The following is a 144,179-nucleotide window of genomic DNA, read 5'->3' on the forward strand; positions in this document are numbered from 1 at the left end:
GTGGATGAAGGATTAAGGAGGGCTAGGATGCACTCAAAGGAGAGCACATGGATTGTGCTTGTTTAGCACCAATGGGAAGGTGACACTTGTCACAAGGAGGATGAGTGTGAGAGGGTAGGGTTAAGGGTTGGTTAAGGGCATGATGAGTGGGGTTGAGTATGTAAGAGGGATGTAAGAGGAATGAGTGTGGAAGAGGGAAGAGTGTGGAAGATGGGTGTAAGATTCATTAGTGGGCTTGTAAGAGTCTTTATGTTTTGTAAGAGCACTCATGACTTAGTGGTTGGGTTATTTTGAGGGGAGACTTTGGTTTGGATTAGGAAAGTCTTAAACTTGTTTAAGGAATGTGACAACATTAGGGGGTGGATTAGGCTTGGGTTTAGGATTAGATTAGGGATGTTAGAGATGTGCAAGTGGATGGCATTAATGAGGGTGGGTGAGTTAGTGGCTAAGCTTGGTTAGTATGGGTGGATGGGGTGGATTAGGCTAAATGGAGGATTAGAGATAGGTTAGGGGTTTTTGAATTTGAGGATTTCATTTATCAAATAGATTTATTTAATAAATGGAGATTTTTGGAATTAGATAGAAGAATAGGATTTAATTGATAAATAATAGATTATTTGATTTATCAATTAGGACTATAGATGATTAATTAAATTAATCAACTAGGGGATGACAAAGGATTAATTAAATAGAAATTTAATTAATAATGCCTTTAGAGATGGCTAAATTAGATTACCAAAGCAGTGTAATCAAATTTAGGTGTCTACATTTTGCCCCTCTTTGACATAGTGTTGAAACAACACTATTTCAAAGAAGTTCGAATGAAGATGACACGAGGAAGATGTTTTAGCAACAAGGTTGCCCCAGTCTCGGATAAGAAGAGGAGAGACTAGACTTAGATGATGCCCCCTCAAGAAGGCGGCGAGGAGAGAAATGAGGCTCGACGACTTCTTGAAAAGTACAAGAAATTGAGATGAGCTAAGATGTAGGTTGGCGAAGAGAAGGGGCTGAATTAGCTCAAACTCTCACTGCGGGAGAATGATAAAGGGAAATCAGAGTCACAATAGTAAAACAAGCTTAAGACTTTCCAGGATTGGGGGGGGGGAGATGGAGGAGTGGAGCGCTATAAAAGGAATCCATGGTAGGGAGATGGATGATAGAATGATAAAGCTGATGCAACAAGATTTCAAAGAGTCAGATTGGTAGAAGGTGGGTTTCAGGGATCCCTAGGACTAGGATTGTGGATCTCGAAAGATGAGGCTTGGTGGATTGATTTGATTGGTGGATCCCTAAAGCTAAGCGTGAGGAGTGATTCAAAGAGATACTGATGCATAGGCTGGGGTAGGAGCGACAGATGTAGGATATGGATGGGGGGATAATGGAGATGAAGGGAATCCATTGAAGCTTTTTGAGCGGGGGGATACTTCAAAGAGAAGTACCACCATGTAGTTGAGCACTAGATTTTCTATAAGACTTTTGGTTAATTGCCAGGGTTACCAAGAACATCAAGGCCTTTTTACCAACCATCCAGAGGATTGACGAACTGACTCAAAACAAACACACAAGGATTGCCCCAGTATCACACATGAATCCCAGAGGAAGCAACGTGGAAATGACACTAGGTAAACCACAAGCAGAAAAAGAAAACAAGAAAAAGACCTGATCAAGACCTTACGCTCTAATTGCCCCATTCGCAACATACCATGATATGGAAGATCATGGCAACCTTGAGGAGGGAACAAGGAGATTGCTTGAAAAAGATATTTCAAGACCCAAAAGGGAAGATCCTAAATCAAAAGAAAGTGAAAATCCAAAAGAGAACTGTTTGCCAACGAGATGGGTAGGATGAGGTACTAACGGACCAAGATTAGACATGAGGAAAGCTATATCCTGCAAGGACCTTTCGGAGAGCACCTAAGCTGATGGATCAGGATGAGTGATGTGTCTGGCAAGCTGAACTAAGAAGGATAACACTTTGGTGATAGGAGATCTAGCTAAAGGATGCATTGGAATATCTAACCAAGGTGTGCGATGTGTACAAGATGTTGACCAAGGATGAACTAACACGAAAGCCGGATAGATACAATGATACTAAGCTAAAGAGGATGTACAAGCTGACAGACCAAGATATGTTACAAATGTACAAGTTTTTTCATGTTTTGGTTTTTTGTGAGATGGAAATGTTTGTGAAGGATGGGGTGTCTATAATAGTTGAAAGGTGGATAGGTAGATGGTTTGTGAAAAGCTTAAGGAAAATGGGATTCTGTGTGTGCATGTGATAGGATACAAGCTAGGATACAAGATCATTTACAAGATGGAATATGGTACAAGCTTTGGACAAGATTCAAATATATACAAGGTATGGTACAAGATTTACAAGGTATAATACAAGCTTTGGTACAAGATTTACAAGTTGTATAGGAGGTATTGACAAGCTCCATCAGATTTTGGATATTTGATTGGAACACCAAGGGAACAAGCAGGTGTTTTATGAGATGGTGGGTGGATGGATGAGGGATAGGATAGTGATAGATAATGGATTAGTCTTTAGCACACAAGGCGCTAGAATTACTAGGTTTTCACCAAGGTACCTATCCAAGGCGCTTGAATTGCCAATTTTTCACCATTGGACGCTTATTTCTCTTTACTATTTTTTTTTTTTGTATTTTTTTAAAAGCTGGGTATACCAAGGATCTTCAAGCATAGAACTTCTTGAGATGAATGATGTTAGTGGGATCATTCAAGAGTTCTCCTTCTGGTGTAGATAATTGATAGGCTCCGGAGCCAAAGGAGGCAGTAACCACATAGGGACCAAGCCATGTAGGTTCAAACTTGCCTTTCTTCTCTCGATCTGCTTGGACTTTCATATTTTCTTTGAGGACCATGTCACCTGGCTGAAAGTGTCGTGGGAGCACCTTCTTGTTGAAATTCCTTTTGAGACGAGTTTGATAGACTGTGAGATGGTCATAGGCTTGTTGTCTCTTCTCGTCTAAGAGATCTAGCTGGGTGAGTCGAGCTACTCTGTATTCTTCATCTGAGATTTTCCCTCACAAAGATATGCGTAGTGAGGGAAGTTCAACTTCTATAGGTAATATTTCTTTGGCACCATAGACTAGGGAGTATGGAGTTGTGCCTGTGGATGTATGGAAGGAAGTTCGATAGGCCCATAGAGCCAGATTTATTTGAAGGTGCCAATCATGGCCGAAATCATTGACAACTTTCTTTAGGATTTTGAGGAGGGTTTTATTAGTTGCCTTTGCCTGGCCGTTACCTTATGGGAAATATGGGCTAGAAAAGCGGTGATGGATGCGGAGGGAAGTGCATAATTCTTCCATGTTGAGATTTTCAAAGTTACCTCCATGGCCATTGAAGATGGTGGATGGGATGCCGAAGCGGCAAACAATGTGGTACAAGATGAACTTGGAGACTTGAACTCCTGTAGCTGAGACTAGGGGGACTGCTTCCACCCACTTAGTGAAATAGTCTGTAGCTGTTATTATCCATTTATGTCCATCAGATGAGAGAGGGGTGATAGTTCCAACTAGATCAAGGCCCCAACAAGCGAAAGGCCAAGGTGGTGCAATAGGCTGTAGATCCTGTGCTGGAGTGTGCACAAGTTTTGCATGCTGCTGACATGGGAGACACTTTCTGACAAAGTCACAAGAGTCTTCTTCAATGGTAGGCCAATAGTAGCCTGCTCTAAGGATTTGTTGTGCTAGGACAATACCACTCGTGTGGGCACCGCAAAGTCCGGAATGTACTTCTTTTAATGCCATCGCGGCCTCATTTTCATCTAAACATCAAGAGAGAGTATCGTGATAACCCCGACGATATAGGGTATTGGCTATGATAACATAACGGGATGATTTTCGGATGAGGTTCTGACATTGGGTACATGTGAGGTGAGGGGATATGATACCATCGTTAAGGTAAGCATGAATTTCATGGTACCAAGGGGATTGGGGACCAACCAAGATACAAACACGGTTTGAATCCTCATTCGCATAGGCAGGTGTGAGGAGCTTCTCAACTAAAAAATCATACTGCGTAGCTTCTTGGGGAATTTCCAAGAGCGAGCCGATAGTGGCCATGGCATCTGCTGCCTTGTTCTGCATTCGAGGTACTTGTGTAAATTGAAGCTTTGTAAAATGTTGGGTCAGTTGATCAACTAGCTCTTTTTAGGGTAATAGCTTTTCATCTTTGGTTTGATATTCATTTAAGACTTGTTTGATGATGAGTTGGGAATCACCAAAGACTTGTAACTCAGTGATATTCCATTCTGTAGCTATCTTTAATCCTGCTACAAGAGCTTCATATTCTGCTATATTGTTGGTGCTAGGGAATTGTAGCTTGAAGGCTTTTGGAATGTAATCTCCTTGAGGTGTAACTAATAATATTCCTACCCCTGATCCATGAGAGGTGTATGAGACATCAAAATAAAGCTTCCATGGGGGCTATTCTTCAATTAGGAAGATATGCTCATCTAGAAATTCTGTGAGCAAAGGATATGCATCTACTAGAGGTGCATCAACTAGGTGATCTGCTATAGCTTGCCCTTTGATTGCCTTTCTGTCCACATACTAGATGTCAAACTCACTTAGTAGCATAACCCATTTGGCCAAACGGCCTGTAAGTGCTGTTCTGGAGAGCATATACTTGAGAGGGTCAATCTTGGAGACTAGTTGGATGGTATGACTTAGCATGTAGTGGTGAAACTTTTGAGTTGAGAAAACAACTGCCAAACAAGCTTTTTCCATAGGAGTGTAATTGAGTTCATAACCAACTAGGGTTCTACTGATATAGTAGATGGCTCTCTCTCTTCTATAATCATCATGTTGTGCTAGAAGTGCCCCTAGAGCGGTAGGTGTTGCTGATATATACAAGATCAAGGGACGACCAGGAACTGGTGGAACCAAGATATGGGGATTGGTGAGATACTGCTTGAGCTGATCGAAGCTGCGCTGACATAAAAGATCCCACTTGAAGTTCTCATTCTTCTTTAGCAAGTGTGAAAATGGTGTACACTTATCTGCAAGTTGGGAGATGAAGCGCCGAACAAATTGAAGTTTTCCTTGAAGAGAGCGAAGCTATCACAGTGTCTGGGGAGGAGGCATGTCTAAGATAGCCTTGACCTTTTTAGGGTCGATCTCTATACCCCGTTTAGAAACAAGTCCTTTGTAGCTCAATCTTCTCTAGATGGCTTGGTCACAGTGATGAGAATCCAACATTGCCTTGGAAATAACTAAGTATTAGTTAATAATAGGAAACTTAGGCTTAGAGATCAAAATAAAAAAGCACCAAAAGCTTGGTATTAATGATTATCAAAGATATTATTTGGTCAAGGAAGAAAGGATTAATAGCCAAATATTTATACTATGAGACTTATTCAGATTAGGTTTTGATTATTTTGTTTATATTGATGAAATAATTTTTGGAGTTAAAGATAACTTGTGCAATAAAATTGCAAAATAAATTCAAAAGGAACTTGAGATTTTGATGATTCATGACTTGATTTTCTTTCTTGAACTGTAAGTGAGAGAGAGGACCCAATAGTTGAACACCCTAACTTCATGCTTATCAAAATCCTATGTGGAAATTTCAAATCAATCCCAATTTTTAACAATATCTTATTCGGTGACTTATCCACTTATAACTCAGGTTTCAAGTCCATATCACCAATTATAGTGACACATTAGCATGTTTTTTTCCAAGTTGTCTAAAATAACCCAAATAAAAAGTGAGATTGATGGATGTGCAAAAAGGGTACTCATACTTGCACATTTGATTTGGAATCACATCATTGGTTACTTTTTACAGCTAAGTGTACATTTCATTTAATTTTGAGTAATCATCATTATACTAAAAACGTTAAAGTCATAAGTATTGGTGTCATGTTTTTTTTTTAGAAAAATGGACATTACACGACTAAGTATAGGTATCAAGTCAACAACTCTTATTAAAACTATTGGAACCCATTTAAGTACCAGGTCCTCTCCCCTAAATGAAGATAGTAAATGAATTTTCATTTCTTAGTCCTTGAGTATGTGGAATAATTGTTCAAAACATTTGGCTAGGGAGAATCCTAAACAATTATGGAATCCTAAAATCTATAAAATTTGGACCATTTCCACCATATCCACCATTTCAACATAATTAGAAATCTTAGAGAACTTGTCATTTTGTGATCTTGAGTATTATAGATACCATTGTGAGAAATTTTGAGAATGTTTGGTGAGAATTATCATATTTTAACCATAATTATTATAATGTCATTATAGAATCTTAGGTTTACCATCCATCTTGTACCATCCATTCTAGGAATTTTTAATTATGGAGTTTACCTACTTTGGATAATAGAAACAAGTATCATCTAGACTTTGAAGACATCTACTTAAAGAAATATCTAAAATTCCAAGAGTTTATAATAAGTATTTCAAAGCTAGAAGAACAATGAAACTAAGCCACAAACAGAAAGTGAGGGTAGAAATTTAATTTTTCATTATTGTGTGAATATTGAATAGATTTTAAGCTAATTAATCTGTTATTATTTTAATTATATAGTTAGAAATATATTTTGTAGATATTTTTAATACCCACCATGGGGTTCTACCCCCAAATTTGGTAAGTTTTAAGTTTTAAATATACCTTGACATTAATGATTTTCACATCTTCACATGTATACTAAATTCCTATGCATATATAATTAAAATCTATAAATATATTTGAGCTTTAATTCTATATTATAATCATTCTAGCAATTATTTTAAGTTTTTATGTTTCAAATCATTTGTTGCATATACTTGCACATTCATATAGCCATCATGTGCATCCATTCTAGTTAATTTATCTATTAAATACTACATCTTTGTATATATAGAAAATACTTGCCCATTTAGTGAAACTGTCAGTGTATTCATTTATTTTTGTTATGCAATCATCAACATGTTTCTATGCTAGTACTCTACATACCTAAACTTTCACAATAGTTTCTCACTATCCATAATCTACTTTAGGACATACATTTGTTGATCTCGGATTGGTTTTAAGAAGTGAGTATCAACACACTTAAGAAATTTACTTAGTTCACACTGAACTAGTAATGCATGCCAAGTACATCATACGAATGTTAGACCATGCCAAGTCATAATTAGTGCTGAGTCATTCATGTGCCGAGTCACTCATGTGCTGAGTCAATAATGTGTTGAGTCGCTTAGGTGCCAAGTAGATAGACCATGCCAAGTGATTCAAGTGTCGAGTGACATAGTGGATGCCAAGCATTTCAAGTGTTGAGCCAAAAGAAGAATTATAGTATGTGTCAAGCATTAGTAACTTCAAGTGTCGAGTTACATAGAATTGACATATTTGTTTGTAATGACACAAACACATATGTAAACCATTTTTAGGCCAACCTAAGGATAGATTTTGATCCTTTGGAGATAAGGATGAATCTATATGAGGATTCCCTATGCAATTACATGTAACCTATTAGGAAAAGTGAAGTTTTAGAGAGGTGATATGAATGAATCTCAGCCATAGATTCATACCTAACCCTAAATCTTATAGTCTTCTTAAGAAGGACAAAACCCTAAACTTCTAATGAGCATGAAAGGGATTGAAGAAGAAGTTTGAATGCAAAAACTAAGAATTCATGGAGACTTAGAAGTTATTGAGAAGGAATGAATTGTAGAATCAATTAGAGAAGAATAGAGGATAGAGAGAAGGATACAACATTGAGACATCTGATCAAGAAGGATCAAAATATAAGTGTCTAGAGGTGATCTATTATCAAGCAAACAAGTGGCAACCATAGGATCTATGCTAAAACATTTTTGTAGTTGATTTCAGTCAAATCTCTTAACAGAGTAGTCCTAGAAAGCTATATGAAATTATTTAACAGGGTGCTTACTTAATTGTGAGTTGAAGTCATCTAACAAGGCACATTTCTAATAGGGTGTTGAAATCCTCTAACAAGGTGGGACTTAACAATCTTTGTAAGCCTTTAACATGGTAGGACTTTCATAGGGAAGATCATGATTCATGGTCAAACCATTGTAACCTTAATTGGATACACTTTGCAATTGTAGTAGTGAAGATTTGTGGGTGTCATCCCCACCCTACTTTTACCTTCTCACTCAGATGGTTTCTACATAATCATATCTAGTGTCAAATGTGTGATTGTTTATATGTTTACATGTTATTTCAGTTTCTCAATTGAATGCATGAGATGGATATGTGGTGAAAGTTTTATGGGTTCGTGTTTTAACTACTGATTCACCCCCCCAGAAGTTTACTCTTCCTACTTGTAATTCCAACAACATTAAGTCTACTATTATTTTCATTTTATGGTTTTAGCTAACATTATAATAACATTTTTTTATTTTATATCATTTAGATATAGGCTATTTTTTTGATTTGTTTGACAAAGGCCCCTTCAAATTACCTATAGTTTATTCACAGGTTTCTTGGAAGGAAAAAGCATTGTTTTTTAAACCATTACACCTCATTTGGGCTTAAAATGACATGCTTTTATGTATTTTCTTTAAATTTAGATCAATGTGTTTTATGCTTAGTACTCTTGTGTAATCCAAGATTAAAAAATATATCGTCTCCCCTCTCATTCACATATCTTGGATACATGAGAAAAAATAGTTATATCTTATAGAGAGTCCTTCCTTGGTGATAAAAGAGGTACTCACCCCATGGGAACAACCTCAAGAGGTTCTTTCTATTTGGTCCTCCATATAAATCAAGGATAATGCCAAATACAAGTGTAATCAATATTGGCACTTAATATATAGTGATAGTTTAAAAGTGGGTGTCCCTTTCATATATTAAACCCCTAGTTGGATTGGTTAGACTCTCATGCGGACTATTGGATTCTCATAATATATAGGTCCCTCAAATTTTAACCAAATAAGTTTACTTTAGGAACCAAAATCTTAGAATGTACTAGATCAAGGCGTCACCTAAGCCCATGAAGACACCTCACATATTTATGATTCTTACTAGAGATAATATTTCTTTGGAATGTGATGTATCTTATAATTAAATTCTCATGTGTCTAAGAAGTAACTATGGTTTAAGAGGGGGTCCATGAATCTAGATTTCTAGGTTATAGAAGAGAAATCCAAAAAATTACAAAATCATGAGAAAACATTGTTCTTATACATGTATTGTTATTACTATACTTTTTGAATAATTATTCTATGTGTTTATAGAACTATTTGCACATTGTTCCTATGCACACATGTTAAGTATATAGGGCACCAAGAAATATGGGGGTGAATTATGAGAAAACATTGTTCTTATACATGTATTGTTATTACTATACTTTTTGAATCATTATTCTATGTGTTTATAGAACTATTTGCACATTGTTCCTATGCACACATGTTAAGTATATAGGGCACCAAGCAATATGGGGGTGAATTGGTGCAACCATAGACCTATATATTTTTATAGTTAACTTCCACTATAACCAATGTGTAATGAAATCTAAAACATAGAAGTAAAGTAAATAAAGCATCTACACATGAGACTTAATAACACCAATAACTTTTACATGGAAACCTTGGTCAGAGAGAAAAACCATGGTGAGATTTAGCACCCAAAAATATCACTACTATAGTAATTAAGATCACACTATTAATAAAATTACATCACACTATTAGGGGTATATCTGATAGAGAGTATCTATAGCACAGTTCAAATCTATTATGAAAGAGTCATTAGTATCTACCTAGTTAAGGGTTTTGAAAAATCATTTTAAGAGTCACCTTGTTAGAGGATATAATCTATAGACCTAATAGAATCCTTCTCACCCTATTACAAGTGATATAGTTAAGGGATTTAGCTTTCTAACTTGTTAGGATTCAACAAGTAATTAAACTAATATTTGCACTTTTTTTTCATAGATTCAGTGTCCTTCTACTCAATTTCTCTTCTCTAAATTGCTTCCACATGACTTCAATACTTCTACGTTAATAACTTCGTGCATCAAAATTCACAACATCATACAATTTGATTTACAACTTCCACTTATATACATTTTTAAGTTAGTGGAAAAACCCTAAATATGTCATCTAATTCAACTCTATAAGAAATTTAATCTTGTGATCATGTACACCAAACCAAAATTCTTTTAGAAAGTAAATTCCACCAATACCATTAAGAGTGGGAGAGGTGGGGGGGTATTTAATTAGTTGTATCATCAATCAACTTATCAAATCCAATATCAAAAATCAATAAAGTATACAATGCCAAGATATATAACATACACAATGATAATAATTTGTGAACTAGGGAAAACTCCAATGGAGATACAATTCCTTGTAAGAGGATGTGACCCTTCAAGGAGTTAATTCAATACAATAAATACATATGAGTCCTTGTTAGGAGACTTTGAATCTGTGTCAGAAGATTATAGCCCTGTTAGGAGCAATACAAAAGTCAACTCAACCCACTGTCCAAATTGCCTCAATCACTATTTTAGAAATAAATATTTAGGATAACATATCCTAGTAATAAACTAACCAATACATTAACCTCTTTTCCAATAAATGTCCTTTGAATTTTTCAAATCAACATCAACATAATCCTCTTCTCCACTCTGATCAAATTTTCATACTTATCATCCTAACATCAATTACACAATCATAAAAAAACCACACTACAACTCAACAAAATAATTTTTTCTTTATACCTTATCCTAATAACTAAATTGAGTCAACCTTTTTAGCTTTGTCAATGCACAAATAATTACATAGGACCAAAATATGATATTACAATAAAGTTCCACATGCTACATTACACTTTGCAACTTCCAAAATAAATTCCAACTCGACTATTGGCTTTTAGGAAACATATCATACATTAAATTTCAATGACCTACCTTTAATAATCTTCAGAATCTTCTAACATGAAAATATCATCACAAATATGTCTTCAACCATGATTTAAAATATCTTACCTTTATAGATACAATTGAACTACCAATAGAGTATTTCCTACACACTATCATGTAACTAATCTTCACTAGAGCATCTATAACTCATTTGATTCTTCAAATAAAAATTTATAAACATAGATGTACTATCTGGAAACATACCTAAACATTTTTATATTCTCACATAACTTATCTTTCTAAAACTTGACCTCACTCATCAATCCAAGATTTGTGATGTACATAATCTCTATCTATCACATACCCAATCACATATATACTGGCATCAGTGATCAATATTTCATTAATAAAAAATTCAAAAAATATCAAAGTGATAAAAATATCCACTTTTTGATATATTCTTAACAATATCCCCCTTTGGCATTGATGGCAACATATGCTACAAAATCAACAACCCAAAAAATAATTGTTTTCTCTTAGAACAATTTCCCTAAAAAATCAACATCAAAATACTATTTTCTAAATATCCTTAACATATAAAGGAACATACATTCTCTCCCTCATGAATATTAATCTGCCCAATATATACATGTGATATTCTCTCATTCTTATATAAGTTTTTCTTGTGCTACTCTCCCCCATTGCCATTAATGAAAAAAGTGTCATTATGTCACTCTATGAATATGAAGTGCTCTCATTATTTACTTGTCAAACCAATCTGCGAATACCAAGTGCAAAAAAATATTCTTGTATGAAAAAAATTCATAAGAGTTTTTCATTAACTCTACCCAAAACAACTACTTTCCCATAGGAGAAGCATCAAGCATCTAGTCCAAAATGAATAAAGTTCTCATTGTATTGGACTGATGCAATCTCACATAAATTACTCTAAATAAGGTGGGGAAATTGCCCTAAGCATACCTCTAAAGTAATCAAAAGTATCCCTAGCAAAATTTCTACTAAAGATATCCGCTATTTGTTCCTTTGTAATCACATACTCCAATCTAATTTCTTTTTCTAAAACCTTCTCTCTGAGAAAATGATACTTAATAGCAACATGTTTTTCTTTGAATGTAAATATAAATTCTTTGACATGCTTACTATGCTTGTGTTATCATAATGAATATATCCTTGTGTTATGCTTAAAATGTTCTTCATCTAAATTATCTCATTACAATTATTTGCTTCTGCCACATACTCTAGTTCAGTTGTAGATTGTGAAATACAATCTTGTTTCTTTCTTAGCTAAGAAACCAATCTACCTCCCAAGAAGAATGAACCACTAGACTAGTTCTCTTCCTATCATCCATATTATTTACCCAAGTTGCATTAGTGTATGCACAAAGAGTGAAATAATTTGATCCATCATAGCATAACCCAAAATCTAATATTCCCTTTAAATATTTGAATATCCTTTTCACTTCTGCTAAAAGTGTCTCTTTAGGGTCTTCCTGAAATCTTACAACAATACCAATTGCATATTCTATGTCTAGCCTTATATGAGTTAAATATTGAAATCCTTCTATCATTGATATGTAGCTTATTTGTATTTCACTAGGAGACTCATCTTTAATTTACAATTTGTATCATGTAACCATGAGTGTACCAACTAGCTAACAAGTTTCTAATCCAAATTAAGAAATTGTTCTTTTAGATACTTGATCTATGGTCTGAATATTCCATCCTTACTCTAGTTTACTTGCAATCCTAAGAAACATTTTTTTAACCAATCATAGATATTTCAAATTCATCCTTCATTTTCTAAAAAAAATTCTCACTAGAATTATCATTTCCTCTATAGATAATATCATCAAAAAATAGTAATATGATGAGTAAACTATTAGAATTCTTTCTTAAGTATGTGTTAGTGTCTATATTATCTTTCTTAAATCTAAAGCTTACCATATTCTTGTCTAATCTAGCATACCATGCTCTAGGAGCCCATTTTAGTCCATATAATGCCTTCTTCAATATACAAACAACTTATTTTTCTTCACTGAGGCAAAAACCACTATGGTGTTTAATGTAGACTCCTTTCTCAGGTTCAACATTCAAAATAATTAACCTAACATCTATATAATATATAACTTGAAGTTTTAGTTAGATACATATGCTAATCAAATTCTTACTCCTTCCAAACTTACAACATGGGAAAAAGTTTCTTTAAAATAAAATCTTTATTCTTGTGAGTATCCTTCTCAAACCAATCTTGCTTTATTTCTTACTAATTCACCTTGTTCATTAATCTTTTTCCTTAATGCCCATTTAGTATTGTTAAGGAGGAAATGTTAAATAAGGAAAGTAAACCTAAGTTCATCACATATGCACACTTACACAACTCAAAGAGGGAGTCAAGTAAATTGATCCTTTCATTTCCAATTATAAAAAACTAGATCTAGAAATATTAGTGTTATCTAGGTGATAAACTAGCACTAATGCAAAGTTAGGATCTAGTGAGTAGAATTAGGGAACAGATTCAAAAGTCCTTGAAAACCCTAGTTTTAATGAGTTCTAGGATAGGATATGTAAATATAATGAGAGGATATTATTGAAATAATAAAGAAGATTAGAAGACCTATCTTTAGATCTATTTTTCTACTTGCTATGCTCCTCAAGGGGGAAAAACAATGCTAGATCCAAACAAAAAAACACTGAATGTACAAAACCCAAAAATCATATGAAAATCTAGCAAGGTCAACATTTACATGCAATGTCAAATTTCTCATAAAGAAAGGGAGCACTATAACCTTGATTATTTGTGTCCAATTTGAAATCTGATTTCCTAGTTTTAATAAATGATAAAAAGGATATTTGAATTTACAATTTGTTTCCCAATCCAAGATCTAAAACCTACAATAAAAGAGGTTTTTATTTTGGTTGATAGGAGGTTTTCTTTAGTAAAACTCCAATTTAGGAAAATTAACCTTGACTTGAAATAATTGAATTGCAAAAATGTAAAGTAAATGTACAAATTCACCTTACAATAGTAGGCTCTCTTGAATTAAATTTAATGAACTATCTTTACCAATTCAATTGGATCAAGAATGGAAATGAATGGATGTAGAAGATGCAAAAAAGGACCTTGAATGGATTGAGGGAGATCTTGACAAAAAATCCTTCAATTTCTTAAATGCTTGAATCCTTTATCTTCAATGGAGGAATTTTCCAAAAGAATACTCGAGAAGTTGAGTACTTGAGCACATGAGTTCTTGTGTGTGTAGTATGGACACATGATATAAAAATTGGAGGAAATGGATGGGTTTATAAAGGGGCCAAAATCAAATTTATCCTATAGGAAAACTTACCTCAAATTATACCCCATAGGTAAACCCAAACCTAGGATTTGAGAAGGGGACCAAAGGTAGGGTTTAGACAAGGATGTACTACATCTCTGATGGGCCTATCAAAGCTGAACTATATCCTTGATAGGAAGGGGACACACTACATCCAAACCAACTAGGGTTGAAAAACCTAGGGACTCCTTCGAGGTCCCAAAATAGATCCCATATCCTAGAAATTAGGTATAGTTTGTGAGATATTATGGTGGTAGTATGGAAAATAGAATCTAACTTATTAGACGAGGGAAATGGAGGACATAGGTGGTTCGATTTTTCTTTGAGCTTTACAACATAATAGTAGGAACCTTAAAGAGGATCAATTAGGTCTTATCCTAGTTCCACCTAGGAGAAATGAGAAGAAAGGAATGTCCAAGAAGATGTTAATCTAGAGAAAGAAAAAAAGTGAATCATATTAAAAAGATTAAAAATATACATGGTTCACTAGAGGAGCCAACCCTTTTCAAGAATGTAAATATACATACAAGGTTAATATCTTTGGACTATTATAAAAAAATACAGGTTAATATTCTTTTCTTCATGTAATAGGTACATATTCCATCTATAATATATTTTGAAATTTTGGGTAAAATTTTTATTTACATGCAATTTATTGGTAAGAACTAGACCCTTGATTTTCAAGATTTTTCAATAATTGAAAAATCATCTTTAAAATTTTAAAAAAAATCAATTATTGCTCATTTAAAAAAAAAAAATCATAAAATTCATATATTTTAACACATTTCAATAATTTCCTTTATTTTCAAAATTCAAATAAAAATGTCACCTTTTATGTTATTCCAATTGAATGGTTTTATTTGTGTTAGCCCTTTCCTTTATAAAAATGTGACAATTGATTGAGTTTATATCCATGAGAACAATTTTAATCCAACATCAATACCATCCATCTCCAACATAGGGTACATAACTCAAAAAGATAACCATCTAGATTATAGAATGAATGTACCAATTAAATTTTTCAACACTTCAAACAACTTAAATCTAATCATTAAGTAGCTTAGTCTCTATAACAACTTATCGGTAACATAAACTTGCAGTCCACTATCCCAATAATCAAAAACTTGGAGAATGTAAAAATTTAATAATAAAACATCTCATATAACATGCACACAAGCATGACAATTGGATTTAATGTGGACACCCAATTTGGGCAAAAAATACTAGTAGCATGTCACCAATTTTCACTCTTTTGAAGTGAGCTCTATTAGAAGCTAACCGTATTAAAGGTTACAATACATACTATTATGTGTGACCTTGTTAAAGGATTTAATCACCCAGTTAGGAGTGGCCTTACTAGAGGACTTAAGAATACTTTTTTGGAAATCTTAATGGGAAACAAGATATACGGAGGGAGGTAGGGGGTGAATCGGGATCTATAATACTTTTTACTAACAAAATAATTCATACCTAATCCATCTCATATAAACCTAAACATGTAATGTTGAAATGAAATCTATATAAGCATGACATCCATGGAAATCATCAACACATAACACAATGATTTTGGTTACCAAAAATCACTTCAATATGAAGGTAAAACTGGGGTGGGGATGAAACCCAATAATATTCACTTTTGAAATAACAAAGGAAACTTGTTAAGGTTAAAATTTTATCATATTAGATTATCTAACCTATGAGGGGTCTACTTTTTAAAAATATTTTAAAATTTTTACCCTATTAAAGGATTTTACACTTACATTAAAGTAAGGACTTTGTTAGGATATTTGAAATTGCTCTATTAGAACCACTCTGTTAAGTGATTTTCCATAACTCAACCTATTAAAATGGATTTGGTACCCAATCCTTTAGTTTTCTTTGAAATCTTATTATAGATCTTCTCCCTTCAAAATCTCAATCTAATCTCCTAATCTGATATATCTGTTCTATCCTTTACTACTTTGGTTGCAATGTTTGAACTCCTTTTAGAATTAGCCTTCCTTCACTCTATACTTTATCTTGTTTTTTCCTTCACTTTGCTTCCATTATCACATACACACTCATCATTATGATCCTAGGGTAGGAACCCTTCTTAAATAAAAAATCATAGAAAGTTCTAGATTAGGTTCAACGATCCATATTTCATCATTTTTTCATTTTCCCTTATGATATTCTGATTGGTTAATATGATTTTCTAGGGATTAATGCAATCTGAAAAACTATGTAATCTCCTCCTAAATTGTCTCTAAAATCTTTAAATGTCATGTAGAAGTCAACTAAAATGATTTACATAAGTATTTTTGCAATTAAAAACTCAGATGTTAATACTGGTTTACTTGACACTCAAATGTTCCAATCCTTGGTCATAACTAACATTCATTCTATCACTCACCTTCTACTCACTCAACATATTCTATTCACTCAGCAATAAATGAATTTTCACTTGCTCAATCTCCACTATGTTACTAGATTTATATGATTTCTCTATCTCAACTAGGGTGCTCGGCAACCTATGAATTTCCTAACATGTGTTGACAAATAAACTATTCCTTTATGTTAAAATATATAGTCCACCAATATAATTGAGAGGGGGGGTCGGGGTAAATCAATAATTCAACTAATATCATAATTATCAACCTTATTAAACTTTAACCATATGGACAATAGAATAAAAAACCATAACAAGATACTCATGTACAATTAACACCATATATGCTAACTAGGGAAACACTTGATCAGAGGGAAAACCCCAGTGGGGATGGTACCCATAAGATGATGTACTAATATAAATAATTCTTGTTAGACGAAAAATCTTGTTAAGAGTCTATAACAACTTTTAGTACATACCAGTCCTTGTTAGGAGACTTTGAATCCTTGTTAGGAGATTTGAACCCTATTAGGAGTTGTGCCAACATTGTTAGGAGTTGTGGAAGACAACTAGACTCACTACCCAAGAAACTTATAGGTTAAGATAAATGAACTCACTATCCAAATGATATTCATATTATTCCTTGCAAAATAATAGAGATGAATTGTCCTTCCTTCCTCTATCTTGATCCTATCAACTGGACTTCTGCTCCTTTAGATCTTTTAACTAGATCACACAATTCACATCTAATAATCCCTTGCATCTCTTATTCACATTCACCAAACACTCTTCTCCTTATTGAACTTGATTTGAATACAACTCATTTTAGAAACAAGGAAAACATCTTTCCTTTATACCACATCTTTAAAATAATTCCTTGAGTTGGCCTAGAGGCTTTCCCAATTAATTATAATAAGATAATTAATTAAATTATAGTTACAATAGCTATGTTAGCTCACAATCTATACAACTTCATATACATGATATATTAGGGCTTGCATACTTGCTAACATCACTATATGACTATCTTTTGTCACTGGTCGACTACACATCTTCTCATTACATCTCAGACAAAAGGTGCCAAACAAACAACATAACACTATTCTCAAGCACTTTGTTTCTATACTACTCTCAATAAATTAGCTAAAAATTTCATATGCCTTTGACTTAGGATCAATACAATTAATCATGTCATCTGGATAGAGTGTAGACCATATCCTTAGCCTCATATTACTAGACAATCAAACCAATTTTCATACCACTAAGATCTTTGTCTGCTACTCTGGCAATCTTCATAGAATTACTGCTATGTTGACATCAATGACAAATAGAATCATGAATGCAACATGAAAATTCTCTCCAATTCTTAGGATACTCCCTGAATGTAGTATCATCAACATTCATGCTAAGAACATCCACCTTTGGAATTTATTTAAACATATATTAAAAACACCAAAGTTCCAAGAATACCAAACTAGTACTTTGTTACTATTGTTGTCATCTTCTCAAATACTCTTCATTAATAAAATCTGAAATCCTCTAGAACACTACTCTATTCATTATCTTCTTAGGATGGGAAACAATTTTTCACAATAAACAACTATTCATACATATCTCCCTAATAGAGATATTCCTCCTTCTCACATGAATCTTTCTAAATCTTCCTAATAAACTCTTCAACTAGCTCAAGTACTGTCCAAAGACATTGCTCAATACCAAATATGAAATACCAAGAGTTCTCAATGATTTATCTCTCAATAAATACTTCCCCATAAATGAAGCATCAACATTCAGTCCAGTCTAATAATAGTGCTCTATACCACTAGATAGATGCACTTACTGCATCATCTACTCTAAATTAGGTAGGGGCATAAACGCAAGTATATCTCTCAAGTAATCAAATGTATCTTTAGGTAGGGGCTTTGTAAATATATCTACAATCCATTCTTTAGTTCTCACATACTCTAACCTAATCTTTTTTTCTACTACCTTCTCTCTCAAGACATGATACTTAATGTATATATGCTTAGTATTAGAATGCAATATAAGATTCTTAGATATACTACTTACTATACTTGTGTTATCACAATATATGATAACAAGTTCCATAAACTCAATCCCAATATCCTTCAGCATCTTCTTCATCCACATAACTTGATTATAGTTATTTGTTGTTGGTACATACTCTACCTCTACTATACTCTATGAAATGCAATCATGTTTCTTGCTTAGCCAAGAAACCAATCTTCCTCCAAGAAAGAATGCTCCACTGTTGGTGTTTTTTCTATCATCCATACTACCTAACCAATCCACATAGTAGTATGCACATAAAGTGAAATCACTTGATCTATCATATTGTATTCCACAATCAGATGTTCCCTTCAAACATATGAATATCCTCTTTACTGCTACATAATGATACTCTTTAGGATTAGCTTGAAATCTAGCTATAATCCCAACTATATTTGGTATATCTAGTTTGGTGTGAGTCAGATAGTGCAATCCTCCAATCATTGATCTATATTTTATCTTCTCAACTATAGTTGTCACATCCTTGCTAGATAACTTGTGACCAAGTATCATATAAGGTGTATGCAAAGGCTTTCAACTTTCTAATACAAATCTCTTCAACAAGTCTTTTAAATACTTATCTTGTGAAATGAAAATACCATCACTATTTTGCACAATCTGCAATCCTAGGGAAAACTTCATTTCTCCTAGCATACTCATTTTAAATTCATTATTCATTTCTTTAGAAAACTTATCACTTTCTTCATCATTACTCTTAACCAAAAATGCCTTCTTGCCAAAAAAATTGAATTTAAATGTCAAAACCCCACCCAACAGTCACTTTGACATTCGATTATTAAATGCCAATGGAAATACAATATAACAAAAAAAAAAAAAAAAAACTTATTGTATTTCCATATGAATCTAAGTTTATTTTTTTGGGGCTGCAACTTTCCCTAACTTTAGATCTTCATACATCTACAATCGGTTCTTTTTCATGTTAAGAAGTTATAGATGTTTTATGGAAGGTGATAAAGAGACATTGTGACACATGGACCTAGTGATGTCATCCCTTAGCAGGCTACAAAAGCAAAGACTTGTCAGACTAGGTGGATCCATGTTAGACAATTGACAAAAAGAAGCATTCTGATTGGTTAGGTTTTGACACGAATTAATGCATTTTTTGGGACCATTAGATGGATTATAATCATGTGGTTATCATTTTGTTGCTATTGGAAGTTGCTTGAAGTATATCCAAAGTGATATAGTGAGCACTTGCCACATGGATATATGGGGGGAAACATTAGATGGTGCGTCGCAATATGACAAAGGCGATGTCAATATAGGTTGGCATATAGATGCATTCCTGTTGGCTGGAGAATTCAAGGGGCATAGGGAAGATTCAATGATGTTGTCTTCTATAGATCTCTAGCAGATCTACAATTATCATTTTATCACCAACAAAAATTGAAAGGTCATTATCTATGGCAACAAAGCAAGGAGGTGATGAATGACCAAGTTTTGATGTTAGGATACATAGTTTTTCATAAAATCATAGGAAGGAAGGATTAAGTTGTTGATGTTATGATTATTGGCTATCATAACATCGTAAAGGAAAATTGATTGATCTATGACCTTATGCCATGGTTTTTTCACGAGGTCATGTAGTCAAAGAATCACAAAGCAGGGTAGATGCCTGATAATATGAAGTATGGTGTGTCAAAGGATTGTAAAGAATGTAAAAGGAGGGTTTGATGTTAAGATGAGTTGACAATTATAAGATCGTAGAGGTTAGCTTTTGGGCTAAAGATGATATGAGGGTTTTTTTAAACTTGTTTGACAACCTTAGGATTATAGGACTTTAAGTTTACCATAAGGATATTTTCACTTGTCTAGGCTAGAAAATGAAGGGTTTTTCAACTAATAAAATCACACAAAGGGTACAAAAGGAACATTGAATGACTGACCCATATTCTATCTGACTTGGCATGCTGATATAGAAAGATAATAGTGGTGTAGTAGAAAATTTGACTTGGTCAATTGATTAACTAATTATTTCAATTGTCCCCCATGCCTATTAAATGCAAAACTAGCACCTACTCATTTCTCAATTATTTATCTACCCTGTTGTGCATTAATGGACACCATTTCTATCCTCTCAAGGTTGTTCCTTTAGTAAAATAATGGATTTTCTTACATCTGGGTTTGTTCCAAAATCATATTTTCTCAATCTCATGATTATTCTCTATAATCTTAATGGTGGTAGTTGTGCTTTTCTTCCTAGTAGAAGTTTATCATTTATGCTTCAACTATAAAAGAAATTTTTGTACCCTTTCAAAGGGTTGATCTTTCTTTGATTATCTAGTATTTCTTTCCATACATACTATTATAATTTCTTGTGCCTTTGAGCCATTGTAATTCTCTACTATATCTATTTTAGCCATTAACACACCGTGCAAGAATTATTTTCCTCTAGTTAATGTTCTTTCCTATATTCTATAATTTGCATGATTGTATCTACTTTTGGCATTTAAATGATATTAAGTGAAGTTTATTCCTATAATATTCTTTTATTTTCTGATCTACATGTGGTTGTTAGATTAAGAAAAGTCCAAACCTATATTCTTTGAGGTTATAACTAGTTAACTACACATTTATGGGTAGAGATAAAATCAAACACTTTATTTTGGTGCATCACCTCCTTAGAATAGGTTAGGTACTTTGCTTCTATGCATTATTTCTCCCTTTTCCTCTCTAAGGGTAGTTAGGTGAATCCTACTAGTAAAGAAAGCCAAGCTTCTCTAGAGAATCAACCTTATAGTTGAATCTCGATAGCTTGGAGGTTGTTTCCATGTTTCACAAGGTTTTCCTTAGATAAAAACATTGGACAAGGGTGTAACATTTTTTGAAAAAAATGTTTGGTACACCTGTTGGGACTAATATTCAAAAGATTTCAAAGCCTACTGGATTTAAAAGAGAACTTCAAGATGATTCTAAGAAGATAGTGTGCTCTTAACATTCCATGCCTTCAAGAGGCTCATTTCCACAAAACACTTGGTGAATATACAACCTTTGTATCTAGTTTCAGACCATAGTTGCTATGATTCATGCACAAAGATGAAACAAGGGCATCTTCTAGTGGTAAATTTTAGTACCAAGGCCTTCATTTTCAAATCCTAGAAGAAGAAATACTAGAGTATCTTTATCACTAGTTAGTAGTACAAGGGAAATACATCCCCCTGCAAGATCTATTTCTACTCCTCCTATTATGAGATCTCAACCTAGAATATTGTCTACTCATGTCAATAGACCACATGCTTATATGGCTAGAACTCATGCTTTTGCCACCTTTAATGGTGTAAGTCCTCTTTTTTTATCCCAAAGACATGACATACCAATAGGTGCACTTAAAAGTATACCTGAATTCACTAGTGAAACTTCCATCTCCCCCTTAGAACACATCTAGGAGGTTGCAAATGTCTACAATATCCATGGTATTGTAGAAGATGATGTGACCATTAGACTCCTAGGTTCATCTTGAAAAAGGAAAGCCCTACAATGGTATAGGGGTCTGTCACATGGTTCTATAATGGAATGGGATGGATTAGGAGTAGGACTATGTAAACATTTTGAGGAAAAAAGTGACTATTTATCACTTTTAGAATAGCTAACTACTATAAAAAGAGCCTCCCATGAATGTATGACTGATTTCAACTATAGATTTTAGAAGACAGGATAGAATACCTAATTCAGTGAAGCCTACCCTTAGTAATGCCTTCTTACATTACCTTAGAGATTTTAATATTGATATTGCCACTACAATCCAAACCTTGGGAGGAGGTACCTTACGTGATGCTTATGAAATGGAAATAAGGGCAAAAAACATATTGATAATACAAGGAGGAAAGTTAGGTCCAAGGCCTCCTATGCCTTTCTTCTCTAATGCACTAAATCAACAACTAACAATGGCCCCTATTCTCACAATTTCTACATCACAAGCCCTTGCTCTAGCCCCTAAAGCTTCCATCCCTCCTTCTCTAGGTAGGAGGCCCCTACTATTTGGCAGGGCCTCACTAGCCCATCCTCCCTGCCATTGCTAAGATAGAGTGGGGCTATAGTTGATAGTAGGCAGAAACATATTCATTATGGTATCAAGTGATTCATCATTCCCATTCATACATAATCATGAGAGTGGACCCGATTTATGGACCATCAAATTCCCACAAATGGGATGAAAAGTAGGCCCATGTAGAGAATCAAGACCCTGTGTGCAACAACGCTCCTTCCCCATATGGTGTTTGGAACCCAAAGGCAATCATTAAGTAAACTATATCTTTCTCATGTTGGAGAAAATAACACCTATGATGAAAATGCAAACTTCTCCATGCAAAAGATTCATATCTATTGGAAATTTTTGGTAGTGATTGACAACCCCCTTTTTATAGTGGGGTGGTGGGGCCAGGTCAATAAATAACAACATTATCTACCCAACATTGACTAGTTCAAAGTGGATTCATGCTAGTGGAGTGCAAGTGATGAGCACAAAACTTGCTGATAAAATATTTCTAATTAGCATGAGCCAAAATACTTCAGCTATAAAAAATGATATAATTGACATCAGGTAGGGTGGGTTCTAGACACTTTTGAATGCTTTCCTTCTCTATTCATTGAAGGAGGGATATATTGGAATGTAAAGAGGAATTGAAGGGATGGGTTAGGGGTAGCTAATCGTTGGGTGGAGTTTTCCATTGTTCCCCTAAAAGTTGGGAGAGGTTGCTCATTTGTAGGTTGCCTTTTCCTACCCATAGCCCATAGGGGTTATGCAAGGGAATTGGCTAGTCGAGGGTGATGCTAGACTAGTATTAACAAGAAGCTAGGTTGAAATAAGGCCCCCTACATGCAAGATGGCCAGACGAGAGACAACTACAAGGTGTCACTCCTTACTTGAACAATTCTCTTAAATAAACAAAAACTCTTCTGATAGTAGCTACCGTAGTAGGGATTATCCAATAATATTTGAATAGGGCTCGATTCCCTATCTACACTTCCCACTAAATATAGGGTAGGGTAGGGGATCTCCCCCTTCATATTATTGTAGGTCCCATTCAACTATAATTTAGTTGAGATCCTAGGTTGGGTGGCCCCCACTATTCTAAGGTAGCTGAGATAGTTGGGTTGGGATTCCTTGTAGGTGGAATCTTAGTGCCTACTATTTCTAAGGAAACTATGATGGTGCAGGTAGCATAATGACCCCTAGGTAGCATAATGACCCCTCCTTCAAGTCTAGAGGTAGAATACTATTCTTTGGGGGGTGGGGGGGTGGGGGTGGTGGGTTAAGGGCCTCCCACCCACCTCGGGATAAAGAGTCTAGTATATTCACATCTTTTAATGGAATGGATGAAATCAAGGAGATGATGCATTCTATGATGTTGAATATAGATAAAAGATTGCAAGGTCAAGAGAAGAAGTTGGAAGATAGCTTCTCTATGATGCAGAAAAAGAGAAAAAAAGTGGTGACTTTGGAAACAAAACAAGCTTAGGGTAATAAGGCCCCTCAACTGCAATATCAAACTCCAAATAATGGTAGGCCTCCAAATCATAATCATGGGAATACTTGTTTTGATCAGAGTAGGTAGAACAATCATACCTATACTTCAAGTGAAAATCACAATGGGACCATAGTTCCTCAAACCAATATGGCTCAAGATCAAGATTTTTGCACTTCCCACAATTACTCGTATACCTATTGTATGTGTCAAAAGGCTGAATCTTATTTGGTTCTAACCACTCAAGATCCTCTAGCAAGACAATCATATAATGAGAACCAACACAAAGATGCCTCATATATGTAAATACTACTAGCATGTATGTTGATGCTATAGGTGAGTATTGCAGAACATTGTTATGATGTATTTATAATTGTTTTTTTCATTGATGACAACATAGTAATAAGTTTGTGAAAGACTAATAGAGCAATGGACTATGATTTTTGTATTGAGGACAATACATTGCGTATTTGCTCATGCACATTTACTAGCACATACTATAGCATGTATGTGGCATATGGACAAGTGAGCATAACTTGAATCAATAGCATAGGAAAGTTATTAATGATTTATAGGGAACCATAGGGAAATAGAGAATTGGGAAAATGGTTTCTATTATATGATCAATACAACACATTGTATTTGGAATTAAGGGTTGCACAGTTAATCAAAGGTAGTACATTGATCAATGATGATGTCAATGAGTGTACTGGTATAGAAGTCACACGTGTGAAATATTGTGTATAACCATGAGCTGATAGTATTAAGTAAAGATGTATTTGATTTAATTAACATACAATAAAGTATGGAGTTGACTCAAGGAATTAATATTGAGTATGGTATAAATGAAAGATGTTTTACAAGTTTTAGACATTATCATGGGAGATCAAGAAGTGGAGAAGACTTGAAAATTGGGAAGTAGAGGAGCAGAGTAAATTGCTAATGTGTTTAAGTGACCTTCAGGGTTACTATTGATGGACACAAAGTTCTAGATCTGATTGCATGATCTGAAGGTGAAGAAGTCCAACGTACTAGATAGAGGAACAAGCTAAAGATTATTTCACATCTATTGTTCTAAAAGGAATAGTACCAAGATCAATTGGACAGTGGGTTCATTGATCTAATCCTAAAGCTGCTTGGATAGTGAGTTCAACTGCCTTCCATAACTCCTACAAGTGTTGGAATCTCTAGCCTAGGATTCAAAGTCTCCTAATATGGACTCATTGTACTATGTATTGTAATAGACTCCTAACAAGGTCCATCCTCTAACCAAGAATATTCATATTAGTACATTATCTTGTGGGCATCATTCCCACCAGGGTTTTCCCTTTGATCAAGGGTCTCCCTAGTCAACATATCTAGTGTTATTATGTATGTGCATCCATTTATGATTGTTTTTTACTTGGTTGAATATTAAAGATTTTTTCAAGATTAATATATAACTGATTCACACCCCCTCTCAATTATATTGGTGATATATTATTTCTAACAATTGGTATTAGAGCTTCAAGTCCTTGAAGGGAAGTTTAACAACTTTGGGAGATCCATGGCCAATTTGTTTAGAATGGAAAGTCCTACATTCGATGGCACAAACTATGATAGTTGGAAGGATAAAATAAAGACTCATCTCTTGTGCAAGGGTCCAGGATATTGTCTTGTAACCAAGACATCAAAAAATATTATAGAAGAAGATAATCTTGAAACTTGTATCGAGGAACAAAGAGAAGTTTTTATGTGCAACATAAGGGCAAGAGAAGAAATACTGTTAGCATTACTTGAAAGTGAGTACAGTAAGGTAAAATTACTTAATACATCTCATGAAATTTGGAAAAATTTAGAGGTTAATTATGAGGGTGATACACATTCCAAAAGGGTTAGATTGCAAAATTTCTATTGCTCTTTCCAATATGCTAGAATGATGGAAGATGAATCTATAAGAAGCTATGTTAGGAGAATATCTAAGATTGTTGCAAGAATCACATCTCTTGATGGAAAGAAATTTCATCATGAAGTAATATAGAAGATTTTGAAAAATTTTATACCACCTTTCGAGATAGTAGCACAAATGATTCAGCTAATGATAACCTATACTACTAATTTCATGAAAGAGACATTGCTTGGTAGATTGAAAGTTATAGAGTTTGATCTAAAAATGTTTGGAGAATTGGTAAAAATTGGGACAACATTTAGTGCACTAAACATCAAATCTAGTCTAGCAAGGAGCACAAAAGTACAAGGAAACATTACTAGTAGCACCAAGATCATTGAAAAAAAGATCTAGGAGGGAGTAGCTCTTCTTGTGAAAAGAGACAAAGATGATAAGAATATCTTCAAATGTTGGACATGTAATGAATATGGTCATTATGCATCTAAGCGTCATAAAAGAGAAAGAAAGTATAAAGGAAGATTCAAGTCTAGAAGACCTATAAATTGTTTATATGTTAATGAAGAAGAAGAAGAATAGGAATCTGATCAAAACACAAGTGAAGATGAATTAGGATTTTTAGCTATAAAGGAGGATGGTCTTGATAGAGAAATCAAAGAAGAAGGTGTGCTGATCTCACACGTTCAAAAGAAAGATTGGATCACTAATAGTGGTTGTGCAAATCACATGACTAGTGACATGAACAAGTTTGTCAAATTTAGAAGCCATGATGGAGGAATTGTTAGAGTAGGGAACAATGTAGCCTATCATATTATAGGTATTGGATCTATCAAACTTGATGGAAAAACATACACTAATGATATTTACTTTGTTTATGGACTAAAGCATAACCTGTTGAATGTTGAACAACTTATGGATAAAGGTTACCAACTATAGTTTGGTAATAACACATGCATTATCAAAACAAGGAAGGAAAACTTCTTGGTACTAGCACAAGAACCAAAGTTAATGTATTTTAGTTAAAATCCACTATAATAACATGTTTGGTAGCTAAGATTGATAACAATTGTCTATGGCATATAATATTTTGTCACATTAACTTTGATAACATTGTGAAGGCTAGTATTTCACTTGTTGTAAGAGATTTACCTAAGATTACTAAGCCCACTAATACTATTTTTAAGGAATTTATTTTGGCTAAGTAGAAGAGAGTCTCATTTCCTAGCAAGTAGTTTTGTACTACACAAAAGATGGAATTGATTCACACAGATCTAGGTGGTCCTACTGTAGACACCTAAAATTGTCCAAGTCTGGTTTCCTAGCCAATTAAATAGATATTTATTATTTATTTAATTCCCATACCTTTAATTAAATAAATTTTACATTTATTTAATTATGTTCATCCTTTATTGATTTAAATAAACTAAGGTTTATTTAAATCCTAACCTATTCCCCTTGCATGCTAACCCATTCACTTTAATTAAGTACTTCATTTACTTAATTGATCCCTTTCCTAATCCCACTTGGAATTAAATATTAAATGTCATCCTATTTGAGCACATGGCTCCTAACTTTAACCCTCACCTAACCTCACTTTCCTAACCTAACCCACCGGGCGTGCCAAAACGTATTGCATAAAAATGCAATAAGAGGAATAAACATTAAGCAACTAACATCTATTCCTACATGATTATGCAAACCTCAAAATATGCAAGATAAACATGCAAAAAACATAACATGAAATCAAAAGAGTATAAACTATTCAAAATAGCAGATATGAAAACCTCATGAAATCATCAAGTGTAGATGATTTCATTGTTTTGGGATGTGGTTGCTCACAAATCCTACAGCATAACAATAGGCTAGATAGTGCTTGTTGAGAATGAGGAGAGAGATATCCTTTTATAGGAAAAGAGATGAAATGGATGGTTGAGATTGAATACAAGATGGAAGGCTAGGATCTCTCAAGATCAATGAGGTGTCCATGAGGCAGAGGCCAAGTAGACTCCAAGTGGATTAGGGTTTTGACCATTGAAAGGGGGCAATATGCTCACACATGTGTGGGAAACTTTTGATGTGACATGTCTATGATAGATGTAAGAAGGTTGGAGGCTCAAAGTTTCTCACACATGTGTGAGACACCTTTGAAAGTGATGGGTCAATGACATGTGTAAGAGGGTTGGAGGCTCAAGGTTTCTCACACATGTGTGAGACATCTTGGTTCACATGTGAAGGGGGACAAAGGTGTAAGTGTGTAAGAGTCACATGTCACATGTGACTAGGGTTTGATAATCCTTTGATTAGGATTGTGCAAATGATTAGTAATGTGATTAGATGGGAAACTAGGATTAATTAGTGGATAAGTGAATTGACCTAGGTTAGAAGGATGGGTTAGGTTAGGAAAGTGAGGTTAGGTGAGGGTTAAATTTAAGAGCCATGTGCTCAAATAGGATTAAATTTAATATTTAATTCCAAGTGGGATTAGGAAAGGGATTAATTAAGTAAACAAAGTACTTAATTAAAGTGAATGGGTTTAGCATGGAAGGGGAATAGGTTAGGATTTAAATAAACCTTAGTTTATTTAAATCAAGAAAGGATGAACATAATTAAATAAATGTAAAATTTATTTAATTAAAGATAGGGGAATTAAATAAATAATAAATATATCTATTTAATTGGCTAGGAAATAGGATTTGGACAATTTTAGGTGTCTACACCTACAAGAACAAGAGGATACTTAGGAGAAAGGTACTTTATGATTTTTGTTGATGATTTTGCTAGAATGATGTGGGTAGCTTTTCTTAAAGAAAAATCAGAAGGATTTGAGAAATTCATGATATTTAAGAACAAAGTTGAGAATGAATCTAGAGTCTGAATAAAGAGCTTAAGGTTCGATAGAGGACGAGAATTCACCTTTAAAGAATTCAATATTAATTATGAAGAGCATGGTATTAGGAGACAACTATCTTCACCCCATAAACTCAAGTAGAATGGGATTTTTGAAAGAAGAAAAAAATCATTTTCTAAAGCAGTAAGGGCTATGTTGTTTGAGAATGATGTACCAAAGACCTTCTGGAGAGAAGTAGTCAATATTGTAGTATATATACTGAATAGAGTATAGACTAGGAAAGGTATGGACAAAACACCTCATGAACTATGGTTTAGTCACTCACCATCAGTATAGTAATTTAAGATATTTGGACACAAATGTTACATCAAAAGAGATGATAATATCAATAAGTTTGATCTAAGGAGTGATGAAGGTATTTTTATTGGCTATTCATTAAAAAGTGAAGGTTACAAATGCTTCAACTATAGAACAAAAACTATAGTAGAAAGTGCAAATGTTAAAATTGATGAAAAATTTGGCACCAAGGAAAGGATAATGGATTATAAAACTAATGGAGATGATTATTTTGGAATGACTAACAAATTAATGAATTATTTCTCAAGACTAACAACAACTTGTAGAATAATGTGCAAATTCAAGATGTAAGAGAAGAATAGAGCACAGTTCCTAAAATAAGAATTGAAGCAGCAACTCCTACTCCAAATAAGAACATGATAAGACATCATCCTACTAACCAGATAATAGAAAGTAAGGAAAAGGGAGTAATGACTAGGAGCAAAATTAATGAAGAACTATGTCTAATATCTCAAGTAGAATCAAGAAACACAAATAAAGCAATCAAAGATGATCATTGGATAAGAGCAATGGAGGAAGAACTCTAGTAGATAATTGAAAATGACACATGGGAGTTAGTTCGTAGACCTAAGGAAAAAAATGTGATTGGCACAAAATGGGTATTCAAAAATAAAATGAATGAATAAGGATAAGTAATAAGGAATAAAGTGAGACTTGTATGCAAAGGCTATTCTCAAGAAGGAGGAATTGATTATGAGGAACCATATGCACCTGTAGCAAGGATGGAAGTAGTTAGAATGTTCTTGGCATATGCAACAAAATTTTTTTTTGAAGTATATCAAATGGATGTTAAATCAGTATTCTTGAATGGAGAACTTGAAGAAGAAGTTTACATTGAACAACTAAGGGTTTTCCTTAATATAAGAGAAGGATATGGTTTATAGACTAAAGAAAGCATTGTATGGATTAAAGCAAGCACCAAGAACTTGGTATGCAAAGTTGAAAAAATACTTAGCAAAGCTTGGATTTGATAAAGGAACAACATATAGTAACTTGTACTTGAAGAAAATAGGAGATGATTTGCCAATAATCATTATATTTGTTGATGACATCATTTTTAGTGGAAATGATGAAGCTAGTAAAAAATTAATAGAAGACATGAAGAATGAGCTTGAGATGAGCATGATAGGAAAAGTGAAATTATTCTTAGGATTGCATATTGTTTAGAACAAGGAAGGTATCTTTATCTCTTAGGCCAAGTACTTAAAAGATTTTCTAAAAAGATTTGGTCTAGAAAATTGCAAACCTATTGGAACTCCTATGGTAACTAGACACAAATTATCAAGCAAGGATGAGACACATACTATTGAACAAAATAAGTATAGATCTATGATTGGAGGATTGCAACATCTAACTTAGAGAAAACCAGATATAGCCAATGTAGTCAAAATTGTGGCCAGATTTCAAGCTGATCCCAAAGAATATCACAATGCAGCAATAAAAAGGATATTCAAATATCTAAAAGGAACATCAGATTATGTCATTTGGTATGATAGAAGCAATGAATTTACTCTTTTTACTTATAGAGATGTTGATTGGGCTGGAGATAGGGATGATAGAAAAAGCACTAGTGGAGGAGAAATTTTCCTGGGAGGAAGAATAGTTTCTTGGCTAAGTAAGAATCAAAATTGTACCTCACAAAGTACTACAGAGGTAGAATATGTTGCAGCAACAAACAATTGTAATCAAGTAATATGGATGAAGAAAATGATGAAGGACATTGGAATTACATTCATAGAACCTATTATCATTTATTGTGATAACACAAGTACTGCCAACATGTCTAAGAATCCTTTTTTGCATTCTAAGACTAAACACATTGCCATAAAATATCACGTGTTGAGAGAGAAAGTTGTTGAGAAAGAAATCAAACTAGAGTACATTAATACTAAGGAGAAAATTATAGACATTTTCACAAAGGCCTTGCCAAAAGATACATTTGAGTACCTGAGAGGTATGCTTGGTGTTATGCCCCTACCTAGCTCAGAATGGAAGATGCAAAAAGTGCATCAGTCTAAGGTATATAACACCATTGTTAGACTGGATTGTATGTTGATTCTTCCTCAATGGGGGAGTATCTGTGATGAAAAAAGTCAGTCAAGGAATCTTGGAAATAGATAATTAGTGTGCAACAATGTCTTTAGTCACTTGTGTTGTTTATAGAAATATATGCAAAAGTTGTAAAGCAACAGACTAGCATGTGGTCATGCTGATAAATTGTTGTATGTTCAATTTTTGTATAATATTTGACATTGATGTCAATGGGGAGAGAGTGACATGAAAAACATTAGAGAAAGTTTGTACTATCGGGGAGATGAAAGATTTGCATGAGGAAACTTGAGTGATGAAGAAACTTATTGGTATTCTTGGAACTAGATATTTTTCATCTATGTTGCCATCAATACCAAAGGGGGAGATTGTTTGCATGTATACTGATGCTATGGGGGAGTATTGCAAAACATTGTTATGATGTATTTATAACTGTATTTGTCATTGATGACAACATAGTAATAAGTTTATGAAAGACTAATAGAGCAATAGACTGTGATTTTTGTATTGAGGACAATACATTGCATATCTTTTAATGCATAGTTACCAACATATACTATAGCATGTATATGACATATGGATAACTGTACAAAACTTGAATCGATAATGTACGAAAGTCATAAATGATTTATAGAGAATTATAGGGAAACAAAGCACTGGGAAAATAGTTTCTATTGTATGGTTGATATAGAACATTGTATTTGGAATTAAGGGTTGCATAGTTAACCAAAGGTAGTACACTGACCACTGATGAAATCAGTGAGTGTGTAGGTACAAAATTTTCATGTGTGAAAGATTGTGTATAACTGTTAGCTAACAACATTAAGTAAATATGTATTTCATTGAATCAACTTATGATAAAGTATGGAGCTGACTCTAGGAATTAATATTGAGTATGGAATACAAGAAAGATGGTTTCTGAGTTTTAGAAATTATCATAGGAGATCATGAAGCAAAGAAGACTTGTGAATTGTGAAGTAGAGGAGAAAAGTAATTTGTTAATGTGTGTAAGTGACCTTAAGAGTTATTGGTTATGGATATAGAGTTCTAGATCTAATTGCATGATCTAAAGGTGAAGAAGTCCAACATATTGGACAAAGGAAGATGCTAAATATTATTTCACATGTATTATTCGAAAAGGAATAGTACAAAGATCAATTGGACAATGGGTTCATTGAATTGATCTTGAAGTTCTTTATATAGTGAGTTTAGCTACCTTCTATAACTCCTAATAGGGTTGGAATATCATAATAGGGTTTCAATGTCTCCTAATAGGGACTTATTGTAATAAATATTGTAACAAACTCTTAACAGGGTCCATTCTCTAACCAAGAATATTAAGATTAGTACATTATCTTGTGAGCATCATTCCCACCAGGGTTTTCTCTTTGATCAAGGGTTTCCCTAGTCAATATATTTGGTGTTATTGTGTATGTGCATACCTTTATGAGTGTTTCTTACTTGGTTGAATATTAAAAAATTGTTCAAGATTAATATATAAGTTATATTGGTGATATACTATTTCTAACAAAGATAGGGTGATTGCTCCTTCATGAATCATCAGGTGGAGGAACATTGTAAAGTAAACCAAGACTCCATTTCTCACAATACTAGGAGCAAAAGAAGAGCTTTTGAAGATGCTACCCCTCCTCCTCCTAATCAAGCTTCAACATCAAATTCAATACCTTATATACAAGCAACAAATGATCAATCCAATGATCCTCAAACACAAAGACAGAATAATAGTAGAGGAGATGTGAATGACCTCCAAGATATTCCATCTCAACCTCCTACACATACAACTCCCAAGGCTTCCACTAGAACACATAATGCCTCATTCCATGTGGTAGAGAAGATGAAGAAGAAAAATTTGAATATTTGCATGTGGGATATTGTTGCTACTATGCCTATGCAGAAGAGGTTGTTATAGCAAGAATTAGAGAGCATTGAACCAAAGGATTAGCCAGCTAGCATGGAGAATGCCACAAGCCTAGTACAACCATAAAGGGAGGTAGAAACTGTAGACACCTAAAAACCTTTAGAAAATAAAGTATTTTTATTTTCTGAAAAATTCTTGATGACATCATATTTATTAATTAATTATTTAATTAATTAATTTATTTATTTTTATGCCATTAAATCCCTTGATCTTAATTAAAAATATTTAATTAAGGAATCCCTCAAAAAAAAATTTAAATCTTATTTAAACATTATTTCCTTATTTATTTATTATTTAATTAATAAATTGACCAAAAAAATCAAAATAAATAAAAAAATTATTTTTTGCCCAAAACTTGGCCAATTTCCTTAAGACGACTAACCTCTTCCAAAATCTTCTAATCCTTCTTTACTTTTGATTAAAGGCTAATCCCATCATTTCCTACCCCTTATCCCAACTGAAAATATTTAATTAAGATTAAATATTAATCCTCATGTTTATTAAAAAAGTTTTAAAAAATATCTCCTCAACCCAAACCCTTTAAATAAATAAAACTTTATTTATTTCTTAAAAATCTAATTTATCCTCATCTTAAGAAGTTCTAGACTCTTCTAGAAAGTCTTCATCCTCATCCTAGGAAGTTCTAGACTATTCTAGAAAGTCTTTATCCTCATCCAAAGTCTAGACTCTTCTAGAAGATGTCTTTAAACCTAATCCTTATCCCCTCCTAACCTTGTCACATTCTCTAAACATGGGTTAATACTTACTAACCCAAGCCAAAGTTAACAAATATCTCCTCCTTCACCCAACCTCATTAAATGCCATCCACTTGCCTATCCCTAAGCTAATCCTAAACCATCCTAATCCATCCTCTAATCATTTTCACAATCCTAAGCAAGCTTAAAACCTTCCTAATCAAGCCCAAGTTGAAATTCCTCTCATCTTAAAAATATCCCAACCATAAAACTTTATGAAGCCCACTAGGCCATAAATGACTCTTCCAAGCCCTTTTATTGCTCTTACAAGCCATTGTGAGGGTCTTTATGAAGATTTTATCCCTTGAGCCTCCTTTGTTGACTCATCCTTCCCCTTTCCTCCATCCTCTCACCCTATGACATGTGCCACTCCCTGATTGGCTGTAAGGAAGCACAATCCATGTGCTCTCCTCTCATGCAATATGAGCCCTCCATGAGCTTTTTCCCATCCTTGCATCTTAGCCCTCAAACCCTCAAGCCTCTTGCCTATAAATTGGATCCTTCCCCTTTTCAAAACAACACAATCCATGAAATAAAGTCATAATGCCATTTTAAGAAGCCATTTTACATCAAAACCATACACTCACACCCAAATTCTAACTCCATTTGAAGCCCTTTTTGAAGCATAAGCTTGAGCATACATCCTATCTATTTAGACAAAGCCACTCAACAAGAGAGCTTCTTATTGAGAGAGCCCATTAATGGCTCATATTCTCAATTGAGAGCTCATCTTAGTCTATCTTGAAGTTTATAATTTTTTTAAGTTTGTAGAAGCTTTATTTAAATTTGGTTTCTATTAGCATACTAACATTGCTCATATACATTTTGGCATGCCCAGTGGGACCCCACATGGGTCATCTTCATTAGCTTTTTTAGTCAAGTTTTGTATGTCATTTGCTAATTTTGGCTAATTTTTCTTGTTTTTGTGATTGGTAGGATTGTATAAATTGGTTTTGTAGGTCCACATGAGCATGAAAAAGAAAAAGGAACTCATAATCTATCTCATAGTGTTTGCATATTTTTGAAGCTTATAGGTGGACAAAGAACTTGGAATTCTTCTTCCTCTTCTTGTCTATATTCTTCTTATTCTATCGACTTCTTCTTCTTCTTCTTCTTGTGGGAGATCTTGGCCATTTTTTTTTAAGGAAGCAAAATCATACACACTTCTTTTTAGTGGTTAAAATGAACCCCCAAATCATACTTAAATCCATTAAAAAATAAAAAATTTGCAAAAAAAGAAAAAATCTTTTAACAAGTGAAACTAAACCAATCCAATCATTTTCATCCTTGCAACATCAAGGTTTTAGATGCATTCATGCAAAGTTAGGAACACTTCATTTTTGGGAATTTAAAAAGAACTTCAAGTTTCCATTTCAAAAGGCTCAAAATCAACACTAAGTGCACACCAAAATCTAAATCAAACTTAAAGCATCAATCAAGGATAAAATGAACCTCATTTGCAAATATTTTAAAGTTCTTTTAAAAATCTCATGAAAACTAAGAGTCCTAAATGGTTGCCAAAAATTGTCCTAAAAGCTTTGTTATTTGTTCCAAACGAATGTCTTGTTGCAAAATCTTGAATGTTTCTTAAGTTTTTCATGCATCAAAAAAATCTAGGAATATTATTTTTGGGCTTAAAATATGCAAACTAGAACACAAAATCTTGAATGAAAACCAAAGTCCAAAGAGTCATTTTTACTTTTGAGTCCAAAACAATCTTGAATGATCTAAGGTTAAAACAAAGAACTTCAAAGTTCTTAAAACAACACACAAAATCTCAATCTTGAATGCTCAAAGGAAAAAACTTGAATGTTTAATCACTTGTCTTTGAATGCATATTGCTAAAATCACTCTTGAGTGCCATGGATTAAAATCAAGTTTTTATTTTTATTTTTTATGAATGCATGATTAAAACAACAAATCCAATCTTGAATGCCATAGATCAAATAATCATCTTTTGGGGCATAAAAAGAATCCACATTTTTGGAATCTTCTAAGTTATAAAAACTAATAAAGACACTTTGAGTAAGTTTGTAGTTGGACTCACCCTCTTTAATAACCCATCAATTTAACCATTGGTTGCAATCTCAGTGCCATCTATGGGGATGGATCTACCTAAGAGGGTGTTAAGTGCTCCACAAAGATCAAACTCCACTCACTTGGGTCTTTAGTGGTTTTTCTAAGTTAAAAATTCTTTGAATGTGCATTAATCTCACTCACACTTCATTTGGGCATAAAAATTGGACAAATCTTGACATGGAGGGTCTCCGAGCGCATGCTTGGCAATCAAGTTTCACACATCTTTGTTTTGGGCCTAAAAAAAACTCACACTCAATCTTGAATGCCTAACAATCAATGAACATTGCATGGCTTGGATGCATTTTCAATGACGCTTGCATTTCTTATGTTGACGATCTCTCGACTTTCATTATGTTGACGATGTTGTCAAATTGGAATGAACATTGTATGCCATAATCACAAGTGTCTTCAATCATAGCTTACAAAATCTAAATAATCAATTGGAATAAATGCGTGTCTTTTAAAGCCCAAGATCATGTATGTGGTCTTGTTTTACACTTTTTAGGAGGCCTTCTTGGGGATTTCATCACCCCTTGGGATGACCTCAACTCCAGCGTTCCGACAGAGTATAAAAATCAGGAGGTGAATCCAAAGACACCTCTCTTGGAATCAAAATTTTTTCACTTGGGCTAAGCCTCAAGGAACTTTATACCCTTGAGATGTGAAAGAGGAGAAGTGGGTTACCGCTCCTCTCGGCTGTGTGACATCTTTTTGGTTTCATCTATGGATTTGGACCTCACGTACCTTGCATATATCAAGGACTCCCTAGCTATAAAAAATTTCATCCTTGTAGAAAGCTTCCTAGGATGTTGGTGTGTTTGATGTGCTTGTTCCAAAATTTTGTCTGCTTGTTTGTTCATAGCTTTTGAATGAATGTTTTCCAACTTTGGTCAAAATCCCAAAAAAGAAAAAATGTCCCAGCTCAAGGCATACTTAGCGTAGTCACTACATCATTAGAAAATCATCCAAGCTCCCCCGCTGCAACTGAATCTATCTAGTTCCTTGCTTTAGAACAATCCCAAATCCAAATTCTCTCCAAATCATCCCCCCCCAGCCAACTAGCAACCCAATCCAAAATCACACCCAAGCCTTTAGAGAGTTGTTGTCATTCTGCTAGAATTTTCTATCCAATCAATCCGACCAATCCACTAGCCTCACCAAGGTTATCCCTTTGAAAGAGCTTTGTCTATCCTTAAGTTGACACAATCTCCACCAATCTAGTGCATAGGAAAGAAAAACTCACTTTTTGACAGCATGCCCTTGAAGTCTTCCATCCACAGGAAAGCCAAAAATCTCCAGCCAATCCTCCTTAGGTCTATGATACAGCTTTGACTCTCCCTAGGAAATCCTTCATCAGCCAATCCAAAATCTGCGCTTAATCCAAATCCAACCATGAGCTTCCATGTTCATCCATATGCAAGACCCCATCCCCATCTGACTCATCATCAAAACATGAAATCTGAAACCTATCATGATGTGTTCGGTCATATTGTCCTTGCTCCCGCCACCTCCTATTCCAATGATGATGAAAATCTTGTTGACTATGATGGGTATATTGAAAGCCTTAGAAACATTCCCCCAAGCATCCCACAAAATCCATGCATTCTTCCAAACTATCTAGTCATGCCATCTGATATCCCAGCTTCTCCTCCATCACCCAATCAACCAAGCTTCCAATCTTCTACCCCATCACACTAGCTATTCCTGTCAATCCACCTCACCTCTGACACACGAGTCTCCAAGGAATCTCCTAGAGGAAATACAAGAAAAGTCACCTCCAGCAGTCGATAAACCATGTCATCTAATCCAACCATGTGAAGTAGTCAGTAATGAATCTTCCCCATCTATAATATTACCTCCATCTCCCATAGCTATCATCCCCATAACTTCCATCAAATTGCTTAAAATCCTTCCACTTCCCACAAGCATGAAAATCCCACCATTTGTCAAAACCCTCCAAACCCTATCCACATCACCTCCAAGCATTTCCCAAATCTCCCATAATGACCTTTATGCATCCATCTTCTACTCACCCATCTCCACTACTGAATCTCCCATCTATCCATTCGCTACCTTTGAAGAGTCCATCCCTTCACTTCCTATCGCACCATCCACTCCAAACCAATCCTATCAAGATCCTACCCAAAAGCATGTTGACATCCCCCAAAGCATAAACGAAGATATCATCATACCATGTCTTCCGTCCATAGTGCAGCCACTATCCCCTCCATCTCCAAAACCTCAAGCCATACCTCTTCTACTGCAGGATATCTTTTCATCCCATCAGCTAAATCAAGATCCTATCCTACCATCTCCTCCACTCCATGCTTCCATCTTACCACCTATCCAAGCTATTTCACCATCTATAATATACCCTCTTAGTTCAGTTACCTTCATCCATAGTAGCCTCCTCTCAGTAGAAGAATTAAGAATAGTATCTCCATATTGCAGTACAGCTGATAAAGCACTTCCACCATTTTTTGCAAGCAAAAAGTATCCTCAACTAGTTCAAATGGTCAATCGATGGCATTATCTAGGTCAAGGTTTAGGACCACAAGAGCAAGGAATTAGAAAGCCTATTATTACACAAAAAAATCTAGGATTTCATGGTCTTGGATATGTATCCAAAGGCTTACCATCTAAAGGTGTTGGTACACCACACCCCCAAACCAAGCCTATCTCCAAACCCCCCATGCCAGCCTCCCATCACTCCTTCAAGAAATCTTATATTGTCCCCCCTCCACCATCTTTGCAACCTAAAACAACCTACCATATCCCCCCTTCATCTGCTAAATCCATTTTGGGTCCCTATGTCCCAAAATCTACCATCCTCCATCCTCCTATCAACCATCATTCAAATCCTATTCCCTCCATTCCTATGCAAGATCAGCAAAGGCACATATCGAGGCACATCATCCATCATCATTGTCCCACTATAAGCTCCTACATATCCTCTCCATCTCTCAAAGCTTCTCATAACCATCTTCCCAAAGCTTACCACAACAATGTGAATGCCAACTTCAAAATGCATAAAGCTAAAAATCCACATCCTAGGCAATCATATGTTTATGCTAAAAAACATACTCCAAAAAGGCAAAATCCAATCAAAAAATGCAAAAAAATGCAAAAGCCTATGAAAAGAAAATCCAAAACCATGTGGATCCCAAAGAAAAAAGTTGAAACCCATTGCATCATGGCATCCACCATTGCTAATCCCCCATCCAGTGACTCATGTCCTCCATCTCCTAACTCCATCTTGGGTGCCTATATCCCCAAGCACGCTTCCACAAGTCTTCCATCAAGCTCTTGTCTACCATCTATTCCCCATCTACTCTTTTCACACCCGTCCCAACATGTGCCAATGTTGATCCTACAAGCATCTCCATCTCATGCTCCTTTCCAGCCTTTTCATCCCTCCATCTCCTACCATCAATCCCATCTAATCTGATCTATTGCATAAATCACACATTCGGTGTACCAATAGCTAGCAACAAAATTAAACATTCCAACAGCCAGTGAAAAATTCCAAAAAAGCCAAAAATAGCTGAAGAAAGCCAAAATCATTCCAGCTAAGTCCAAAGTCAAAAAGTCAAAAAAATAAATAAAGAAAAATAAAGTGTCCATTGGTGAAAACTTGGCAATTCAAGCGCCTTGGACAAGTAGCATGATGAAAACTTGACAAACAAGCATCATGCATAATCCAACCATCCCCAGCTTAGCTTATCATCCTCATGCTTTTGTTCACATCTTGGCATCCATCTCCATCTTCCAATCTATACATCTATCCTCCATCCTCCAGCTTCCATCTCACACCATCCACTAATCTTTTGTAGCTTCAGCCAATCATCCTAGCTATCATCCATCTCCCTAGTGCCTTTCACTTTTCCATCCTAGCTTGAATCCTATCACATCCATCATAAGACCTCCTTCCACATGTCATCTTCTAACTGGGGGCACTGTATTCCTTGGAGATCTTGTCTTGTTAATCCTCCCTTGTCATTAGTATCCCACTCTAGGCTATCCTCATGCAAATCCAATGTCATCCTCTCATTAGCCATTCACTCTAGCACCATCTATTCATTCAACTACCACCAACCTTAGCATTTTCCCCATCATCATCATTGGATGCATCTTGTCAAATCCATATCTTTCATTATCACCTCATCCTTAGCTTCTGCCTCTTGCACCAAATTAAGCCATCCCACTGTCCTCTCATCCTGAGCTTTTTATCCATCTGTATCATACCTATCATTGGTCTATTAGCTTGTACCATATCTTGATTAGCATGCTTGTAAATATCTTGGTTCATCAGCTTGTACATCCTCTTTAGCTTAGTACCATTGTATCTATCTAGCTTTCATGTCAGTTCCTCCTTGATCAACATCTTGCACACATCGCACAACCCTTGGTTAGCTATTCCAAAGCATCCTTTAGCTTGATCTCCTGTCACAAAAGTGTTATCCTTCTTAGTTCAGCTTGCCAGATGCATCACTCATCCAGATCCACTAGCTTAGGTGCTCTCTGAAAGATCCTTGCAATATATATCTTTCCTCATGTCCGATCTTGGTCTGTTAGTACCTCATCCTACCCATCTCATTGGCAAATGGTTCTCTTTTGGATTTTCACTTCCTTTTGATTTGGAATCTTCCCTTTTGGGTCGTGAGGTATCTTTTCCAAGCAATATTTTTGTTCCCTCCTTAAGGTTGCCATGATCTTCCATATCATGGTATGCTGCGAATGGGGCACTCTGAGTGTATGGTTTTGATCAAGTCTTTCATTTGTTTCTTTTTTTTGCTTGTGGGTTACTCAGTATCGATTCCACACTGCTTCCTTTAGGAATCATGTGTGATGTTGGGGCAATCCTTGTGTGTTTGTTTTGAGTTAGTTTGTCAGTCCTCTGGACAGTTTGTGAAAAGGCCTTGATGTTCTTGGTAACCTTGGCAATTAACCAACAGTCCTATAGCAAATCTAGTGCTCAACTACATGGTGGTACTTCTCTTTGAAGTATCCCCCCACTCAAAAAGCTTCAATGGCTTTCCTTCATCTCCATTATCCCCCATCCATATCCGACATCCATCTCTCCTACCCCAGCTTATGCATCAGTATCTCTTTGAATCACTCCTCACCTTTAGCTTTAGGGATCCATAATCCTAGTCTTAGGGATCCACCAATCCAAATCAATCCACCAAGCCTCATCTTTCGAGATCCATAATCCTAGTCCTAGGGATCTCCGAAACCCATCTTCCGCCAATCTAACTCTTTGAAATCTTGTTGCATCAACTTTTTAATCCCCCCATCCTCCCCATCCTGGATTCCTTTTATAGTTCTCCGCTCCTTCATCCTCTAAAATCCCTGAGATATTAAGCTTGCTTCCTCTTGTGCCTCTAATTCTCCCTTTATCATTCTCCCATAGTGAGAGTTTGAGCTAACTAAACCTGTTCTCTTAAGCCAATCTGAGTCTTCTTGCTCATCCCGAATTCTTGTAGTTTTCAAGAAGTTATTGAGCCTCACTTTCTCTCCCTACCGCCTTCTTGAGGGGGCATCTTGCAGTCCATTCTCTCCTCTTCTGCTCTAGCCTTGGGCATCTTATTTTCTTATCTTTGATGCCATGACACTTGCGGCATCACATCAAAGATGGGCAAAATGTAGACACCTAAAAACCTTTAGAAAATAAGGCATTTTTATTTTCTTAAAAATTCTTGATGACATCATCATTTATTGATTATTTATTTATTTAATTTATTTATTTATTTTTATGCCATTAAATCCCTTTATCTTAATTAAAAATATTTAATTAAGGAATCCCTCCCAAAAATGTTTAAATCTTATTTAAACATTATTTTCTTATTTATTAATTATTTAATTAATTAATTGACCAAAAAATCCAAAATAAATAAAAAATTATTTTTTGCCCAAAACTTGGCCAATTTCCTTAAAACCACTAACCTCTTCCAAAATCTTCTAATCCTTCTTTAATTTTGATTAAAGGCTAATCCCATCATTTCCTACCCCTAATCCCAACTCAAAATATTTAATTAAGATTAAATATTAATCCTCATGTGTATTAAAAAAGTTTTAATAAATATCTCCTCAACCCAAACCCTTGAAATAAATAAAACTTTATTTATTTCCTAAAAATCTAATTTATCCTCATCTTAAGAAGTTCTAGACTCTTCTAGAAAGTCTTCATCCTCATCCTAGGAAGTTCTAGACTATTCTAGAAAGTCTTTATCCTCATCCAAAGTCTAGACTCTTCTAGAAGATGTCTTTAAACCTAATCCTAATCCCCTCCTAACCTTGTCACATACTCTAAACATGGGTTAAGACTTACTAACCCAAGCCAAAGTTAACAAATATCTCCTCCTTCACCCACCCTCATTAAATGCCATCCACTTGCCTATCCCTAAGCTAATCCTAAACCATCCTAATCCATCATCTAATCATTTGCACAATCCTAAGTAAGCTTAAAACCTTCCTAATCAAGCCCAAGTCGAAATTCCTCTCATCTCCTTCAAAATATCCCAACCATAAAACTTTATGAAGCCCACTATGCCATAAATGACTCTTCCAAGCCCTTTTATTGCTCTTACAAGCCATTGTGAGGGGATTTATGAAGATTTTATCCTTTGAGCCTCCTTTTTTGACTCATCCTTCCCCTTTCCTCAATCCTCTCACCCTATAACATGTGTCACTCCTTGATTGGCTATAAGGAAGCACAATCCATGTGCTCTCCTCTCATGCAATATGAGCCCTCCATGAGCTTTTTCCCATCCTTGCATCTTAGCCCTCAAACCCTCAAGCCTCTTGCCTATAAATTGGATCCTTCCCCTTTGTAAAACAACACAATCCATGAAGTAAATTCATAATGCCATTTTAAGAAGCCATTTTACATCAAAACCATACACTCACACCCAAATTCCAACTTCATTTGAAGCCCTTTTTGAAGCATAAGCGTGAGCATACATTCTATCTATTTAGACAAAGCCACTCAACAAGAGAGCTTATTATTGAGAGAGCCCATTAATGGCTCATATTCTCAATTGAGAGCTCATCTTAATCTATCTTGAAGTTTATGAATTTTGTTTAGTTTGTAGAAGCTTTATTTAAATTTGGTTTCTATTAGCATACTAACATTGCTCATATACAGAAACAAGTAAAAAGGTTAGACCTTCTCCATTTTATGTTTCTCTAATTATAGGGGATAAACTAGTCCACAATTACATGATTGATTCAAGGGTTGGTATTTTATTCATGCCTAAGTGTGTTGTTGATGCTTTCAAAATAAAATATGATCCCATAGTTAGGGATGTATTATAGTTGGATGGTATTGTTGTCACATAGGTTTACACCCTTGTCCACGGCCTATGCGTGAGGACAACCTAGTGAAACATGGAAACAACCTCCAAGCTGTGGGACTTGAACTGTGAGGTTGAGTCTTCGGAGAAGGCTGGCTTCCTCTTACTGTCAGGGCGCACCTATCTATTATCAGAAGGGAAAGGGAGAAAGAGAGCACTAAAGCAAATCTACCTAGTCTAATCTAAGGCGGTGATGCACCAAAATAGAGTGTTCAAGCTCATTTCTGCCCATATATGCACTACGAAACTAGGCTAACATTCAAGGTCATACATTCATTTAGACTTATATCGACCAACAGCCACATACAGATCAGGAGACCAATTAAATAACACCAGGAACAGAAGATTTTTCTTGTATATTATTCCATAGGCCAAAGATATATAAAATATGTAGACCACTGATCTCGACAATACATTAATGAGAGGCAAAACACTACACATAAATGTTGATGGTTGAAAGAGATGATACAAGATGTTTTATCTAGCTCAGAGACAAAGGGATTTTTACACTGCAAGTCTGCAAGCAGCAGCAGAGAAAATCAGGAAGAGTCGACCTTAAGAACAGATCACCAAATTGCCTTTATAGATTAGGCATAACTAAAGATTTCTGCATTACATTCACTTTTTGCCTACTGGCATTAACTTTCTATCCTGAGAATCCAATCAAAGATCTGATTGAACATGGCCTGCATACCCAAAAATCTAATATCCCTCTGTGAAAGAGCCTGGAGAAGACAGAAACGGTGCTGCAACATTCTCTGACATGGTAGATGGATCGCTTGGATGGATGGAGTGTCTTCCTGCACTTGGCATTCATTCCGAGTTGGTAGCAATTAATCCCACTACCAAATTGTGGCAAAACTTAGATTTCTCATCACTCATGATTTGTGTACCCATTAGAATCGATCAGTCAAATAGGCTCGACGAGCCAACTGGGCCATGCAGGCCAATCACACCTTTGATCTCGCCACCCTGGCAGTCTCTTATGTTTGACTGGGTGCTTACCACCTTTTTCGTGCAACTGGGTGCTATTTCGCTATCGGAAAAGTCTTCAAAGATCTCGATAGTGCCATAGCACCTAAGGGTTTCATCCTGACTGCGCCACCTTTCATCATCTTGCCGTAACCTTACATTAATCGTCATGTCGACTGCGACGATTGCAATGGCTACCAACCGCCAACCGCCAACCGTTCTACTTATTGAGCTTCCAAATTCGGGCCCACGAGGACACGCAGTGCACGGGTGCTAACCTGCTATCATAAAACTCACACATCTTCTCCATGGCGAGATAGCGCCCGCTGCTGATCTCCGTAGATCTGACGGTCACAAAACTTGACCTCCCGCAACCCTCCTTCTCTATTGATTCGCCAGGCCCGATGGTACGTGGCGTCTCCTTGTTGGTCTATTGGTCACCTAAATCTGACTGCACCGGTGGCAAGAAATGTGGCCCCACTAGGACACATGGCGCACGGGCGCTATGTCACCGACGTTAACTCTCGAGCAGTTCTCGATAGCGAGACAATGCCAGTCGTATATCCCTGCGGATCCAACGATCGTAAAGACTCACCATTCATGCTAAGACTACTGGGCCCACTGTACGCTATGCACTGACTAATACACATGGCACCTCCCTATTTGGTTTGACGAAACACTAGCTGGCAACCCAAGAATTGATCTGCAGAGCGACCACGTGTTAGCTAAATGCCATGTCACTATGTGGAAATCGAGACCAAATTCCCATAGCACCATAGCGCCCACTGACAGTGTGCCCTAAGATTTACACGTGTCCCCATCCAATTCGCCATGTCAAGTGCGCTTGCATGGCACCCGCTGGGACCTATCCGTCTGATCATTCCTTGCCACGGTGAACTTTCTGTTTGGGCGCTATGTTGCCATCGGAAAATGCATGGGTTTTTCATTGGTTCCATGGCGCCTCACCATTTTTTGAAACCTATGGGCCGTGAAACTTGTTTGCCCAACGCCATGAAACTTTTGACCTGTCGTTCTCTGCGATCTAAGATCGGACCCATCCCACTCGGTGCCATATCTGTAACTGCACCACACTCTGGATGACACCTGGCAATCCTTGGTGAGACTTGGTCCTGTCGATGCATGTGGTGGATGGTCGCTATGTTGCCATGATAAAATTCATGCATCTCTGCCATAGCGAGATGGCACCGTCTGTTGATGTGACCCAATCTGATGATCGTGAGGACTCGTCACACCTCGTGCTCCTGCCCTCCATGTCGATACACTTGGCATCACCTTGAGACACGGCCCCCACCTGACACGCATCACCAGGGCACGATCTCACTATCATAAGCCTCGCACAACTCCTCCATAGTGCCATGGCACTTACCGTTGATCCGAGTTGATCTGACGGTGATGAACGTAAGCCTCGACTGTGTTAGCCATGCTGACAGGAACTCTGACTTGGCACATGTGGTTCCTTCTAATTTTTCATTGCAACACCTGATTCTGCTGATCATTGAAACTCGTCGTCGTGACTATTTCCACCGGGCGCTATGTCGCTATGGAGATTTTCTGACTAATATGCGATAGTGACATAGCACCAAGGGCATCAAGAACCTTTTCCGAGCCGCAGAATGCTAGACCCACCCCTGCAATGTGTCGTCAGGGTGTCATTGCGCTATAATAAATATCGTGCATTTCCCTTATAGCATGATGGCACCAACCGTCGGTACCGCTTAGATTTGACGACCAGAAACTTGCAGGTCAAAACATTAAAATACTAATTTGAGACTAACTGTTGCACAAGCCCCGCTTTCAAAATTTAAATTCTTGGTGGTAAAACTAGCGGTAACACTTCTGGCTACTCGCAGGGGCCATGAGCCTGCTCAATGCATGACCAGTGCCTGAGAATGATCCATTGGGCCATGGAGTCAGAAAATAGGGCCTGGAAGGTACAAAACCGAGAGTTGCAAGAAACCCTCACCCCTAATGAGGAAATCAAAACATTAAAAAACCCTTGAACTCTGGCTCTGTCTCTGCGACTTGGAAACAAAATAGGACCTCCTCAGCAACCCGAGACTTGTCAAAACTTCAAGAATTGGTGACTCAAGAAGTGAGCCATATGCACGTGCACTTATTGCAAAACAAGAACAAACATGAAGCAACTAAACTAACTATGTACATGGATTCACAACTTTTTCAGAAATAGGGTTTCAGATGGATCCCATTGACTGGAACAGGCAGAATTTCACCATTTGGCCTGCTTAGCTGGAACGCATTGGCCTATTTGCAACTGGAGATAAGATAAGGGCCACTCCATAGTGAGTCAAATTTGGAGTTCCTTCCTGGTTTTGCTCTGTCTGAGTCCCACTTGAGAACTAAATCTCCCTCTCTGAAGATTCTGGCCCTCGCCTTTCTATCAAAACTCTTCTTCATCTGCTGCTGGTGTATCTCCAGGGTTTGCATAGCTTTGTTTCTCTTTTCTTCCAATTCAATCAACTCTTCCATTCTTATTGACATGGAACTATTTTCAACCAATTCCAGCTGATGAGCCAACTCCAAGGATGGGAATTCCAATGAGATTGGAAGTCTGGCCTCCCTACCATATACCAGCACAAAAGGTGAATTCCCGATAGATCTCTTGGGTGTTATCCTATGAGCCCACAGAGCAGTCATTACTTTTTTTTGCAAGACCCTCTGATTGTCTTCTATCATTCTCCTTATGATTCTGATCAGATTTTTGTTGGAAGATTCAGCTAAACCATTATCCTGGGGGTAGTAATTTGATGATGTGCTCAGATAGATATTGTGACTCATTGCCCATGCACAAATCTGGGTTCCAACAAAAGATTTGGCATTATCTGAGATGATAGTAGAAGGAGCTCCAAACCTAGATACAATTCCATCAAGGAATTCGACAACTGATGGCTCTGTAGCATCCTTCAAGGCAACTGCCTCTGTCCACCTGGTGAAATAATTGGTAGCAGCCAAGATCCATTTATGACCTGCACTAGATGGGGGAATAATGGGGCCTATAAAATCCAACCCCCACTAAGTGAAGGGCTGATCCACCTGAATAGGATGAAGAGGAAGAGCTGCAAGTCTCTGTTTGCCTGAGAAAAAAGAACATTTCTCACATTTTCTCACATACCTATAACAATCATGGAACAGAGATGGCCAATAATATCCAGCCCTCATGGTCTTCATGGCGGTTGTTCTTGCAGAGAAGTGGCCACCATTAGGGCCATCATGAAGTTCTTTAATCATCCTCTCAACCTGATCCTCTTCAATACATCTCAACAGGGTCCCATTATTATCCCTCCTGAATAGGATATCATCAATCACAACATAGGGAATGGACTACAGTCTATATTGTCTTCTTTTAGCTCTGTCCAATCCCTGAGGGTATCCATTCCCTAATAAAAAGTTCCTCATGTCATCCACCCAGCTCCTTGGGGCATTAACATTTCTTTCCTCCTGATGCTCTGCAATTACCATAGCAGTCCCTTCATCTGAATCCTGACCTGATAACATTTCTTTGCATAATCCTCTCCCTCTTACCAATTTGGTAATCTGAATATAAACATCATATTCCATTACCCTAGTGATCCATGCAACTCTCTTTTCATTGATGTCCTTGCTTAACAAGAAGTCTTTTACACTCGCATGGGGCACTAACAAATGGATCCTATTGTGGGATAAGAGGTGTCTAAATTTCTTCAAGGCTCTAATGACTGCAAGGGCTTGATTCTCAACAAAGCTATACTTATCTTCATATTCCTTGAGTCCTTCACTAAAGAAGGCTATGGGCTACTCCTCATTCTTGTCATTTGTCTGAGTCAAGACAGTAGAAACACTTGACTCACCACCTAAAGTGTAGAGGATGAAATCTTTCTCAAAATTTGGGTTCATGAGAGTGGGGGCTGAGGCTATGGCTGCCTTGATTTCTTCAAAACTCTCCTTCCCCTCCTTGGTCCATGAGAAGACCATATCTTTCTTAAGCATGGCTATGAGGGGTTTCACCATGATGGAAAGATTAGGAATAAACCTTCTTACAAAATTTATCCTACCAAGGAAACTTTGCAGCCCTTTCTTGTGTTTAGGGAGAGGAAGGGCAAGTATTGCTTTTGTTCTTTCTGGATCAATGGTCAACCTATCCTTAGATACAATGTGTCCCAGTAATTTTCCTTGGCTTATAGCAAAGACACACTTGGCTGGGTTGAGGGAAACCCCAAACTCTCTACATCTTAGAAATACCTATCTCAAATGATCAAGATGATCTTTTACATTCTTGGAATATACAATTATATCATCAAGGTATACTAAGACAAACTTGTCAATTAATCTTTTGAAATCCACCTCCATTGCCTTTTGGAACATGGCACCTACATTTTTTAGTCCAAATGGCATCTTGCAATAAGCATAGGTGCCCCATTTAGTAGTAAATGTTGTCTTATATCTGTCAAATTCTTTAACCAACACTTGGTTATAACTAGAAAATCCATCAAGAAAAGAGAACCTCCTTGACCCACTGACCTTGGACAGAATTTGCTCCATAGAAGGGAGAGGATGGTGATCCTTAAGGGAAGCCTGATTAAGATCCCTAAAGTCCAAACACAATCTGATTTTTCCATTCTTCTTCCTTATAGGGACAAGGTTAGCCACCCATGATGAGTGTTTGATAGGAAAAATTATGTTAGCTTCAATCAACTTGGATAGTTCCTTCCTCAGTAAGGGTTCAATCTTGGGATTCACTGGCCTTTGTTTTTGCCTTACTGGTTTGACCCTATCAACTAAATCTACGGTATGCTGAAACAAACTAGGGTCAAACCCCTTTAAGTCATCATATGTCCAAGAAAACACATCATTAAATTCTTGACATAGATGAATGAAATTTTCTTGCTCAGCCTCAGAACATACCTTCCCCATGTTAAGAGATTTTCCATCAGCAATTGTAACTGGGGCATGATCATCTTTTTCTGCAGCTAGATTCATTCCTTTGCCTCTTGACTGATCATCAGGATTAAAGACACTCTCCAGGGTAATGAGACCCTTGGGAAACTTGTTGGAACTGAGGTGAATGATCTAATCACCATACTGATCTTGTAGTCTTGACTGATTTCTTTCTGAAAATTCTACTTCATTCTGCAAGAAACTCACAATCTGCTCATCAGACTCAAACACTTGCCAATGAGTATTATTATCAGGAACAGAAGGCCTTACTACCACCCTTATTTGTTGCTTCTTCCCTTCCTCAAGATTCCTTGGCACATCATAAGATGCACCCACTACTGCAAGTCTATCAGCATATTTGTTTTCTTTCCTAGGAATGCTCTGGATATTAAATGCTTGGAAACCCTCAAGCAAATCCCAGACTCTGTGTTTGTAAGACTTGAGTAGGCCATTTTTGGTGATATTCTGATTTCTCACTTGGTTCACTACCAACTCACTGTCTCCATATACTTTCAAGGCTTGAATTCCCCTCTTTTGTGCAAGTAGGAGACCTTGGATCAAAGATTCATACTCGGCCACATTATTGGTACAACTGAATTGGAGCCTAAAAGAGAAGTAGTATCTTATTTGTGTAGGAGAGATCAACATAGCACCAGCCCCTAATCCATTTCTATTCCTTGAGCCATCAAAGTACATACTCCATATTCCACTTATGTCATCATTAGCTCCAACAAGATTAGGAACTTGAGCCTCCTTCTCTATTATGCAATATGTACTAAGGCCTATCTCAAGAGTTTCTGACATAGGTTCAAACTAACATGTATTTGCCCACTCATCTAAGAAAAAATCAGGAATCTCTATTATGGAGGTGGCAGGCTCATTTACTATGTCATTTTCATCCATCTCCAAAATAGGGCAATTCATATTAATGAAGTTGGGGGTGTAGGGTTTAGTGTGATGAAGGGCTTGAGGTTTTGCTCTAATTGAAGCATTAGCCCCATATCTAGTCTTAAATGACATATAAGACCAATAAACAGATATGAATCCACCTATTTGGGTAGTGAAGTCTCTTGAAAGACAGATGGCAAAATAGGGCTTGACTTCAACAACAGATATGTCTTGAATCATAGTACAACCAGGGCATGCATGTAGGGCCATTTCCACATTCCTAAGGATGCCTACGGTTTTGACAGTACTCCCATCTAGTTGTAACACATCCCTAATAATGGGCTCATATTTCATTCCTAAAGCATCATCAACACACCTAGGCATTACTGAGCTACTAGCCCCCGAATCTATCATGCAATTATGGACTAACTTGGCCCCTATAATTAGAGAAACATAGAATGGAGGAGGTCTAACCTTTTTATTTGTCTCCACATCACCTGATGGTTGTACTAAACTAGTGTCCCTCTCCATGGTGGGTGTCTGATCTTTGGGTTCGATCTTTTCCAATTATTGCTACAACATCCTTTTTTGCATTGGTATGGTGGCAACTACATCCCACATGGAGATTCTTACATTGGTTTTCTTCATTTGCTCTACCATACTCAAGGGGGCATTAGGAATTTTGGCAGAAACTTTGGGAGCTGTACCCATGAGAGGTTGAAATGGAGCAACATAGGGATCACTTGCATCCTCCTTTCTTGGACCTTGCGTTTGGTGTTGTGAAGTGTTTGTCTACTCATTTTCTTTTTGTGTATGAGGTATAACACTCGAAGTTGAGGCCTGCTTAGGAGAAAGGGGGGCAGTATGTTCCATAGTTCTCTTCTTGCTTCTTGTGTTATGAGCAACGAAATCCTGGTTTACATTACAATGCTCCTCCATTTGGTGATTCATAAAAGAGCAATCACCCTGCCTCTGAACATATGAGGCCTCCTTGGGATGATCTTCCTTGTATGATTGCTTTACCACAGACTCCTAGACAGTTAGGGCCAAATAAGATTCTGCCTTCTGACATAGGCAGTAGGCATAAGAATAGTTACATGAAGGACATAAGTCTTGATCTTGGGCTAAGTTATTTTGAGGAACTAAAGCTCTATTCTGATTTGAGCTTGAAGCAGTAGCATGACTATTTTGCCTATTCTTTTCAAAAGAGCTATTCCAATGATTAGGAGGCCTACCACCACTTGGGGCCTGATGTTTTAAATGGGGGGGCTTGCCACTTTGGGCTTGCTACCTTTCTAAGGCCACCACCTTGTTACTCATTTTTTGTATTAGAGAAAAACTATCCTCTAATCTCTTCCCTTGGTCCTTCAACTCCTTCCCTTGCTCTTGCAATTTTTTATCCAGAGTCCTCTCTCTTTTATCTGTATTCAGCACTAGACCTTGGAGCATTTCCTTGAGTTCATCTATTCTGTTTGAGGATGTGGAAGATTGGGGAACTGGAGTAAGGGCTTGTGACGTATAAATCATAGGAAGGGGGGCTATTGTTGGTTGGTGGTTGGGAACATCAGGAAAAAAAGGCATAGGAGGCCTTGGAGCCAACTCTCCTCCTTGTATTAGGATGTTCTCAGCTTTTATAGCTGTCTCATAAGCATTCGGTAATGTATCCCCTCCCATAGTTTGGATTATAGTGGCAATGTCACTGTTGAAAGCTCTAAGGTAATGCAAGAAGGCATTACCAAGGGTAGGTTTCACTATAGTAGGTATTCTATCCCATGTCTTTTGGAATCTGTAATTAAAATTAGTCATACATTCATGGGGGGCTCTTTTTATTGTAGTCAGCTGCTCTAGTAGTGACAAATGGTCACTCTTATCCTCAAAATGTTTGCATAATCCTACTCCTAGTCCATCCCAATCAGTTATGGAACCATGAGCTAAGCCTCTATTCGACTGTAATGCTTTTCCTTTTAAAGATGAGGCTAGAAGTCTGATGACAACATCATCTTCTGTAATACCATGAATATTGCAGACATTTGCTACCTCTTGGATATGCTCTAAAGGGGAAATAGAAGTTTCACCAGTAAAATCAGGTATACTTTTTAGTGCAGATACTAGTATATCATGTCTTTGGGCTAACAATAGAGGACTTCCACCATTAAAGGTGGCAAAAGCATGAACTCTTGGCTGTGCCATATAAACAAGTGTTCTATTGATCAGTGTTGATGTTAATCTAGGCTGAGTTCGAATAGTAGGGGGAGTAGAGATAGATCTTACAGGTACATTTACTGTTATTCTGCCCCTAACTGGTGATAATGAAGTTCTAGTCCTTCTTCTCCTATGATTTAAAAGAGAAAGCTCTTGATATTGAAATTTACCTCTAGAGGACACCGTTGTTTCAGTCCTGGGCATGAATCACTGCAAACTTGGTCTGGAACAAGACTTTTTGATGTTTAGAGTCGCCAAGTACTTGAAGAATCAACCTCTTGAAGGCTTGAAAATTGAAGCCAACACTACTTCTTCAGCATTTATCTCTAGAATTCTTTCTTATTGACACCAGTAGACCTAAAATCTTTTGATATGAGTCCCACCAGGCATGCCAAAAACTATTGTCACATAGGTTTGCACCCTTGTCCAAGGCCTATGTGCAAGGAAAACCTAATAAAACATGGAAACAACCTCCAAGCTGTGGGACTTGAACTGCGAGGTTGAGTCTCCAGACAAGGTCGGCTTCCTCTTACTGTCAGGGTGCACCTATCTATTCTCAGAAGGGAAAGGGAGAAAGAGAGCACTAAAGCAAATCTACCTAGTCTAATCTAGGGCGGTGATGCACCAAAACAAAGTGTTCAGGCTCATTTCTGCCCATATATGCACTACGGAACTAGGGTAACATTCAAGGTCATACATTCATTCAGACTTATATCGACCAATAGCCACATACAGATTAGGAGACCAATTGAATGACACCAGGAATAGAAGATTTTGCTTGTATATTATTCCATAGGCCAAAGATAGATACAGTATGCAGACCACTGATCTCAACAATACATCAATGAGAGGCAAAACACTACACATAAATGTTGATGGATGAGAGAGATGATATAGGATGTTTTATCTAGCTCAGAGACAAAGGGATTTTTACACTGCAAGTCTGCAAGCAGTAGCAGAGAAAATTAGGAAGAGTCAACCTTAAGAACAGATCACCAAATTGCCTTTATAGATTAGGCATAACTGAAGATTTCTAAATTACATTCACTTCTCACCTACTGGCATTAACTTTCTATCCTAAGAATCCAATCAAAGATCTGATTGAACATGGCCCATATACCAAGAAATTTGATATCCCTCTGAGAAAGAGCCTAGAGAAGACAGGAACGGTGCCGCAACATTCTCTGACATGGTATATGGATCACCCGGATGGATGGAGTGTCTTCCTATGCTTGGCATTCATTCCAAGTTGGTAGCAATTAATCCCACTATCAGATTGTGGCAAAACTCAGATTTTCTCATCACTCATGATTTGTGTACCCATCAAAATCGATCAGTCAAACAGGCTCGATGAGCCAACTAGGCCATGCAGGCCAATCACACCTTCGATCTCGCCACCCTCGTAGTCTCTTATGTTTGACTGGGCACTTACCACCTTTTCTGTGCAACTGGGCACTATGTCACTATCAGAAAAGTCTTTGAAGATCTCGATAGCGCCATAGCGCCTAAGGGTTTCATCCTGACTGCACCACCTTTCATCATCTTGCCGTAACCTTATGTTAACCATCACGTCGACTGCGATGATTGCAATGACTGCCAACCACCAACCGCCAACCATTCTACTTACTGAGATTCCAAATCTAGGCCCACAAGGACACGTAGCGCACGAGTGCTAACCTGCTATCATAAAACTTGCACGGCTTCTCCATGGCGAGATAGTGCCCGCCGCTGATCTCCGTAGATCTGACAATCACAAAACTGCACCAGCAACATGAAATGTGGTCCTGCCAGGCCACATGGCGCACGAGCGCTATGTCATCGATGTTAACTCCTGGGCAGTTCTCGATAGCGAGACAATGCCAGTCATAGATCCCTGCAGATCCAACGATCATGAAGACTCGCCATTCATGTTGAGACTACTGGGTCCACTGTATGCTATGCACTGACTCATACACATGTCACCTCCCTATTTGGTTCGACAAAAAACTAGCTGGAAACCCAAGACTTGATAAGCAGAGCGACCATGTGTCAGCTAGGCGCCATGTCGCTATGCAAAAATTTAGACCAAATTCCCATAGCGCCATAGCGCCCACTGACAACATGCCCTAAGATTTACATTTGTCCCCATCCGATTCACCACGTCGACTGTGCTTGCACGGCACCCACTGGGACCTATCCATCTGATCATTCCTTGCCACGGTGAACTTTCCGTTTGGGTGCTATGTTGCCATCAGAAATCAGATGGGTTTTCTGTTGGTGCCATGGCGCCTCGCCATTTTTTGAAACCTCCAGGCCATGAAAGTTGTTTGCCCGCCGCCATGAAACTTCTAACCTGCCGTACTCTGCGATCTGCAACCGGACCCATCCTACTCGGTGCCATATCTGTAACTGCACCACACTCTAGATGACACTTGGCAATCCTTGGTGAGACTTGGTCCTGTCGATCCACGTGGTGGATGGTCGCTATGTTGCCATGATAAAATTTGTGCATCTTTGCCATAGCGAGATGGTGTCGTCCGTTGATGTGACCCAATCTGACGATCGTGAGGACTCGTCGTACCTCATGCTCCCGCCCTCCATGTCGATACACCTGACATCACCTTGAGACACGGCCCCCACTTGACACGCATCACCAAGGTGCGATGTCACTGTCATAACCCTCGCGCAACTCCTCCATAGTGCGATGGCGCTTACCGTTGATCCGAGCTGATCCAACGGTGATGAACCTAAGCCCCGACTATGTTAGCCGTGCCGACAGGAGCTCTAACCTGGCACACGTGGTTCCTTCTAATTTGTTTCCACAACACTTGATTCTTCCAGTCGTTGAAACTCGCTGTCGTGAGTATTTCCACCGAGCGCTATGTCGCTATGGAGATTTTTTGGCCGATATGTGATAGCGACATAGCGCCAAGGGTGTCAAGAGCCTTTTTTGACCCACAAAATGCCAGACCCACCCCTGCAACATGTTGTTAGGGCATCATCATACTATAATAAATATCACTTGTTTCCCTTATAGCGCGATGGCGCCAACCGTCGATTTTGCTTAGATTTGACGGCCAAAAAATTGCAGGTCGAAACATTAAAATACTAATTCGGGACTAACCGTTGCACGAGCCCTACTTTCAAAATTTAAATTCTTGGTGGTAAAACCAGAGGTAACAGGTATTACTTTCAAGATTTTAGGGATCCTTAGGAATGTTTAAATGACCCTACATGCATGTCGTGGTTGTACTATGACTCAAGATACATTAGTTGCTGAGGTCAAGCCACACTTTTTGATTTATCTTTTAAGAGACTTCTCTACCCAAATAGGTGGTTACATATCTTCTAATTGGTCATATATATATATATATATATATATATTAGAACAAGAAATGGGACCAAGGCTTCAATTAGAGTAGAATCTCTAGCCCTTGATCATATTGAGCCCTACACCCCTAATCTTATCAAAATGAACTACACTATCTTAGAGATAGATGAGAATGATAGAAAATGACCATGCCAGTTATCTAGTAGAGATAGTTAATTTCCTCTTAGATTAATGGGCTCATGCATTTTAGTTTGATCCTATATCAGAAACCCTTGAGATAGGCCTTGGTACATACTGTATATCAAAAAAGGATGCTCTTGTCCCTAACCTTATGAAGACCAAAGAAGATATGAGTGGGATATGAAGTACATACTTTGATGGATCAAGAAATAAGAATGGATTAAGGGCTAGTGTGATGTTCATTTCTCCTACACTAGTAAGGTACTACTTCTCCTTTGGGTTCCAATTTAGTTGTGCCAATAATGTGGTCAAGTATGAATCCTTGATTCACAGTCTCCTACTTGCTCAAAAAAGATGAATCCAAGAATTAGGTGTATATGGAGATAGTGAGTTTGTAGTTAATCAAGCGAGGAATCATGATGTTATCAAGAATAGTTTTCTCAAGTCTTATGAACATAGAGTATGGGATTTGCTTTAAAGTTTCAATGGATTTAATATTCAAAGCATCCCTATAACACAGAATAGACATGTTGATAGACTTGCAACAGTGGGTGCATCTTATGATGTGCCAAAGAGCCTTGAGGCTAAAAGGAAGAAATAAATTAAAGTGGTAGTTAGGCCTACTATTTTTTATTTTTGACAACAACAACAATTGGCAAGTGTTTGAATTTGATGCACAAATTGTAAGTTTGTTGAAGAATGAAGTAGAGTTCTTAGACAGAAATTAGTCAAAGTTACATGACTAGTATGGGGATCGGATCATCAATCTTAGTTCCAATAAGCTTCCTAAGGGTCTCATTACCTTAGAATGTGTCTATATTCCTAATGACCAAGCAAGAAACAAAAGCATGAACCTAGCTGCTGATAGAGATAATCATATACCAGTCATGGTTGCTGATGGAAAGTCCTTAAATATGGGAAAGGTATGTTTTGAAACTAAGAAAGATAATTTCATTCATCTATTTCAAGATTTTAATGAATTATTTCATTGGACATGTGATTGTTTAAAGGGTTTTGACACTAGTTTGTTTTAGCATACCATAGATTTAACTAATAATGTCAAACCTATAAAGTAGAAATAGAGACTAGTGAATCCCAAGATTGAGCCATTAATGAGAAGAAATCTATCCAAGATGATTGAGGCTAATATAATTTTCCCTATCAAGCACTCATCATTGGTAGAAAACCTTGTCCTGTTAGGAAGAAATCCAATTATGTGTAGACTTTAGGGACCTTAACTAGGCCTCTCTTAAAGACCACCATCCTCTCCCTTCCATGGAACAAATACTATCTAAAGTTAGTGGTTCAGAGAGATTCTCTTTCTTGGATGAATTCTCAAGTTATAACCAAGTACTAGTCAAAGAGGTCGATAGATATAAGATTGCATTCACAATGAAATGGGGCACCTATGCTTATAGTAAAATGCCTTTTGGACTAAAAAATGTAGGTTCCATATTTCAAAAAGTGATGAAGATGGCCTTTAAAAACATGATTGAAAGGTTTGTGTTAGTCTACCTTGATGATATTAGAGCATATTGAAAGAATGTAGTAGATCATTTAGGCCATCTTAGGAAAGTATTCATAAGATGTAGAGAGTATGGAGTGTTACTGAAGACAAGAAAGTGTGTCTTTTCTACTAATCAAGGGAAATTGTTAGGACACATTTTATCTAAAGATGGTTTAACCATTGACCTAGAAAGGATAAAGGTAATACTTTCTCTCTCCCTTCCTAGCCACAAGAAAGGGTTGCAAAGTTTACTTGGTAGGATAAATTTTGTGAGGAGATTTATCCCTAATTTAGCTACCATGGTTAAACCTCTTACAACTATGCTTAAGAAGAATATGGTATTTTCATGGACCAAGGAAGGATGGATAATTTTTGGAGAGATCAAAGAAGCCATAGCCTTAGCCCCTACTCTCACCAATTTGGATTTTGAGAAGGATTTCATTCTTTATACCTTAGGTGGTGAATCAAGAATTTCTATTGTCTTGACTCAAAAAATGATAAGAATAAAGAAGAACCTATTGCCTTCTTTAGTAAAGGACTTAAGGAATATGAAGACAAGTACAATTATATAGAAAAGAAAGCCCTTGCAGTCATAAGAGCTTTGAAGAAATTTAGACACCTTTTGTCTCATAACAAGATCCATTAGTTAGTACCCCATGCCAATGTGAAGGACTTTCTTTTGAGAAAAGATATTAGTGGGAAGAGAATTGGATGAATCACTAAGGTGATGGAATATGATATGGACATTCAAATTACTAAGTTGGTAAGGGAAAAGAATTGTGCGAATAGATGATCTCATCTCTGGAATCAGATGAGGAAGTTGTTACAGTATTGATAGAAAAAAAAAGAAAAAAGAAATGATAATCCAAGGAGTTGGATAGATGGCATGAAGGCCTTCTTAGTAGGGAATGTATATCCTCAAGGGTTGGATAAGGATATATAGAGATAGTTCAGATTGTATTTAATCCCTTATGCTATAGTTGCTAGTACCCTATTTAGGAGAGACTTCAATGGAGCCTTGGTAAGATGTATTAATGCAAATCAAGTTGATAAAGTGATCAAGGAGCTTCATGATGGTCCAGATGGTGGCCACTTTTTGGAAAGGATACCTACAATGAAGATTATGAGAGACGGTTACTACTATCCATCCCTATTCCATGGTTGTCATAGAAATGTAAGAAAGTGTCAAATATGTGCTTTCATTTCTGATAAGAAAAGACTTGTGACTCTTCCTCTTCATCCCATTCAAGTGGATCAACATTTTTCTCAATGGGGATTGGATTTCATAGGCCCTGTCAATCCACCTTCTAGTTCTAGTCACAAATGCATTCTAGGTGCTACAGGTTACTTTACTAAATAGACAAAGGTAATTACATTGAAGGATGCCACCAAATCTTTAGTTGTTGAATTACTTCATGGAATTATAACTAGGTTTGGTGCCCCTTTAACCATTATTTCAGATAATGCAAAATCTTTTGTAGAAGCTTAGATTTGTGTATGGGTGGTTGATCATAATATCTTCTTGAGCACATCCTCAAAATACTATCCTCAGGGAAATGGATTGGTTGAGTCATCTAATAAGAACCTAATCAAGATTATGAAAAAAACTATAGAGGATAACTAAAGGTGTTGGCATCAAAAGTTGAAAACAACATTGTGGTCTAACATAATAACACCTAAGAGAGCCATAGGAAATTCTCCTTTCATGTTGGTGTATGGAAGAGAACCTAGACTTCCTATTTCATTGGCGTCTCCTTCTTTTGAGCTTGCTCATCAATTGGAGCTAATTGAAAATGATGCTATGTCTATAAGAATGGCAGAACTGATGGAGCTAGAAGAGAAAAGAAATTAGGCCAGACAAACCCTAGAAGCACATCAACAATAATCAAGAAGTCCTTTGATAGGAAGGATAAGCTCATAATATTTAGAGAAGGTGATCTTGTATTAAAATGGGATGTAGATAAGGAAAATCTAGGGAGGCACTTAAAATTGATACATTATGGAGTGGTCCCTATGTGGTTATCAGTTGTAAGTAGGCCAATGCTTTCTAGTTAAGCAAGCTTGATGGTGAAATTTTTCCTATTCTAGTAAATGGAGCATATCTCAAACCCTATTTCTAAGAAAAAATGATGTTTCATGTACATAGTTAGAGTAGTTTGCTTCCCATTTGTTCCTTTTTTCCAAGAAGTGTCAAGAACATGTTTTGTTGCTAAGGTAGGTTTCCCAAATTTTGAGATTACAAAGAGTCACAGTTTTCAATATTATGGTTTCTAGCAAGATGTATTTTTATGTTTTTTGACTCTATAGAGCAATGGATGCTTTAGGTCACTATTTGTATGCATAATAGACTTGCATCCTCTCTAAGTCGCTAGAATTGTTAATCAAAAATACCTTCCCACCAAAAAATTTGAATTTAAATGCCAAAGCCCCACCCAAGGGTCTCTTCCACATTTGAATATTAAATACTAATGGAAATATGAAATAACTGAAAAAAAAACCTTATTGTATTTCCATATGAATCTATGTTTATTTCTATGGGGCCTCAACTTTCCCTACTGTAAGATCTTCCTAGATCTACAGCCATGTCTTTGTCACCTTATGAAGTTACAAGGGTTTTATGGAAGTCAACAAAGAGACATTGTGATGTGTGGACCCTGTGACATCATTCCCTTGGTAGGCTACAAAAGAAAAGATGAATCAGACCAGGTGGATCCATGTTAGACAATGAGGAAAAATAAGCATTCTCATTGGTCAGGTTCTGACAAGAATCAGTGCATTTTTTGGGACTATTAGATGGATTATAATCATGTGGTTGTCATCTTGTCACTAGTGAAAGTTGTATGAAGTATATCCAAAGTACCATATCGAGCACTTGCCACATGGATATACGGGGGGTAACTTCAAATGGTGTGTCACAATATGATGAAAGTGGAGTTAGGAAAGGTAGGCATATAGATGCATCCCTATTGGCCAAATATTTTGAGGGGCGCAAGGAAGATTCAATGATGTTGTCCACCGTAGATCTTTGGTAGATCTACAATTGTCACTTTATCATTAATGGAAATTTCAAGGTCCTTATCTATGGCGACAAAGCAAGGAGGTGACTCATGTTTAGGTTTAGATGTTATGATACACAATTTTTCATAAGATTGTAGGAAGCATTAAGCTATCAATGTTACAATATCTAACTATCATAACATTGTAAAGGAAAATTGATTGATCTACAACCCTACGCCATGGTGTTGTCATTAGGCTGTCCAGTTAGGGAATCACAAAGCAAGGTAGATGCTTGATGTTACAAAGTATGGTGTGTCAAGGGATTGTAAAGAAGGTAAAAGGAGGGTCTTATGTTAATATAATTTGATGATTGTAAGATCATAGAGGTCAGCTTCTAGGCTAAAGATGATACGAGGGTTTTTTGACCTTGTTTGATGATCATAGGATTGTAGGACTTTAAGTTGACTATAAGGATATTTTTCTCATGTCTAGGATAGAAAATGAAGGGGTCTTCAACCAATAAAATCACACAAAGGGTACAGAAGGAACATTGAATGGCTAACCCATGTTCTATCTAACTTGCCATGCTAATATAGAAAATAATAGTGGTGTAATAGAAAATTCAATCTGGTCAATCAATTAATTGATCATTTCAATTTCCCTACATGCCTATTAAATGCAAAAGTAGTAGTCACTAATTACTTGGTTATCTATCTAACTAGATCTACATTAATGTCCATCATTTTTTCCTCTTAAGGTTGTTCTTTTAGAAAAATATGGGATTTTCTCGCATCTAGGTTTGTTCCAAGATCAAATTTTCTTGATCTTATGATTATTCTCTATAATCTTAATGGTGGTAGTTGTGCTTTGATTCCCAAGAGAAGTTTCTCAGTTATGCTTCAACTATAAAAGAAATTTTTATACCCTGTTGAAGGGTTGATCTTTCTTTGGTTCTCTAGTATTTCTTTCCATGCATATTACTATAATTTCTTGTGCCTCTGAGCCATTACAATGTTCTATTGTATCTCTTTCATCCATTTACACACTATGCATGACTTCTTTGCCTTTGGTTAAATGTCTTGCCTATATTCTACAATTTGCATGATTGTATCTAGTTTTTGCATTTGAATGATATTAAGCAAATTTTCTTCCTATAACATTCTTTTTTTGTTTGATCTACATGTGGTTGTTGGATAAATAAAAGTTTGAATCTATATTCTTTAAGGTTATAATTGGTTTACACACTCTATTTTGGTGCATCACCTCCTTATAATAGGTTAGGTAGTTTTCTTCTATGCATTCCTCCTCCCTTTTCCTCTCTAAGAGTAGTTAGGTGCATCCTGATAGTAAAAGAAGTCGACCTTCTCTAGAGACTTAATCTCATAGTTCAAGTCCCATAACTTGGAGGTTGTTTCCATGTTTCACAAGGTTTTCCTTAAGTAAATACTTTGAAAAGGGGTGCAAATTTTAGTGACAACAATTACCTCCAAATATTATGTCATCAATAAATATTACTATGATAAATAAACCATTATCAACTTCTCTCAAAAATAAATTACCATCTACAAATCCAAGCTTTGTCCAATATTTATCCAACCTTGCATACTAAGTTCTAGGTGCTTGCTTCAGACCATATAAACCCTTATTCAATCTGCATACCCCATCTCTTTCTTCTATTAGAGGGAGTCTTTCAAGTTGCTCAATGTAAACCTCTTCTTCAAGTTCTCCATTCAGAAAAGATGATTTAATATCCATCTGATATACCTTGAACTTCTTATTTGCTACATAAGCCAAGATAATTCTTATTGCTTCCATTTTGGCTACAGGAGCATATGTATCCTCATAATCTATTCCTTCTTGCTATGAATAACCTTTGCACACATGTCTAGCTTTATTTCTCACAACTTCTCCCTATTTATTTATCTTGTTTCTAAATACCCATCTAGTTCCTATCAAATTATTATCTTTAGGTCTAGGAATTAACTTCCATGTCTCATTCTTCACAATATGATCCAATTCTTCATTTCTTGAATCCAATGATCATCTTTACATGCTTCATCTACACTCTTAGGTTCGTTGTCATCACACCTTTGTCTTTACTTCCAATTATATTCTCTAGAGGGTGGTTTTGTGTCATGTTCCTATTAGAGGTAGGAGTTTCCAACTCACTTCTTATCTCATCTCTTCATTCAAACCTTTATTTTATCATCTTCTTTTATCAACAGATAACACATCATTCTATAGATTATTTTTAGTCTCAAAGAAAACTTCAACATCCTTCCTAACAATTTGAGAATTATCTTCTTCTTCACTAGTATTATAATCTACCATCTTTTCCTTAGTACCAATCTTTTCATCAATATTTACGTTTGCACAATCAACTATAGTCTTGTTTCTATGATTAAAATATTGATATGCCTTAATTTTCAATGAATAACCTAGAAACATACCATTGGGACCAAAAATTGCATGGTTAATTTTGAGTTCCATATTGAAAATTTTGAGAAATCAAGCCCTTTGAATGTTTTAAAATGAGATTGTACCTGGCTGTACCTTTGAGGCCCCTAAGGTGTTTAATGTTTCTAACACCCTACATTCAATGTGTCTAAGTGTTCTATGAAGGTAAATTGTCATTCCGAGTCATTTCGTGAAGTCCTGTTTTAAGCATTTGCCAAATCTGCATTTTAGCCTAAGTGTCAAACAGTGATAGGAGGCCATGTTTCCAATTGAATATTTTGCACCCAAAAATCTTTCAAGACTCAGCACTTTGGGAGTTTCTAGTGTCCATATCCAAGAACCTATATTTCAAATTTTGAGTCGTTTTGATTTTGTTTGATTAGGTTTCGAATCCCTCAAAGTTGGTCATTTAATATTGTCATGCTGATGCAATTAGTTTAGAATTCTAGGAAGCCCTATTTGACGTGCTATAGATTTTGACCAGTTGACCAAAATGCTAAAATTCCTTTTATGTTGCATTGTAGACATCAAAAACTTGTTATGTTTCAAGTTTCAGCTTATGATGAAGCCATTTGATCAGTTTTCAAACACGATTCCAAACACAAATTCTATCTTTTCACTAGTGTTAGCATTTGCAGATTTGTTTGGTACCACTGTTGATGACATCATATCTTGAAATCTGTGAGAGGTGATGTCAAATGGATTGTACCACTATGTTTTCCTATGAAAATACTTTAAGTGTGCCAAGTCTCAACTTTTGATGAATCTATTTGCACACTTTCCTAGGTCCATTCCATTTGCAAAAAACATTTTTCTGTCAGGATTTTTGATTTGCAAATTCCAAGTAGCCTACTTTGGCTACCTTCTATTTGTGTCCTATTATTTGTCATGAGCCCAAATTGTAGATTCATAATTTCCTTGTGACAGAGAACCAATGCACTAGTTTTCATTTTCCCATGTTCTCATTTACCTAGTTTTCAAAGCCAATTTTGAACCCAATTTATGGTTTTCTAACATGTTTTCTTGTAGGAAGTTCTGAAAGGTCAACTTTGACAATGAATATCTTTTGACTGAGAATTTTTCATGAGATGAGATTTGACATGGTACAAGTATGCAGAATAGAGATTTAGTGTGCTAGTTTTCAGAGCCCGACCAGGTGTTTAGATCAATTTTTAAGGCTAGTCAAGAGACCTCTTGACACCAAATTCACAGTTGCAGAAAGAGGTGAAATAAGTTTTAAAATGTTAAAAAGTGATGCAAATTGATTGATTTTTTGTCAAATCAATATCATGCATTTAGTAAATCAGTTTGGAGATTCAGTCGTTCAGAAATTAAAAAAAAATTTAGCTAGACCCACTTGGGGACCAACTGATTCCCTTAGTTTGAAAGAAACACTATGAAGGTAAAGGTTGAAGAAATAAAAAGACAAAGTTGAAGAATCAAGTAAAATACATATTTAGGGAGAAGCCTAAAAATCAAGATTCATTATATTTTTCAGCTCAGACAAACCAATGCTCACTAGATGACATAATCGTTCAATCTTCTCTAGGAGATGGGAAACTTGAAATGGTTGGCTCTAGCCAAGGGGGCCTTAGATCTAAATTCCAAAGCAAGGAAAGTTGTGCATGTTGCAAAGACAATGATAGTGGTCAAAATTGCATTGCAAAAGAAAATGTTTCTATACAGGATGTGCTTGGTAATATACATCTAGAGGACATTATGATGTTTGGAGATCTTCAAAGAGATGTGCAAGGCATTGTTGATGATTCTGTCTAAGGAATAGCTAAGGAAATAATGGAGGCTAGGGGAATAAAGAAACTTCTTGTGGTTACAAGACTGGACGAGAGAAATACAATTTCCTTCAAGAAGGATAGAATCGCCTCATCAAAATATTTGTTTTCCTTTAAGCTACTATTAAAAATGGTACAAAACCCTTGAAGAGCCATCTATCATGTGGAAATTTGCACCTTCAATTTGTAATTTAGAAGCTGCCAAAAGTCAAAAAGGGGAATCCATCATGAAGCTAGCAAATGGCTAAAGGATCATGGCTTTAAAATAGGGGTGTCTCATGTGAAGTCAGCTCATGCCAATTGAAGAACAAAAACCACCACAATTTAGAATGAAGCTACTGATTGTAAAAAGGAGGAGGCATTTGGAGAAGAGGGTCAACCATGGATAGAATAGTTCCAAGGGAGGTGTCACATAGAGAAGCTCCATGAAGACTCCACACATAGAAGGAGTCCCATGTTTGAAAGGGAAGCCCATGGCATGGGCATAAAAGGGGATAAGAAAAAGAAAAGGGGACGGATCTTTACTTAGCCCATGTTATAAATAAATTTTTTTTTTAAAAAAAAAAAAAAAACAATACAAGAATGCCCAAAGGTAGCATGTGGAAGGTAGAAAACATTTTAAAGGGAGGGGAGCACGTGTGCAGACTGTAGAATAGCCACCAACAACGGGATATATATCAACTAGCATATAAATAAAGAAGCCCACACACTAAAAGAAAAACCAAACTTTCCAAGCCACAATATAATAAGATGGGGGGAGTGCAGGGCATATTCAAAGGTAGGCACGAAACCATAACCAAGCATAGGATCTCATAAAAAATGGAATAGTCAACAGTAGTTTGAAAGAAACTTTGAAGCATTTTGTCCCACATTCTCTATGTGAAGAATTTTAGAGTGTTTAAATGCAATACCTTACACTCACTTAGATGTGTTAAGCACTCACAACTTTTGGAAGCCATATGCTATGCACAGGGGCCCCACTAGTGATGCCAGTTAGATCTAAGCATGGAGAAATTTTAAATGAAAGTTCAAAGATGTTGATGTGGCAAGATGCACTAGGATTCCACCACGTGGCCAGATTGTGTGGCTGGCACATGCCTACAAAATAGGGTTGCATGAGGTTTAGAAAATGTAGGAATACAGGACATTGCCACATGGCAGCAGGTCTTGCGTGTGGTGAGGTGTAATTGTAGAGCAAGTTCAGGTGGGAATCAACTAGATTGTGACACGTATCATGATTCAACAGTGGGTGCATGCGCACAAAATCAAGATGCCCGGGAGTTAAGCAAAGTGGGTATGCAGGCGTGTGACATGTGGCACCGAGCCTGCCTAGTGATAACATGGCATCGCATTTCAAAGGTGGATGAATCACAAAGTGCCACGTGGTAGAAGAGGCTCGATCAAACTTGTGTTGACCTCGAATCTAAAGGATGTGGACAATTTTAAAAATTTGTTAAAAAATGATTTTTTTTAAAAAAAAATCCTTTTAGAAGGGCACGTTCAGAATTTTTTCTAAATTCAAAAAAGGGTTAATATAAAGTCTAAACATTAGATTAAATTTATTTTTTTATTTTTTTTAAATTTCAAAGTGTAGATCTAAGCTTTGGAATAGGGGAGTATTTTTTGAAATGGCTTTATGGAGGTTCCTAGTATGCGAACATAGTAGTATTATATATTGCCAGAATTAGGAGAAAATGAACTTTCTAATTCTGGAGTTCATTTTTACATAGGAAGCCATCTATTCAAGTAAAAAGAGGTTTTCTCTCAGGTTCCCAATTTGCAATTGCATTTAGATGACAAAGTTCAAAACTATTTTCTAACATGGTAATGAGCTAAATGTTGATAAAACATGGTAAAAATGCAAATGGGGGTTGAGTTCGGTTACATTCAAATCAATTAAATTTTAATCCCTTCAGCATTTCATGATGCAGTTTAGATTTTTGGTTGCATAAAGGTTTCATCATTTAGCTGAGATATTTAGAAGTTTGTTGCAAGGTAATGATGAAGCCAAATCAGATCAATGTGTGAAAAGAGGAGAGAGGATTTTTAGTTACAGAAGATTTAATTTTAAGTGGAGACATGTCAAGAAAAGATAAGATCTAGGAATTCATCTTCTTCTATATCTTTTTGTTTTTCTTTCATTATAGTTGTTGGTAGTTTTCTCTAGGTAATACCAGTAGGGTTCTATTGTTTTACTATCAAAACATTCTTTCAGCACATTCTCTCTTGTATGAACAACATTAGGAAGGTTAATACAGATAGTTCAGATTTTTTAGGTATTTCCATGTTTTCATTTTCATGGATATGCCTTAATAAATACAAGGAAATAAATGCAAAGAGTAGTAGATGATTGAGTTTTAGTTGAATCGTGTCTCCTTTATTAGCTAATTTTCAATGTTTTACAATCTTTGACATAGAACTTAGGTTGTAGTTGCAGTCCCTTAAGGTTGTATGTTATTTCATTGTTGCTTGTGACTCAAATGGTTACATAAATGCTTCAGGGAAATCAACAGGGTTGTGAGGTTACTGATGGGGATATCATGTAAGAATGAGGTTTAAGCTAGACACTAATGTCTATTTACAAGTTGAATAGATAGATCAGATATCTGAAGATACAAATAGGTATCAGATATCCATATGTGTGTTTTTGATTCATAGATTTTCCCAATGGTTAAGGCACTGATCAGTTTACAGGATCACTAGGTCTTATTGCTGCATATCTAAGGTTTTTCTAAATTCAACATTATTAATCAAATGTGTTTTACCCTTTCATGTTGATGGACTTAAAGAATTAACCCTCACTCAACTTATGTGATTCACAAATTTGTATTTAGCTAATGTATATCTCTATTATTGCATGATTTATTAGGAGATATAAGGGGTTTTCATCTACTTAATAGATTCAGGGATATGTTTTTGTACTAGTATAGTATCAATTGAATCTAAGGTCCACCATCCTAGGTCTTGTAGAGCCTGGAGTAGAAGAAGGGTCTAGCCTTATAGTTGGCCCAAGACTGCAATCATATGTATTTGTCATAGAAATTTTCTAGCCTTAGATGCATTGGTTTGGTTTCTTGGTTATTTTCAAAATTATTAAATCAGGAGCCAACACATACCTTCATCACTTGTTGGATCAAATTTACCAACATCATTATCTCTCTTAATGTAACACTTGCTTCCAAATATTCTAAAATATCTAACTGATGGTGAATGACCAAACCATAATTCATAAGGGATCTTTGTCATACCTTTTCTAATTTGTACTCTATTCATAGTGTACACTATTGTATTTATTTTTTCTCTCCAAAATGTCTTGGATACATTATTTTCAAACAACATCACTCTTGCTATCTCTGAACCTGATTTGTTCCTTCTCTCTGTAATCCCATTTTTCTTAAGAGTCTTGGGTGAAAGATAGTTGTCTTTTGATTGCATTCTCTTCACAAAACATGTTACTCTCTAAAGGTGAATTCTCCTCCTTTATCTATTCCATTCTCTTCACCAAAAAACATTTAATCTTAACACCAAATTTAATTTTAACTCTATTCTTAAATATCTTAAAGTTATCAAAAGATTCAAACTTCTCTTTAAGAAATGCTACCCACATCATCCTATTGAAATCATCAACAAAAATCATAAAATACCTTTCACCACAGAATCCTATGGATCTTGTAGGACCACTCTAATCTATGTGAACAATTTCTAGCTTCTTTGTCATAGTGAACTTCTTGCTAGGAAAACATACTTTCTTTTGCTTAGGAAAAATGCACTCTTTGCAAACAACATTAGTAGGATTTTTTATCTTAGGAAAGTCTCTAACTAAAAATGTGCTACTAAATTTCACAATATATATCAAAGTTTATATGAAGAAATATTCTATAGGATTCAATAGGATTCAATTGAAATACATTACCTCTAGACCTAGTTCTAGTTTCAATCATCTAATCATCCTTATCCTTAATAATGCAAGTATTTTCTATGGTATGCAATTGATATCCCTTGTCTACCAGCTGTCCAACACTAAAAAAATTATGCTTCAATCCATCAATAGACTAGACATTGTTAGTGTTAGTTTTTCCATCTAAAGCAATGGATCCAATCTGTGTAATATGACAAGCTACATTGTTACCAACCCTAACAATTCCTCAGCCATAGTTGCTGAATTTAACAAACTAATTCATATCACAAGTCATGTGATGTGAACAACCACTTTCAATTATCCAATATGACTTCTTTTCAACTTGGGAAACTAGATCATTTTCTTCTCTAATTTCTGTATCAAGATCATCTTCCTTAATAGCCACAAGCCCTAATTCATCATCACTTTCACTTTGATCTCTTTCATCAAATTCCTCATCATCATTAGCATACAAACAATTTCTATCTCTCCTAGGCTTAAAATTTTCCTTATACCTTTTATCTCTTTTAGGACATTTAGAAGCATAATGAGCAAGATCATTACATGTCTAATATTTAAAGATATTCTTACCATCTTTTTCTCTTCTCACAAGAAGGTCTATACCTTCTTCAATATTCTTGTCTTCATCAAATCTAGTTCTACTACTACCAAAAAAATCTCCATGTGTACTTGCACTTTGAAACAACCATGACCAAATATTAAGGGAACTCAAGGCTATTTCTACTCTTGTTGATTCTCTAGTTTGTCTCAGATCCACTTTTGCTACTTTCTATCTTCCAAGAAACATTTCTCTAGTGAATTCCTTAGTGCAGGGTATAAGTAACTGAATCATATGAGTTTCTTACTTAAATGGTAGTGTTAGAGTCTTCAAGATCTTCCATACAACCTCATCTTCTTCCTTGTCTCTACCATGTGACTTTATTCCTGAAACAATCTCTGATATCCTATTAATATAGATTCTTACAAATTCATCTTCCATCTTTCTACCATCTTGAAATACAAATATCCAATTCTGCAATCTTACTCTCTTTGTAAGTGTATCGCCTTCAAAAATAGATTCTAATGCCTTCCAAATATCATGAGATGTTTGAAGTAACTCTACCTGATTAGACCCATTCTTAGAAAGAGTTGATAGTAGAGCTTCTCTGGCTCTCATGTTGCACATGAATAAATATCTCTCTGCTTCACTGCATTCTTCAAGCTTTTCTTCATTGATAATAGTTTTCTCATTCTTTGTAAAAATCTAATACCTTAGACCCATGCACAATAGATGAGTCTTCATCTTGCCCTTCCAAATATCATAGTTAGCTCTGTAAAATCTAGGACTATCCTTTTTGAAAAGATCCACCATCTATCTCTTGGTAAGATTATCCATTAAGGACCTAATTCTTTGATAGAAATTAACCATATGAGCAATATAATTAGAAAGCATAATAATATACTCATGCACAATTAACACCAGATATAGGGAAACCCTTGAATAGAGGGAAAACTTTGAAGAGGATGGTACCCACAAGATGATGTACTAATATAAATATTCCTTGTTAGAGGATGGACCCTGGTAGGAGTCTATAACAACATTCAGTAAGTATTAGTCCCTATTAGGAGACATTGAATCCATGTTAGGTGATTCCAACCTTGTTATCAGTTGTGCCAATCTTGTTAGGAGTTGTGCCAATCCTATTAGGAGTTGCGCCAACCCTGTTACGAGTTGTTCCAACCCTGTTATGAGTTGTACCAACCCTATTAGGAGTGTTAGAAGATAGTTGGACCCACTGCCCAAATAACTTCAAGGTTAAGATCAATGAACTCGCCATCCAAATGACCTCTGTAATTTTCCTTGCAAAATAATAGAAATGAATTTCATTTACTTCCTCTATCTCTATCCTATCAACTAGACTTTTGCTCCTTCAGATCTTGTAACCAAATCACATATTAAGATTAAATAATCCCTTTGATTTCTTACTCACATTCACCAAACACTCTACTCCTTTTTGTACTTGATTCGTACATAATTCATTTTATAAACAAGGAAAACATCTTTCCTTTATACCATATCTTCAAAATAATTTCTTGACTCAGCATTGAGGCTTTTCCAATTAATTATAATATGATAATTAATTAAATTACAATTACAATAGTACTGTCAGATTATAGTCTATACAACTTCTTACATGTGCAATACTAGGACTTGAGTACTTGTTGACATCACCATATGACTATATCCTATCATTATCTAACTATGCATTTTATCATTTCATCTCAGATGAAAGAAATCAAACAAACAATAGAAAATTGTTCTCATGCACTTTTGTTTTGTATTTCTCTTCATAAATTATGTACAAGTTCCATACATCTTTGACTTAGACTTTGCACACTTAACCATGTCATCAGGACATAATGTAGAACATATCCTTAGCCACACATCATCAGACAATCAAATCATTTTCTATACAACCAAGATCTCTCTCTGCTACATTGGTCATCTTCATAAACTTACTATTATGTTGAAATCAATGACAAATATAGTCATGGATGCAACATGTCAATTCTCTCTAATTCTTAGGATACTCCTCCACTGTAGTATCATCAATATTCATGCGAACACTTTGTAGCTAAACCTTTTGTGGATGGCTCAGTCATAGTGATGAACATCCAATATTGTCTTGGAAATGACTAAGTGTTAGACACTAATAGGAATCTTAGGCTTAGAGATCAACAATATCCCCCTTTGACATTTGTGGAAAACAAACTTTGTGATGACTTATCTTTCCACAAAAAAATAATACTCCCACTAAGACTATAACTTGATTTCTTCTATATATACATTATATACATGTCTGTAATCTTTGATGCAATTTTGACTGATAATATCATCTTTGATTTTTGTCATCTTTGATATTTACTCCTTGTTTTTGTCACTTATGGCTTAGGGTTTGCTAGGGTTATCTTTTACTTATCAAAAAATGTTTGGTGAGTAGCCAAAATTTCTTCAAGTCCTTTATTCCATCTATCTCTTGTAGATTCCATTACTTGAATATGAATCTCTAGCTCAATAGCTAGATCAATTAAGCTCTCAAAGCTTGAAAAATGTGTACCTTTCTTTAATAGACTCTAAGCTATAGATAATTCCATTTGAATTGTCTCCAAATATGGTAGTAGTAGGAATTGAATAGAAATCAATTTATTCCTTATGCCACTATCTCTAGCTAGTAACTTGGCTAATCTCTATTGATCAAATGTCAACTTATTATATGAAGGTGAGCTTGAACTTGCAATCTTTCCCAATGAATGTGAACATGACTTCATAGCTGCTTGAATCATATCAATTGATCATTGATTCTCTAATGTGAATAACTCAACATAAAAAATCTTCATATATAAAGAATGAATAGTCTTCAAATTTTCCTCCTATTGTTTAACTAGATTAGAAAGCTCTGCTTGCATATTTGCAAATTCCCTAGACTCTGTCCAAAACTTTTTGTTACAAATTCTTCTCAGAGCATTGCTTCAATTTATCATTTTTCTCAATATCATCAATTTTCACTCTATCAATTAGTTTTACTAATTGATTCAAAATTGAATGTTGATTATTAACTTTAGTGATTCCAAATGTATCAACAAATATGTACGTAATGTTATGTAATATCTATTTATTTTTGTGCTCTTTTTGTAGCAGTTCTTGCTTTGCCTTATGACTTAGCAAATTTTTTAACTATTGCATTTGTTCCAATGTCAAATTATTTAAGCCATACATGGGTAAAGTGATTGCCTCATCTAGACTTATAAACTATTCTATCATCTCAGCTGGTTGTGCCAATATTTGAGATCGAGGGGTTGTATCACTAAATAGCAATATTTGTAATTGTTTACCCTTTTCAATTAACCTAAATATATTTTTATGCTCCTATTGAGTAGACACAACCTAATGTTTAGGTTTAATAGTTAGTATCTCAGTTGAGTTGGCACTCAACAGTTGTATAAGAGCTTATGTAGCCTTGTGTTCTTTGGGTTTCCCACCTTCTTCTTTTATTTCTTTTTCTTTCTCTTCTTTAACCTTGTCAATTGTATGGCCTATTGGAATACAAGTGAATTATGGAAACAAAATTACATCCTTACCTTGTTTCTCAACACTTGTATCAACAATAATTGATGTAACATGAAAACTATCAATTTTTGCACTTTCAATCCTTGAATAATCCTTAATTTGTAGTAATATTGGATTGGTGCATGGTAGAGATGTATCTAATTCAACAACTTTCATATATTCCTCGATCAATAGAGTCTGATCATGTGGGGATGAATTAGGAATATCCTTGACTATGACAACATCTTATTATTTACACCCTTCTACTTATTGCCTAATTTACTCTCCAAGTTTTGCAATTTTGTCTACATCATCCTCTTCTTCCCTGACTTCTCCACTAGTTTCTTCTCCTTCCTCATCTTGTTTATCAACTAATAGAATAACCAACTCAAATTCTTCCTTCCATATATTTATGCTTGTTTTCTCAACTTCATGAGATTTATTGATCATAATTTTATAATCCCTCTCCTTAGGCATAAATTTCTTCACAAAATCTTTTAGGGCTATAGAGATATGTGTCTTCCCTAAATTTGACATTATTTGTGCTAGCATGGTCTCCTTGATCTATCTTTTAGTGGATAATGCCCACTTCCACTTAGTATCAAATTTATAATACAAATTTTTAGGAATGCCTTGACCTAAATCTATAGGTGTAGATTTGAATTATATCATCATATCTATCATAGATTTTTCAAGCTTCCCTTCATCTTCTTTACTTAAAGAATCAAAATTAATGTCTTTTGAATCCTATCAAACTTGCTAATCCACTAATCTCTTGACATATATTATTCAAAATTTTTGGAGGTGGTCATGACACAATCAAAAGTTTTCTCATATTGTCATAATCTATTTCCTTATCATGTTCTTTCTCCTATGTTACCACCAATTTTATCCTTGGCCTCTTAGGTAGGTTTTTCTTCAATGAACTAGCTAATTTTGGCTTTACTAGACTTTCTTTGGTTTCACAACCAAAGGCTAAGCTACCATTGATCTTGATAGTATTCTACTTTTTGGCTCTTGGTGTGTGACAACTTTCTACACACCTTGCTTGAGACATTCTTTAACCTTTGGATCCACAATTATTATTTTCTTATACTTTGTTTCATTCAGCTCAGCAATAGCTATCTCTTTTCCTTTTGATTCCTTGGCTTCAACTTCTTGTTTAGATCCTTCCCCTTCATGTTCTTTTCCCTCAAGACCTTTGATTATCTTTTTTCTATTCTTATCTATCCTTGGTTCACTTGTCTCTATATTTATTTGATCCTTTATTTTTTCATATATTTTAAATGGCTCAACATTCACATCAATATCCCTTGACAAAAGTATAGTCATTGTTGTTGTGACTTCATCAATATTTACCTTGTAAGAACCATGCAAGTCTAGGTAGTAAATCCTAGCCATAAGAAAAATCTGTATCTACCATGAAACTTATATCATCAAAATACTTATCTATAATGGAATTAGGAATCCTCATTTGGTTTCTCATTTTATTCTTAAATTTCTCAAAGTAGTTATCCATAGTCACCTCAAAAAAAAATTGTAGTTGGCTTATGAAGTCATTTATTTGCTACATAGATGGCCTGTGTCTATCTCATGCTACTATGCCAATGGTAGGAAATGAATTTTGTACATAGAAAAAATTTAAATTAAAGTGGATCCAAACTTACACAATGTATTCTTTGCTTTCCTTATAGCTCCAAGATTCTCTGTCAATTGTTGTAAATGTAGTTCGATCAGCTCGTCGTGACTGATAAAGCTTATGTGAAATCACTCATATTGAAAATTTGAAAATAGGGTCATCAATCCCATCAATTGGCATTCCTTGAATGTTCCATTTAGCTTTTCTTGATTACACAACATTGTTTCTTGTTGCCCATCTCATTATCTTCGATATATGTAGGGTATGGTATCATATAACTTAACATATGATGGTATTGTTGATCATAATTAGCCTACCTTCTAACCATCCCATCATATCATGAATATGGCTCCACACAATCTTTATCCATTCTAGCTTGAAGGAAAACCTAGGGCACAAGTAAGCCATTTCTTGACAACAATCCTATGCTCATCCTTTAATACTTCATTGTCACACACCTTCTCATTCACTTCTCTCAGCTCAAAATCCATGACTTCTTTGAATTTTCTCATATAACAAATTTTTACATCCTAATTTGATAGAACCTTTGGTAGAACTGATGATAGGGTTCCAAATTCATCTTTTGTTACTTCAAAATTTGAACAATCCCTAAAATTAGGTGGGCACACTGATCATTCCTTACAATATTTATGTTTCTCTTCTTTGGTGTTTCACTTGAAATTGTAGATGCAAATGATTCCATTTCAAACTAAGGATTGAAGAAAAAAATTTCTTTGGAAACCTTAGAAAACAACTAGCTTGGTACTAAAAGTTTTTCTTACTTAATCCTATCAAATTGTCAATGACACATTGTGATTCGCTCGCTTTGTTGTTAAAGTTTTCTTAATCACCTCTAAATTTATTATACATTTTGAATTGGCTTGGTAAAGTAAAAATGAATTGCTAAATTTGATATATACCTTCAATTTCTCCAATTAGGTCTATAATATATAAATTTTTACTTTACTAGGTGCACAACAACTATCTCAGCCTTTCACACCTCTATTAAAATACTTGGTCTCTATCACCTCACTCTATCAATGCTAATTCACTTAGCCAACACATCAGTTTAGTTGATGTAAGTTCTTAGTCTATATTGCAATGCTCTATAAATACAAACTCTAATATTGATTCTTGACACTTGATAGTGAAACATATACTGCTCTTATTCTTTTCCTAATGCATCTTGATTCTTACTAATATGGAATTTTAACCATTTACTTATTAGGAACTATTGTATGATATAACATTAAGTATATAGTACCTTCCTTACTTATATTCTTAGTTGGATGTGGAATGGTCACTTGGTCCATTAGATTGGGTGATCTCAACTTTGCCTGATTTACTACTTCCAGCTTCCATTATCTCTTTCCATGTTTTCTTCATCTCAACTTTTCGTTGCTCTTTATTTTCCATTATTTTGTGTTGGTGCTTGGGTCTTACAGTTCTTACTGACATGTCGAACCTTAAGACAACTTTAAATAACTAGATTTCCATTCAACCATTTCTTATAGTTACCTCTAAAATATGTCTTTATGGAATTCTCTACAATGTGCCCATACTCTCCATAGTACTAATAATTATACCATGTGTTGTAATACCAATTAGAAGAGTTACCTTGGTTAGGTGCATGTGTTTTCTTTTCATATGTTCAATTAGATTTGTCCTTGGATCTTCATTCATGAGCTCTATGTTCATATTTTTGACAATTATAAAAATATACTTAAATAGGTGTAGTAGGTTCATCATCATTCTTAGATCAGCATTTGTGTGCTAGAGTCCTTTCTTCTTGCACCTAAAATAGTTACCAACAAACTGAGGTTTAGGGTTTTGTATAATATTTTTTCTCTTGCATATGTTAGTAGTGTGTCTAATTTCTCCACAATGATGACAAGTAGGTTTGAATTTTGATTTTTCATTTCTTTTCTCTCCATTATTTCATCACTCCCCATCCTTAATAGATGAAGAGTGCTTCTCATGTCCTAGACTAGAAGTATCACTAGATGACCTTGGTGATCTCATCACTTCTTCAAAGTATCTAAAAGCTTTACATGGTTTGTTCATTCTTTGTAGTAGTTATTTCTCAGATCTTAACTCATTTCTTAGTTGGTCACTTTGTAGTATCATGTTTTTGATTTCCATGTCCTTTATATTCAACTCCTAACTATCAATTAACAATTGGTTCATCATGTCCAATTATTTGTTTGTGACATTTTGGAATTCAAATGATCTTTCTTCAAGTTTGGAAACCATTTAAATTTTGTCTTCTTCAACCATGATTTTGACTTCTTCAACTTTCTTCTTTTGTTTAGTCACTTCGTATAGTCTTACTGATTGAATTTCGTGTTCCCTCTTGGGATATTTGACTTATTTGTTTAAAATGTTGTTCTTCTCTAGTAGATATGCTATTGATGCATCACTATCATTAATATTCCCACTGTTAAGAAATCCTTGTATAGTCTATCATTTATCTAAATGGCCATTTCTTTATTTTTCTTTAAATATTTCCTTAAGTCTTATTTTTCTCCTTCAAGTTGTTGCAATATGATATGAATTTCAATCGTCTAGTTCTCAATAATTTTCCACATATTTTATTCCTCCATCTCCAATATCTAATCCTCTCAAGTTGTTAGATTTCTTTAAGAGAACTAAACTCTTATAATTTTTTTTTGGAAATATTAATGGGAAATGAGATACTGAGAGTTGGGGGGGGGGGGAGGGGGGGTGAATCAGGATCTATAATACTTTTAATAGATAAAAAATTCACACCTAATCAATGTTATTTAAACATAAACATGTAATGCTGAAATAAAATCTATCTAAGCATGACATCCATGAAAATTATCAACATATTACACAACAATTTAGGTTACCTTAAATTATTTTAATATGAAGGTAAAACTGGGGTGGGATTAAAACCCACAAATCTTCACTATTGTGACAATAAAGTTAACCTATTGGGGTTATAATTTTGATTATATTAGATGATCTACCCTATGAGGAGTCTACTTTGTTAAAAGAGTTTATGAATATTAGGTCTTACCCTGTTAAAAGATTTTACACCTACAATAAAGTAAGGACCCTATTAGGAGATTTGAAATATGTCTTTTAGAACCACTCTATTAAGATATTTTTCTTAACTAACTCTGTTAAAATTGATTTAGTATGTGATCCTTTGGTTTTCTTTTAAAGCTTATTATGGATCTCCTTTCTTCAAAATCTCAATCTAATCTGATTATCTGATATCTTTGTTTTGTCCTTCACTGTTATGGTTGTACTGTTTGAGCTCCTTTCAAACATAGCCTTCCTCCACTCTATACTTTAGCTTGTTCACTCCATGTTGCTTACATTGTCTCATACATGCTCATTATTATGATCATAGGGTAGGAACCCTTCTAAAGTAGATAATCATAGAAAGTTCTAGATTAGCATCAATGATCCATATTTCATCATTTTTTCATTTTCCCTTTTGATTTTCTAATTTGTTAATCTTCTTGTGTAGGGATTAATGCCATCTAAAAAAATGTGTTATATCCTCCTTAATTATCTCTACAATATTTAAATGGTGTGTAGAAGTTGGTTAAAATGATTTACATAAGTGTTTGTGAAATTAAAAACTCATATGTCGATATTGGTTTACTTGGCACTTGAATATTCTAACACTTGGTCATAACTAACATTTATAATTATACTCGACTTCTACTCACTCAACATAGTTTTCTCACTCAGCAATAACTGACTTGATACTTTCTTAGTCTCAACTGTGTTACTCATCTTATATTTTTTCTTGGTCTCAATTGAGGTGCTTAGCAAACTTTTCCTTGCTCAGTATGTTTTGACAAATAAACAAGTCCTTTGTAGCTCAACCTTATATGGATTGCTTGGTTGTAGTGATGATTGTCTAACACTACCTTGGAAATTATAAGTGTTAAATAGTAATAGGAGACTTAGGCTTAAAGATCAAAAAATTCTATTATAATGTCACCTTGATTAAAGGATTTACAAATGACTATTAGGTTAATCTTGATTAAAGGATTTTAACCAATACAATGGTTAGAAAGTAACAATAGGCTGATATGAATAAATACTACTCACTTTGCAAATATAGATCATAATTCAGTTCAATAGCTAATTCATTGACTGATCTCCATTATCATCTCCATCAATGATTCTATTAGAAACCCTTCAAGCAGTCACTCTTCACTTCAATAGTTCACTATTCAACCTTCTGCTCAAATTCAACAACCAACAAAATCAACAACTTCTCCAACCTTTTTAGGCTTGCTAACCTCTACTGACCTTTTTAGATTAGCCCTTATGCTTCCTTAAATAGACATTTTAAATATTTTTCCTCTAAAACACCACCGTTGATCTTAGGGTTAGGTTAGATACATTGAATCCTTCCATCTTTTTGTTTCCTCCTTCCTCTTCTATAAACTTCTCAAAACTTTTCTTTGAACCCATTCATATAAATGTTCAAACATGTTTTCCCTTGCACATTAAATGTTCTAGCTTATTAATCCTTATCTTCAATATGCTTTACATATTCCAAGAATTCAACTATGTCAGCCAGGAATCTCAATTCCTTCACAAATTGTAAAATGTTGTCACTCAGCCAACACTATGTTCCTTAGTCTCGATGATCACTAGATAACCTGATCATCTTTATCTTTCCTTTCTTGACTTACACTATTTTCACTTAGTCCATTTTACTGGTGCTTGGTTCAACTTTTCTATTACTTTTTCTTTTACTAACACTTGGTCAATACTAAATTTTCTCAACTTCTACTATTTACTAGGTTGACACTAGCATAGCTTAGCTTCAACTATAAGTTCCTTGATCTTTAGCTTTGAAGCCCAGTTAAGCTTGTAAATTTGTTCTTTTAGTGATCATCTCTTCTAGGCTTTAACATAACTATCTTCTTCACTTAGTGTTATGATTAAACAACACATTATCTTTTCAAAGTCCAACTAATCAAGTGCTCATTATAATTCCTCATAACTCAACCTTTCCACTAGGTCCTCTTGCTATCTCTTCTTCTCAAATCCTCTTCATCAATCATCTTGATATGATACTCTACTCAGGAAGAAACTATCTCACCAATAAGGTTTGACATCAATGACAATATAACAATTGTTCCAATTGTAGTTTCCAATAAATACAACCCTCTAGAATATAGAACAACATAAATGGTAACACAATGGGACCCAATAAATTTGAATTAACAAAATAATCTCATCACCCCTTTTGGTTAAAGATACAATGATTAGCAAATGTAACATTACTAATAGATACACACCAAACTATACATGAACTAATTGAGACACTTTTTTTTATATAATTTCACATAGAAAATAAAATCTCATATGGATCATAATTCAATGGTAAACCTAAAAACCCTAAATTAACTATCTACATAATAAAACATAACCACTTACAAGGAATACAATAAATAACACAAGCTTATTTTTGCAATGAAATCAAGCTATGTTTTGAAGTTCAATTTGACTATAAGGGTATCCATTCAATGATGTGTATGAATACATATAGTATATAAGTGTAAAAAAATTCATCATGCACATTAAATAACTATATAAACAATATAATCATAGATAATTTGGGTATCTCAATCAACCAGGAAGGATTTAGAACTCCAAAATGTGGTAAATCAAAACTAAAAAGAGGATGAAAATCACTTAAGGAATTAAGAGAAGTAGATGGTCAAGCCAAGGAACAAAAAAAGATATTTGAGGTTCTTAACTTTGGGAAGGGGAAGTGCCTTCTCGAAGAGAAATGAGTATCATAACATGGAACACTAGGAGCCTAAATTCTCCTAGTAAACAAAGAGTGTTAAAACATAACCTAACACTCATTGAATCCGATATACTTATGATATAAAACCAAGCTTAACAAAGAAGAAAGGAAAAAAAAAAGAAAAGGACTAGGTAGATGGAATACAGAAATGAAGGAATCAAAAAGAGCATTAGGTGGAATGGAAATCATTTGGAATACCAGTACAACAAACATTAATAATATAATATCAAAAAGAAACTGGATGGGGAGTATGATTTCAAGCATTAAACATCATCTCTAATTCATTCTAATCAATGTTTATGGCCCAATACAAACTTTAGACAAGTAGAAAGTTTGGAATGATATGTCTGCCTTTATGGAGCTATATCCTACAACAAATATGATTAAAGGTGGTGACTTCAATGCCATAGTTGACCTTAAAGAAAAATTTGGAGGTTCTCAGATTTTAACAAGAAACATAGTAGAATTTAGAGAATGCGCTAGAGTTAATAAATTGATAGGAATACCTTGACTAGTAAGGAAGTATTCACTTGGAATAATAAAAGAAAAGACTTTATTTATATTGTAGAAAAAATGGAAAGATTCTTTTTTAAAGGAGAACTACCAGAAGTGGATATCACAATCACTGCCTCAATTCAGCCTATTATAGGATCAAAACATTAGCCTATTAAAATTGAATTAACAAAACCTATGAAACCTAATAGGAATCCTTTCAAATGTGAAAAGATGTGGTTCTTAGATAAAACATTAATGGAGAATATTAAAAAATGGTGGGATGAAGACAAGTTTATAGGATCAAAGATGTATTATTTTGTATCAAAACATAAAATCGTCAAAGAAGAGATACAAAAATGGAATAAAATACATTTCAATAATATATTCCAAGAAAAATTAAATAATGAAGAAGATGTTAAAAATTTAAATAATGAAATCATTAAAAATGGTACGGATAATAAAAAATGCATTAAAGAAAGAGAACTGTTAATCATACAAGAAGATATTTTAGGAAAAGAAGAAGTCTTTTGGAGACAAAAGTTGAGGGAAAAATAGTTAGCAGAAGGAGATAGAAACACAAAATTCTTTCACAAGAGTACAATACACAATAGAGCTTTTAAAACTATTACTCAAATTAAAGATAATAATGGTAGTACTATTGATAATCCAACAGAAATTGCTCAAATAGTTATCACATATTATTGGAATCTTCTAAACAATTATGACTCATCCAATTTAACTAAACAAAAAAATTATGCTAAATAATAAACCTAAAGTTATCACAGAATTTGACAACAAGGAGCTTAATAAACCTTATACAAAAGAAGAAATCAAACTAGCTCTTTTTAAGCTTAGCCTAGATAAATCTCCAGGTCCTGATGGTTTCCAAGCCTTTTTCTTCCAAAAATGCTAGGAAATATTAGGGGAAGAATTATGGAAAGCAATAGAGGCAACTAGAAATGCGGGATCAATCTTAACTAAGAATAATCATACCTTTTTAGCATTAATACCAAAAAAAGATATAACAGAGTCACCAACAAATTTTCACCCCATAGCATTATGTAATACAATATATAAAATTTATTCTAAAGCAATAGAAAATAGGAGAAAAATTGTGCTTCCATCATTTAGGAAACTATACATTTAGTAGTTAAAAAAGAAGAAGCTTGTATGTTTATGAAGTTAGTGTGTGTGTGGAATGTGGGCCTCAAATCCTCACATACACTTCAACATGGTCATTATCTAAAAGATCATCTTAGAATAAATATGAGATTATTCATCCAAGTAAATCCAATAGTTCAACTTGGTACCTTCTAACTAGAAGGATTATGCCTTTGCTCTCAGAATGAGAAGCAGGCAACCTGACCTCTAGAACAAAGGATTTTGAGCTTAAATGAGAAATTCAAGATTAATCTAGATGAGAAATCATTGTTAAACTAAGACATAAGAAACATATTATGCTAAATGGATGCATTTTAAGCTAATATGAGATTGCAATGTAAGAATTTAAGCTAAGAATATAAGAGAAAATTGAGTAGATATTTCAGCATAAGTTTGATGCAAATTCCAATTTTCAACCTCTGTAATGAGTAATGAAGAGCTTTTTTTATAGAATCCAAGAGGTGATTGACGGTCAAGATTAATCATAAAGGATGATCAAGATTGAAGAGAAGAGCTAGTCATAAAGGAAACTTCCTTTGAAAAGGGAGTTAACTGGTTGTCTTTGAGTGATAAAGGGAGTTAGTTGACTGCCTTTGGAGTGATAAAAGGAGTTAACTGACTACATTTTGAGTGATAAAAGGAGTTAATTGACCCCATTTTGAGTGATAAAAGGATTTAATTGATTCCTTTTTATTGATAAAAGGAGTTAACTAAGTCCTTTGTGAGTGATAAAGAAGTTAACTAATTCCTTTTTGAGTGATAAAAGGAGTTAACTGGTTCCTTTTTGAGTGATAATTTCAGTTAATACCTTTTCAAGAATATTTAATTTAATAAAATAAAATATGACCTCACTAAACAACTTTAATTAATTGAATAATTAAATTCAATAATTAAAATGGGGAGATATCTTATTAAATTAAACATATTTAATTCCTTTGTATGTTAGCTAAAGAGGTAATTTTAATTTAATTAAAGTAGAACACTCATAACTAAATTAATATTAAATTAATAGGTTTATATAGCTAATTTGAGTTGATACTTTAGAAATTAAATAAATAATATGGTTAATAAAAATTAGGGTTTTCTACATTTGACACCTAGGTCAATTAGCAGTTATCATAATTAGAATGTCCTAGTAAAATAGGACTTAAGAATAATTGAATAAACTAAAGGTTGTTAATATGGCAATGATTTGAATTAAGAATTCAGATCACAATACTTGGTGTAGAACTTGTGGTATTGTGAATTAATTGAAAAACCATTAAAATGCCACAATAGATGAGTTTCCAACCAAAAGTAATCCATTCCATTTGAAAATAGAGTTTATACAAGTATGATGGATCCCAAGGGTCATCGCTATCCCTTGGAAATGACAATGAAGAGTCCACAAGATAATTAATTACAAAATAAATCCAAACAACTATAAAAAACTACAAAAATCTATATTAAAAATTACATCTACTTGTAGAAGTCATAACTTTCTACCTGTAGCTCGAAAACACAAACCATTAGAATTTTTGGAAAGATCTTCTAAAGTTATCCATTTTGTGTCTGATGTCTTAAGCATAGCACTATGGCTTCTTGGCCCAAATGAAGCCCAGAAATGCCCTAGAGGCCTCTAGAAATGCAAAATACTAAAACATAGAAAATATTGAAAAAATAGATTTCAGTATTTTCTCATTTTTTCTCATGCCAACATCTTCTACATCTTCTTAGATTGTGTTTTGATTAGGCAATGTACCAATTTTGGTGTATTACAATTAGATACGCAAAAAACATATGAAGTAGTAGATTGGAGGTTTTTATGTAAATGCCTAAAAAAGTTTGGATTTTTGAAACAATGGATAAATATAAATTTTAACTATATATCTACTCCAAAAATATCAATACTTATTAATGGTACTCCTGAAGGCTTCTTCAAGATTTCAAGGGTTATCCGAAAAGGAGACTCCATGTCACCTTTTCTTTTTATAATTATGGCAGAGGCATTTGGTAGAGCTATTTGAAAGGCACAAGGTGTAGGATTAATTAAAGGAATTGTACTATCATTGAGAATGTTCCAAACATCACCCATCAACAGTTTGCTGATGATACCATTCTTGCTGGAAGTATTACAAAGGAAGAAATAAAAGCTTTTAAAAAAATTATATTGGATTATTTAGCAATGTTGGGACAAAAGGTTAATGAAGAAAAATAAATTTTTTTCTTTTTAAACACACCAAGGAACATAGAGGAATATATATGCAATTATATGGGATACAAAAAGAGTAACTTTCCATGTAAATATTTAGAGATATACTTAGAAAAATGAGTTAGGAGTAAAAAAGGTTGGGACAATATATTAGAAAGAGTAGAAAACAAACAGAATCACGGAAAGGAAAATGGATAACTAAAGCCATGAGAGTAACAAAAATTAAATCTGTTTTGTCAATTACTCCTACTTATCCCCTATCTTTCCTTTCACTACCAAATAATGTTAATAAAAAATGGAAGGAAAACTTAGAAATTTTTTCTTAAGTGGAATAGAAGAGAAAAAGAAACACGCACTAATAAAATGGGATAAGATATGTAGGCCTAATAATAAAGGAGGATTGGGCATAAAAAATCTCAGTTGGCAAAATGAGGCATTAGGAGCAAAGCTAGTATGATGCTTATATAAGGGAAAAATAAAAAATTGGCATAAATACTTTATAATAAATATCTTAGTCCATTAGATCCTTCCTCTCTCTTTAGAATCATAAATCCACCAAGAGGTTTAGGAAATTGGAACTTTATGATGAAATGTAAGCCTCTAATAAGAAAATATCTTACTCGAGATTTAGGTAGACGTGATGAGGAATTATTGTGGGAGGATTATTGGCATGGTCAACCCCCGATTATTAATTCTAGGATGTCCAAAAATAACATCAATTTCATTATTGATATTTGGGGACCTAATGTTTTTGATGCCAAAACACTTATTGGGATTGATGAGACTAAGACTTAGGTATGGAAATCTTTCGATAATATTAAGATTTCAAGTATAGATAAAATTATCCTTGAAAAAATCCTTAAGGATAGATCTATGACTCATAATAATCGAGTAGATAAATTCATATAAGGAGCATCTAATGACAAAATATACAAATTTAAGCTAGGATACGATCTTATAATTTACTCATAGAGATGGTATATTATTGTTATACCCTTGGATCTATGCTAGGATTTAGCATGCATACATAAGGCTGGTATCTTTCTTTGGGTGACAATTCAAAATTGGATTCTTACAATTGATATATTCTTTAAAATGGGATTTGAAGGACCATCCATATGTAGTCTATGCAAAAATGATCTTAAAGATATGGAGCATATTTTTTTTAAGTGCCCCTTTGTGCAAGACTATTTGTATTGGGTTAAGAATAAATTGAATTGGACTTCCCCTTTACCTCAAGATATTGAGGGATTTCTTAGGGGTTGGTCAATTAAGAATAGGATAAGAATCTATGAGAAATTATGGAATATTACACCTACAATCATTATGTGGGAAATATGGAAGGAAAGAAATAGAAGAATATTTCAAAATTTAGAACTTAGTATGATAAATTTTTTCAATAAAATCTAGGTAGCCATCACTGAAGTGATGAATTGTCATCTTAAGAACACACCCAAGGCAGAAGGTACATTCTCAGCTTGGAATGAGAATATGAGGAAAAATTGACTTCATTTGATTAATCCTCCATTAGTTTATCAGAAAAAGGATAATATAGCTAGAAAATGATGTAAATGGGTAGCACTCCAATAGGATGGAAGAAAATAAACTTTTATGGAGCTTCTAGAGGGAATCCTAGGAAAGTGGGTTTGGGATATATAGTTAGATCAAAAAATGGAGATTTGATATTAAAATGAGCTAAACCATTAGGTAATGTAACTAATAATATAGTTGAATTGGAAGAATTAAAAGAAGGATTAAAATTAAGAATAAAAATATATATTGAAAAGTCAATTATTGAAGGTGATTCACAAATTATTCTAAATGTAATTAGAAAGAGACAAACACCAAATTAGATATTAAATGCTAAACTAGAAAGTGTACTTAATCTTACAGATCACTTTAAGGATATTAGAATACAACATATTTATCATGAAGGGAATCTAGAAGCTGATAAATTGACAAATCAAGGAGTGGAGGGAGAAGGCTTTATATATATAGTAGGACAATTAAGTTAAGAAGAATACTAAGATTAGAGAAAAGGAAAATTTTGTAGAAATATGACATAGCTTTATTAGATGTAATTACTAGACAAACATTCATAGCAAGAAAAACTACTTACATTTATAAGACATCTGAGAAACAATCATGAAACATTAAGTATAGTCTCTTTTAGTGTATCTCAATAGTTCCACACATATATGAGTAGGGATCAATCAATGCTTAACAACCCATGAGTCACCATTTTTTATTTAAGGTTTAGAATGCTAAATCTTTTTATGGCTCTTCTTTCTTATCAAATGCCAATGTTTCTCTATGATCATGGAGCCTAATATTTCCCTCTTACATGCTTAGGAAGTGAGGACAATGACATTCAGAGGGGCTATCAAATAGGAGAGGTGGAATAGGATCCTTAACCCGTTAGATGATGTTTCTAGGTTTGTAATCTCTCGAGAAATTGGGGAGAGGTTGGTTAATTATTCTCCTCTTAAACTCATAAGTATACAATAAGAATAAGAAGAATCAATGAACATCTAAAATTATTGAATTTACTTAATATAATTTTGATTAATCTATTTATTTGAACTAGATAAGGACCCTAAATATCTAATCCACTCTAAGTATAAACTGTAAACTGATTAGGTAATGGGATGGGATTCTAGATAAAGATTCACATAAAGCATATTATAAAATATTCTTATTAACTCTATTGGTACAATATAGGATTCTTATTGTATGGAGAGTCTCTCAATATGTTGATTGGTCTCTTTAATCCTCCCATTTTTAATCATCATATTGAATTGGCACTAATCCCATATTGGAAGATAGTTGTATTTTGTCATGAAAATGGTAGATGGATTAATTCTTCATGGTAGGATCCTTACTAAATTTTGTTTGGAACCTTCCCTCTCTCCAATTTTATGTCCCCTTTTCAAAAGATGTCTATATGTTATTACTTGCTTCATCAAATTTTGTATCAACCTGTATGAAGCTTCATATAAACTGGGGTATGCCCCTTTTATACTATATAATATAAGACTTTGGTCTTGGGCAAGACTAGAGGTTTTCTTGCTTCGTTCTTTCCTACTAGTGCCCACTTGAACAGAGAATTCTATAAATTTAATTTAATTCATTCAATATAATACAAGGCTTTGACTATTTACTGATTAAACAAATGTATATATATTATTTCTTATTTCTAAATTAAAAATTAAGTAATTTTTATTACTTAAAAAATTAATACATTTAAAAATAAATTAAAAATAAGCTTGTAAATATTATTTTTACTCTCTTATGTTATTTTAAAACATGGAAGGTTCTAATGTGAGTGTATTTATTTCCACATGCATAAAAAATATGTATTTACATACATATATATTCTTTTACATGGACATCTACATTGATTTACATTCATATTTATATATACTAGTATTTTCTAGAAGAAAGTGACTTGTTTCTCACTATAATATTTATTTATTTATAGAATATATAAATATTTATAGAATATATAAACTTAATGTGACATATAATAATTTTCTTTTCTTTTCTTAGGTATGGAGTTCAACTTTTAATTTTTATTGTAATGTCCAATTAGCCTATGACTTTCAATTTGGTCTAAGTTTATAAATTATTTACAAAGTAACTTTTTTCAAAAAAGTGGGGTAAAAATTTATTCAATCAAAATCAAAATATAGAGCAAAGGCCAAAGGCCCACAACACCACTACATATTCATGTCTTCCAATATCAGTTGCTCAACGATCTCACAATAATTAGAAGGTAACTCACCCCGACCACTAATATCCCACCTAACCACATTCTCTAAAGTCCCCTTTGCCAAACGATCCACCACCCTATTCCATTCATGAGGGATATGACAAAAGGAGATAGATTCCAAGGAACTACAAAGACTTAGAATTTTTCTAGCCAAAAGAGACAAGTTGCCAACTAAGATCCTCCTAACTCTGGTTATTCAACATATCCACAACAACCTGAGAATCATACTCATAGATGATTAGCTTCCATCTTAAAGAGCATCCTCACTCAACAATAGTCATAATAGCAGGGGCCTCCATTAAATTATTAGAATGTTGAACCTTGTAAATAGAGAAGAGAAAAATCACACCACCATCATTACCTCTAGCTATAGCCCTAATACCAGCATGGCTAGGGTTCCCCTAAGAAGAACCATCCATATTAATCTTCAAGATCCTAGCCAGGGGAGGAGTCCACCTTCCATCCTAACAAACTTGTTGCTTACCATAGTGAGGTCTTTTTCCAAGAGTACATCCCTAACTATTATCCCCTAGGTTCACATTTCCACAAAAACATGATCACTAGGATCTATAGTTTTAGACATATCACACTTTGCAAAAATAGTCTCCTAAAGCCTACTAAGAATCATCTTTCACAATTGAGAGCTTCCTAATTTGGAGTCACAAATTTTTTTTTGATTCTTGTCTAGCCAAAGGATCCAGAGAATGAAAATTGGCCCAACCATCCAGGCAACTAGCAAGAAAGAATTCTTTGCTAGAGGTTTGCCCAAGCTTTCCCAAAAATCAATTAGAGAGGTAGCATGAATACAACCATGACACAAAGCCTTCCACCATCTATACCATATCTCTCTTGAAAAAGGGCAAAAAAAAGACAAGTGGGAGGTACACTCCTCATTGTGCAAACAAAGGAAGAAAAAAAAAGGTCCCTAATAACCTTATTTGTGAAGATTCTCCCAAGTGAGGAATTTCTTCTGAGCCAACAACCATAAGAAAAAATTACATTTGGGCTAATAAAAATTGCTCCAAACCTTCTTCCACTACTTCACTTTAGTTGGACCATGTAAGTTCCTATCAATTGTAACATAGCCTTGAGCCACAGTAAATTTACCTTTTGGGCTAGGAATCCAAGCCAGAATGTCCCTTCCATTAAGGGAGATACAAAACCTATTTTCCAAAGCTTTATAAAGAAGGGAACTATCCTCATCAGAGCCACACATAGGCCACTCCTGAGGATCCTTCTAGGAAGTCACCTCAACCTGACCCAAACACTTGATAGTCTTAAAATGCTCCATGTTAAACCATCTAGCATTAGTAAAAGTATGGAAAAGAGGATGAAGCTAGGGAAATGTAGAGAGAATGGTAGGGTGGCCATCCCAAGAGCTATGCCAAAATAGAGCATCTGAGCCTCTGTTACAAATCTAGAAGTGACTCAACTTAACAAGTTGGGATCCCTTCTTAAGAGTGTCCCAAATACAAAATCCTTTACCCACCAAAGCAAGTCATGGTACATCAAAGCAATCAACACTAGGAAAGCACTTATGGGCAAGAATCTTGGCCCACTCTTGATTGTAATTGTTGCACCATCGCTAGCAAAGCTTGGTAGCCAAATTTCTGATAAATAGAGCCATCGATCTAAGACCAAGGCCTCTAGCATGCTTCAACCTACACATAGGACCCCACTTGACCAAGCTCCACTTTATGGATAGAAGGTTTCCAAACCAAAGAAACTACCAAGATAAAGCATCAAAGTCCCTAACAAAATTAGAGGCAGGGGCTTGGACACAACACCTATAAATAGGGAGAGACTACACCATAGTCTTTAGAAGAACCACTCCCCCAACAGAAGGTAACCATTTGTAAGTCTAGTGACTAACCCTAGTCTAGAATTTATCCAAAATCCCCTACCAATAGACCCTCTACTAAAATCCTAAGTACAAAGGGACCCCAAGGTACATCAAAGGAAGGGAGCCAATTTGAAATCTAAGAATTATAGCAATCCCCCTTTGAATAAGTTGAAAAGTATTAAAGAAATAAATAGAAGACTTATCATCACTAATTCTTTGACCTGAGGCTTTCAAATAGGTATCCAAAGCTTTCCTAATATTCACTATCTCACTAATTATAGCCATGCCCATCAACCCAATGTCATTCACAAACTAAAGATGAGAGTAGGAAGGGTGATCATTCTTCTAGGTCCAACCTTGGATAAGACCTTGCCTCACTTGAGATTTTAGAAATCTGCCAAGACCCTCCACCATGATAATGAATAAGTAGGGAGATAAAGGGTCCCCTTACCGAAGTCCCCAAGAGGCACCAAAAAAATCTAAAGGTTCTCCATTAATAAGAATTGAGAAGGAGAGAAAGGTCCCACAACTAAGAACCCAATTCACGCACTCATCATCAAACCCAAAAGTCAAAAGAATTTTTTGTAAGAATTCCCAACTCACCCAATCATAAGCTTTAGCCATGTCAATTTTAATGAACATAGTTTCCTCCTTAGAAGTAGCCATAGAGTGAACTTCCTCCATTGTAATCACAACCCCATCCAAAATTTGCCTTCCTTCAATAAAGTCACCCTATTCAATAGAGATCAAAGAACCCAAGAATGGCTTGACTCTCTTGGAAATCAATTTGGTGATGATCTTGTAGAAAACATTACATAATGCTATAGGCCTAAATTTATCCAACCAATTAGCCCCATCCTTCTTAGGTATGAGAGCCAAGAAGGTATAATTCAAAGATTTTAGCATCTATTTATTTCTATGTGATTCTTGGACCACATATAGGTGATCAAACTTTATTATCTCCTAGAATTATTGAAAAAACTCAATCAAGAATCTGTTTGGGCCAGGGGCCTTACCTTTCTTCATATTGAACACAACTTTCTCCAATTTAGGTAACAAGATAGGACTCAAGAGAGCCCCATTCATCTCAATAGAGACAAGGTGGGGGGATACGATCCAAGATGGCCTACTCCTTAGTCCCAACAGTAAGATCCTCCCTAGTAAAGAGATTAGAAAATTAATTGATAGCTTCCCTAGAAATTTCTTCACAAGAAAAGATCCAAGTTCCATCAGTTGAGACAAGATAGGAGAAAGAATTCCCCTACCTTCGAGCCTCAACTGAGTTATGAAAGAAAGTAGTGTTCCTATCCCCCTCCTAAAGCAAATCAACATGAGATTTCTACCTCTAGAAGATCTCCTCATGAAGCCCCCACTCTTCAAGACCCTTAAGGGCTGAGGCTTCATCTTTAGTCAAATCATAAGTCAACCCCTAGTCCCAAATCTGATGAGTAATATTATCCAACTTGGTCTAGCTAGCTTTCTTCTAAGCATGTAGGTTCCTAAAATTTTATTTATTCCATCTCTTAAGCCTATACTTCACATGTTGAAGCCTCTTGCTAAAGGAAAACATGGTCCTCCCATGGGCAAGGATCCCCTCACACCACTAATGCAACATAAGGTTTGGAAGAGATAGGTCTCTTAACCACATCAACTGAAATTTGAAAGAGGGATTTTTGGTGACCCTATAAGAGGTGATGAAGAGCTTAATAGGCTAGTGGTTAGAGCCTCTATAGTCAAGAATCTCAAAACTGGTGATCCACCTATTGTTCATCCAATAGCAGGACACCAAAAATCTATCAAGCCTCTTTGAGATAGCCTCAACCCCACATCTCTAATTATTCAATTTGTAGACACCATTGGTTGGCTACACATCAATGAGGTTCAAGGAACCAATCATATCCCTAAGATGATTTGAAGATGTGTCCAACCTGGCTATCCCCCCTCATTTTTCATCTAGGCTAGTAACAACATTAAAATCTCTAGCCATAATCCATGGGATAAATGGGTCTAGGATCTGGATGAATTTGATATGGGCCTATAAATGGGACTTTCCCAAAAAATTAGTAGGAGCATAAATATTGGATAAAAGGTACCTTTCTCTAGTCTCAAAACTAGAGGCAACCAAAGAAATGGAGGATTGACTAGAAATCCACCATAAGGGAGAAACTTTCCTCAGATTCTAGAAGCAAGCCACCCCCCCCAAACTGTTTGAAGAACCCACCTACTACCAAGATCCCTAGGGCTAGATATGAAAAGAACAATTTGCTAAACCATCCATTATAAGCTTATTTTCCTAAATAAAGACCACATTAGAAGCCTAAGATTCAATTAAACTATGAACAACCTTTTCTCTAGGGATGTTGTTCAATACCCTTACATTCCATGACAAATTAATCATTTATGGGGGTGGGAGAAGTGGGAATCAATGGGTTTCATTGACCCAGACTCAACCAAAGTATCACCCATGATCTTCACCTTCTTTTGATTAATCTTCTTACCACACTTTGCTAGTTTATCTACAGTCCCCTTTTTGAAGGATTTCTGCTAAATGCCCAAAATAGGAGGTGCTTTAATACCATTTACAAAATATGAAGTCACCCTTGGAGTAATGGGATTATGAACCACCAAATTTGAGCCCTTCAGACCTTGTGACCCCCAAAGATCTCCAAAATCTAGAACTTGATGAGAAAAATCAATATCTAACTGTCCAGCCTATTGGTCCCCTAAAGATAATATTTGATCCTCCTTCTATGCATCTTTAACATGTGCCTCATCTTGACCTATAGCCCTAGAAGAGAGCTCAACTAGAATAAATTCCCCTTGGACCAATTCACCAAGACAATCAAACTTATTAAAGGTGCCCTCAGTCTATTTTTCCATCCAGGGCATCTTCTTACCTTTGCCTTTGTTATGAGACTTAACCTAAGTAAATCCATCACTATCAATAGGTCCATTTGATAAAGGAGCCTTCCCCTTGTCCTCCTTAGAGGGTCTAGGAGCACCCAAGAGGGGGACTTATTCTTGGGACATCTACGATGTAAATGCCCATATTAATGGAAAATTCTACATCTAAATGGAAGGGTCTCGTATTCCAGCTATTGGATCCAGGAAGATGATCCCATGCAAATATCCATAGAATTTGGCAATGGATTATTTAGATCAACTTCTACAAAAATATGGGAAAAAGAAATTACCTTCTAATCTTGAGTCTATGTAGCCAAACCCACAGGTTTTCTAAGAAGCAAAGAGATTGAGTGAAGAATATCTTCCCTCCAAAATTCCAAAGGAAGTATCGACAAGCAAACCCATATCAGAGCTCATGAGGGAATCTCCTTAGTAGAGCTCAAGCCCATGTTTTAAGGCTTGACGAAGAGCCCCACCTAGTAAAATAAATAAGTGCCTCCTTAAAATGCCTTATTCCCATATGTCATCCTTGAAAAAATAACCATAAAGTAGTTATTAGCTACTAACAGAATCTCCATATTGCCTTCTGGGTTCCAGATCTGGCGTGCCGAGGATTCAAACACAAGAAAAGAAAGGTGAAGGCCCAAAAATTTGTAAAAAATAGCATGATTTCTCTAGCATTCAAGATCCTCTAGAACTTTCTCAAGTTGGATAATCAAAACTAGCCAATCCTCAAATCTCTACAACATTATTTTACTTTTCTTAATTGAAACATCCCTTTCAGAGAGGAATCACCTTCCCCTAATTGGGGTTTACCATTCAATTCCTTATCATTGGCATGTAGCAAAGAAGATGACTCAACCATCTCCATATCTCTAGCGAAAAGTAGAGAAGAGGCTATACCCCAATCCCCCATTTCCCAAAAAACTAGGACTTAGCAAGAGAGATAGAAAAATGGGGCAAGAGCCCTAGAGTCATGGACCGCTATAGGCCCCCCATTGAGGATGCACCAACTATGGTGAACAATCTACAAATGCCCATTATAGGGTTGGAAAAAGGCTAGGCCTCCCGATCAACCAGTGCTCACCCAAGATAATGGATTAACAAGCCTCAAGAGAAGCAAAGAGGCTCTTCCAAGAGCACAAACGTCTATCATAGGTCAAGCTAGGACATGTTGGCCCTAACATAGACCAAACTCTCGCATGCCATTTTCTTTATATTTACAAACTAACTTAATCAAAGCCCAAATCAGATTAGTATTCATATTTTCTAATTTTTTTTCCTGTAAGTTCTTCTCAAGAAGAATCTAAAGTTTTGACTAGCTTCACACAACATAATTTTTGCTAATTTTAATACAAGGGTTTCTAGATTTAAGTTTTCATTTGAATTTTTTGCACAAGAACACAATATATCTCTTCTTCCAATTTCTTAAAAATAAAATAACCTAATAATTAATTTCTCTTTTAAATTACACAAACAAAACCATTCATAAATTTTAACAATCACTACAACATAGCCTAACAGACATGAAGAATACTATCTTTTTAAAGGAAAAATTTGTAAGGTTCTTAAATCCTATTACAAATCTACCGCCAAAATTTCCAAGATAATATAAGCACAAAACAAGCTATCCAAATTACTCTCAAACTTTAAATTTACTCTTTAACCTCAATGTTGAATACCTTAAACTTGTGATTATTCAATCTCTAAGAAGAATTTTAAAACCTTTGTGTAAATCTATTAATTTTGATACTCCATCATGCCTATCCAAACTATCTGATGGTGTTTTAAAACTATAGATCTAAAACAATACAAGAATAGAGAATAAGGGGTATACCTAAGGATTAGCAATTTCTCATTTTCAGCAAAAACCCATACCAACTAACGAAGCAATAGTGCATCCTACACTTTAGGCTCTACTCAACCAAGGTAGGGTTACCTAGGGATTTCATAATTTCAACATATTTTCACACTACACATCCCTTCAAGTAGATTTTGTCTCTCAATATTCTTCGAATTGAAAATACTTATTGAATTATAGAAGCCAACTACAGATTCGAAAAGTTATTACAATAAGTGTATGTACAATGTATGATTCTCAGTTACAAACTTTAGATATTGAATTGATTTAAAAAGAATTTTCATACTAAAAGGATACTTCAATTCACATCCTAACTGATGATTGTAGACACCTAAAAACCTTTAGAAAATAAAGTATTTTTATTTTCTGAAAAATTCCTGATGACATCATCATTAATTAATTAATTTATTTATTTTTATGCCATTAAATCCCTTTATCTTAATTAAAAATATTTAAGGAATCCCTCCCAAAAATGTTTAAATCTTATTTAAACATTATTTCCTTATTTATTAATTATTTAATTAATAAATTGACCAAAAAACCCAAAATAAATAAAAAATTTATTTTTTGCCCAAAACTTGGCCAATTTCCTTAAGACCACTAAACTCTTCCAAAATCTTCTAATCCTTCTTTAATTTTGATTAAAGGCTAATCCCATCATTTCCTACCCCTAATCCCAACTCAAAATATTTAATTAAGATTAAATATTAATCCTCATGTTTATTAAAAAAGTTTTAATAAATATCTCCTCAACCCAAACCCTTGAAATAAATAAAACTTTATTTATTTCCTAAAATCTAATTTATCGTCATCCTAAGAAGTTCTAGACTCTTCTAGAAAGTCTTCATCCTCATCCTAGGAAGTTCTAGACTATTCTAGAAAGTCTTTATCCTCATCCAAAGTCTAGACTCTTCTAGAAGATGTCTTTAAACCTAATCCTAATCCCCTCCTAACTTTGTCACATTCTCTAAACATGGGTTAAGACTTACTAACCCAAGCCAAAGTTAACAAATATCTCCTCCTTTACCCACCCTCATTAAATGTCATCCACTTGCTTATCCCTAAGCTAATCCTAAACCATTGTAATCCATCCTCTAATCATTTGCACAAGCCTAAGAAAGCTTAAAACCTTCCTAATCAAGCCCAAGTCGAAATTCCTCTCATCTCCTTCAAAATATCCCAACCATAAAACTTTATGAAGCCCACTAGGCCATAAATGACTCTTCCAAGCCTTGTTATTGCTCTTACAAGTCATTATGAGGGTCTTTATGAAGATTTTATCCCTTGAGCCTCCTTTCTTGACTCATCCTTCCCCTTTCCTCCATCCTCTCACCCTATGACATGTGTCACTCCTTGATTGGCTGTAAGGAAGCACAATCCATGTGCTCTCCTCTCATGCAATTTGAGTCCTCCATGAGCTTTTTATCATCCTTGCATCTTAGCCCTCAATCCCTTAAGCCTCTTTCCTAGAAATTGGATCCTTCCCCTTTGCAAAATAACACAATCCATGAAGTAAAGTCATAATGCCATTTTAAGAAGTCATTTTACATCAAAACCATACACTCACACCCAAATTCCAACTCCATTTGAAGCCCTTTTTGAAGAATAAGCTTGAGCATACATCCCATCTATTTAGACAAAGCCACTCAACAAGAGAGCTTCTCATTGAGAGAGTCCATTAATGGCTCATATTCTCAATTGAGTGTTCATCTTAGTCTATCTTGAAGTTTATGAATTTTGTTTAGTTTGTAGAAGCTTTATTTAAATTTGGTTTCTATTAGCATACTAACATTGCTCATATACAATGATTACTACCTTATCCATTGTTACACAAAGTCATATTAGTGAATTTTGATCCATTTAATTGACTTACAATTAAACTATTCAGTTGTTAACCCTAAATCCCATTCTCATGATATCATTCACATATACTTAGAAACTCTATCAATTCATAGAAGCATTTACTTAATTTCTTGAATGAAAAGAAAAAAATGAATTGACATACAACCTATCCTAGCTACATTAAATGAAATGAACTTTTCTCATTTAATCTCAAAATGAAAAGTATATGAAAAAGGAGATAGAAAATTAGGACACAGATATTTAGTAATTCCCTTCTTTGTAGTAATTTTCTTGAGAATGATATATTTATAAGATATAAGAGTCAATAATAACTTAGGATATGATAAGCCTTTCATTCAAGGTCTTTCATTCATCACCTTGTTCTTTAAATTAAAATTTTAAACATCATACAGTTAACACAAAATTTTGATAGATTGCAAAATAGTACCATCACTAAGAGAAAAACAAAATTTAGACCCTCACACCACATCTTGGAAATCATTTTATAAGGCAAGGATTGCATACAAGCTATAAATGGGAGGACACTTGTCAAAATTTAGTTTAAAAAAAGTACAAAGATAAGAAATTTTCCTTTTGCAAAACATTCTTTGTATTTGGATAGAAGATAGGAAATAGTTCCAAAACTGACAAGTGGCAATTGATCTTTAGGTATAGTCTGGGTTTATTTCTACATGTGCTTCCAAGATGAACTCGTGTACAACTTAACAAACCATTAAAATCATTGTACTCTCTTTATTTTGTCTTTTATGCCATTTAGCTATAATTTTTAACTGCTTCCCATGAGTAACTTCGCTTCTTCCCTAACTACTTAGTCACTATCTCATAATGGTAAGGCTTTTATACAAGTTATGAACTCCTAAATAAAAATATTAGTGTCCATGTTAGGGTTGGTGACATCTCTAATTGCATTCAATGCATTAAGGAACTTACTTCATTTCATGTCTATTATGGCCTTCACTTCTCCAGTGACCTTTCCTATCTTTGATTCTATCTTATACAACAAGTCAATCATATCATAATCTCTTGTAACATCTACCTCATGGTTAAAATATGCAATAAATCTCACATGTTTTAGAATATCATCAAAAGAGGATGACCATTCTTGTCACTCCTTTAAACTTCCTTTTCATCAATGATGCTAGGCATAATTTATTGTGGATCAATTGTAACTTTTCAAGGAAAAAAACCATTTAATTATTTAAATTTATAAATTGATTTTCTAATAAGGATAATTACTCCCTTGGTTAGCTCCTTTTGAGTCATCATCAGTATAATATTTTTAAAAAATTGTGTATATGGGCCTAATGTTCTAAATAAAGGTGGTAACAATCAAATTGCTTTTGAAAAAATAATATTCAATAACTTGCAAAATAATGTAGCTACTGTATATATTTTATGAGGAATGTCTCATTGAGCTTATCTTATGAATCAAAAAATTATGCATTGTTCTAATTTCTATCTCTTTTCTTGACTCCATCTCTTCCTCATCAATGACTATAGGTTGGCTTGCTACACCACCCAGACTTGATGCATAATCATCTATTTGTACACCTTTTTCTTCAACGTCAACAATAGGCCTAGAAATATGTTTCCATATTTTTACTTCATCTTCCAACTAGAGATTTCTCTTCTCTAAAACACATGTCTTTTTCATCTCTTCCTCATAATACTTCCTTGTATCCACATACTTCTCAAAAGTTGTATTTAGTTTCTCTTGTAATACATCAACTTTATTCTTTCTCAACAATGATGTTGAAGTCATCAACCTATAAATTTGATCACGGGATGTAGAGCGAAAATTCTAGAAAATTATATTCCCACTAGGGGAATCTCTAACTTCCATAAGGGATGGTATTTTAGTTTCTAGAACTAAGCTCCATATTTCCATGGTCTGTGCATCAATATTGTAACTAGACCCTCTTAATTCTTCATTTTGATTTACATCCTCAAAAGAAATTATTTTTTTGTATCTCCTTATTTAGTCAAGAAAAAATGAAGAGCTGATTTTCCATCCTAGAAAAATGATCATGCCAGTTCTTTTTATCAACTCTCTTGCTTCCTCTACAATTAAGGTTTCACTCTCAAGATCATACTTCTGTAGCCTTTTGGAAATCTTTGCTACCTTTTCATTGGTTTTACTTGGCTTTAATTGCAATAATAATTCATTTTATTTTACTTTGAAAAGGAAGCTCTAAAGTTCTTTTATTTTTATGAAATTATCATCTTTCATAAATTATCTAGCTTCAATGATCCTATCATCTATCATCCTAGCTGCTAGCTCCAATTTCCTTGCCTTCTGCTCATCCTCATTTGCCTATGCAATCAAAAATCTTTGCCTGGTATCATTGAAATACTGATTACCCATTGCATAACCTGTAAGGCTTTCTCCCTTTCCTTCTTAGGAATTTCAATAATTTTCTATTTCTTCCTTCATTCTTGATCCCATCTTGAGATTCTAAGTTGTTCCTCATCACCGTCTACTTCTAATATAATATCAGGCTCAATAGATTTAGGATTCACTTTGTTCTTTAATTCCTAAGGGACTTGGGCTATAATTTAATCAAAAATTTCAATACATTTATCAAAGCTAGGTCAGTATCCTTCTTCATGATAGAATCCCTTAAAAGATGGGTCAATTCTCTTCATTTATTCTTCAAATAACATTATCTCTCTCCACTTTACAGCCCTATCTCTACATATATCATCATTCAAAAAATTTGTAATGACATCCTCTTCCCAATTTATGTTTTTTCTCAATGACAGGTTATATCCCCTCATTTTCCTTAAAGCATCCCTAACAAAATCAAAAGAACTGTATATTCTTGTAGGAGTAGTTGGAAATTTATAATTCTTAAGGAATGCATTAGCCTCTTTAATTTCATTCTTACCAATTTCAAAATCCCCACACTTGGAACATCTACACAAAAAGTTCCCTTACTGACGTTAGGGCCTAAATACTCCCTATTTATGGATATCAGTTGCTAGAAGAATTCAACAATTCCTAACCTTTCTAGAACAAATATAGGGAGGACATGTGGTGGCTAAGGGAACCCAAAAACTATAATGATTGTATAATTTTCTAACAAAAAAATAATTCCTTAATCATGCCCTAATTGTTTTCCTTCATCAAAGTACTTAGAGGGTTTAAGAAATTTCCAAACATTTCTAAGAATCCTTTCTACTATAGCCCCCAACATATTTAAAATAGTGTAAACAAAATAATTGTAATAGGAAATATAATTTTAGGAAGGGTAGACTCTTTTCCATACCCTACTCCAATGTTGTATAGGAAAATTTTCTCCAAATTCTTCTATGCTTTCAATGAAACTTCGGTCAATTTATGCCACATTCTTGTACAAAATTAAATGCATCAGTAGAGAATAAAAATAAAATTTGAAATTTCCCAACTCTGCTTCCTGAGTGGAAACAATCACATTATGAATGTGATTTTCTATATAGGTGACAAAGTCATACCTAATGTTTTTGTGTGGGTCTTGAATATTTAATGCCATGATGTAAAGTCCACCAAAAGTATCCATAGTTCCATCCAAACCTAAGACCTTTTTCAATCCAAAGACTATATTATGAAGATATCTCTGAAAATACCCTTGAGCCATGAAATATCCGACATTCTTTGGTATGTCTCCATGTTCCTTCTTCAATTTTGGTATATGCCTCAACATGGCCTTCTTTGTGTAAAAATTATTGCGCTTTTGGAAATCATCATCAAAATTTTCTAAGTCAATAGGGAATCACACAAGTCCCCCTAAGTCAAAAAGCCTCAATAAAAGTATCCTTATCCAATGCACAAAGTATACTTTTGTCCCTTTTGTGGAATACATGACTAAAAAAATTGTATGCTTTGATTAGTGCCTTCAACAAATCAACATCAACAAAGATTTTGGGAATAATCAATTTACCCAAATTTCTATTCCAAGGGTTTGATACGAGGACCTTACTTAATCTATTTTTATAGAAGAGCTAAAAAAAATCATTTCCATTTTTGTTCGACATCTTTGCATCTCTACAGAAACTATACAAATCTCTAAAAGCATGAATATTTATAGATTGAAGATTTGATGAACTTGGGAAAAAGTGTAACCATTCATCAACAAAATGGCAAGGACCTTTTGCGTTTGTAGAACTTGATAGAGCTCCTTCAAGTTGAACTTGTGCAATCAATTCTCGCTCCTTTTGCACCATTGTTTCAATTTACTTCAATATTACAAAAATTTACTCAATAAGATTTTCTCTACAACTGAATTCTACTTTGTAATTATAAATTATCATCCTTTTTAACTTTTATTTTCTTTCTACAAATTAGAGTATAGCATTAATGATATTAAAATAGCATACACAAAATTCTTTTAGTACTTTAGAACCTGCCCTGCATTCAAATTTTATGTCACTTGTACTTCCAACTCATCATTCAGTGCTAGCTTGGAAAAACACTTTGTCTTCTATTTTTTGCCTTCAAAACTTAAGGTAGTGATGTGGTGATTTACCCTTTTCTCCACTTGTTGATGTCTCTGTAACCTTCATTAATCTTGTCCATGATAATGTGAACACAATTACTATAACCTCCTTGTTGCTTCACTACTTTTCTATTAAACCACTGACCTCTCCCTAAGATGCCATGTTACTTATTCATCTCTACTTTGACACCATATAATTTAGTTTATAACAAAGACCTTCAAAGTAGCAAAAAATAATTCATAGCCTTCTTCATGACATTGCACCTGTATATGAGCAATGTTAGTATGCTAATAGAAACCAAATTTAATTAAAGCTTCTACAAACTAAACAAAATTCATAAACTTCAAGATAGATTAAGATGAACTCTCAATTGAGAATATGAGCCATTAATGGGCTCTCTCAATGAGATGCTCTCTTGTTGAGTAGCTTTGTCTAAATAGATAGGATGTATGCTCAAGCTTTATGCTTCAAAAAGGGCTTCAAATGGACTTGGAATTTGGGTGTGAGTGTATGGTTTTGATGTAAAATGGCTTCTTAAAATGGCATTATGAGTTTACTTCATGGATTGTGTTAAAATGGCTTGGGATAGGATTCCTTAAATAGGAAAAGGGCTTGAGGGATCAAGGCCTAGGATGCAAGGATGGGAGAAAGCTTATGGAAGGCTCAAATTGCATGAGAGGAGAGCACATGGATTGTGCTTCCTTACAGCCAATTAGGGAGTGACACATGTCACAGGGTGAGAGGATGGAGGAAAGGGGAAGGATGAGTCAACAAAGGAGGCTCAAGGGATAAAATCTTCATAAAGACCCTCATAATGGCTTGTAAGAGCAATAAAAGGGCTTGGAAGAGTCCTTTATGGCCTAGTGGGCTTCATAAAGTTTTATGGTTGGGATATTTTGAAGGAGATGAGAGAAATTTTGACTTGGGCTTGATTAGGAGGGTTTTAAGCTTGCTTAGGATTGTGAAAATGATTAGAGGATGAATTAGGATGGTTTAGGATTAGCTTAGGGATAGGCAAGTGGATGGCATTTAATGAGGGTGGGTGAAGGAGGAGATATTTCTTAACTTTGGCTTGGGTTAGTAAGTCTTAACCCATGTTTAGAGAATGTGACAAGGTTAGGAGGGGATTAGGATTAGGTTTAAAGACATCTTCTAGAAGAGTCTAGACTTTGGATGAGGATAAAGACTTTCTAGAATAGTCTAGAATTTCCTAGGATGGGGATGAAGACTTTCTAGAAGAGTCTAGAACTTCTTAGGATGAGGATAAATTAGATTTTTAGGAAATAAATAAAGTTTTATTTATTTCAAGGGTTTGGGTTGAGAAGATATTTATTAAAACTTTTTTAATAAACATGAGGATTAATATTTAATCTTAATTAAATATTTTGAGTTGGGATTAGGGGTAGGAAATGATGGGATTAGCCTTTAATCAAAATTAAAGAAGGATTAGAATATTTTGGAAGAGGTTAGTGGTCTTAAGAAAATTGGCCAAGTTTTGGGCAAAAAATAAAATTTTTATTTATTTTGGTTTTATTGGTCAATTTATTAATTAAATAATTAATAAATAAGGAAATAATGTTTAAATAAGATTTAAACATTTTTGGGAGGGATTCCTTAATTAAATATTTTTAATTAAGATAAAGGGATTTAATGGCATAAAAATAAATAAATAAATTAAATAATTAATTAATTAATAAATGATGATGTCATCAGGAATTTTTCAAAAAATAAAAATACTTTATTTTTTAAAGGTTTTTAGGTGTCTACATTTTGCCCCTCTTTGATGTGATGCCACAAGTTGCATGGCATCAAAGATAAGAAAATAAGATGCCCAAGGCTAGAGTAGAAGAGGAGAGAATGGACTGTGAGATGCCCCCTCAAGAAGGCGGTAGGGAGAGAAAGTGAGGCTCAATTGCTTCTTGAAAAGTACAAGAATCTTAGATGAGCAAAGAAACTCAGATTGGCAAAGAGAAGGGGCTGAATTAGCTCAAACGCTCACTATGGGAGAATGATAAAGGAGAATCAGATGCACAAGAGGAAGCAAGCTTAAGACTTTAGGGAAGGTGGAGGGTGAAGGAGAGGAGTGCTATAAAAAGAAATCCAGGATAGGGAGATGGATGAGGGGATTATAAAGCTGATGCAATAGGATTTCAAAGAGTCATATTGGCAAAAGATGGGTTTTGGAGATCCCTAGGACTAGGATTGTGGATCTCGAAAGATGAGGCTTGGTGGATTGATTTGGATTGGTGGATCCCTAAGACTAGGATTGTGGATCCCTAAAGCTAAAGGTGAGGAGTGATTCAAAGAGATACTGATGCATAAGCTGGGGTAGGAGAGACGGATGCTGGATATGGATGGGGGATAATGGAGATGAAGGAAAACCATTGAAGCTTTTTGAGCGGGGGGATACTTCAAAGAGAAGTACGACCATGTAGTTGAGCACTAGATTTTCTATAGGACCATTGGTTAGTTGCCAAGGTTACCAAGAACATCAAGGCCTTTTCACAAACTATCCAGAGGACTGACAGACTGACTCAAAACAAACACACAAGGATTGCCCCAGTATCACACATGAAACCTAGAGGAAACAGTGTGGAACCGATACTAGGTAACCCACAAGCAAGAAAGAAACAAACAAAAGACTTGATCAAAATCATATGCTCAGAGTGCCCCATTCATAGCATACCATGATATGGAAGATTGTGGCAACCTTGAGGAGGTAAAAAAAATATTGCTTGGAAAAGATACTTCAAGACCCAAAAGGGAAGATTCCAAATCAAAAGGAAGCAAAAATCCAAAAGAGAACCATTTGCCAATGAGATGGGTAGGATGAGGTACTAACAGACCAATATCGGATATGAGGAAAGCTGTATCCTGCAAGGATCTATCGGAGAACACCTAAGCTAGTGGATCTAGATGAGTGATGCATCTGGCAAGCTGAACTAAGAAGGATAACACTTTGGTGACAGGAGATCTAGCTAAAGGATGCATTGGAATAGCTAACCAAGATGTGCAATATGTGCAAGATGCTGATCAAGGAGGAACTAACACAAAAGCTAGATATATACAATGGTACTAAGCTAAAGAGAATGTACAAGCTAACAAACCAAGTTATTTACAAGCTAAAGCTAACCAAGATAGTTATAAGTAGGAAAAACCTTAGGATGATAGGATAGCGGGATGGTTCGATGTTGGTGCAAGATGCAGAACTAAGGATGAGTTGATAGCGTAAGATATGGATGTGCAAGGATGCATCCAATGATGATGATAGATCTGCAACCAAGAATGGGGATAATGTTAGGGTTGGTGGTAGCTGAGCTGATAGATGGCACTAGAGTGAATGGCTAATGAGAGGATGACATTGGATTTGCATGAGGATAGCCTAGAGCAAGATACCAATGACAAGGGAGGATGGACAAGACAAGATCTCCAAGGAATATAGTGCCCCCAGTTAGAAGATGACATGTGAAAGGAGGTCTTACGATGGATGTGATAGGATTGAAGCTAGGATGGAAAAGATGAAGGCGCTAGGGAGATGGATGATAATTGGAATGATGGGGTGAGGTTGTAGAAGATAAGTAGATAGCGATAGATAAAAGTTGGAGGATGAAAGATAGGTGGATAAATTGGAAGATGGAGTTGGATGGCAAGATGTGACCAAAAGCATAAGGATGATATGCTAAGCTAGGGATGGCTTGATTACACATGATGCTTGTTTTCCAAGTTTTCATCATGGTACTTGTCCAAGGCACTTGAATTGCCAAGTTTTCACTAGTGGATGCTTTATTTTTCTTTACTTTTTTTTGACTTTTTGACTTTTTGACTTTGGACTTAGCTGGAATGATTTTGGCTTTCTTCAGCTATTTTTGGCTCATAGATGTTGGTACGATGGATGAAAAAGGATTGGATTGAACAAGTGGAATGGTGGGTGGGAGTTTGATGGATAATGGATGCGAAGACATAAGGCTTGTGGGTAAATGGATGAGGAAAATAGAAAGATCATCATTGGCACACACCTTGAGAGGTGATAAAGTAGTGGGAAAGATGGTTTTGAGCAAGGTTGAGGAGAAAATGGAGGAAGAGAAAGATAAGGACTAAAAGTAGAGTTGGAAGATGGAAGATGGGAAATTTAGGATAAGAAGCATATGGACTAAAAGTGGATTGGGGGGATGAAGGATGCTTATATGGGGATTTGGATGAAGGATCGATGGATGAGGCTTTTTCAGTAGCATGAATGGATGCCAATTGAGATTTTTCTTTGAGATGCATTTCTTTTATGAGCATCCTGGGTATCCACATGATTTTTGACTTTTTTAGCTTGGGCTTTTGTGGCCTCTTGACTTTTTCTTTGATTGGGATTAAATGTTTCTTGTTTTGAACATGTATTTTAGAAGGGACATGCTGAGACTTGGATTTTTGTGGATTTTTGGATTTATGCTTTTCTATTTTGGCATCAAATATGCGTCTATTAGCCATGGGATGGGAACAAGAGCATGGAGGAGATGGAGGGATAATTGATGGAGTGATAGGGTTTAAAGGTTGGAAGGAATTCAAGCGTGAGTACCTTTGATGATCTAGCTGGTGGATTTGAGGGGATGGAAGGATAGATTGGAACATAGGATATGGATGGATATAATTACCCAAAATTGATGGAGGGAAGGAAGGATATGGGCCCAAAATAGATGGAAACGGGGAAGGTGTAGGTCCCAAAATAGATGGAAGGGATAAAGGATTCATATTAGGTATGTAAGGACCCAAAATGGATGGAAAGGGTGTGGGATTTAGATAAGGGATATATGGACCCAAAATGGAGGGTTGGAGATAAGGAGTAGGATGAGGGCCCAAAATAGATGCGGAATAAGATGGATGGGAACTTTGGGGTGGAGATGGAAGGACTTGGGACCATGCAAGAATAGCGGGGATACCAACATCTAGAAACACATTTTCATTTCTTTTTTCAATATGATGTTCATTATTTGGAACACAAGATGTGAGTCCATTACTAGTTGAAGGAGTTGGAGCTTCAGATATGATAATTAGTTTTTTTTCGATGGATCTATCATCATGGATTATGGGAGATGTATGATCATGAAGGCAAGGAGATGGGAGGATAGGATCTTGAGTTGGGTGGGCTGAGGGAAAGGGATCTTGAGATGGAGTAAGTAAGATGGTAGGATTTAGATATGGAGGGGATGGTAAAAGTGGATCATGTAGGGGAATAAGTGGGATGGCGGGATCTATTGTTCTGTCGGAGGATATTTCAACATGCTTTTGGACAAGATCTTGATAGGAATGGATGGGAGTGGATGCATGAGGTTCATTATATGGGATTTGGATAATGCTTGGAGGAGGAGATGTGGATGGGATTTGGAGCAATTTGATGGGTGGTGGGAATTTGATTCTTGCGGGAAGTGGAAGGATTTTAAGAAATTTGATGGATGGTATGGGGATGATAGCTATGGGAGATGGGGGTGATATTATAGATGGGGAAGCTTCATCACTGACTACTTCACATGGTTGGATTAGATGACATGGCTTATCGACTATTGGAGGCGACTTTTCTTGTATTTCCTCTAGGAGATTCCTTGGAGACTCGTGTGTTAGAGGTGGAGGTCGTGGATTGATAGGAATAGCTGGTGTGATGAGGGTGGAAGATTGGAAGCTTGGTTGATTGGGTGATGGAGGAGAAGCTGGGATAACAGATGGCATGACTAGATAGTTTGGAATAACTCTTGGATTTTGGGGGATGGTTGGTGGAATGTTTCTAAGGCTTTCAATATACCCATCATAGTCAACAATATTTTCATCATCATTGGAATAGGAGGTGGCGGGAGCAAGGACAATACGACCGAACACATCATGATAGGTTTGGGATTTCATGTTTTGATGATGAGTCGGATGGGGATGGGGTCTTGCATATGGATGAACATGGAAGCTCATGGTTGGATTTGGATTAAGCACAGATTTTGGATTAGCTGATGAAGGATTTCCTAGGGAGAGTCAAAGCTGTATGACAGACCTAAGGAGGATTGACTGGAGATTTTTGGTTTTCCTGTGGATGGAAGACTTCAAGGGAATGCTATCAAAAAGTGAGAGTTTTTCTTTCCTATGCGCTGGATTGGTGGAGATTGTGTCAACTTAAGGATAGACTAATGATCCTATGGGCATGACACGAGATTAACCACTTGTGGATCCCAACCTTTAGCTCAAGGTGATGAAGGATAACAAGTGAAAAAGATAGATTACCCTAGACAAAGCTCTGTCAAAGGGATAACCTTGGTGAGGCTGGTGGATTGGTCAGATTGATTGGATAGCAAATTCTAGCAGAATGACAACAACTCTCTAAAGGCTTGGGTGTGATTTTGGATTGGGTTGCTAGCTGGCTGGGGGGGATGATTTGGAGAGACTTTGGATTTGGGATTGTTCTAAAGAAAGGAACTAGATAGATTCAATTGTAGCAGGGGAGCTTGGATGATTTTCTGATGAGGCAGTGACTACGCTAAGTATTCCTTGAGCTGGGACATTTTTTCTTTTTTGGGATTTTCACCAAAGTTGGTAAACATTCATTCAAAAGCTATGAACAAACAAGCAGACAAAATTTTGGAGCAAGCACGTCAAAAACACCAACATCCTAGGAAGCTTTCTACAAGGATGAAATTTGTTATAGCTAGGGAGTCCTCAATATATGCAAGGTACGTGAGGCCCAAATCTGTAGATGAAACCAAAAAGATGTCACATAGCCAAGAGGAGCGGTAACCCACTTCTCCTCTTTCACTTCTCAAGGGTATAAAGTTCCTTGAGGCTTAGCCCAAGTGACAAAATCTTGATTCCAAGAGAGGTGTCTTTGGATTCACCTCCCAATTTTTATACTCCGCTGGAATGCTAGAGTTGAGGTTGTCCCAAGGGGTGATGAAATCCCCAAGCAGGCCTCCTAAAAAGTGTAAAACAAGACCACATACATGATCTTGGGCTCTAAAAGACATGCGTTTATTCCAATTGATGATTTAGATTTTGTAAGCTATGATTGAAGACACTTGTGATTATGGCATACACTATTCATTCCAATTTGACAGCATCATCAACAAAATGAAAGTCGAGAGATCATCAACATAAGAAATGCGAGCATCATTGAAAATGCGTCCAAACCATGCAATGTTCATTGATTGTTAGACATTCAAGATTGAGTGTGAGTTTGTTTTAAGCCCAAAACAAAGATGTGTGAAACTCGATTGCCAAGCACGTGCCCTGAGGCCCTCCATGTCAAGATTTGTCCAATTTTTATGCCCAAATGAAGTGTGAGCGAGATTAATGCGCATTCAAGGAATTTTTTAAGTTAGAAAAACAAATAAAAACACAAGTAAGTGAAGTTTGATCTTTGTGGAGCACTTAACACCCTCTTAGGTGGACCCATCCCCATAGATGGCATTGAGATTGCAACCAATGGTTAAATTGATGGGTGATTAAAGAGGGTGAATCCAACTACAAACTCACTTAAAGCGTCTTTATTTGGTTTTTATAATTTAGAAAGTTCCTAGAATGTAGATTCTTTTTATGCCCCAAAAGATGATTATTTGATCTATGACATTCAAGATTGGATTTGTTGTTTTAATCATGCATTCATAAAAAAAAAAAAAACTTAATTTTAATCCATGCCACTCAAGAGTGATTTTAGCAACATGCATTCAAAGACAAGTGATTAAACATTCAAGTTTTTTCCTTTGAGCATTCAAGATTGAGATTTTGTGTGTTATTTTAAGAACTTTGAAGTGTTGTGTTTTAACCATAGATCATTCAAGATTGTTTTGGACTCAAAAGTGAAAATGACTCTTTGGACTTTGGTTTTCATTCAAGATTTTGTGTTCTAGTTTGCATATTTTAAGCCCAAAAATGATATTCCTAGATTGTTTTGATGCATGAAAAACCTAAGAAACATTGAAGATTTTGCAACAAGACATTTGTTTGGAACAAATAACAAAGCTTTTAGGACAATTTTTGGCAACCGTTTAGGACTCTTAGTTTTCATGAAATTTTTAAAAGAACTTTAAAATATTTGCAAATGAGGTTCATTTTATCCTTGATTGATGATTTGAGTTTGATTTAGATTTTAGTGTGCACTTAGTGTTGATTTTGAACCTTTTGAAATGGAGACTTGAAGTTCTTTTTAAATTTCCAAAAATGAAGTGTTCCTAACTTTGCATGAATGCATCTAAAACCTTGATGTTGCAAGGATGCAAATGATTGGATTGGTTTAGTTTCACTTGTTAAAAGGCTTTTTTTTTTTTGCAAATTTTTAGTTTTTAATGGATTTAAGTATGATTTAGGGGTTCATTTTAAGCACTAAAAAGAAGTGTGTATTATTTTGCTTCCTTAAAAAAATAAAAATGGCCAAGATCTCCCACAAGAAGAAGAAGAAGAAATAGATGGAATAAGAAGAATATAGACAAGAAGAGGAAGAAGAATTCCAAGTGCTTTGTCCACCTATAAGCTTGAAAAATCTGCAAACACTATGAGATAGACTATGAGTTCCTTTGTCTTCTTCATGCTCATGTGGACCTACAAAACCAATTTATACAATCCTACCAATCACAAAAACAAGCAAAATTAGCCAAAATTAGCAAATGACATACAAAACTTGACTAAAAAAGCTAATGAAGATGACCCATGTGGAGTCCCATCGGGCATGCCAAAATGTATATGAGCAATGTTAGTATGCTAATAGAAACCAAATTTAAATAAAGCTTCTACAAACTAAAAAAAATTCATAAACTTCAAGATAGACTAAGATGAACTCTCAATTTAGAATATGAGCCATTAATGGGCTCTCTCAATGAGATGCTCTCTTGTTGAGTAGCTTTGTCTAAATAGATAGGATGTATGCTCAAGTTTTATGCTTCAAAAAGGGCTTCAAATGGAGTTGGAATTTGGGTGTAAGTGTATGGTTTTGATGTAAAATGGCTTCCTAAAATGGCATTATGAATTTACTTCATGGATTGTGTTAAAATGGCTTGGGAGAGGATTCCTTAAATAGGCAAAGGGCTTGAAGGATCAAGGGCTAGGATGCAAGGATGGGAAAAAGCTTATGGAAGGCTCAGATTGCATGAGAGGAGAGCACATGGATTGTGCTTCCTTATAGCCAATCATGGAGCGACACATGTCACAGGGTGAGAGGATGGAGGAAAGGGGAAGGATGAGTCAACAAAAGAGGATCAAGGGATAAAATCTTCATAAAGACCCTCATAATGGCTTGTAAGAGCCATAAAAGGGCTTGGAAGAGTCATTTATGGCCTAGTGGGCTTCATAAAGTTTTATGGTTGGGATATTTTGAAGGAGATGAGAGCAATTTTGACTTGTGCTTGATTAGGAGGGTTTTAATCTTGCTTAGGATTGTGCAAATGATTAGAGGATGGATTAGGATGGTTTAGGATTAGCTTAGGGATAGGCAAGTGGATGGCATTTAATGAGGGTGGGTGAAGGAGGAGATATTTGTTAACTTTGGCTTGGGTTAGTAAGTCTTAACCCATGTTTAGAGAATGTGACAAGGTTAGGAGGGGATTAAGATTAGGTTTAAAGACATCTTCTAGAAGAGTCTAGACTTTGGATGAGGATAAAGACTTTCTAGAATAGTCTAGAATTTCCTAGGATGAGGATGAAGACTTTCTAGAAGAGTCTAGAACTTCTTAGGATGAGGATAAATTAGATTTTTAGGAAATAAATAAAGTTTTATTTATTTCAAGGGTTTGTGTTGAGGAGATATTTATTAAAATTTTTTTAATAAACATGAGGATTAATATTTAATCTTAATTAAATATTTTGAGTTGGGATTAGGGGTAGGAAATGATGGGATTAGCCTTTAATCAAAATTAAAGAAGGATTAGAAGATTTTGGAAGAGGTTAGTGGTCTTAACGAAATTGGCCAAGTTTTGGGCAAAAAATAAATTTTTTATTTATTTTGGGTTTTTTGGTCAATTTATTAATTAAATAATTAATAAATAAGGAAATAATGTTTAAATAAGATTTAAACATTTTTGGGAGGGATTCCTTAATTAAATATTTTTAATTAAGATAAAGGGATTTAATGGCATAAAAATAAATAAATTAATTAAATAATTAATTAATTTATAAATGATGATGTCATCAGGAATTTTTTAGAAAATAAAAATACTTTATTTTCTAAAGGTTTTTAGGTGTCTACAACACCAATTAGGATTTTATCATTTACCATCGTGGAGATGTGATGTTAATGGTTATAATAAACTTTATTGTTCCATTGTAACTTAAATCTATGTTCTTTGCAAATAACCTATGAAGTAGTGCACCTAGTCATCATAACCATTGCATAGCTTTGCAAACACTCAAATAAGCATCTCATTAACCTTAGCAACCTAATGATTTGTTATTTTTAATAGATACCTATCCTTTATCTTCACATCTCACTTCTTCAAACCTTAAGATGCTTGAAATTCATGAAGGTGTAAAGACCACTTATCTTTTCATCATAACTTGTTATCTTTGTTAACATTTTATCCTTGCAAAGCAACAAAATTCCATTTTACACAAATCTCTAGGTCTGTACAGTGTGGAAATCAACATCTCTCATACTCATGACATCATGAAACCTTTAACTTAGTTGCTTTGTTGCTTCACAATAGACAACAACCTGTCATCTATAAGATGTGCAATGATGTGAAGACTACTTTGGAAATGACCATTAATTTCTTTGAGGCTTCACATCCATATTCCTTTAACTCACAACTTAATATTGTGATGTTGCGACCACTAGTTATCTCTACTTCTCCACTCTTAAATTACTTCACCTTTGAATATAGGAGATGTATTAATAAAATAGCTTCTAATAACTATAGTTACACTTCTCAACTTTGCAACTTAAAAATAACCTTGCAATTATAAGCTGAGATCTCATGATTCAAAGCCCTTCTCCACTTTGTAGCTTTAACTTAATTGCCAACCTTGATATCCAAGATGTAGCATGAACCTCGTGACTATCTTCTCTACAACATCACTACCCTTGAACTGGTCAAAAAACATAGAGCATAGATTCAATGATTAAAAGGATTTCGCTACTTCATGACTTAAAACACTTAGGGCTATAACTTTATACTACATGAAATTAAAAAATTTTAAGGGATAAAATATTTATATGCAAAACCAAAGTTTTATTGTATCCCTTTTTTAATTTCAATCCAAAATACTAAAGACTTTCAAAAAAAACTAAGGTGAGAGAAAAAGAACTTTGGGCCCTTTTTTTGGAAAATGAGGACAGCTTAAGAAACCCTTATCATGAAAACATACTTCTTCCTAATTTTCACAAGAGATTATAAATTTAGGTTTCAATGAAAATTCAAGCCATCACTGTCTAACCTTGTGATGAAAGTAATGGGTTTCAATCACTAGGATATCCTAATATCCTTCCTTAGGAGCTACTTAAGACTAGGGTGGTGGTGATTGATTTCTTCAACACACCAACTTCACATCACAATAACATTCCTATCTTCAAAGTAGCCTTAAGCTATCAAAATGGAAGCCAAAACTTCTCCACACCTCAGTTTCTTACACTCTCTAGGATCTCAAACTCTACTACACCCATTCATACTCTTTTCCATCATTCATACACATTTCACAACCATCTAATAGGTTTTGGGCTTCCTTCTAAGCCAAACTCCAAGTTGCTCTAGAAGGCCTAATTGGGGCTCTTTCCTAGTAGCTCTATCCAACCAAAATACTCACCAAAATCCAAAAAATTATAAATAACAATCCAAACCAATTGCATAATCTCTAACTACATTAGAAAATCCAACAAATTCCACTAGATTTCTTATGGGTTGACTATCCTTACCCGTTAACTCTTGAGCCCTAATTTAGGATTGAATAAGGTTAATACGACTAATTATGCCAATATAACTTCAAGAGTCAAACCCACACCAAAAATACCTCCACCAAGACTTAGGGGATCCTAACACATTAACATCTACCCAATCTCAAGCTCACACTTAGGCATGTTGCAATGTTAACTCTTACTATTTGCACACTTAGCATATCAGATGCTTAGCTCAAATGCTGTCAGAATATCCCAAGTAGGTGGGTGGTGGTAAAAAAAAAAAAACCATCATCTCCATATTATACCCCTTATGTACCCCAAAAACTTGGGTTTTCTATTGTGGGGATTAGGAGGGAGAAGCCATTTCAATTTAAACCCTAAACACAAGTTACATTGACCAATAGGCAGAAATAAAACCAAAAGTGTTTCAAGTTTATTGCACATAACCAAAACAAATTAAGGCATTCACAAGTAAACTAAAACACAACTTTCCATAATTACAACATGTACTTACTATCACTCTATGAAAAGATCTCAGGTTTGTACTCATTGTCTGTGCATAGTTTCCCACTAAAAACTTTCTTTATTAATTCATATTTACCTTAAACATTCACCCTTAGATGTTCAATAAAAAAAAAATCTAACTATTGACATTCCATATTTTCAATAAAAGTTACAAGAAAAGTTGTACAACAACTTTTTTGACAGTTTTTGCAACTTTTCCATATTTCTAAATAAATGACTTCATATGCCTATTAAAGCTTAATGAATCATGCAAGAATACTAAAAAAAATGAAACTGAATATTTTTGGTCAACTCACAATGTTGACCAATGTTGATTGACCTCTAACTTATCGATAGACCTTATTGCAACATGCATGAAATTTGCCTTAAATGCATTCTAGGATGCTTGAGATTGACTTAACTCCTTGTGTCATCTTGGACACTTATTAACCTCCTAATCTATCTAAAATTTGTATTTGACCACCTTGTTTAGGACCATGGGCCCCTGCACCATACTCCCATAGTTTGAAAAACTCAAGTTCCTTGAGTTGCTAAGTGTTGAAGAGTGGTGACATGCTTTATGATATCTTCCTCTATCATCAAGATTTCTTCCACCTCAGGTAAGCCTTGCCATTTTTCCTATTAATCCTTGTATGTTTTGTTTCATGTCTTCTTTACTATCTTGGTGTCAAGCATACACTCTAATTGCAATTGTTTGTTAGGTGGTAAGTCCTTCACCCACTCCACTTTAGAATCTACCCTATTGTTGCTACTAGGACTCATGCTATTGTTATCTCCTTTATACAATGTGAGGTATTCTACATTAAAAATAGGTGATATACCTATCCCCTATGGTAGTTCCAACTCATATTCATTATTTCCATGTTTATGCAAAATTTTGTAAGGACCGATATTTTTCATTTGTAGTTTGCTGCCTAGTCCTTTAGGTAACCCATCTTTGTTGAAAAATTCCATCACTAGGTCACCAACTTTGAAATGAATCTCTTTCTTCCTCTGATCTACCATGTCTTTATACTTTGTTACTAACTTTTCTAAGTGATACTTAACTTGATCATGCACTATCTTCATTAGTTCTACAAGTTTCTCCCCTATGGAACTTCATGATTTCATGTCTTGTAAATCCCTTAGTTCCATAGGTCCCCTTGGATGAAACCCTTACATTGCCTCAAAGGGTGTCCTTCCTATTGAACTATTAATAGTCATTATATGCATATTCTTTTTGATTGATTACTTGATCCCATGTTGTTTTGTTAGGCACCTAAGTAGATTTCCTAATGATCTATTCACTACATCATTTATTTCAACACTTTGAGGAAGGTTAAGCTGATGAATAAGCCAAATATGTGCCATGTTTCTTCCTTAAGGTCATCCAAAAATTCCCAATGAATTTTGTGTGTCTATCAATCACTATTTTCATAGGGAGTCCATGAATCCTTACTTCTTTGAAGAAAAGGTTTGCAATTAGAGATGTATCATAGTTTCTCCTACAGGGAATAAAATGAGCCATTTTTGTGAACCTATCAACTATTGCAAAGACCTTGTCTACTACCCTAGCAGTTTTAGGTAACTGAGGCATAAAGTCCATGTTTATTCCATCCCAAGGTTTAGTAGCTATTGGAAAGGGTTGATATAACCCTGCATTAGATGATGTTCATTTGGCCCTTGACAAATTAGACAATATTCTACATATCTCCTGACCTCATTCTATAATGTAGGCAAATAATAGAACCTTGCTACTTGTTTTAGTGTCTTATTTGCCCCAAAATGACCTCAAATAGCTCCATTGTACTTTTATTTGATAATATTTTCCCTCATTGATGACTTAGGGATACATAACATGATGCCTTTGAATAATAAGTCATCATGCAATACATAGTCATAAAAATTACAATGAAAAGTGTTAGCATAGTCCAAACAAGTTTTGTATGTCTATCTAAAATTAGGATCATCCTTATATAGATCCTTGATCTACTCCCATCCCACACTTTGTAGTTTGACTTCTTGGATTGCAAGTATTGTCCTACTTAAAGCATCATCCACTTTGTCGGGAGACCCCTTTTGTGTTTTACTGAGAAGGTAAATGCTTGAATCTACTTCACCCATTTAACATGTCTATGGTTAATTTTATCTTGACTATTCAAGAAACTAGGGGAATGATTATCAGTATACACTATAAACTCCTTTGGCATGAGGTAGTGCTTCCATTTCTTTAGGGCATGAACCATGGAGTACAATTCAAAGTCATAGGTGGAATACTTCTATTTAGCTTCATTAAAGTTTTCTAAAAAAATACAATGGGATGATTCTCCTAACTAAGGACTGCTCCTGTAGCATACTTTCTAGCATCACACTCCACAATAAACACTTTATTAAAACTAGGTAGCATTTGGGTGGGTAAGTTTTCCACTTTTTTCTTCAAACATTGAAAACTTCTCTTTGCTATTTCAGTCCACCTAAACTTACATTTGATTCCCTCTTTGATGGTATCAAGTATGGGAGCTACTATCCCACTAAATCCTCCAATGTACTTCCTATAAAAGGTAGCTAAGCCATAAAATATCCTAACATATCACACTACCTTAGGACTAGACCAATTCAAAATAGCTTCTACCTTACTAGGATCCTTCTTTAGACATCCTTTAGAAATCACAAAACCAAGGTAAACAAATTCAGACTTAAATAACTCACATTTTTCCAAGTTGATGTGCAACTTCTCCTCATGAAATTTCCTCATCACCATTTTAAGATGCCCCAAGTGTTCTTCTTTGTTCCTACTGAAAATTAGAATGTCATCTAAATAGACTATTATAAAATTTCCAATGAATTGTACCAATACCTCATTCATTAATCTCATAAATCTACTAGGTGCATTTCTCAAGCCAAATGGCATCACCAATCACTCATATAGTCCCTCATTAGTATTGAAAGTTGTTTTCCATTCATCCCCTTATTTGATCCTAATTTTGTGATTTCCTGATTTCAAATCCAATTTAGAATAAACACATGATTATCCTAGATAATCCATCAGGTCTTCAATTATAAGCATGTAAAATTTATACCTAATTCTAATTTTATTGATTTCTCTTGAATCAAAACAAAGCCTCCATTTACCATCCTTGGGTGCTAAAACCGATGGACATGCACATGGAATCAAACATTTCCTCACCAATCATTTATTTAGTAATTCCACAACTTTTTAACTTACCTCTTCATTTTTCTATGGTGTGAGCTTGTAGGTAGGTTTATTGGACAATACTACACTAGGCACTAAGTTAATCTGATGGTTAATTCTCTTAAAAGGTGGTAATGCTTCTAGTTTCCCCTCTGCACCTAGTGAAGGGTACTATTTTAATAAACATGCAACCTCTATAGGTAGTAGTTCTCTATTCTTGATTTCCTCCTTTGGCTTAGCAATTAGAGAATACCCTTGAAAATCATCTTCCTTAGTTAATTGTATGAATTCCTTACCTCTGATTAGTCTAACTACACTATCATCTTTGTCTTTCACCATATGATTGGTTAAAGGATCCATCTTAAACCATCTTCCATTCTTTTATATATAGTAGGCATTCTTTGAACACCATTATGTTGGACTTTCACATCCTACTGCCATGACCTTTTTAGGATCAAATGGTAAGAATCCAAGTGAATGATTTCATATAGAACCTTATCCTTGTACTTACCAAGCTCAAATTCTACCTATGCTTTCTCTTGTACTATAAAAATATGACTCTTGTTTAATGATGAAATATTATGGGGTGATAAATAGGGTAACCTCTTAAGATTACACTTCTCTGCCATCTCTAGAGATACAACATTCTTTGTGGATCCAGAGTCAAATATAATTTTTTACAATTTACCATATACCTTACCTTGAGTTCTAAATAGGGATTTCATTTGGTGGCTCTATCTTCAAAGGCATATTCAACATAGTCCTCCTCAACATCATTTTCTCCCCGTCAAATACTGGTGCTACACTTAAAACTTTTGTGGTACTACTACTAGAGCAAGACTCGTCATTTAAGGCTAAATAATTCCTTTTGTCTATGTTCAGGTTAGGAGGATTTGTGTTTTTGAGTGGATATTGAGCCATTGTATGCCTTGGCTTCATAACACTTTAGTGTCCAATGTCCCCTTCCTTGTCCACCTTCATATCCTTTGCCTCTGTTAAATGGCCTCCTTTGTCCTCTAAATCCTTGATTTCCTCTATGAGAGTTCTCACCCCTCTTAGCACCTTCATTTCTCTGCTCATTTTGCTAATGGTCTTCTAGCCTCCTTGGAAAATTTAATCTTCCCCTTTGTTGATTAGTCCTTCTTCCTATGCCCCTATTTGAGTTCTCTTATCTATATTTTATCTTATCTTATATCTCCACTACTAATTGAAAGCATTTCAACACTATATTAAGGCATAAGATGGTGACTTCTTATTTCATATTGTATCTTAGATGAGTTAAGTATCTAACTAGCTTCACACTCTCTAGCTCCACCATCCTTGATCTTATGTAAAGACTATGAAACTCCTCTATATATGTGCTCACATTCAACTCCTTCTACCTTAGATTTTTCCTTCTCATGTGTAAGAATTCATAGTCGTATAGAATATAAGTATCCCTTATTATGTTAGGCATTACCTTCCATGAAGTAATTTTGTCCTTACCTTCTCTGAATCTCTCCTCCTAGATGAAATTCCACCATGTGAGGGCTGCTCCTTTCATTCTTGATTGGGCTAGCCTCACTTTCTTTCCCCATGTTATTCCATGGAATTCAAAATGACTCTCAAGAGCCTCCATCCAATCTATTATGGTATCAGGATCCATCTTCCCTCCAAAAATAAGAGTGTTAATGCATTTACTCCCAAAAGTTTCTAATTCTTTTATGAATGTTTCTTGGTCTATAGGCATGTTGTCATACTCATCATCCACATACTACTCTTCCTTCTAATCCATCTCTCCTTCTCATTTGTTGAGGTCTTCCTCAATCTTCTCACTAGTTTTCTCAACTATTCACATCTTGTTTTCCAACTGATCTAACCTCTCTTTCAATTGGTTATTATCATCTTTCTATTCTTTAAGTTCCTTGGCTAGTTTTACATTTTTCACCATCTTGTATATCCCTAAAGTAGAACACTAATGAAGGGAAAAAATCTAATCCACAAGCTCCAAGACGAGCTCTGATACCACTTATGAAGTAAGTAATGCGTGTCAATCACTAGAATATCATAATGTCTTTCCTTAGGACCTACTCAAAACTATGGTGTTGGTGTTTGGTTCCCTCAACACACCAATTTCACCTCACAATACCATCCCTATCTTCAAAATAGCCTTAAACCTTCAAAAAGGAAACTGAAAATTCAACACACATAACTCCCCCACAACCTCCAAGGTCTCAAAATATACTACATCCAATCATACTCTTTTCCATCATTCCTACACATTTCACAAACATCTAATAGGTTTTGATCTTCATTCTAAGCCAAAATTGCAAGATTCTCTAGGAGGCCTAGTTGGGGCTCTTTTCTAGTAGCTCTGTCCAACCAAAATACTCACAAAAATCAAAAAAATTCCAAAGAACAATCCAAAATAGTTATATAATCTCTAATTACATAAGAAAATCCAAAAATTGCACAAGATTGGTTCTAGGTCGACTCTCCTTGCCCCTTAACTCTTGAGCCCTAGTTTAGGATAGAATAAGGTTAATACCACTATTTGTGCCAATATATCTTCAAGACTAAAACACACACTAGAAACACCTCCACCAACACTTAGTTCATCCTCCCACATTACCATCTTCCCAATATCAAGCTCCCATGACCATCCTTAGGTCTTCTACAATGTTAACTCCGAGTCTTTGCATGCGAATCACATCAAATGCTTAGCTCAAATACTGTTAGAATACCCCAGGCATGTAGGTGGTGGTAAAAAAACAACTAAAACCTTAATATGCATCATGTACCCCTTTTCTACCCCAAAAACTAGGGTTTTCTACAGTGGGGATTAGGAGGTATAACCCATTTCAATTTAAACCCTAAACATAGGTTAGGTTAACTAGTAGGCACAAATAAAACCTAAAGTCTTTCAAGATAATTCCACACAACCAAACCAGATTAACACATTCACAAGTAAACCAAAACACAACTTTTCATAATTACAACATGTACTTAATATCACTCTGCAAGGAGATCTCAAGTTTGTACTCACTGTCTATACATAATTTCTTAGCAAAAACTTTCTTTATCGATTCAAATTCCATAAAATACAATTCTAACACTTTCCTAGGTTGAAGACATTCATTTTATAGATCAAGCCTCTTGACCTTACACATTCACCCTTATTTGTTCAATCAAAACAACAATCTAACTATTGACATTCCATATTTGCAATAAAAGTTGTAAGAAAAGTTGCATGACTTTGACAATTTTTGCAACTTTTCAATATTCCCAATGAAATGACTTCAAATGCCTATCAAAACTTAATAAATCATGTAAGAATACTAAAAAACATGAAATTGAAGATTTTTTGTCAACTCATAGCATTGAGCAACATTGACTGACCTCTGACTTGTCCATAGACCTTATTGAAACATGCATAAAATTTGCCTTAAATGCATTCTAGGATGCTTGAGATTGACTTAATGCTCTATGTCATCTTGGACACTCATTAACTTCCTAATCTATTCAAAATTGGTGTTCGACCACCTTGTTTAGGACTTGGGACCCTACACCACCTCTAAAAGACTAAAATAATCACAATAAAGAAAACTCAACCGTATAGGGTTTCTAGCCTCCAAATCCTAAAAAGGAAAACTCACTTTAAAATTAAATAACTATATTTTAGATAATCAATTTTTTCTTCATGCACACTTATTATTTTTTATAAATTTATTTATTAATTATTCTTTTAATTAATCCAATTAACTCAACCATTTAGATTTGAAAATCAAGAATCAATTATATTAATCAATGTACACAATTCATTTGATTCAATATTCATTAATTATAATTAATATCTTTAGTACCCTCTTTTTTGAAATTTTTATTGTTGATGATTTAATATTCACTCAATTATATTGAATGGAGCTTCATTTAGAATAGATGTGAACCAAGTGAATGAATTACTGAAGGAAGGTTGTAAGATACTTTCCACAATATATGGTTTTTCAAAGTTTATAAAAGATGTTGTAAAGAATATAGATGAAACTCAAGAGTTAAATATATTTATTCCTATTTTTGATTTGCAAAACCACTCTACAACAAGTTTTGGAGCTTTAGTAAGAAAAATCAATGGTAATTTTAAAAAAATTAGTAATTAAGAGGAGAAAATGGTAGATACATTATTAGAGTTGGAAATATAAGAGGAGCAACTGAGAGGGGAGGGGTGAATAAGTTATCACTAAAATAAATCCCAGATCCCTTAGATGTTAGTACAAAAAAAAACTTTAAAAACTTAAAACTGTTGGTGCTCAACAAATATAGAAAATATTGTATGCGATAAACACTAGGATTGCTTAGTAAACTTTAACATGTAGAACTTTAGAGATTATCTTTGATTACCATTACTTTAACTTAATTGCAAGACACATACAATAAACAACATAAACACATTTGACACCAAGATTTAACTTGGAAACCCAATTCGGGAAAAACCACTAACTGTAACTAGTTATTGTTTTGCACTCTTCTGAAGTGAGCCCTATTAGGAGCCAACCTTGTTAAAGGATAAAAAAAACAATATTATTAGGAGTGGCCTTGTTATATTTCTTGAGACAATTCAATAGAACTACCACCTTGTTAGAGGATTTACAAATAGCTATTAAGCCAACTCTATTAAGATATTTAGATTATTGCGACAATGGTTAGAGAGTAACAATGAGATGACCTAATTTGAAGGAAACTAATTTTTTCGTTATAGATGTTTGTTTAAGCTTGTACTTGATCCTTCTTGATTGAATATGATTTTGCTTCTCCATAAGAATATTCTTCTTATCTTTCAAATTTGCTTCCTATTCTCGTCACTAGCTCTTCAACCATATCATCATGAAATTACACACTTTGAAATCAAAAATTGACCTTATAATTATATCATCCACTTTTTTAAGTTGGGTCAAATACAACATAGAATAATCAACATTCATTACTTTAGTCAGCTAGAATACAAGTTGACAAAAAATTACAAAGTCAGCCAAAGTGTAGACACTTGGATTTTGGAGACTAGCCTGGTGAGGTTCTGATACTTAACATCCACTATCAATACTCAACATCATCATGCACTTGGTAGAAATAGAGGCTCATTCCATATTGATCACTTCCAAGTAGTCTTCAACTCTATCTATATTGTTGACTTGGTGAATACTATGAAAATTGATTCATGCTACATAGCTCAGTCAATATTGACTTAAAAATAATGTCCTTTGTTAACCAATAGAAGCTTAGTTAAGATTTTAAACTCACAAAAATCCTTTGGCAACCGAGTGAGCTTGGTTAGCATTGATTCCATCCAATTAATAGAATGAGCTTGGTTAACACCCATCTTCAATAGACTTTCCTTTAACACCCAAGTGAACTTAGTAGAAACTACCTTCTAAACTTGGCAAACATAGGAAGACTTAGTAGACATAGAAAAAGCTCTTTACCACTTGAGTGAGCTTGGTATACACTGACTAAAACTAATATGACATTTTTGTAACATCAAAGACAACACAAAATTAACCAATTGTATCTAACAATCTCCCTCTTTGGCATTGATGGCAATACAACATGTCATAGCATAATGAAATTTTTAGAAATAAGAAACATATCCTAAGTTTCATTCTGATTCTCATCCATTAAAACTCCCCCTATCAGTGTGAACTCTTTCATGTCTTTAGATTTCCCCCTCTATAAAAAAACTACTATACACTTCTCCCTCTTACTGCAAACTTCTTCCTCTTAGAGAAATTTCTTATGAGATATAACAATATAACTTCTCCCTCTTTGAAAACACATGCCAAAGACAATAATTTTATTATTATCAATGTACCTCATGTACTAATTCATTTGCAATATGCCCTTGTCAATTTTGCAACAACTGATTGATCTTCAATATGCTCTGATTGATGCATCACTAAACTTTATTTAGTGATCTTCAGATAGGGGAATGACCCCTAGCTTACCTCTTAGATACAAACATGAACCGTTAGGTAATGGCTTGGTATATATGTCTACAATCTATTCTTTTATATCAACATATTCCAATCTGACTTCTTTATCTTGCACCAATTCTCTTAAGAAGTGATATTTTATAGCAATGTGCTTTGTCCTAGAATGCATTACTAGGTTTTTTTATATATTGATTGCATTGGTGTTATCTCAGTATATGACAACTAGATCCTTGATCTCTATCTTCATACCTACCAATAGTTGTTTGAACCAAACAATGTTTGAACAATTAATTGCTGCTACCACATATTCTTCCTCAGCTGTGGATTGAGATGTACAATTTTATTTCTTGCTTGTCCAAGACACTAGTCTTTTACCAAGAAATAATGCTCCACCACTAGTGCTTTTTCTATCATCAATACTTCCTGCCCAATTAGCATCAGTAAATACTTTCAAGTTTAAATTGCCTCAAAGTTTATACCATAAGCCATAATCTTTAGTACCTTTCAAATATCTCTTGATTCTCTTCATTTCCATTATGTGATTTTCTCTAGGATTAGCTGAGAATCTTGTCACCATACCAACTGCTAATGCAATATTATGCCTTGTTTGCACTACATATTACAGTTTTCCAATCATTGATCTATATGTGGTTTGATCTATTGCCTCAGAATCATTGTTTTTTGAAAGATTGTGTCTAGTAGACATAGGGGTTCCAATAGGTTTTGAATCCTCTATTCCAAATTTCTTCAGTATCTCCTTGATGTATTTGGATTGAGTGATGTAGATGCCATCTTTGTTCTATTGTATTTGCAACCCAAAAAAGAATTTTATCTCTCCAAACATAGACATTTCAAATTTTTTACTCATTTCTTCTAAAAATACCTTACATAAGTCATCATTTCCTATGAATAAGGTATCATCTACAAATATTTTTGCCAATACAATATTCTTGTCTGGTCCTTCTTTGTATATAGGCTATTATTGTCATTTTTTCTTTAAAAAGAAAATATGTACCAAATAGTTATGTAGTCTTTCATACCAAGCTCTAGGAGCTTGCCTGAGACCATATAATGCTTTGTGTAATTTGTATACCATATCTCTTGTGCTAGGATCTACAAAACCTTCTAGTTCTTCAATGTAGACTTCCTCATCAAGAATGCAGATTTAACATCCATTTGATACACTTTAAAACCTCTATGTGTTGCATATGCTAGTAAAGTTCTAACACCTTCTAATCTCACAATAAGAGGAAATGTCTCACCATAATCAATACCTTCTTCTTGGGAATAGCCTTTACATACCAATCTCTCTTTGTTTCTATAAACTTCTCCATCTTCATTCAAGTTATTTCTAAACACCCAATTTGTGCCAATTACATTTTTATCCTTGGGTCTAGGAACAAGAGTCCAATTTTTATTCTTCTCAATCTATTCAATTTTTTCATTCATTTCCTTAACCCAACTTTCATTCTCTAATGCATCTTTAGCATTTCTAGGTTCAAGTTTAGCAAGTAAACATATAAATTCCAATTTACTTCTTGTCATTGTTCCATCAGATTTGTCTCCAATGATTTGTTCAAGTGCATAATGCCTTCTAACATATCTTGCTAATAGAGGTACTTTGGATAACATATCTATGACTCAAGTCAATTAGACTCGGTTTGAACTAGCTCAGTAGCCTCTGACTACAACTTGGGTCCTTCAAATTGTGACTCATTTTGCATTGTATGCAACTTGGTAGATGATGGAGATTTTTGGGACTTGAGAGGTGAAGTCTTATTTCCTTCAAATGTGATTGGTAAAGCATCAGGTTCACTGAAAAAAAATCTTCTATAATCCTCTAGCTCTTTGATGCTTTCTTCTTCACTCTTTTTTGCAAACTCATCAATTTTCACATGTATAATTTCTATGATTTTATGAGTGGATAGATTCAAATATCTATATGCTTTACTTTTTCAAGAGTATCCTAAAAATAAGCCTTCATCACCTTTTACATCAAATTTTCCTTTTCTAGATTCTTTCAAGATATAACATTTTCTACCAAATACCTTCAAATAACTTATATTAGGTTTGTAGCCATATCATAGCTCATAAGGTGTTTAGATTGTGTCTTTTTTTAACTATGCTATGTTCAAAGTATGGACAGCATAGTGCTGATATCTTCCTTCTAGTATTTTAGAGCAACATTCTTTTCAATCATCAGTGTTCTTGCACAATCCATGAGAGAACTTTTTCTTCTTTTAGCTATGCCATTTTCTTGTGGTGTACCAAGAGCTGATACTTGTCTTTTGATTCCTCTTTCAATGCACAAATTATTGAATTCATTGGAGATGAATTCACCACCTTTGTTTGATCTTAAACATTTTAAACTTTTTCTAGTTTCTTTTTCTACTCTTTCCAGATACCACTTGAATTTTTGAAAGGCTTCATATTTTTCTTTTAAGTACATTAAAGTCATCATTCTAGAATAATCATCAACAAATAGAATGAAAAACTTTTCTCCACTATAGCTTTCTATTCGAATAGGTCCACATAAATCTATATTCATAATTTCTAAGACTTCTTTTGACTAATAGTCTTTGCTTTTGAAACTAGTCTTTCCCATCTTACCAATTTGGTGATTCTTGCATAGACCTATATTAAGCTTCTTCAAACTAGGAAGACCTCTTACTCTTTTATGTTTTCTTATCTTAACAAGATTATCAAAGTTTACATGACATAACCTTTTGTGCCATAACCAAATTTCTTCTACTTGATCAATAAAACATGAACTTTCACTGAGATCAAGATAAAATAGATTACCTTTTGTTTGCTTGCTAGATCCAACCAGATTTCCTTTTCCATCCAGTAGTTTAGCCTTACTCTTCATGAATTCTACCTTGAATCCAATGTTGTTTAACTGTACCACACTTAGTAGATTATGCTTTAGTCCTCCAACCCAATAAGTATTGTCCAATATAAGTTCTTTGGTCAACAAGATACATCCTTTTCCTTTTATGTTACTAGGTTCATTATTTCCAAATCTTACATTACATCCATCGTAAGGTTCCATATTCTCAAATTTTGTTTTATCTCCAATCATATGATGTGAGCAGCCACTGTAAATAATCCATGTATAATTTTTTCTAACATGAGAGATATGTACCATTTTATATCCTTCATCTTAGATTCACCTTTCACAACAATGTATACCATTTCATCTTCACCATTATCAAAATCTTTAGCCATAAAACAAGTTATTTTACCTTTTTCCTTGTGGTTCTTATAGTTTTTGAAATCCTTCTTTCCTTTTTGTTTATTTCTTTTCTTTTCATCTTTTTTTTCTCTATTTGGACACCTAGCAGCAATGTGACCAACTTCTTCACAAGAAAAGCAGATTAGAGGAACTTTACCTTTATACTTTCCTCTACCTTTGGAATATTTTCTTGCAAGTAGGGCTTCAACAACTTCAAGATCACTATCTGAGCTTTCTTCTAATGTTTCATCTTCTTCACTTCTTGATTTCTTTCCCTTTTTTTTGAGTGAGATTTTAGCTTTAAATGTAAATTCAATATTCTTTGAAGTAGGAACATAGTTATCAAAGTTGTCTAATTCAAAAACTATCAATCTTCCAACTAGAGCATCCAAACCTGGCTTGCTATTTGGATCACATCTCATTTTTGGAATAATAGATTCTACAATTACATAAATAGAAAGAAGAGTTCTAATCACTTTAGTTACAATAGTTTCCTCCCTAATGTCTCCTCTAGATGCTTTGATTTCACTTACACTAGCCTTAATTCTTTCCACATATTTTACAATGTTTTCATCTTCCCTCATTCTCATTTGATCACATTGTCCTCTAAGGCTTTTTTCTTTGGCTCTCCTTACATTATCATCTCCTCCATAGATATCTTTTAGTTTGTTCCACATTTCAAAAGTAGTTTTGCAATCTTTTACCTCATCAAATTCAACATAACTAAGAGAAAATGCAATATCAATCATCATGATATTACAATTCTTCTTTTTAGCAATATCTTTAAGAGACAAAGTTCCAGTTGAAATTTTGTATTTAGTATAAAGATATTTGCAACCTAAATCACTAGATGCAATCTCATAAGTCCTTGCCATGTTGTAAAGTTGTCTCTGTTTAGCTTGGGAATCTCTCTTTTGTAAGATATCCTAATCTTTAGCTTAGGTCCTTGAAACCTTCTCTGCAAGCACCAAAATATTTGATACCAATTGTTGGAGATATAAGAGGAGTAACTGAGAGGGGAGGGGTGAATTAGTTAGCACTAAAATAAATCCTAGATCCCTTAAATCTTAGTACAAAACAAAACTTTAAAAATTGAAAAATTGTTGGTGCTTGGCAAACAAAGAAAATACTATACTTAGCAAACACTAGGATAGCTTGGTAAACTATAACATGAATAACTTTATAGATTATCTATGATTACCATTACTTTAACTTATTTGCATGACACATAAAATATATAGCATAAACACATGTGACACCAAGATTTAACGTGGAAACCCAATTTGGGAAAAAACACCAATTGCAACTAGTTACTTTTTTTCACTCTTCTAAAGTGAGCCTTGTTAGGAGCTAACCCTATTAAAGGTTACAAAAAACATTGTTAGGTGTGACCCTTTTATATGATTTAATCACCTTGTTAGGAGTGGCCTTGTCAAAGGTCTTGAGACAATTCAATAGAATTGTCACCTTGTTATAGGATTTGAAAATAGTTGTTAAGCCAACTCTATTAAGAGATTTAGATCACTACTACAATGGTTAGAGAGTAATAATGAGATGATCTAATTAGAATGCAACTGATTTTCTAATTACAGATCTTTTTTCAGTCTTGTACTAGATCCTTCTTGATTGAATATGACTTTGCTTCTCCATAAGGATATTCTTCTTATCCTTCAAATTCACTTCCTTTTCTCATCACTAGCTCTTTAATCATATCATCATGAAATTACACACTTTGAAATCACAAATTGATCTTATACTTATATCATGCACTTTGTCAAGTCAGCTCAAATACAACTTAGAATAATCAACATTCATTACCTTAGTCGGCTAGAATATAAGTTTACACAAAATTACAAAGTTGGCCAAAGTGTAGACGCTTGGGTTATGAAGACTAGCTTGGTGAGGTTTTGATACTTGACATCCACTGTCAATACTCAACATTGTCATGCACTCAGTAGACGTAGAGGCTCAGTCCATACTGATCACTTTCAAGTAGTCTTGAACTTTTTCTATATTGGTGACTCGAAAAATAATATGAAACTTGATTCATACTACAGAGCTCGGTCAATACTAACTTAGAAACAATTTCCTTTGTTAACCAACAAAAGCTTAGTTAACATTACAATCTCACAAAAATCCTTGGCGACTAAGTGAGCTTGGTTAGCATTTATTCCATCTAATTAACCAAGTGAGCTCAGTTAACACCCATCTTTAGCAAACTTTCCTTTAATGCCCGAGTGAACTTGGTAGATACTACCTTCTAAACTTGACAGACATAGGAATGCTCAATAGACATAGAAAACTATCTTTACTACCCGAGTGAGCTTTACATACACTGATTGAGACTGATATGACATTTGTGTAACATCAAAGACAATACACAATTAATCAATTGTATCCAACAATTAGAGACTATTAGAAAAGGAATGAATGAGGTTGAAGTTGAACTAGATTTATCAAATATTAGCAATGTTGATGTATTGGAAGAGATAGCCTATCTATTATGAGGTTAGATAGTGCTAATGGAAAATATTTATAAGAAATGGGAGAATGATCTTTACGTCATAAAGACCAATTTGGAAAATGCATTCCACATAATTCAAGTGCATATACTTTATTGGTAATACATTTTTTTTGGTATCTTTTTGCATACTTTTGTCATTATTGTCAAAGGTTTATTTGATCAATGTATTGTTTTAAAAATATGCATATCTAAGGGGGATTCATGGAGTCATGTACAAATTTTCATGAGATCTAATTGACTTAATCTTTTTTTTGATGATCATAGATATAATTTTGAAGTGTTGACACTTGGTAATATTTTTCGCTAAGTATTATCATCAATAAAAAATAAGGAGATTGATGGAATGATGATGAACATGGTTGAATTAGAATGAATGAAATGTTTTAAGTGGTGTTCTCATTTCTAAAAAAGATAATACTAGAAGTCATAGATCAACTATATTGATAGTGGTTTTGACTAAAAAGACAAATAAACTAAGTATTTATTGTACCAATACTGAAATGATAAAAAGTTATAGAATAAGTGATGAGTGGTGAAGGTTTTTGTAGTTTTAGGTTATACAATTAATATGGAATCATTTTTAAATTCATATCAATCTATGGTTATAATCACATCAATTAATTCATAGTACAAGATGAGCTTTGATGGATAAAGATGATGTTATTGGCTAGAATAGGGTACTAAAAGAGTAAATTTGATTTCATAGATAAAATAGTGGAGTAAAATTCAAAGGATTAAAACATATTCTATTGATTCATTTAGGTTTGATAAAAAGGAACTAAAAATGATGAATTAATATTCTTGATCATATTTTTTAACTCATTTGGAAGACGACTTTGGTAACATGTTTTAGGTTTTCTACCAACATGGAAAAACATCCATAAAAGGAAGTGTAAATTATAATGTGATGATTTGTGATGCATGAATGAGATTTGGAAAGTCTGGTTAGAAGTTTGATATTTTTTTAGAATCATTTTATGGTAGTACATTAAACATAATAATAGTAGATCTATTAAGGAGTGAGTACTACACTAAGATTAGCATTACTTATTGAATCTAAACAAGTTCTCCAAGAAAATCCCTTAATAAAATTACTCCTTATAGGGTGAGAAGTATCTTAATAGGTATGCATATTAAATCCTCCAACCAAGTGACTATCAGAAGAACTTTCTGAATCCCTCAACTAGGTTACTCCTTATAAATCTTTTACAATAAATTCTAACATGGATATAGATAATCTTAATTAGGTAATCCCCTAGTAGGGTGATGCAATCAATTTAATAGATAAAATATTATATCTATAGTAGTAAGACATTCTAGGTGCTAATTTCTACTATGGCATTTCCCTCTAACCAAGGGTTTCCATGATAAAAATCTTGGTGTTCTTCTGTTCCATGTTGTGGAGATTTCATTTCATTTACTTTTCTATTATAACTTCATTTTTATTTTGGTTAATTTTGAATTTGATTAAAATAATTTGAAAATGAGTGGCTTCAGTAATTCATACCACCTTTCATTTCCTTATTATACTAACATATACTTCTAAATCTTAATTTCTCCTCAAGGATTAGTTACCCTTATTCAAAGTTTCATTTCAAAGTCTAATTTAAAATAAGGAGTAAATAATATCAAGTTTGGAAGAACTAGAATTATTACATGAGATGAGATAAAGAGAATTTGATCATTTCAAGATCTATCATAAGATAATGCCCTATTATCACAACAAGAAAGTTAATCATAAAGTGTTTCAAATGGGAGATATTTTCCTCAAATACAATCCAAAGAATCAAGAATATCATGAGAATAGAAGGAAGTTTGAACTAAATTAGTTAGGTCCTTTTGTGATAACTACAACAAATAGATCTAGGAATTATTAGTTTTTTTACATTAGAAGGCAAGTTGTTGGATGAACCTATAAAAATATTCCAATTTAAGGGGGAAAAAAAATGAGAAACATACAAAAAAAAGAGAAAAGTACAAAATAATTGACAATTGTGAATATAAAAAAAAATCAAATAAACATAAAAAGTGTAAGAGAATCAAGTGGTGAGAACTTGGAAACATGTGTTGCTTGCAAAAAGTTATCTCTTTTATCTATTATGACTCTTTTCCATATCTTTTATCATTTTTCTATATACATAATAAAATTTCTACCATATACCCTATTTCTCTACAAATCTATCATAAATCCTAGCCTATTCATTTATGTGTATATTTTTTTAATGATTTATAATAACTAAGAGGGCACATGAATTATTTATCCTCAAGTCTCGATGTACCAATTAAACTTTTAGTAACTTCAAAAAACTTCATTAATCACATAAAATAACTTTGTCAATACAACATATCATAAGAAAATCAACTTTTCACATAATTACACAAATCTCTATTTCCTATAAGTGTTGACTTCTAGTTAAATAAATAATTATAAAAATAAGATGTATAAAATATAATCCACACATGTAAATACCACTTTGACAGGAGGATTTGATGTGAAAACCCAATTTGGAAAAAATCATCAAGTAAAATGCTACAAAATTTTCACTATTCTAAAGTGAGTCTGATTAATAGACAACCCTATTAAAGGTTATGCAACACACTATTAAATGTGAACCTATTAAAGGATTTAATCACCCTATTAGGAGTGGAATTGTTAAAGGACTTTGGATCATTCTATTAGAATCCTTGATCAAAGGATTTTGATTGCCATAATGGTTAGAATGTAATAGTAGGTTTTATTTGAAAAAATAATACTCACTTTACAAATTCATATCTCCATTCACTGATTTTCTAGTTGATTGACTGGCCTCTATTCACATCTCGATCACTGCTCTAATTGGCATCTCTTCAAGCAATCACTCTTCACCAATTTTTTCAAACTTCTCCACTATTGCTTTACTCTTATAATTTCTCCTAAAGATCACCAATCAACAATGAAAAACCTTACAAAACGTCTCTTATTTCTGATTAAATAGGTAATTTTTATCTTTTTCCACTTAAACATCACCCCTAATCTTAGGGTTAGGTCAGATTCATCAAATGCTTCCATAATTTAATTTTCCTTCTTCTAGATTTTTTTGATCAAATCTAGCCCTTTGATGAAATAAAAAAAACTCTCTTCATTCATTAAATATTTCATCTCATCAATCCTTATCTTCCACATGCTTTAGGTAATTCAAGTTTTCAACTGGGCTAGCCTTAATCTCTATTCTTTCATAAACTATAACTCTTTCTATCACTCGACAATCGCTATGTTCTTCTACTTGGTCATCATCGTGTAGCTCGATATATACTATACTATAGTGTCTCAGTTGGCATCAACTCACTTACTCATCCATTACTATACTCGATTGCTACTATCATTTCTTCATCAACTTGCTCATCAATAAGTATAACTCAAATTCAACTTAAGTTCCTTAATATTATGCTTCACTTGCTTCATTTTCACACCAATACTAATGCTTGGTCAATATTAGAGTTTAACTCAACTCTTGTCATTTCTCCCATTCTTCAATTCTAACTATCTTCTACACTTCATGTACTTATTGAGCAATACATTATCTTGTCAATGATTAACTTATCAAGTGCCAATTGTAGTTCCATGATACTTAAATTCTTATCACTCATCAACATGAGTAGCTCACCTTGCTATTTTTTCTTTTCAAATCCTCTCCATTAATCAAATGATATGGAACTCTAAACTGTTATTAATTGTCTTTGTAGTAAGGTTTCACATCAATTACCAAAAAACAAATGTTCCATAGTTGTAGTTCCAACAACACCTTCCTACATGAGTGTGGATTTTTTAGAGTGCTTGACATTTATAGTCTCATAATATTCTAGTGTAACATGTACAATTATTTTAGAAAAACTTTATGTAAGTCATTATGAGACTAAAATTTGTTGTCCCATGCAAGGAGAAAAATGAGAAAACTTAAATTTTACCTAGTAGTAGTCATAACCTTAGAAATTTTACTCTTAGATAGACTTTTCACTTTACTAAACTATTGCAAACATTGTTTATTAACTTAAGATTTAAAAGAGCATCATTAATGAATTATATTTTACTGTCAATTTCTTAAATTGAGAAGTTGCAATAAGTTGTCTAACATAAAAAAACTTTACAAGTGTTTGTAAAGACCATAACTTTTTAGGAAATAACTTTACATTTATTTTCAAGTTAGGAACTATTCAAAACTAAATGAAAAAGGGGTACCTAATATCTGACATGAAACCTCCCCCTTAGACAATAATGAGGATTTATCTTTGGGAAGAAACATATAATTCATCAAGAGATACAAAAATATCCTAATTAATTTTTCCTGCATTTCCCTCTACCTTCTATACTCATGTCTGTCACTCCTCTCTCTTTACTCATCCAAATCAATTTCCTTCTTTTTTGATATAAAGATACTCATGTCTTTTCTTCTATAGAATTCAACAAAGCCCCCTAATTAATTTTTTACAAAAATATGAAGGACACAAACATAGACCTTCAATTACATGAATTGGTACTCATATATAAAATAGGGAATATAGCTTGAATGAAGGTTAAACACAACACAAAAGGACACCATATGAAATATTATAGTATATATAAATGAGAAGGAACCATAGTATCTATATAATACCTGATGAAAGATCTATGCTACAAAGTGCTCTACAATCAACTAAAATTTTTGCAATATGAAAAATATGAGCATGAATCACTTTATAACCATTTTCACAATACTAGTGCATTCACCACATTTACCATCTCATATCCAATTGCTTATGAATTTATAACTTATCAAACTATAATATCATATAGATATAATCTATCACTCACATGTATGAAAATTAATCACATGACATAAATATTTGGTTACCTAGAAACCCTCCAAGGTGAAGGTAAAACTCGGCTAGGGATGACACCCACCAATCTTCACTACTGTAGTAAGAAAGTTAACCTATTAGGGTTACAATATTTAACCATGTCAAATGATCTACCTTGTGAGTGATTTTCCCTATTAAAATCTTTTAAGAACATTAGATCTCACCGTATTAGAGGATTTCACACTTACAAAAAAGTAAGGAATTTGTTAGGAGATTTACAAAAGATTTGTTAAGACCAATCCGTTAAGAGATTTACCCTATATCAATCTATTAAGATTGATTTAGTACCTAGTATTTAGTCTTCTTTGATAAGATATTCTTAGATATCCTCTTTGATCTAATATAGGTTTTCTTCCCTTCACTTCTTTGACTAGGTCACTTCGTCTTATTCTGCAATAACATAGCTCTTTTCGTCTTGTACAATATTTTCACATTCACACATGAATCATATTAATATCGTGTTCACTCCTTTGCATCACCATACACTTCACCACACAAAACTATGTCAAGTTCTATCCTATTTAAAGATTTCATAAAGACTTTTCTAGATGCTTCCTTATTTTTCCCCTCCATCTTATTCGTTCATCATAAAACATAGGAATCTATGATCCATGTTATAAAATGTGTAATGATCTGTGTAAAATACTCTACAACTATTAAATATATTGTCTATATTGGCCCTAAATGGTTCACCTTATATTTTGTATCATTCTTGACTTGAATAAAAACTCTACATTGCTTGACACTTACTATTTTTGATATTCAACACTTACTATATATACTACTAATGTTCATTCTTTACTATGCTTGACACCTTCTATGTAACTTGACATCAATATTCTTGAACTACTTAGTGAACATTAGACTCAACTTACATTGAAAATACTCAGCAACCAAAGACTTTCTCTGATCCTATAGAGCTTGGTATATACATGTTTATGTATAAGTTTTTACATGACTCAACCTATAAAGAGTAGCTCAGTCGTGGTGATATCATTTGACTTTGCCTAGTATATGACTAAGTGTTTGACACTACACTTTGTCAGGATTACAATTATAATGCTAATATGAGTACTCCCCTAAGACTATAACTTAGTTCAAGATAGAACTACAAAACTTTGACTTATGTTGAATAAACAAGTAATGACCAATATAACCACATAACTCTAAGTAGTCTAATTGTTTCAGTGTCATACCCTATTTTCCTTCTACATTTTGATTTCTTTCTAAACTTTTATTTTCTTTTGACTCTAAACCCTTTTGATCATTATTAAAATTCAATCTCCATTGAATATTTCTTCTTTCTCCTTAAACTTTCCATCTTCCCCCCTTTTTTTTGTCTCATATGTTTGTTGTTGGGGTTGAGTGGGTGGAATCGAACCATATTTGTCAATAAAAGGTCCATGAACTTGGGTGATCATAGAAAGTGCATGATCCCAAGTTGTTCTCATTGATTCCAAAGTGTAATTTTTCAACTATGACCTAACTTCAAAATTAATCAAACTATTAGCCAGTGAAACAATATGATCTTCATTGATAAGATCTTATCTTGATTTGATTTCTCTCTACATAACCTCCAAATTAGGTATAAACTATGATTAAGTGGAGATCTACTTTGATCTCATGCTCCTATTACCTTACTAAAGCTAAGACAATTTACCTTGAGTGTTTAATAACTTATTATAGTGTTGGTACCAAGATTTGACTGCCTACAAAATAGTGTTGCCTAATGTCTGCATATCACCCTAAATCTACTAGATGTTTTCCTAAAGATCACTAGTGAATATTGACACATTGCACAAAATGTTGAACAAATGTTAAATTTTTTGCATAAGTTCTATTGTGCTTTAGACATAGTCTTGCAATAGAACTTTTATCTTAGCAATGGTTGTTGAGACTTTGTTCACAACGTTATTCTCAAATCTCTTCACTAACTTGTCCATTAAAATTTTATTGGTTTCTATATCTCCACATTTGTTTTTTCAAAAATATTTACAAGATAGGAAATAATTGAGGATTTCCCATCAAATTTTTTTATATCAAATGCTTCAAAAAAAATGTCTTTAACATCATGCAATACCTACTTCTATTGATGTTCTCTTCTTAGCTCTTCTTGCTTCTCCTTCTTCGCTGAAATCTCTTGCAACAAAATTATTTTCTGAAGAGTGAGATTTTCCAAATCCAATTGTGGTGTCTCAATAACTTTATCCATACTAACTTCAATATTTGGTGAGATCTCTTTTATTTATTTCCTCCTACTCGGTGTAGAAGTGTTGTTTCTTGACACTACTTTGGGAGATGGTGAGGGAGTATCACCACTCAACCTTGTTTGTACATCAATGCTAGATACAAAAATAGTAGTACTTGATATAGTATTATTTTCCTCTTTATTTTCCTTAATATGAAGTTTTGACACATTTGGTTCTTCTTGACCTTTGGTAGAAATGTCTACACTTGTGTGTTATCAATTTCTTTTGCCTCTTGCTCCTACTTGTTTGCATCAGAGGGCCAGATAGGGGTGTCAACATGAACTAGTGACATGATCCTTGTGGACTTGACAAAGTTGAATTCATATAGTCACTCTCATCATCTTAAATAATAACTATCTCAATATCCTTTTCTTTAGTAGTAGGCCAAAAATACTTTTCCAAAGTAACTCATTTTGTTGAATTAGAACATTAGTCTTATTTTTAAATTTTATAAAAATTATAAACTTAGGAACAAATCAGTTCCTATACTTCTCCAAAAATGTTTCTTTTTGTTGATGTGACAAATCAAGCATAATTTTGGCTAATGCTCTACATCTAATGTTTTTCTCTTCTTCTACCACCTATTGCCACTTCCTGTCAAGTCTATTATACAAACCCATCGGAATTTTTTTCACTAATTCTAAAGTAGCAAATCTATCAATTGCCATCATATCTACCATGGCTTCTCTAATATTGGATCTTTCCTCACCATTCAATGTATCATATTTTATATATCAAAAAATAGATAAACCAATAGAGCCTCATATGTCAATACATAGCTCATCTATAGCTTCTTTTCTCCTTTTGGCTGGTCCCTTAACCGATCTTACTCATTTTGGTTTTGATCCACTAGACTCAATAGTCTCCACTACTTTTTTTCTTTGCAAATTTCTTGGAACAAGGTGTCTCTTTGGTTCTTAATTTGGTAGGTGGTGGAGGAGAGAGGGATTTCACCACTAGCTTCTTTGTAGTTCTTTTAGTCTTCTTGTTGGGTGGTGTAACAAAAATGGGGGCTTTACCCTTGACTCCTTCCTCTTCCTCATCACCACTAGGTTTTTATGCATCTTTGAAAATACCTTTAGTAATTTGTAGAGGTTCCTTGCTCTTGGTTTGGGTGCCTAGCTTTTCCTCTAGGTCTTCAATAATTTTCTTCCTTTTCTTTTCTTTGGAAGCATATCTATCATGCTTCTTGCCTTAGCTTCTTCATACTTCCCTAATGGTTCAGCTTCAATATCAATGTCTTCTTTCAATAATGCAACATTATTTGCATTCACTATATCACTATCAAAGTCATAATCAAATATTATTATCCATTTCTTATCAGCTTTAGTGCCCACACCTATGTGTTATCTATGTCTACTAAGAAACATGCATCATTATAATGTTTTAATACCGATTCTTCTAGTATCCTCATCCTCATCTTCATTCTTTGTTTGAATTCTTCAAAATATGTATCCATGACATTTTCAAAATTCTCTTCTAGTTGAATTATGTATTCATTGATTTTCCTTGTCACTAGTTTTCCTCTTTCCTAAACAATATCACCAATACTAGGAAAAAAATTCTGAATATAAAATAAAATATACATAACAAGTGATCCAAACTTACACATTGATTTCTTTGCCTTCCTGATGGATATATGGTTTTTTGCTGATTGCAGTCTCTTTAACTTGACAAGATCATATTCATGATATTTCATGACTATCTTCTATGCTTGATCCATTTCCATACATGGCACACTGTTTAATTTGCTAGATTGATAGAATTTGTGAGCAATAAGTCTCACTAAAAATTTAATCAATGGATTGGTAATTTTTATGATGGACAAGCCTCATCCATTCCACTCAACTCCTATGTTGGCTTTAACTTCCTCATGACTTAGACTTATCATTATCTTCTTATCTAGTGTAGGATAGCTAGTAACCTTGTGAATCATTTTCTTGGTTATCTCAACTAGTCCATGGTGTAGCCAAAAATTCATATGATGAATCCTACTTAGAACAACCTTGATCCATTCAATTTTTAAATTTATTGGGAATTCTAACCCTTTCCTCTCATCAATTTTGAAGTCCTCCTTCAAAACTCCTTCGTCACACAATTTATCATAATCTTCTCGAATTTTGTAATCACCTGTTCCTCCAATCTTATACATATAGCAACTTTGTACATCATCTATCATGATTACCCTGGGTAGTATTGATTATAATGCACCAATCAAGTCACCTTTCATTGCAATCTCAGGAACAATATGAAATTTAGATGGAGGACAAGCATCACTCCTTACCAACTAAATCTTACTAACCTCTACACCATGATTCTTTCTTATGAATGATGAAGCTGCCATCTTTCTCTAAACTATAGTTTGTAAAATTTATTTACTGTAGATCACTTGGCACTACTCATATCTTCACTTGATCAATCTTCTATCTCATATTTTGTGTCTAAATTTCTTTAGGATCTCCTATCACTTTAATTTATATATGCTATCAAATTATATATGCAAGGTATGAAGTAATGCCTTCAAATTCTGATATGTACTTCCTTTTCCTTGATTTAGGGTCTCCATTAATGTTGTGTACTAAGGTAGGTGGAAGATAGCTATCTTAGTCAACATTTTTCCTTTGAATGATGTCTTTATATCTTGGTCTTTTCCATCTAACTCGACCTCTACACCAATTTTTCTTCTAAAGTAATCAATCCATATTGCAAAGCTCAGTCAATATAGATAATTTTACTAATGTTTGACACTATGTATAAATGATTATTTTTGTACTAGTCCTTTCATAGGTTTTTTCTTATGCATATTATGAAAATATGAAGTTTGGCACACTTTATGTTAGAAATTAATGTAAGTTTTATCATATAAATATATAGTTCCATACATACCTTTATTTCTTATTTTGAAGTGATGTGATCACCTTCTCCATTTGATTGGGTGATCTCAACTCCATTTATTCCACTTCTTCCATGTTCTACCTTTTTCTTCCATGTTGATTCATCTCTTTTCTTTTTTGGTCAATGTCCACTTTATGTTTACCCTTGGTGTTATTGTGGTATGTTGTTGGTACTTGTGTCCTGCAATATTTTCTTGACTGTCCAAACTTGCAATATTTGGAACATACATTGTTAGGTGCATGGTTTTGCCTTTGGTTAGTCCAATAGGGTTTTTCCTTTGATCTAAATTCATTTGTTCTATGTCTATACTTTTGGTACTTATAACAATATCCTTCAAATTGAGGTGTAGTAGATGAATTCCTCATTCTTGATCTACACTCATGTATTTGATGTCCTTGCATATTGTAATAAAAACAATAATTAGTAAACTTAAGTTTAGGATTTTGCATACCATTTTTTCTTCTGCAAATGTTTGCAGTCTAAACAAGTTTTCCATAATGATAGCATGTTTTTTCACCCTTTGATTTTTCATTTCTCGGTTTGCCACTTCTGGATGATTCTCCTTTCTTAGTAGATGAATGTCCTAATCCAATAGTCCATGCCAGATGACCCATTATTTCTTCAAAGTATTTGATTGCTTCATTTGGCTTGTTGAATATTTCCACATATTATTATTATGATTATTATTTTTTGGTTCATTCTTTAGTAGATCCTTCTATGATCTCATATTTTATATTTCCACATCCTTTCTTTTAAACACTTGATTTGCAAGAATTAGTTGATTCATCATGTCTAGTTGAGTTTTTTTGAGCTTTTGTACATTATATATCATTTCTTCAAGTCTAGTTCCCATTAGTATCTTTTCTTCCTTAGTGAAATAATTGTCTTTCTCATCTTTCTTCTTTTTCTCAGTTACTTCACATAGTCTTATTGATTGAATCTCATGTTTCCTTTTTAATCCTTTGATTTCTTCCCTTAGGAATCTATTCTTTTTGAGTAGATCTACAAATGCCATGTCACTTAAATTTATTTTTTCAAATAGTCCTTATCTTTCAACTTCTTCATAATGAAATTGTTTTTCCTAAATAGCTAATTACTTTCTCCTTTTCCAGGATTTCTTTAGTTCTTGTCTTGCTATCTCAAGTTTCTGCAGTATGAGCTGGATGTCAATCACCTACATGTCAATAACTTTGTTCAATTTAAAAGCCTCTATCTCCAAGATCAGAACTCCAAGTCATTAAATTTTTCAAGAGTACTTAGTTCTAATACAAATTGTTGGAAGTCTTAATTGGAAACCAAGATACTGAGGGGAGGGGGGATGAATTAGGATCTGTAACACATGTTAACCTTTTTCACAATACTAGTGCATTCACCAAATTTACCATCTCATATCCAATTGATTATGCATGCATAACTTATCAAACTATATTATCATATAGATATATTCTATCAATCATATGCATGAAAAGTTATCACATGACACAAATATTTGATTACCCAGAAACCCTCCAAGGTGAAGGTAAAACTAGGGTGGGGATAGAACCCACAAATCTTCACTACTATAGTAATAATGTTATCTTGTCAGGGTTATAATGTCTAACCATATCCAATGATCTACCCTGTGACAGATCCTTCCTATTAAAATATTTTGAGACTATTAGATCTCACTCTTTTAAAGGATTTCACACTTACAACAAAGTAAGAAATCTATTTGGCGATTTACAAAAGATTTGTTAAGAGACTTACCTTATATCAATATCTTAAAAATGATTTAGTACACAATACTTAGTCTTCTCCGATAAGTTTTTTCTTGGATCTTCTCTTTCCAATCTACTTTGATCTTTGATAGATAATATAGCTTTTCTACTATTTATTGCTTTGACTAAGTCACTTTCTCTTGTTCTGTAATAACATAACTCTTTGCCTCTTCTACAATATTCATACATTCATACATGAATCATATGAATAGCTTTTTGTCTCCTTTTTATCACCATATATTTCACCATAAAAAAACTAGGTCAATTGCTGCCCTATTTAAATATTTCTTAAAGAGTTTTCTAGATCCATCCTTATTTTGTCTCTCCATCTAATTCATTCATCACATAACATAGGGATCTGTGATCCATGTCATAAAATGCATAATGATCTTTGTACAAAAATCTACAAGTATTAAATATCTTATCTATGTTAGCCTAAAATAGTTTACCTTAGAATTTGTATCATTCCTAACTTGATTGTAAATTTTGTATTTCTCAGAACTTACTATTTCTAATACTCAACACTCACTATATATACTACTAACTTTCAGTCTTTACTATGCATGACACCTTTTGTATAATTTGACATCAATAGGTTTGAGCTTCTTAGTTAACATTAGACTCATCTGACATTAAAAATAATTGGCGACCAAATACTTTCTTGACTCTTATAGAGCTCAATATATACATATTTATATATAAGTTTCTACATAACTCGGCCTATCTAGAGTAGCTTAGTTGTAGTGATGACCATCTAACTCTACCTAGTATATGACTAAGTGTTTAACACTAATAGAAAACATTAGTTAGAGATACCAAGACACCCTCTATGTTGTTTTATTTTATCTTTTATAAAATAAAATCTTCAAAAAACATAATATGCATCCTTTGTCATGATTTGTAGCTTTTAAACAAGTTATTGTAGACTACAATTGAGACAATTTGTATCTTGTCATTGATGTCAAATGTTATTGTTAAGAAAGTGTCTATTTGAGTAGACTGCGATATCAAGATGATTGATGAAGAGAATTTGAGGACATAACAAAAGGACCTAGAGGAAAGGTTGAGTTATGAAAAAATACAATGGGCACTTGATTAATTGGACTTTTATAAGTTAAAGTGATTATTTAATCATAATACAAGTGAAGAAAATAGTTGTACTAATACTAGAAAAGGTGATAAAAGAAACACCAAATGCATAGGCTTGATCTAGCAAAATTGTTGAAGATTAAGGAACTTGAACTTTATGCCAAGTGATGCTAGAGTTGACCAAGTGATAGTTTAAACTAGGAAAAATATAGTTTCAATTGATTGTGTATTAGTAAATGTGTTGAATATAATAGTTAGTAGCAAATGAGTAATTTACTAATGACCAAGTGTGAGAATCCAATGTTGGGTGAGGGATAATATTTGACTGATTATGCAGAAATTTTGATTTCCATCCAACGTAGTTGATTTATTGGAATATATAAAGTGTGTTGAAGATAAGGATAAATTACCTATAGTATTTAAGTCAAGGGAAACTATGTTTGAGGATTTCTATGCAAGAGCTCAACTAGAAGTTTGGAGAAGTTTCTACAAGAGAAAAATAATGTGGAAATGTGGAAAAATTCATTGTATGACTTGAATTTGATCGAAACCATAAGATCTACGATGAAGATTAAGAAAAAAAAATAAAAGTTACCTTTTTAAGGAGGTACAAGGGCTAGACATATAGAATTTAGTAGAGCTAGTGGAGACCTTAACAAGGTTGAAGTAGTTGTAGATTTTGTTGATTGGAAAACCTTAGTAGAAGGCTGAATATTGAAGTATTGTGAAGAAGAGTGATAGCCTGAAGAGATGCAGAGTGAATCAGTGATGGAGATGTCAATGGAGGATAGTCAACGAGTCAACTATTGGATTGTATTGTGATCTATATTTTTAAAGTGAGTTATATTTTTCAGATCAACCTATTGTTACTTTCTAACAATTGTTTTAGTATTAAAATCTTTTAATCAAGGTGAAATTCTTATGGAATGTTATTAATCCTTTTAACAAGGCTACTCCTAACATGGTGATTAAATCCTTTAATAAGGTCACATTTAAAGTGTGTTTTGTAACCTTTAATAGAGTTGGCTCTTAATAGAGATCACTTTAGAAGAGTGAACAATTTGTTACATGTTACTAGTAGTTTTTCCCAATTTGGGTTTCCACATTAAATCTTAGTGTCATACTTTTGTGGATGTTATTTGAGATTTTTACTATTACTATTTTACATTATGCAAGTTTGTTACTATTAGAAAAGTAGACTACAAGTTTGTGTTACTGATTATTTTCTATAGAGACTGAACTAGTAAATGTTTAGATATGAAGTGTTTGGAGTAATTCAAAGTTCAATTGGTACATATGCACCTAAGGATAACTAATTCATCCCCACTCTCAGGTATTCTAAATCATTCTAACAATTTGTATCAAAGCATTAGTGTTTGTAGAGAAAATTTTGAAGGTACTCAATGCTAAAGATCAAGATTTAGAAAAAAGGCGGTGCCAAGATTAAGTAATGAGAAGTTCCCTGCATGGCAGAGTTTGATGAAGTTGAATATAGAAAGAATTCAAGATGGTGTAATACGCTATGTGGAACATGCATATATTTTGATACCAAGTCCTCTGATGGCTCAATAGATAAAAGATAAGAAACAAGACAATTAAGATCCATTGGATATTGCATTAGTCCTAAGCCACACTGAGTTTGATGACATAAAAGAATACATTACTACTAAGAAAATGTGGGATATTTATAGACTATCTATGGAGGAGACAAAAAAATTAGAAAGTTAGAGAGAAAAATTTGATGAGATGAGAATGATAGAAGGTGAGATCATTCCTCAATATCATGCATGAGTCAAAGAAATGGTAAATGCTATAAGAGGATCAAATGGAAATATTGACGATAAAACTATGATCAAAAAGTTATTGAGAACCCTACTTCCTCTCTATGTTATTAGAGTTTTTGCAATACAAGAACTAAGATGTACACCTAGTAAAAATCTCAATTTGGAAGGTTTGGTTGGTAGCTTTACTACTTTTGAATTCTCAAACTTTGATAATTTCACTCCTACTACTATTGAATATGCTTTCAAATATCAATTGGTTATTAGTAAGAAAGGAAAAGGAAAATGTGTAAATAGTGACAATGATGACTCTGATAATGATCTTGATGAGATTGAAGCAATTGATGGCCCAAATTTTCACTAAAACTTAAAGTTTTGATCTCTTGTGAAAATTAGGAAGAAGTATGTTTTCATGATTACGGTTTCATAATGTGTCATCATTTTGTAAGAAAAAAAGCCCTAATTTCTTTTCTCACAACTTAGGTCTTTTCGAAAGTCATTAAGTTTTTAGTTTGAAATTAAAAGGGGTAAATGATAAAACTTTGGTTATGTGTAGAAATGTCTTCATACCTAAGTTAATTTTTAAATTCATGTGGTATAAGGTTGTATTCCTAAGTGTTTTAAGTTGTGAAATGTGAAAGCCTTTTAATCATTGAATCTGTGCTTTATGTTTTCTAACTATTTAGAGGGTAGCAATGTTGTAAGGCAGTCAATCATGAGGTTTATGCTACATCTCATATAGAAAGGCTAGTAGTTAAGTTAAAGTTGAAAAGTAGAGAAGAGTTTCAAATCATGAGGTCTCAACTTATCATTCACATGGTTTTCTTTAAGTTGTGAAGCTACAAAATGTAACCACAATGATCAGATAGAAAGAAACAAATTATAATTATAATTATAATTATGTAAAATTACAAAGTTGTGTCACCTTTAAGGCTGACTTATCAGAATGACTAAATTTATGTATTTCCATCTAAAAATCAATTTTATTCAAACATATGATCTTGAAAAAACTATTCTAGCTAAGAAATATATGGTCTCACACTTTTCCAATTGGAAATGTCTATTAAGAGTATGTTTTATACTAGTTTGTATCCAATTTCTAAAGAAATAAAATTATTTCAGAAAAATAATGTTTCAATAACTCTTACTATTTTTTATGATTTTTTTTAATAACATATAAACACCATTTATAGAGCTCAAATTCAATAATACTATAATATAGAGTTCATAGGATTTTAATTAAATAAAGTATATTGTATTAAAAAAATTCTATAAGTACACATTTTAACATTCAAGAAGTTGTCAATTTTGAGAATGAAAAAAATATTATATCATATCAAAAAAAATTACAAATTATGTGGCATTCTAGAGGAGAGAGTCCTCTTCAAGAATTTATAATTTTTCTTTTGGTTGGAATTGATTTATTTTGAAAAATGTGGTAGGAGATGAAAACTATCAATTTTAGGTGAATTGAAATTTGAATTGTTATAAAAGAGAAAATATAGGTTTAAAGATAAATTTTATTTTTTATTGTTCTATATAAATATGTTATCTATAACATAATTTGAGATTAAAGGGAAATAAATTTATTTCCATATAGTTTTGTGGT

Source organism: Cupressus sempervirens, chromosome 4 (assembly GCF_028749045.1).
Source record: "Cupressus sempervirens isolate cs-2001-9-10 chromosome 4, ASM2874904v1, whole genome shotgun sequence".
NCBI lineage: Eukaryota > Viridiplantae > Streptophyta > Pinopsida > Cupressales > Cupressaceae > Cupressus > Cupressus sempervirens.